Genomic DNA, 119,085 nt, shown 5'->3' with positions numbered 1-119,085 from the left:
ATAAATAAATAAATACATTTACTAAAGATGTAGTTAATTTATATTTTTTACTATAAAAAATATTTTATTGTGGTTGCAATGAATTAATGTAGCATTTTAATTTGAATCAATGTCCCAATGACTATTGTGAGTGCTGTGTGATGGTTTCTAGTTTAGAGGATTACTTCGCTAAACATAGACAGCTTAAAAAACTTACATAGTAAGTTACACCAAGGCATGAACCTCTTACTGATCCTTAAGGGTTATTTAATAAAAAAAAAAAAAACTATTTTATGGATGTGAAAGATGCATAAGGCGACCCCCTCACATTTTTCAAAGAAGATGAAAATTGACATCTTGTATAATGTGAATTAAAAATAATCTAGATTTAGTGTTTTCTTTATTTATTTTTACATAAAATACTTTCTAAAAAAAACTGATTCTGAGCGAGCTGCGTCAAATGCCCTGGGCAATGTTTATATATGGACTAACTTAAGCCGTTTACGGGGGAGTTGACTAAAAGTTGCTCCGTAAGTTTTTCCAGGTAAAGCACTTCCAACACAGGTGAACATGCAGCGACCTCCTTTTCGCCTCTAGGTTGGCAGTCGCAGACGATTATGATGCCGTTTTTGACCAATTTGATACAAATGGAATATGGACGGCGGTACATGACGACCGATCAAATAAATTGGCGCGCACATTATTGTGGGATGATCGATTGTCGCTGTTTTCTCTGATTGGCTCTGAATGAACCTGTGTAAGAAAGCGCAATTCTTAAACGTTGTCTGAATGAAACGCAGTTTGTATTGTTTGTTGATGATATGGGGTTTATGTAGGCTATTATGACTTAGTGAAGTTGCGGTAGTGTAGCGTTTGATTGTGCCAGCCATGCGTGATATAAAAATGTTTCGGCGTTCAGTTTTCACCGCGGAGATGATGGACGTGTTTGAACTCGTCTTGCAGTCAAAGGAGCTTTGTAGAGACTTCATTCACTCCAGGATAATAAGAGAAGGACTCAGTTGGTCAAAAGTTGAGCCCGATTTTCCCGAATCACATGGAGCTCTTGCAGATGTGTCTATGGTGCTTCTTAAACTAGGTAAGAATCAGCAGGTGTGAGTGCTCTACAACTGTGTGATTGTGATGATGATGATATCAGATTTGGTTTAAACTTAATTAATTCCAGAACCAGATGGGTATTATATGTTTTAAGCCCCACCAAAATATTTTTATGAATATATAGAATAAAAAATAATTTGTTCTCTTTTGGTTTAGTAATGTTTGTTTTCTGTCATTGTACAAATTATATCTAAGTTTCCTATAGGTTTAAATGCAATGCCAAAATATCAAACCATTCTCATTCATTTATTAAAATAGTTTTTGTGTCATTCACTGAAACAGGCAGGTGGTTTTGCACAGCTCACCTTATCCCACAAATTGATCCTGACCCAGGGTTTGAAAAATATGTGGTGTTAATATTTAAGCATCTTTCCGGCTTGTTTATGTTTTACAGGAGATGAGCTGGAGTACATGAGACCGTATGTCTACCGTAATATTGCTAAGCAGCTGAACATCAGTGTAGCAGTGGAGGCTGTGGTGTCAGACGCATTTCTCTCTGTAGCAACACAGATTATAGCCATGGGTAAGTGATCTGTAAGACAACTGAACAGGCGTTTTTTTTTTTTTTTGTATACAGTGTTTGTGAGAGTGTGTGTCCATGACCTCATCTTTTAAAAACTTCAGGTTATGGGGTGTGTTTACAGTGAAATGAATAGTTAATCTAAAAATAAAAAATTCATTATTTAATGCTGTTAAATAAAATTTGGCTCCTCTTGTGATGTCAGAAACGGATAATACCGCCCCTTTTTCTGCACTATCCAACCACGGCACTCCCATTTTGTGAGTGGCAATTTAAACATGCTATAATAAATTATCTATATGGTATTTTGAGCTAAAACTTCACATACGTACCCTGGAGACACCAAACTTTTATTGGACATCTTAAAAAAGTCTTGTAAAATGTCCCCTTTAAAAGGTTTAACCCATGTAGTTTCATTTTAACATTTATAAATATAAATTTCTTATCGGCAATTTAAGATTTTTTGAAACTACTGCAGCACCCACATGAGAGCATCATGACTTGGTTTACTGTGGGATATCATTCAAATGTACTGAAGCAGTGTAGCGTGAGCACTTAACAGTTAAAATGGCCATATGAATCTGTTATTGAGTTAACACATTTTAAAACCTTGGTGAAAGAGGTTTTAACCTTAACCTTTACGTATATTATTGAATTTAAGGGGTTCATTTAAGAACGCAACTTCAATGATCAGCTGCTGTCATGGACTAGTGACAAAAGTTATTTGCAGTGATGTTTTTTCTTACGGAAAATAGGATAAACCCCTAAAATGGGCATATACACATCTTCTCCTTTGTACATATTTGGTCATATTTTATCTCGGTTCTGCAGCTATTGATGTGCATGGTGGTTTTAGCCCATAACCATGGCCTCATTCCTCTGCTTGATGATTCTCTCAGAACCTTTTAACCTTTCTGTCGTAAGCAGTCAGACGGGGATAAACCTGTGAGGAATGACCTAAAATGACTGCTAAAGACAAGGGAATTTACACTGTTGGCATAGTCGCTGTTACGTGGCTCCTTTTCACTGAACATTCACGTGTTTTGGCTGAGACAGGATGGGGTTACCCTCCCAATTACGTCATTTCCACAGAAGAGCTGTTGCCCTTCTTGTCAGAAGATGGTTTAAAGAAGCTCATCTAAATTGTGTGATGAGTCACTGTCTCAGATATGGATTGGCAGTCGCAGGCCATATTTTATCAGATTTGTTTTGCATATTCAAAGTTTTTTCAGAAGTAACTCAAAATTACAATTTCTAAAATGTAATATGTTATTTAAAGAGGATTTCACAAGACGTTTTTAAGATATAAAATTATTTTCAAATTTTTGGTGTACCCAGAGTATATATGTGCAGTTTTAGCTCAAAATACCATACAGATAATTTATTTTAACATGTTAAAATTGCCACTTTTTAGTAGGGATGCACCGATAGGATTTTTTGGGTCGATACCGATTTAAACAGACAACTTATGGCCGATACCGATATTAAACACTTGTATACAATATTATACAGTTGGTCTATTAGCTAGTTTATTTCTGCATCAAATTATTTTTACTGAACATGGATTGGATCTAATTAACATTCAACTGACCAACATAATAAGAGAGGCACAAATTAAGCTAAAACAAATATAATAAGACAGCATGACAACCTTTAAAGGTGGTTTTTGCTATTCAGCATTTATTTTATTAACAACATTAACTCATTTTTTTTTACATATAATGGATTTCTTTATGCAGTTAATTAATAAACAATTGGTATCGGCCTTTCTCGTGCTATTGCCGATATGCCGATGGTTTCAAATTAATCAAAAATCGGCCGATAAATATCGGCGGCCCATACATCGTTGCATCACTACTTTTTAGTGGCAATTTTGTGCCATGAGCAAAGTGTGAGTAAAAATGTTTAGGGGCGGCCTTATAAATGCAAATGAGTTGATCTCTGCACTAAATGGCAGTGCTGTGCTTGGATAGTGCAGCTTAAAGGGCAGTATTATCCCCTTCTGACATCACAGGGGAGCCAAATTTCATTTACCTATTTTTCCACATGCTTGCAGAGAATGGTTTACCAAATCTAAGTTACTGGGGTGTTGTTTTTCAGATTTACTAGGTTGATAGAAGCACTGAGGACCCAATTATAGGATTTAAACATGGAAAAATTTCGTTTTTCATGATATGTCCCCTTTAAATTAAATGCAAGCTTGGTTAATGTAGTTTACCCACAAATTGCAAATGAAAAAATGAATATACCGTAACCTTCCAGAGAATTTTTATGTGGTTTCAATTATATTTATTAGGTTAACATGAATTTGCTGAAGAAAGATCAAATATCTACAAAATATCAAACAATTCTTATTAATTTATTAAACTAAATAGTTTTTGTGTCATTCAAACAGGCAGGTGGTTTTGATCAATCCACCTTATCCCACTGTGTGACCCACAAGCTAGTCCTGACCCACAGTTAGAAAAAAAAACCTGGGGCATGTGGTGTTTGAACATCTTTTCGGGCTTGTTTATTTTTAACAGGAGATAAGCTGGATTGCATGAGACCGTATGTCTACCGAAAATATAGTAAAGAGTTACATGAATTGGTAATGGTTGTTTTAAGGAAGGTATTCATTTGGGATTTAGTAACAACACAGAATTCCCAGTTATTATTTTATGTTTTGCAGTTACGCAGTTGTGTATTTTACTGCTAAAATGTATGATTAATGCAAGAACAAAAGAGTTTGGGTTGCTTAAATTTGTTTAAATTTCTTTAAAGGGATCACATGGGGAAAAGTGGTGGCCATCTACGCTGTAGCTGCTGGCCTGGCTGTGGATTGCGTGCGTCAGGGCCATCCAGTCGTGGTGCACACCATAGTGGACAGTCTGGGAGAGTTCGCGCGTAGACGTTTGGTTCCATGGCTCAGAAAGAGAGGAGGATGGGTAAGTGACTCTCTGTAGCACCTTCTCCAGGAACAAAGATAGACGCTGACCTCTAGAGGCCAAATTGGGAAGTTACAAATCATCACACAATTGTAGCTTTACTGAATCACTGACTTTTAATAATAATAATAAGTTTATTTTATATAGCGCCTTTCAACAATCTCAAGGACGCTTTACAAAGATGTGAAATACAATTGTACAGAATCAAAGAGGAGTAGAAAACATCATTAGACGAATACAAAACATGTACATAGACGATAAACATCAATCATGTAATGATGCCACGTCTCGAATGCTTTGGGGGAGAGAATTCCAGAGGCTAGGAGCTGCAGTACAAAAGGCTCTACCACCAAACGTTTTCAGCCTATAGCGAGGAACCTCTAATAGATTAGAGTCAGAGGACCTAAGTGCACGTGCAGGGGTATATGTGTGGATGAGATCAGTGATATATTGTGGGCAGGAGCCATGGATAGCTTTAAATGTAGTGAGGAGAACTTTATATTGAATGCGGAAGCTAACTGGGAGCCAATGTGGAAAAGCCTGGGAGGACTTTACTATTTTCTTCTTGCTACTTAGAGATGAGTCACTTTTTAGAAGTTTAAAAAAAAAAAATTTGTGACAGTCATGCCTAAAGCTTTTTCTTTCTACCTCTCTTTCCAGGGAGACATTTTAAAATGCGTGGTGAACATGGACTCCAGTGCTCATACTCATTGGTTATTAGCAGCTTTTTTTACATGGAGACAATTCCTAAAGACTGTGTTCATCTACCTGACCAAGTAGCCTTGTGCAGAAAATCATCCTAATGACGGAGAGTTGAATTCTTCCTTCCCTGAACTATTTAAATATGTTTGTTTAATCCTGGGGAGCAAACAGTCCATCACTGAAGTCAGCACATTACCCAGGTTCAATCGCACTTTAATCATTTGTTAATAGACTATGCCTTTATTCGAACAAACACTATGAGCTGACATAATGAGGGTAAGGTAATGGGGCCATTTTTGCGACTCTATGGAATTTTGTATGGATGTGCTCTACTGATATTTTATACTGAATGATTGTGTCATTTCAATGTTTGACAATATCAGATTTTTATTTTTTACAAAATTGCTAAAATGATTACATTTGGAGAATCACTTTACACTTTGAGGTATTATACAGTTTGTGTGGTTTGTGTGTATTACACCGAGTTGTCACCCACTGTATACATCTTAAAAAAATAAAGATTTTAACCATGTTTACATAAAGCGATGGGAAATCATTTATATAAGAGGGTAGACGAAGAAAACACAAAAGGGAGATATTTGTCAGTGCTTTTTATTTTATTTTAGTGCATTATCTTCATTCCCCGTGACTCACCATTGTACACAAACTACTTTAATAAGTTGGTGGCTTTGTTATATAAAAAACTTTTACAATATAAATTCAGATATCAATATTATTTTGCATCAAATGAGATGTACATAATTCAAGTTCAAGAAGCATCTTTAAGCCACACTTCAGTTGATCACAAAGTCTTTCGGTAGGTGATGTGCAAATGCTGGGCCAAAGGTTGTCCTTGCAAAGCCATAGAGACGGTCTGTTCCAACCTCCCATCGGGCTTCAGCTGGATGTGCCTACAGATCTGATCAAAACAAAATTATTTGTGTAATGTTATTATTTAAACTTTTTCAGTGTGGTGTGTTGAATACTGTTCAAGCTGTAACATTTTATGAATGAAAGATGCTATGTTCACATTTGTTACTTTAACTGTTAAATATAGAAGGGAGTTGACAAGATGCAAGTTTTTTTTTTAGACCTGCTGAACATGAGGCTCCTTGGCAAAAGATGTTCTAGCCAGGGCAGTACTTTGCAGAGTCAGCTGTTGTCCAGTGAGTTCACCCTCCTCAATTTCCACAAGACCTGCAAAGGATGCAAACAGATGGTTGTAACAGAAATTAAGTGTATTACTTAATCCAGCAGATTCGTAAATCAAATACCAGAGTTTTGTGCAATGATAAAGGCCACTTTATTGGTGCCTGGCTGAAGCCTAATAAATCCACACTCTCTGTGAAGTGGCTTTTTGCTCTCAGCATGGAATGCATTAAACCTGTAATAAAAACAGCAACATATTCAAGCATTCATGTAACATTCACATTAAAAAAGAATGCAGGTGAAGAAAACCAAAAAAATGTGTGCATGTTTAATAGCAGTAATTAACACAAATATTTAGTAATAGTATTAATTTTAAACTGATCATACAGCTGGACTTTTTTGTAGCTTACATAAAATTGATCACAGGTTGTCCCACGTGTGAGAAATGTAGAGTTTCTGTGTAACGAAAAGATGAGATTGTGGGGAAAGAGCCTTCCCCTGGTTCATCAGACTGCCAGGTACCCAGTAGCCAATCCAGCGGTAACACAGCGGGGTTCAGCTCCGCTGCGGACATACGAACTGCGGGTTAAACGATTTCAATTTCTTTCACTACACATTTTTCAGATTTTCACTCTTTCACTACACATTTACAACATGTTCGCAGCCACGTTTGTGCTGGTGCAGTCACTGGGCGCTTTTTTTTGATAGTGCTACTAAGAGCAGATAAAATACAATAAATGAAAGTCGTGAGCCTAAAATAAACTATAAAGGTTATCCTACCAGATTGATTGAAAGGGCATGACATTGCGCTGGATTTCCAAACACACAGGTTTGAACAACTTTAAGTGATATTAAACGTATTTGGGATTTCCGCAGGTGAGCTACGGTTGTTTGTCATCAAGTATTTACTTCCTGTTTAAACGCTAAGAGTTCTGGGTAGTGTAGTTAAGAGCTCTAATGATGAGCGATTAAGGAAAAGTATTTTTAAAAGACGTCGCATTTCATCTTTTTCTCATGCGCGTAAATATAATTTATTACTACCATGTTTAAACATGCATGTTTGCGCTATGTAGCGCATTTGCAAATAGCTAAAATTGTAATATATATATATATAAAAAAAACCAACTTGTGTTAAAGCCGTGAGTTAAATATATCACATTAACATTTAAAATATTCCCTTTCTGTTTTATTATTCATCTTAATTATATAACATTCATTTGAATGTAAAATGGCCACTGTTCGTTTCAATTTCTCCTTAAAAAGTCATTGTAATGGGCTAAATTATTATGACAACTGCAAATTTACCCTTCAAAATTTCATAAGACTTTTGGTCGTTTTACCAAATAATTTGACTTTTATTGTATTTTAGACCAGACAGGTGATATTTATTTACGACACACATCATATTATTGATAAACTTGTTAAATCACAGAACATTCGGATTGAGTAAACTCAAACGCCGAAGCGTAATGGCTTCTTGTATTGGTCGTTTTTGCAGAGTTTTAGGCAAGGCCTCGACAAAGCTGAACAAGCTACACGTGAAGAGGACGAAGTTGGGGAAATGTCGCTGTTTAAGGGTGCAATAAGGTATCTTAAACCTTGTATAGATAAGACATTTAAACGCTGGTTTATTAGACTATACAGTCAAATTGCTCAACTACAGCGAACTTTTATGTAAATAAACTGTTTAGTTCTTTGCCCGTTTGGTAAAGGCGGAGAGAAACACCCAGGCAGACGCAGACTGCTGAAGCATTCAAAGCTCATGTTCCTGAACAGTATTCTCAGAGCACACATGGAAGTTACCTGGAAAGGCATGTTGTGTTTGTGCATAGTGCTTTTATTGCATGTTTAATTTGTATCTTGCATGATGCTATGCAGCATGAACAATATTATGTACACATTGTCTTTAGGTTGCCCGCTGAGGTCATCGTGAAGATTCTAGCCTTTCTGGATGCCTCCTCTCTCTTTAACATCAGCTTCGTCAGCAAGCGCTTTCATGATCTGGCCAACAACAAGTAAGTTAGGAATTTAAATATAAAAAATGATATTACCATCTATCTCCAGTGCTCTGTGGTGTGTGTTGTATGCTTGTGAGATTGAGAAGAAGAAGTGGAGACCCCGAATGTGTGTGGCGACAAAAGCTGTGGGCACTACAGGTGTGCCGGAGAAACCGGAGGGCTACTGGAAGAAGCTCCTGCTCAAGGAAATGGCAGGGTACCGGGACACTATGTGGAGAACCGAGCTGAGACACATGAATCCGCACACAGGGATGCCTGCTCTAACCGAGCAAGTTCTCAGGTTACGAATACGGATGTTTATGACTAGTTTTACAACTGTATCTTTCATGCTCTGCATGTTTAGATGACCTAGAAGAACTGTGTAATATGGTAACAGCTGGTGTCTGACAGGAGGTTACACATTCAATGGGAGATCACGCTATCGAAGAAGAATGGACGTGAATGTGTCTTTGAGCAGACGCGCATGTTCTTCGAAGACTCCTCGGTAACGGTGTGCTGGAATCAAGGAATCAACTTTCCGCATATATTCCATGTGAATAGCATACAGCTCCATGGAGTGATGGGTCCATCACTGCCAACTTCAGGAAACAGGTAGGAAGCACTGCTGAAAAATCTTATGCATAAGGATATGTCCGACTTACCAGCATCTGGCTTTTATTTATAGGCCACGGTGGCGTTCTCTTATTTGCAAAGCCCTGATGAATAGGACTGTACAATGGAAGTTCCTAGGTGTAGACCGGCATGTGAAGTTGCTGCTTTTTGGTGACGGAATCATTGTTGGAATCTGGCGGGTATGTTTGTATATTCAAAATCAAAATGGCTTTATCATTGTTTGACAAATAAAATTAATTTAGGTATGTACTACTACTACTAATAATATTCTAAATAAACCCAACTTGCTGCTTCATTTGTCCTTTTTTTTTGCTTGACACCCTCTCAATGTGGAGCTAACTTGAGAGCTTTCCATTTATTTATGGTGTTTGCAGGGCAATTGGAAAATTGCTTTCATCATGGTCTCCCTGCACTTCCACAAACTGATTGAAAGAAGTCTCCTTGGCTCACAATTTTGGTATGTGGTTCTTTGGGTCATTTATTTTGTTGATGAGCTTTTCACGTGAAACCCATAACACATGCAGAATCTTTGTTTACATTGTTAGTCCCTACATACCGACACAGGACAAAGCTTTTGATCCAGACTGCAGTCACCATGGATACACTCTGCATGTCACCCTGCACAATACTGTTTGCCAAATCATGTGCCTCCGTTTCTCCCCACTGTTTGCCAGTAGAGGTAAACCGTGACATTTATAAACTGTACATACTTTATGCTTGTCTGAATGGATTTTTAACAAATGATTGATTGCTTTGTTTTGAAATTATTTCAATAATTCATGTTTTACAGTGACGTCTCCTGGGGATAAGTGGCAGTTAAGTGCCATTGCTTTCTCTGATGTGTCCGAGCACATTCCTGTAGGGAAGATCAGTCTTCCATGGCAAACAGAGGGACTGCACGAAGCTGTTGAGGTACCATTATTCATTGCCGATTTAAGCACTAACTTGACATGTTACTTGGACTACACATGAGACTTAATATTCGCATCAAGCTTAGCTTTAAGTTAGTGCTGGCATGCTATGCTTAAGGCAATCTTCTGCTTATGTGTAGTCATTTTGGGCTTACACTGACACCTATTGCACTTTCCATTGCATAGTACCCCATGGTTTGGTTTGGGTCAGTACAGGTAAGCTCAGCTCTCTTTGGCGTGGTTAGCTTTTCCATTGAGTTTAGTAACACTTAGGAGTGGGAGGGATTATAGGCTTGTCGTTATATTTGCGCTACCCACTGCTGTGAGAGCGTCGTTGTACATTCCCATACATTCATTTATTTCTCAGTACGCCACAACATTAAAATTGACCACCACAAATGGAGGTTTGCACATCGCGTTTATCACTACCTCTGTCTCACATGACAGTTTCTCTACAAACACACGTGACGTCAGTCGACGCGCTCCGCTGAGTTTAATTTTAGTTGCATTTAAGCATATAGGCGGTTGTGCGACCGGTTTACTCGAGACAGTGCAAGCTAGCATGAAGGTAAAGCTAATTTTTTAAAGCATAGCGATGACGCTGGTAGTGACGATTCTCTCAGACCAATCAGTGATCTACAGTGTTTTCGCATCACGTTTTTGTATCAACTCTGGTTGCTTGGAACCCCAGCCAAGGTGGCATTAAAAAAAGTATTGGGTACTACGTACTGCCCCCAGTGGAAAAGCCCCCAAAAGTAAGCTGACCCAAACCGTGGGGTACTATGCAATGAAAAAGCACCACTAGTGTAGATGTGACACATTTTAATATGGAAAAAAATGATTGTAAATAGATTGGATTGATGGGTAAAATTGTTTGAAATAGACTGGGCGCTATGTACCATATACTGTATTTTAATTAAGAAATAAGGTTGAAAATAGTAACACTGTTCATATACCACACTTCATCTCAGCGCTGCTGTTTGATGACACTAACCGTTCTGGATGAGGGTCAGCGTCCTTTCTGGTGTGTGAGTTCTCCGGTTAAGATCCACTTCAGTAAACACAAAGCTGTTGACCTGGACTATGAAGGTGAACAATTTCTCCTTTTATACGAGGATAAGGAGGGCAAAATCAAAATGACCTTTGTGTGGATGGAGGAAATTCAGCAATACTTTTTGGTTCAGCTAATTGTTAAATTCCCAGCAGCCAAAGTGAGAAAGCACTTTGGTGGAGAGTATTAAAACCGTCAAGATTTTGCATCAGTTTTATTTGGATTTAGAAACGTTAGAATGCTTCTTGCAGTATTTTGAGTTCCTAAACAGTTTTACCAAGCTATATGTTATTGGAGATAACCGTTCGTTGATAATGAAAATCGGCTTTTTAATGATTTTTTTGTAGTTAATGTTGTCTAAATGTTTTGGGGCTTGGAGTTAAGTGTTGTTTGTTTTGTTTCTAATTCCTGAAGCATTTCAGTCACATCAATAATTTGTATGTCTTTGGAGGATACAAAAGTTTATTATTTATTAGTTTAAGTGTTGATTTTTTTTATGTAAATGTTAAGTTTTCAACATATTGAAGCTAGTCAATGAATAGCTAGTTGGTTAATTTACTTGAAGCAAAATAAATTGAGTTGATAGTCAGTTGAAATGTAATGTTCACATCTGGTCTACTGAGTAACTAAACTACAATAGTTATCCAAAATGTTGTATTTATTTATAGAAATGATTTATTAATCAGTATATGAAGCTCATTCAAGTACTAAAGTGATACTTGCTGACACATACAAAAAGAAAATTGAGAAACACGTTTTGGGTCAACATATGCCTGTTCTGGTTTTTATTGACATGATTGTTTGTATCATTTTAAATCAGCTAAAATTATTACTTCTCTCCATTTACACAAACTAAGTGAAAACATCATATATTTATATATAAAATAACAACTCTTCCTTTACATATCTTGTATTTTAAAGGAGAAGTGCATAATTGCTACATCACTTGTGACACCAGACACAATAATCGACCATGTACAGACACTTTCTTCGTTTCCCATTGGTCAGACAAACAAATATCCCTCCTGAACTCAGGCCATTGATTGGGCTGAATGCTCAAATAAACAGAGCAGTGTCATAATAGCACCACAGAGTCACACAGTTTACAGATAACAAAAATACTTTGCATATTAGGAGGATATAGGACAACGTATTTTAACATGGAAAAATGTACACACATCACCTTTAATTTAGTGGTGAAACATTAATATGATGGATTGCCTTTATACAAGGATCTGCAGATAAGACACATTTAAATTCCTCTGTAGTCACTCTTTAACTTTTGGTCTTTCGACAGTTCTTTAAAGCATCTTCCAGAGCTGCAAGAGCCATCGCAGCATTGGCTTTGTTGCAGTTGTATCCCATGAGACCAATTCGCATGACCTAGAAGTCAGTTCAGTGAATAATTATTCGGGCACATAGTTGAATGTGTGCATGCAGTAACATCTACAGCTGAAAAGCTGTTACCAAAGACTATAGGTAATTAATAAGATGCTACAGTGGTCATATGAATAAAGCGATGGTAGTCCCACCTTTTAGTAAAAAGCCAATCGTTAAAAACAGGGGATTCTTTGAGAATACATTCACAGGAGCAACCAGCAAATATGAGCTTAAAGCTGCAATTCTTAATTTTTTGGCAATAGAGACTCAGAAGTTACGGATTGCAGACTTAAGTTACAAAATTTTCGGTACAGCTGATTTAATCGGAAATGTTCCGATGTTGTTTGACCTTAGCATGTGACTTCAAAGCTATCCTTCTTCCCCCAGTCAACTAGATAGGACTTGGACTTGTATGACTGAAATAGCCATTGCCAAATAGCAATTGCAAATAAGGCTGCTGAGTGCAATGGCTTTCCTTTTACTCACCATGCCAACAGAAGGGCCTAGACCTCCTGTAAACTCCATCTGATGATGCTTCATGATGTAAGTCAGCATTTCCTTCCAGTTATAGCCCTCAGGAATTGCAATAGTGGTAACTGATGGTAATCTCAAATCCTGTTGCAGAAAAAAATAGCATTTAACCGATTTTCAGATGTTAAAGAATTATAAGCACATATTGCAATCACTTTACCTCGTCCTTGATGAACAACTTTAAACCGAGGTCTTCTAAGCCCTTCCAGAAATACTGTGCAACTTCTTTGTGATGTCTCCATGAGTTTTCAAGGCCCTGAAACAAACGATTTTAGCATTACGTCAGTAAGATAAACCATTTATTAAAAATAGAATTAAAATCAGCATTTATAAAAAGGTATTTATGAGACAGTTTCAGTGTTTAAAGGGGACATTTTTAAGATGTCAAATAAGTCTTTGGTGTCCTCAGAGTACGTATGTGAAGTTCCAGCTCAAAATACCATATAAATAATTTATTATAGCATGTTAAAGTTGCCACTTTGTACGTGTGAGCAAAAATGTGCAGTGTCATTTTAAATGCAAATGAGTTCATCTCTGCACTAAATGGCAGTGTCGTGGTTGGATAGTGCAGATTTAGGGGCGGTATTATCCCCTTCTGACATCACAAGGGGAGCCAAATTTTAATTACCTGTTTTTTCACATGCTTGCAGAGAATGGTTTACCAAAACTAAGTTACTGGATTGTTCTTTTCTCATTTTCTATGTTGACAGAAGCACTGGGGACCCAAATATAGTACTTAAACATGAAAAAAGTCAGATTTTCATGATATGTCCCCAGAAATACCTTTGGTAACAATGTGCAGTAAGCCCTAACGCAGTTGTAGACTTTGAGACCCAAATGTTAACTAACGATTTGGGAATAAATTAAAATGACAAGTTACACTGTAAATGTTTACTTTGAGATAAGCCAACAACAATACTGTATCTATCCCTACCGTTTCAGCAAGTATGGCCAGGCTTTCCCTCAGGGCAAAGAACCCAGACACTGGCCCTGTGTGATGGTAACTGAAACGCAGATCGATTAGTTAGACAAGGGTTATCTCTCAATATTCCTGAACATTATTTACTGAAGCAACATTTAGTGTTTGTAAAACTTACATTCTGTTTGGCTTGCCATCGTTGCCCCAGTAATTGGACAAGTGGGTCATATCAAGCAGGTATGACACTGGCTTTGTTTTCCTATTGAACATCTTATGGCTGTATGTCACATTAGAGAGGAAATAGAATAATTAGTGGATTTGAATACTGTCATGTGTTCGAACACACCCTTATGCTTAAAATCTCACCATGCTCTTTCACTGAATGAAATGGGTGCTGTGCCAGGAGGGGCATTCAAAGCTTTTTGGGATCCAGTATACAGAATATCAATTTCTACAAAGTTAAATTGTTTAAGTTAAACAGTAACACGTCACAGGATCATTGGTAAATATTAAATGTATTTTTGATCTACATCACTCACTTTGTTGGTCCATTAAAAGTGGTGCGGCTCCCAATGATGCAACAGAATCCACTAAGAGCAAACAGTTGTATCTGTAAAGAAAAACCCATCATGAGTGGAGGCAATGGGGAATGTTTTACAAGAACTATGTGACAGGGAAGACATAACATAAATGAAGTCCTCCCAAGTAATTGTGGAATATTTTTACTTGTGACACAAATCACCAACACCGTCAACTGGATGTACCAGACCAGAAGAAGACTCTCCATGCGTGAGGAAAAAGAGCACTGGCTTATGTTTAGACAGAGCCTGTAGAAGTACAGATATTGTTAACACACTGTACCAGAATGGGAATTTGTATGTAAATGTACTAAAGTGAAAACAAATTCAATGTAATGTCTAAACGTTTGTCTGCTGGTGCAATCATTGACTAAGTTTCTATGAAAGCAGCACCTGCTCAATTTCTGCATTTGTAAAATGTCCTCCAGGTGCTTTATTTAAGCTGTGAACCTTTGCACCTGTTGAAAAAAAAACGAAATCTTTTCATTCATCTTACAATAGTTCATAATGCATTTAAACAGACAATGGCATTATTAGACTTAGAAGTATTAAATGCATGACTAATAATAAAGATTGTAAATATTCTGACCCATTCGCTCAGCAATTTCTGCCACTCGTTCACCCCAGATTCCGTTGACTGCCACGAGCACGTTCTCTCCGGGTTCCACAATGTTGAACACCGCGCACTCCATAGCTGTGTGACCAGAGCCACTCATAGCCAACGTCATGTTGTTATTGGTCTGAAAGGCGTACTGGATTCCCTTCTTGATGTCATCCATAATCTACAATAAAATGCGTGCAAATGTATATTACAATCTTACGTCATTCATATTTAAAACAAAAATTGCCAGCTCTGAGTGTAAAGTGCGCAAAGATGAAGCGTTAAATGTACCCCAAACATTTCTGAATGCATGTGACCTATGATGGGTCTCCCTCCTGCCGCTAAAATACGAGGCGGCACATTTGAGGGTCCAGGCCCAAAAAGGTATCGGAAAGGTGTCTCGAGCGGCCGGAGCATGCACGCTGGAGGTGGGATGGTGATAGAAGACATTCCGCGCGTGGAAGAGAGCGCACATTCCAGAGGCACCTGCTGTGCCAAGAGCGCGCACCTGGATAAAACGGATCTCGGCATCATCTTACTTCTCGCTGCAGTTCGGTAGCGCTGAAAAAGTGTATAAAGATTTGCGTTTGTCGACGATTTTAACAACCGGTTTTTGACCCCTGGAACACAGAGCAACATGCGTCATATTTTGGACAAAAATTCCCCCGCCCTTTATCTTCCAAACAAGGTATAACGGTCCGGAGCTAGATAGCAGGAGCAAGAGAGCAAACGGAAAAGGGTTGTAATGATAAAGACGTATATATTCAATATTATTTTAAAAGACATTGTTTTTGTTCGTCGGTGTTCAATACATTTTATCTAACTTTACACAGAAGTTAACATGTGTTTATCTTACATCTTTCACATAGGTCAGCTGACCTGCAATGAGGGGATTTCAGTGCTGTATTGCATATTTTAAGTGCACTTATTTTGTTAGATTAAAGCTTGATGCTGCCAGTGATCAATAGAGCTTCTGGGAATATCTAGTTTACTTTTAGTAGAAAGACAAATAAGTGTATTGTGTATATAAAAAAACTAGAATGGTTCATCACAATATAATTTGCCCATATATCCTGTAGGATTATCAAAAACTGTGCAAAACTACCCGGCTCCTAATTTTAACATTGAAACAAAAAAAATCACTAAACTAAGTTTGTTTTGGTGCACCATTACTTGTAATGTGCTCTATTGATTCATTCATTCCCTACTTGTTTACGTACCTCCTGGAGAGGAGTGTCTATCTCAAAAGAGTGGATTGGTCAGTGTGAACACACACACACACTCATACTGACATGTTCAACATTTACCCACATACGTAGTACAGCACGTGGCATTGTATCAATGGACCGTGTACATATAAAAAACTGGAGCTAATATTAGTTTGATTTGGGCTTTAAATGTTACATTAACCAATTACTCGATGTTCAACTCCATGTGGTTTAAGAGATGTCATTTATCACCTGTCTGGCTTTATAGGTTCTTAGTCAGAGCTTTCTGATTTAAAATCATCATATTTAAGCAGTCATAGTCAGGTAATAAAGCTGTGTAGTGAGCAGGCATCTGCTTATAAAGCTGACTGGTAGCTGTTTAATACTATATGTAATACAGTAAAAAACAAATAAAATACATTGAGTTTACTTTGTCCATCTAAACATTCAGTTATGATGTTATTTAACATTTATAAAACTATTTATCACCATAATAAGCCTTTAAGATGACTAGATCATGCTGTTCCCAAAATGCTTACTCTGTACAAAAAGTACTTGATCGGAACATAGTGATTGTTCAGGAGGGGAGGATGCTGATGTAGGGACTTTGACCAGAGCTCGAGCCCCCATCACTCATCCAGCAGTAAATAATTAGTCCACACAGTAAATAAGTGTAAGGCTGATGTTTACCCTTGTGTGCCCTTTGCACTGTGGTGGGGCTCAACACCCACTTTAGGAAATGGTGCACATGATGTGAAAGAGTATAAGGCTCTTGCCAAGCTTTTATGAAAGACACCATGTGACATCTATTGACTAATAGAGTAGTGCATGCAGATAGGACTGAACTTGACCCCAACCAATTTTAAAAGTGTTCGGCTGTCTTACTGACATTTAACTAGATATTATAAAACCTATTGGTCTGGATTATCCTGTTTGTCCAGCAGATGGGACTATTCCATTTCAATTAATTGAAGAATTCTAATAGACTTAAGTTTGTTAGTGCAGGGGTTTTCAAACTGTGGGTTACTATGGGTTGCACAGTGGGATAAGGTGGGTTGCGCAAAGTCACTTTGCTGTCATGGTGAATGACACACACAAAAACTGTTTAGTTGAATTAATGACTAGAAATTACTTTGTTAAGATGTATCATAACTTATTTTTTTTTTTCAATTAAACTTGCATTTCATTAATAAAATGACAAGGAAAAATTAGGATAAAATGTGTATTTCCATTAAAAAATATGTTAGTGGGTCCTGGGATAGATTATACCCATTTTGAGTAAAATGTATGCAGTTTCTTAGTGTATGCTAGATAACATATTACATTTCAAATATATTATTTTATGTGTAATAAATCTCAGAATATTTTTTATTTTGCTTTACAAACACAAATTCACAGCTTCATGATTTTCCTAATCAAATAATTCTGATACAATCTAATCTTTTTCACAGTAGTTTGTAGTTTATATATAAAATAATCTTGTTTTTTAAAACCTTAAAAATCATGTGATAGAACACACTGTTAAAGTCTGTTTAATGATTTAAAGTCTCTTTGTGGAATAACAAATGGAAGCTTCAACTCTCATAATGGGTCCATTCTGTGATGTTTGTGTTATCCTTGATCAGATACAAACCCTGCCGGCTAAGCTCTGAACTGAAATAAACATGACCTGTATTTTTAATACTTGTGGCTTACATTTGAAGAGATAATCCATGACCATAGTCTTTTTAAAAGCCTCCTGTCATGCTATAATTCCATCTCTGCCCTTCCCTCCCTCATTTCTGCTCTCTCTTATTTTCTCCCTCCCCCTCCCACTCCCTGTGCTGCATCAGTGCTGCCTGCTCCCACACTGATGATGTCATCAGCATCTCACGGCTGATCAGCATCCTTCATAAGAGCCATTTTGTGTTAGGCTAAAGAAAGACTTTCTCTCTTGCTCTCTTAACACATCCCCACCTAAATTAACCCCTCCCTCTACTGGACTCATTATAGCCTGCATCCGTTTCTCCTGACGCACCACTGCGTACCAGGCCCTGCAAAGCCAGACTTTCTGTGTCTGATGGTCTGGCCAGGGGGGGCTCCACCTGCATTGATGTTGCTGCCGAACTAGGGAGAGGCTGGGAGCCTACAGGAAAAAATAAGACTTGGAAAAGGAAGAGGACAGTGTATCCAAGAAACAGGCTTGATGGAATAACCTACTGCTGTCTAGAAAAGGACATTGCTATCAGGAATCGGGTAGGTGTGGATTTTAGTTTTGCTGGTGTTATTTATGGTTTCCATTATGTGATTTTCGTGTCTGTTGTGAGAATAAGGAGGGTGGTGCACTGTTTTACTGTCATGGTGTCTGGCAAGCCACACCATAGGCACCATAGGAATAGAAAAACAGTTACAAGATGAGTGACAAAAGTGCCTTTGATATTTTTTTAATCAAAAATGGTCTTTAAAAAATTGTGTATGAAATTTGATGTACTGCCTTATGTTAGTTTTTCTATAATATAAATGTCATTTTCATTATTTTTAGGGCATCAGGGTACATTTATTGTATGGTTGTACTATTTAGTCTCAGTTACATGTATTTACAATGCTAAAGGATGCTTTTCCGCCTGTTTATGTTGTCAGGGTGAGGCCATATGAAATCTAGGCCTTATTCAAACGCATTCACTTTGAGAAGCGACCAGGGCGGCTGTTATGGTCGGAACGGCGGCTTAAATTATTATAAAGAAATAGTACAACAATATAAAATATTTTGCATATACTGTACTAATGTCTGACAACGCGCATCATAGCGTTTTTATTACAAAGGCGATATAAAAAGCATGTTTTCCTGTGACTTGAGGAAATATTTCCATAGTAACAGACGCGTCACATTTTAACACCCTATCTGCACTTCCAGCGACGCGAAAACTAAACAGCGACCATTATAATAAACAAATCTATCTGCAATAGAAATGTCGATTATAATGCAGTGTAGAATTGGTTAATAAGAGTCAACGTAGTTTGCCGCGTTGCTCGTGAGATGTGTCGATGGCGGGCACTGCTGCATCTATCGATGTACAGGTACGCAGCTGTTAATATAAATATAAATAAATTAGATACATATTTATATCAAATATACTTGTTGTATGACAGCTATTTGTTATCTGTGGTTTGTTTATGACAGCTAAAATGGCTTCATTGCGTTTGTTTTGCTTGGTGGGTTGAAGCTGACGCAAATCGTCCATCACAGCTGATGTCCTGTGGATGATGCTGACAGTTAGGGCAGCCATTTTCACTGTACACTAAACGGGCTCTGGTAAACAACATTTGTTTTTTGCACTGTATTCTGTCCAGACAACTACTGTTTTATGACACAATTTTGTTAGTTATTTTGTGGACACAGATTATTAAATAAAGACAATTAGGTGTAGCTGAGACTACAGGCAAAATAAATGTGAAACATTTCTATATTTAAATGATTGGGATTTGAATGTGGGTCCAAAGCAATAAACTGCCAATGAATAAGATCATTTTAATTTCATTCATTAATAAATAAAATTTGTATTTTAATTTGTGAAAAGTTTTGATGTGTTTTGGTTAAGAAATTGAACAAAGAGTGTTTTGGAGGCATAAAAGTACATTTCTTAATCTTATGATTTTTTCAATTTCTGAGTTGCGTGTGTAAGTCACTAAATCCAACCTTATATTATTTTAATCACTGTCATATTACCTAAAGCATAACACCATTTTGAAACATGTCAGCAACTCCTAGTAACCGATAGCTGGGATTGAAAACATTTTTACACAGCAGAGTTGCCTCCAGTATACAATGAAATGAAAACAATATAAAAACTATTTATCAAAATGATAGCTGTTAATGCAATATCAGAGGAAATAACTCACAGTTATGATTTTTTTTGTGCAGCCCTTTCAAAAAAAATATATTTATTTGCATTGATGCATACAAGGATGGTTAGATGAAGGATCATGGATGGATGAATGTGGGGATATCCATCTATTATAGGCAGATATCTAAACAATATCCACTTTTAGTATAGATATAGATATTTAAGTTAGCTTTCTGTGCCCTGCTCTCCCCTAATGTAATATGTGAAATATAATATCTTTGCAGTATGTGGTCTATTTAGAAGCAGCACACAAAATGAGACTTTGTCTCAAATCATGTGACACAGCAATATCCTTGTATGACTACAGTGATGTCAGTGAAAGTGACGTAATAACCGTATAATCCAGTGTGCCAGGGAGCAATAGTGGACAAGTGCCCCAATCAAGTGCACTTTAATCGCAACCTGCCAGCCATGAGACTTGAACCGGCAACTCTTGTGTTACAAGCCACCATTGGGTCACAACTGCCCAAGTTAAAGGAAAACACCACAGTTTTTCAATATTGTACTATGTTCTTACCTCAACTTAGACAAATTAATACATACCAATATTTTCAATGCATGCACTTAATCTTTGTACAGCGTGTCATGAATGTGTTAGCATTTAGCCTAGCCCGATTCATTCCTTAGGATCCAAGCAGGGATGAATTTAGAAGCCACCAAACACATTCATGTTTTCCCTATTTCAAGACTGTTACATGAGTAGTTACACGAGTAAGTATGGTGGCTTCTAAATTCATCCCTGTTTGGATCCTAAGGAATGAATGGGGCTAGGCTAAATGTTAACACATTCATTAAGCGATTAAATGCATGCATTGAAAAAAACATAAAGGATTAGTACATTTTCTAAAAATAAATCCAGATAATTTACTCACCACCATGTCATCCAAAATGTTGATGTCTTTCTTTGTTCAGTCGAGAAGAAATTATGTTTTTTGAGGAAAACATTCCAGGATTTTTCTCATTTTAATGGACTTCAATGGATCCCAACACAGTTAACTCAATACTTAATAGTTTTTTTCAACGAAGTTTCAAAGAACTCTGAATTATCCCAAACAAGGCATAAGGGTCTTATCTAGCAAAACGATTGTCATTTTTGACAGGAGAAATAAAATATATCCACTTTTAAACCACAACTTCTGGTCTATCTCAGGTCTTGTGATGCGCCAGCGCGACCTCACGCAATACGTCATCACGTCAAGAGGTCACGGATGATGTATGCGAAACTACGCCCCAGTGTTTACAAGTGTGAAGAAAGAGTACCATTCAGACGTTGTTGTATGTCGAATAGGGGTGTCAACAATAATCGATTCGGCAATGCATCGTCACAGGACCCAAGGAAGACGAGAAGTTGTGGTTTTAAAGTGCAAATTTTTTATTTTTCTTGTCAAAAATGACAATCGTTTCGCTAGATAAGACCCTTATGCCTCGTTTGGGATCATTTAGAGTCTTTTGAAACTCTGTTGAAAAAAACTGTAAAGTGTTTAGTCAAGTGTTGGGGTCCATTAAAGGCCATTAAAATGAGTAAAATCCTGGAATGTTTTTCTCAAAAAACATAGTCTCTTCTCGACTGAACAAAGAAAGACATCAAGATTTTGGATGACATGGTGGTGAATAAATTATCTTTTTTTTTTTTAGAAAATTGACTAATCCTTTAATTAGTCTTAGTTGAAGAACATAGTAAAATATTGAAAAACTGTGTTTTCCTTTAAGATGCTTGCAAACATTAAAGGCACAATATGTAATTTTCCCACTAAAGCTTGCTAAACAACAATGGCATAGCTTGATGCTTTGAAAAAGCGTGAAACAACCAGAGCTCTAGTTTTCACCTTCATTATTGATAGGAATCGGTCTGACAGGATTCACAAATCATGTTCATGGATTATGTAAAGAAATAATGTTTTTATAACTGTTACATTATACGTTACTGGTACATTATTATGTAGGCCCACAGTGTGGCTTGATATAAGTCACAACAAATTTGCATGCTAGACGTTACTTCTCCCGCATATGGGACTGCGCAGATTGTTCAGCATATAAGATGAGTACTGCATTTGAATCGTTCTCTTGAAACTTTGATGTCAAACTCCCCTGCTGAAAAGACCAGCATGGACCAGCATGGTGGTCACCAGCATACCAGCACCAAAACACAAACATATGGTGGTCTTGCTGCTATGACCAGCATGGGATTCTGGTGCTAATGCTGGTTTGGTGCTGGTTTAGCTGTTGCTAATGCTGGTGCTGATGCTGGTTTGATGCTGGTTATGCTGGTGTTCACTAGCAAACCAGCACCAAAACACAACATATGCTGCTCTTGCTGGTATGCTTTTTTCAGCAGGGACACCTATGTTTTCTGTGTTTTTGGTGTACTGATTTTAAAACTTTTTAAAACGGCAAATTTTAATGCAAGTTTGCCCATGCTTTTTGTCTGTGTGCCACAAAGAATTTACTATATTTAAAAGAGACTTTTAAAAGTGGCTTGTTTACATTTTGCGAGATTGTGTCAGGGGTCCCCAGTTTTGACAATTTATAATTACATTAATTTATCATAAATTCTGTGTAAATAAATCTCATAAAAATAAGAGTACTAACAAATGCCCTAAATTTAAATTTTAAGGTCCCGTTGTTCCTGTGTTTTCAAAGCTATGATTGCATTTAAGGTGTGCAATATAACATGTGTTCATGTTTCCTGTGTGAAAAAAACGTATTTTTGACACAATTTTCTTATCTGTTTAGCGCTGTTTTCACTGTCCTAAAAACGGGCTGATGTCTTCCTTGTTGTTTGAAGTCCCTCCTTCAGAAATACTTTACGAGTTCTGATTGTGTAGTTTGTTTAGTGTGTTGTTATTCGACAGCAGCTTAGCTTAGCAGAGCCATATGAGCCAAAGCTGGCAATGGACGTATTGACTGAACTTTGAGGTTTATCATTTTACAGGTATTATTTATGCTCCAACCACAACATTAAACAACTAAAGTTTAAAAATTGGGTTCAGGAAAACGGGATCTTTAATATGTTTTGTTTAATTCAAATTTTAAGTTTTAGAATGTTTTATTTCATACATTTTCTTTGGGGGGCACAAGAGATGCACCGTACACAAGGGGAGCCACACACTGAAAAAGTTTGAGAAACACTAATACAATTACAGTAGTAAAGGTAAAGTAAAATGTTGCCATGTTCATGGGCATCAATATTCTGCCTGTTTTAAGTTCACATATCCAGGGAACAGTAATCTAGTAAATGTGATCAAAGTTTTGTTGAGTCATGCTTTGATCTCAGTCAGCTCCATTACCTTAATTACAATACATTATCAGTGGTGCACTTACAATTGCCTGAACAGATTTATGGGGATTTTCCTTAATTATCTCTTCAAGTCATTTGCCAAGAAGCTAAATCTATCATCATCTTATTTGAAAAAGAATGTTGGTGTAGAAGTGCTATATAGCTTCCAGACCATGGATCATTTAATAATGTACATGTAATTAAATAACATAACAAAAAAAGAGAAAAAAAAGTTTTTTTTTTCTGCAGGTGTCCTCTGATTCCTGGCTGGGCTTCGTCCAATCAGATCCTGTGTAATAGCAGACCATCAACACTCAAACATAATGGCATGTGCTTCGGTGAAAGTAGCCGTGAGGGTCCGCCCCTTCAATTCCAGAGAGATTGGAAAAGAGAGCAAATGTATCATCCAGATGTCAGGCAACACCACCAGTGAGTGCTCGAATAAAATATCCCTTTAGATTGTTGTCACTGATCATTTGAACTCATGAATGATATTGTTTTGAGTAATAGCTGCTTGGTGGTGTGCAACTAGCGTCCTATAGTAATAATTTATGACTGTAATCAAATATTTATTCTCATAGTCTCTCATCAGGACCTCCAATAATGACTATAATTTAGTGCATCTCTAAGCATATTGGTATGTTTTTGATCAGCTTTAATTGGTTAATGGTGCAAAACGTTGGCTTTCGTTGAAAGCAAATTTTGGTAGTTATGAATGCAGGGTTAATTCAGGATAAGGGTTCTGTGGCATTTCCAGCCCACATTTCTGGAGCAGCTCCAATAATTAAAAACTGCCCCGCTGTTCTCGTTGTACTGTGAGTGGGAAAACAGTGTCAGCTGATGCAGAGAGTGAGGTCACACACACACTGCACTGCATTGTGCCGGTGAGAGGATGCAGAGTGGTTCACAACCTCATTCCAGAAACCCAAGAGATGCATGATAGACCTGTGGGAGATGCCTACATAAGTCATACATGATCTTAAAAATGTAAACATGACAGAAGTGTAAAAATAAGCATATTTTGTTGTATCACAGGTTCTGTATAAACTTAAATGTAAACCTATAAATACAGTATGGGAAGCTGGGAAAAACCCCAAAGGATAGAAAATGGCAAAAATTTGGTTTTGATCAAAGATTATTACAAGCATATTCTCTTTGCTTTCTAGCAATTTTAAACCCTAAGCAGCCAAAGGAAAACAAGAGCTTCAACTTTGACTATTCTTATTGGTCACACACAACTGTAAGTTTATATTTATAACTCTTATGCTATACAAAATCATTTTTGTTACCGTATAATGATCTCTTTTAACAGTAAGTATTTGTCTCTCTCTGTTCAACAGCCAGAAGATGTTAACTATGCATGTCAGAGGCAGGTGTATAAAGACATCGGGGAGGAAATGCTTCTGCATGCTTTCGAGGGGTATAACGTCTGTATCTTCGCCTATGGGCAAACAGGAGCAGGAAAGTCTTACACCATGATGGGCAAGCAAGAGCAAGACCAAGAGGGCATCATTCCATTGGTAGTGCATTGTGATACTGTTTATAATATTGACACAGATGCATGTTGAGATGCTGCTTATTCCTAATGCTGAATCTATTTTTGACAGCTGTGTGAGGACCTGTTTACCAAGATCAGTGACAATAATGACAATAGCATGTCATACTCAGTTGAGGTAAGAGCATTACACGATTACGATTATGTATTGCACTGTGGAGTCTGTAGAGCGAGACTTTTGGTTTTATCAGGTCAGTTATATGGAGATCTACTGTGAGCGAGTACGAGATCTGCTGAACCCAAAGAATAAAGGGAACCTGCGCGTCCGAGAACATCCTCTGATGGGGCCGTATGTGGAAGACCTATCTAAACTAGCTGTAACCTCCTACACTGACATCCAGGACTTGATGGACTCCGGCAACAAAGCCAGGTGAACAAACATTAAAACAAGAGTGGTAGAGAACAGACGAGTCTTATAACTGGGCTACTGTGCATGTTTTGACACATCGCACCTTTGGCACCACAATATCTCTGCATATGTATGTAGAAATTTTTCATGCTGAAACAATGATCTCTTATTTGATGTTTCTATCCATAGTAAACATAACACGGCTGAATTTGTAACATAAGTTTGAATGTTTTGATGTTTTGCTCACCATGCTGTCTATCCTCAGGACCGTGGCGGCCACCAACATGAACGAGACAAGCAGCCGTTCCCATGCAGTTTTCAACATCATCTTCACACAGAAACGTCATGACAGCGAGTCAGAAAACACCTCTGAGAAGGTACAACAGTCTTGTCATATTTGTTAACATTAGTAAATGCATTAGCCAACATGAAGTGACAAGAAGCAGTACTGTTTTTCACCATTTCTTAATGTTTGTTAATGACAATACAGTTATTCATGTTAGATCATGGGTGAATTTAATTGGTTAACGGTTACAATTTCTGATTTTAGTTGCCGGTTTTACTGATAAGACCTCCATGATGGTTACCATAGTTTTTTGTTAGAAAATGTTCTACCCTAAACTGGACTCTATGTAAGAACATCTCTGATGGACGCTGGCAGCTTGACAAAGTCGTTCTCTGCTGAGATATGCATTAGAGCGCATTACTGTTTTGAGACACAAATTTCCTTTTGAAAACAGGTCAGCAAAATCAGCCTCGTTGACTTGGCAGGAAGCGAGAGGGCCGATTCTACTGGAGCAAAAGGGACTAGACTGAAGGTTTGTCACTTTTTTGGGCACATTAAGAATGTTTGGTAACAATTTACTTGAAGGGGTGTTCATAAGACTGACATGACACCTTAATAATCATGCCATGAACATAAAGGAGATTTATGCATGTTTATGACAGCGTTCTTTAAGTGTCATTCGTTTAATTATGTCATTTTTAAAGCAAAGATGACATTGTTTGGGATGTCTTTGTTATGACAACTTGACATTAGTCAAGACATCATAGCCGACCACTTTTTACCAGTGATACAAATTGAATTTGTAATTAAATCGTCGTTAAGTGTTAATACTCTGTCATATAGTTTTATAACAGCGTAATGAATATTTTTCTTGACCTCAAATAGTGGTACAAATATAATTTGTCATTAAACTGTCAAGTGTTAATACTCTCTCAAATAGTTTTATAACAACATCATTAATATTCTTTAGTTTTTTTTAAGTTTCCTCCATGTGCCTAATAAATAAAATCAATAATTCAGTAACAAGAATAATTAAAATTAATACAATTATTATTGCATTTGGAGACCAAATCACCTAAAATTAAATGAAACACAAGTACAATAATGGATTAAGCCATTCGCTTAAATCCATATCGCATATCGCTGGAAGAACAGTTAATTACATTAAATGAATTAAATGTTTTGTTAGTTTTTTTCTTCTGTGAAGAACGAGTTCTATTAGCTGTCAGTTATACTGTATTGTGCACATACATAAAGTTAAGTATAATCTTTTGATGTGTCCTTTGCATTTTGTTAAGATATCTAAAACTATTTGACATAGTATTAACATTTAATGACATTTAAATGGCAGTTTAATATAATGTTAACCCATAAAGCTAGATAGTTTCTTAAGTTTGATAATTATTCTGCTGTGTCATGTTTGTATCAAGTTATGATGTATTGATTTATTTCAAGTTGTCATAACAAAGACATCTCAAACAATGTCATTTTTGCATTAAAAGTGACGTAATTGAACAAATTACACTTAATGAAAATTGTCATAAAAATGTATAAAATCTCCTTCACGTTCATGACACGTGTCATGTCATGATTATAAAGGGGTCATGTCAGTCTCATGAGCACTCCTTCGAGTAAAGTGTTACTGATAGTTTTGTGACATTTGGTATTGTCATGAATGCATCATAAAAATATGCTTTTCTGCGTTTCATTTTCTAGGAAGGAGCCAATATTAACAAATCCTTAACAACACTGGGCAAAGTGATCTCTGCTTTAGCTGAGATGGTAAGAATACTGAGATATTTCCCAGCATAATGACTAGTATTTCATTTGAAAGTGAATGTTTGTTAAAGAAATATCTAATGCAGAAAACATTAAAAATTTGTATGTTGTTTTGTAGGACTCTGCCCCAAATAAGGTAGGAATCATTTCAAACTGTCTTCAACAGTCTAGAATTAAGACTACAGGTATTAACTGACACTTTTGTTCTCTATCCATGCAGAACAACAAGAAGAAGAAGAAGGTTGAGAGCTTTATTCCATATAGAGATTCAGTTCTGACATGGCTGCTGAGAGAAAATCTTGGTATGAAGCTTTGCGCACCTTGTACTCCCCTTTGTAAAGATAATCAATTGCTTTTTAATATTTTCACCTGCAGTCAAAATATATTTAAAGTCCAAAAACATTCAGTTTCTTAAGGTCAAATTATGTTTATATTTTATCAGGAGGTAACTCACGCACTGCCATGGTGGCAGCTCTAAGCCCTGCTGATATCAACTATGATGAAACCCTCAGCACTCTCAGGTAAAAACCATAGGATGCCATATGATGGCATGAGTTCAAGCTGGTTGCTGGTTTCAGAAGGTTTTGAGCACTTGTCAGCTGGAAGACTAGCTGAATACCAGTGTGACCAGGCTTGGAGACCACCTTAGAAAATCTAAGATCAACAAGCCACCTTTTTTAGGAGTAACAGGAATGTTGTAATGCTACTTTGGTTTGGTTTTAAAATGCACCATCATTGTACACAGATATGCTGATCGTGCCAAGCAGATCCGATGCAATGCGGTCATCAACGAAGATCCAAACAACCGCCTGGTACGTGAACTGAAAGAAGAGGTCGCTCGTCTGAAGGATCTGCTTTATGCTCAGGGTCTTGGAGACATCATTGAGAGTAAGTCACTACCATGGGTGATACACCTCTATTTGAAGAGCTACAATCTTCTCGTTCTTCATATGATTACAGATTTACTTATATTTAGTCATTATCAGGACAGTTTATTCTATGAGTGCCGCAAACATTCTGCTCCTGGGTCAGACACAGATCTGGAAATGTGTCTTAAGGATTTGTCTTTTCTCTTTGTTTCTCTCAGCCTATCGAGCACCAGATCCTGGGATAGCTGCTCTCAAATGTGTGTATTTTGCCACTCTAGATGCTTCGCAGCTTAAAAAAGCAAAAGCAAGAATCTCTGGACCACCAGAGATTTATTCAATTTATTTAATCAGTTTCAATTAAACTAATCAGGCAATATAGTTAGTCCAAACACTGATGCTCTGATGGTCCAGAGGTGCATTAAAAGTTGAGCATGTGGTCATCTGTATCTGGCTTGGCCATTCATGCTGTCTGTGCGGCCACAGATCAGAACTACATTGAGTGCTCAGTTCATCTCCATGCTCATTACCTTAAGCATAGTTTAGATACTACAATGAGTTTGAGGCATGCAGGAAGGTTTAATTGAAAAGTTATTGTTTGGTATCCTGATTTACCTGAGAGATGAAAATACTTGGAAAAGCACTTGACACCCTCAAATTTATGCTCTTTGCCCTGCAACCTGCATCTTTACAACATGTTTAATTTTTGATACTTTCTATTCTTCTTCCTATATTCCCATCTTCTTTGTTTCCATGGTTACCCCTTTTCTCTCTCCACAACTTTCTCCTTTTACTCTCCAACCTGTTATATCCAATTCCTGGCCAGACTTGTTCAATAACAAGGCTAGTATCTGTAGCATCCAGGCTGTCAATGAAAAGGGTGATTTCTCCACAGTGACCAATGCCATGACAGGAATGAGTCCCTCCCCCTCTCTCACTGCGATGTCCAGCCGGGCTGCCTCCATCAGCAGCCTGCACGACCGGATCATGTTCAGCCCGGGAAGTGAGGAAGCCATTGAGAGGCTGAAGGTGAGGAAGAGGATTAGAAGATGGTTTGATAAATTAATAAGGGCTATTGCTGATGGTTTTAACGTTGACATCTTTTCAAATTAGGAAACTGAGAAGATAATTGCAGAACTCAATGAAACTTGGGAAGAGAAGCTTCGCCGCACAGAGGCTATTAGGATGGAAAGGTTGGAGACCTCTGCGAGATCTTTTAGGGTGTTTTCACACTTAATTGTTTGAGCCCTTCAAACGCTCTCAGAGCAGTTTAGGCTGTATATGTGAACAAACCAAGTGATCTCAGACCCCCCCAAATAGGACCCAAAAGTGAACCAAACTCAGACCACGTCTGGAAGTGGTCTGAGTACAGTTCGCTTTTGGGTTCTTTTGTGGTTCGATTTCTTTTTGAGATGTGAAATCAATGAAGTCCCGGTCCGTTTCGTGGGTCATTTGTACATTTATCAAAACTGCTGCACAGAAAGCTGGAGTCTGAGTTCATATAAAGTTGTGATGTGAACAAGAACGGGTCTGAGATCACTTCAGTTTTGAAGAGGACCAAAAAAAGAACAGGTCACATTCGTCTAGTTCCTTTTCTGGTTCAAGTGAACTGGGTTTGGTTGTTTTAAAATGATGTGAAAACACCCTTATTTTAATATTTTCCTGAAATTTGTAAAGTTTTATACTTCTTTTGCAAAGAACGCATGTTTACTCTCTTTTCCTGCCATTAGGGAAGCACTTTTGGCTGAAATGGGTGTGGCGATGAGGGAAGATGGAGGAACAGTTGGCGTCTTTTCTCCAAAGAAGGTTAAAAGACTTTTTAGTACTGTATGTGCTAAAAGGAAGCCAAACTGGTCAAATGCTTCAGCCAACCATTTGTCATTTAAATGTTTCAGACGCCTCACCTGGTCAATCTCAATGAAGATCCACTGATGTCTGAGTGCTTATTATACTACATTAAAGATGGAATCACCAAGTAAGAATGTTGTTTATTTAAATATGTGGTCCTGTTTGTGAAATCCATGAGATTAGGAGTGTCAAAGTTTGATTTCAATCCATCTTTGACATGGCCTTACTCAGTCAATATTAATTATATCAAGGTTATAAATTTACACAATGTTTTTTACATTGTGTGGATGATTTTATGTAGAAAACAGTAAACAAATAAGCCTGGGTTTTTCCAGGCAGGGTCACATATTGTATGTTTTAATTTAAAAGTGTCATTTTAAAATTTTGGCTGATATGGCATTTTAACAGCCAACTTTATTATAATTTTTGAATTGAACCTCTGAGACAGGGCTAGTTCGTGCTGTATTTCTGTCACTTTATTCTGATGTATTCTTCTCTGTAGGGTCGGCCGTGAGGATGCCAGCAGTCGGCAGGACATCGTCCTGAGCGGTCACTTCATTAATGATGAGCACTGTGTGTTCACAAGCAGCACAAATGCCTCTGGAGAGGGAACTGTGGTCCTGGAGCCCTGTGAAGGGGCAGAGACTTATGTAAACGGAAAGAGAGTAACAGAGCCCACTGTTCTCAGATCAGGTCTGAAAAAGCAAGTGATGATGAAATGGCAATTTTGGCCCCGTTTACATTTTTTTGACCCTGCCTGTCATCTGTCTCAGGTAACCGTATCATTATGGGCAAAAGCCATGTGTTCCGGTTCAATGATCCAGAGCAAGCACGGCAAGAGAGGGAGCGAACCCCATGTGCAGAAACACCTGTGGAGCCGGTGGACTGGGCCTTCGCCCAGAGAGAACTACTGGAGAAACAAGGCATTGATATGAAGCAGGAGATGGAGCAGAGGTAGCACTTCTGTTCAAAACACCTTTCCTTATACTACAGGTTGTTGGCTGGTCTCTTGGCAAGGCTCAGAGGCTAGCTGACTAAGCAGATTGGCCAGGCTGACAGACTGTTTAAATCACCTTTAAATAACTGCTAAAGCAAGACAACAAGTTGGTTTGCTGGTCTTAGCTTTTTTTTTTTAGCTTTTTTAGCTCTTTTATACCAACTATCTAGTTGTTACAACTTACTTACCCTAATGCTTATGTCATTACCAGGTTACAGGAGCTTGAGGACCAGTACCGCAAGGAAAGAGAAGAAGTGAGCAATCTTCTGGAACAGCAGAGACTGGTAAGCCTTGCAACCTACCTTTTAAACCTACTTCTTTAGTTGGAAGCAGCTGTAAACAAAACCAAATCATACTTTTGGTTTAACAGGATTATGAGAGTAAGCTGGAAGCTCTTCAAAGGCAGGTTGACTCCAGATATTACCCAGAAACCACAGAGGAAGAAGAAGAACTAGAAGAGGAAGGTGGGTCATAATGCACTATGAGACATGTAGTGCAAGTATACACTGACCAATATATTAAATGCATAATCAAGTAAGCACAGTATTTAATGTTTATAATGTTTACAGAACATATTATATGTGGACCCTGGACCACAAAATCAGTCATAGGGGTAATTTTTTTGAAATTGAGATTTATACATCATCTGAAAGCTGAATAAATAAGCTTTCCAATGAAGTATGGTTTGTTAGGACAATATTTGGCCGGGATACAACTATTTGAAAATCTGGAATCTGAAGGTCCAAAAAAATTAAAAAATTGAAGTTGTTCAAAAAAGTTCCTTAGCAACACATTACTAATAATAAATACATTTTTATGTATTTATGGTAGAAACTTTACAATATATCTTCATGGAATATGATCTTTTTTGGCATTAATAAAATCAATCATTGTTTGGCTATCGCTACAAATATACCCATGCAACTTATGACAGGTTTGCTCACATATATTGATAGTCTTAATCCGAGACAAAGTTTTCATAAAATGTTTTGGATGTTTCTGAGATCTTCTGAAAAGGGTTAACATTTTTTGTTCTGCAGTGCCGTGGACCAAACAAGAGACAGATCTGGCCCTCTGGGCTTTCCGTAAATGGCGATTTTACCAGTTCACCTCGCTCAGAGACCTGCTCTGGGGAAATGCAATTTTCCTAAAGGAGGCTAATGCCATTAGCGTGGAGCTGAAGAAAAAGGTACATTGTAATAATTTATTTTTTTTGGTTCAGCTTTGTTATCTAAATCACACTTTAAATATATGAGCATTTTTTCTTGTTTTTCTCTGTAGGTTCAATTTCAGTTTGTGCTGTTAACTGACACACTGTACTCCCCGCTGCCCCCTGACCTCCTGCCCCCAAACATAGCCAAAGACAGGGAGAAAAGGCTGTTCCCTCGCACCATCGTGGCAGTAGAGGTTCAGGACCAGAAAAATGGTGCCACACATTACTGGACCCTAGAGAAACTCAGGTAAAGTGTTTACCTAGCTTAACTTGGCCAGATCAGGAAGGCATGAACAGCCCATGATATGGCTCAGAAATTGTAGTTTGGTTTCTTATATCAACATATTTCCAATTAAAACCGAAAGTTAAGGCAGGACATATTAAAGCGCTTTTGGTTGATGTCACTGCTGTAAAAACATGATTTTCTATTTGCTGTTGCTTCTCATTCAGTGAAGCATTTGATTGGATAAAACTGGAAGCTTGTGTCCTGATATTTAAAAGCAGACATTTTTCCAAAAGTTAAACACTAGCTTGTATAGGAGGTGTCGTTAAAACTGTATACATTCTATATTGTATAAAATCGTATATATGTTATGTATATATCTGCAGACAAAGACTGGATTTGATGAGAGAAATGTATGACCGAGCAGCCGAGGTGCCCAGTACTGCAGTTGAGGAATGTGACCACATGATGTCTGGTGGGGACCCCTTCTACGACCGCTTTCCGTGGTTTCGTCTGGTTGGCCGGTGAGTAACCATCAATCTCCTGCTTGTGTGATGTGCAACTTTAACATGCTATGAGATGCTGGGTGAGTGGATACTGGTTTTCCTACTGTACATATACATGTAGCTGGTACTTTTGATTTGCATTGTGCTCATACTGAGGGTTCTTTTACTTTCAAGCGGAAAACTGAGCTATGTGCAGCCATCGATCGACATTTCACTAAGCAGTTTTCCATTGATTTTTCATTATTCCCTATATGCACCATTGACCTGTGGTAATCAGACACTCAAAACACTAAAGCTAATCCTGACAGTCATATTTTTTACAGAAAACACCAGATTAGGGTCTATGCTGGATATTACTATGCCTTGTGTGTCTATGAGTGTATGCACTCGTGCAGGAGGTTTGTGCGCTTGGTGTCGTACTAACCCAGTTCCCGTGTCTCCGGCTGCACCAGCACTCCCATTCTCAACACGTGCATGAGCGAGCGCATGAGCGACCCCACCCTCTCCCCCACCCTCTCTGATCCCGACTCTGATATAACCGAGCTCGCCGATGAGCGGCATTATGGGAAGGTTGATGTGGAGGAGGAGGAGGAGGAGTTGGAGGACCTGGACGATGAGACCTTTATGGAGGACCTGGGTTCAGAGCTTGGGAGAGAGGAGGAGGAAGGTGTGAGGGAGCACTGCCCAGGTGCCAGCGATGGCCAGGACCCCTTTTACGACCGCTGGCCTCTGTTCAGTTTAGTGGGCAGGTTGGTGAGGTTTAAGGAGCATGCTGTCAGAGGAAACTAGCTCTTTCGCACTGAGACACAGACAGGGTCTTCCACTGGACCTTATCAAGGGATAAAAAATGTGTTCGTTCTAAGTACAAGTTGTTAGTATTCTTTTAAGCATGAATTGTCTCAGATGTAATGTGTCTTAATTTGGTACTGGATACAATGTCATTATTAATATGTATGTTTTAAAAACGTCCCTATGGTTTGTGCCAAATACATAGAAAGGTATACATTAGGCTCATCTTTTAATTAATACAGTGGCAAGAAAAAGTATGTGAACCCCTAGGAATAAACTGGTTTTCTACTGTGATTTGCTATAAAATGTGATTTGATCCTCATCTAAGTCACAACAATAGACAAACACAACACAATGTGCATAAGCTGACAACACAAATAATTCTAGTTTCTTGTGTCTTTTTTGAAAACACCCAATTAAAATTTACAGTGCTGGAGGAAAATGTAAGTGAATCCATAGACTAATTACTTTAATGAAAGCTTATTTGTGTCAGAAGCTGGCAAACTGGAGTCCAATTAATAAAATGAGTTTAAAGGTGTGGTTTAGTGCTACTATGATTGATTAAAAGACATTGTCCTAAGATTGCTGTCATTTAGAAGCATCAGCTCTTATGAACCATGCCTTTCTAAAGATATCCGATAAAGAGTTGTTGCACTTCATGAGGCTGAAAAGGGATACAAAACTATCTCAAAATGTTTAGTCATCCAACAGGCAACAGTTAGACAAATTGTCTATAAATGGAGACAGTTTAATATTGTAGCTACCCTTCCTAGAAGGGGGCACATAGTCGAGATGACTCCAAAAGCACAACGTAGTACACTCAATTGAATAAAGAAGACCCCACAAGTAACAGGAAAGGCTTAAAGACATAATTGGAACTGGCACACATGCTCTCACGAAAAACATTGTTGTGAGCCTGTAGTTTGCAAAAGAGCACCTTGGCAAACCTTAGTGCTGCTACTGGGAAAATATTTTATGAACTGATGAAACTAAAGTTGAATTGTTCTGGAAAAATACTATGATGCAAAAAGGGCCCAGATTACACATTAAAACATCATCCCAACAGTGAAGTATGGTGGAGGGAACATCATGATTTGGGCATGTTTCACTGTCTTAGGGCCTGGGCCACTTGCTATCATAGAGGGGGAAATGAATTCCCAACTTTAACAAAATATCCTACAGAATAATGTCAGGGTGGCTGTCCGCCAGTTGATGCAGCAGGACAATGACCTTAAGCATCAAAGTAAATCCACCACAGACTGGCTTAAAAAAAACAAAATGCGCCATTTGGAATGGCCTACTCAAACATCAGACCGCAAGAGAGCGGTTCACAACAGACATTCTATAAATGATTCTTGAGTTGAAGTTTTGTAAAGGGGATTGGGCAAAAATTCCTTCTGAACGATGTACAGGTCTGATTCAGAACTGAAAGTGCTTGCTAGCAGTAATTGCTGCCAAAGGAGGTTCAAAAAGCTATTAAATCCAAGGGTTCACTCACATTTTCCTCCAGCACTGTAAATGTTGAATGGGTATTTTTAGAAAAAACACCAGAAACTAGAATTGTTTGTGTGTTGTCAGCTTATGCACACTGTGTTTGTCTATTGTTGTGACCTAGAATAGAATCAAATCACATTTTATGGCAAATCAAAGTAGAAAACCAGTTCATTCCTAGGGGTTCACAATCACATACTTTTTCTTGCCACCGTATAGCCTCATTTGCCATGTTTGCTATATTTGCATATAATAAAGCCCACATGGAACAGTTTTGTCAGTCATATGCAATTTTTTAACGCTTTCTCTCAGATTAAGTGCAGAAAATGCTACGAAAGTCTTCAGAATACATCTGGGCCTACATCTGAGGTTTTCAGTAACTGAATATGAGGAAATCAAGCAAAAAATATTGACTACTGGTGACAGATTTTTAATTAATATTTCTCATGTGGGGCAACTGATTCCTCTTGCACACATTGTTGGCTTATTGCAGAGTATAATGCAAGAAACGTACCATTGGACAAAGTGATATTTTTGATAATGGCCAACTTGGGTGGCTTAAAGACCCAGAGCAAGAATATGCCAGATATAAGCAACTCTATTGTAAATGCTTAATGTCATGCTATCAGTTCTGCTCTGTTTTGAAAGACAAATTAAATTTTTCTAAAACCTCAGTATTTTAACTAAATTTCATTGTGCCTACAGTTGCTGTAAAGAGTCAGCTGATTGTAGATTGTTAAAGCTACAGAGCTCAAGATGAAAGAGCTGGTTTCCACTACAGCAGTCTCAAACAGGCATGCCAGAACTAAAAATTTGTATCTCGGTTTAGGATTGGCTCGCCCACTTTTACTTTCTTACGCATATGCAACATACAAGATTTGTGATGTGTGTTGACTTTGATTTCTCTTTTAAGTTGATGGGGTAAAATCCATGTATGCTAATGTCATTTCAGTATTTTGCTTTCCAGTTTGCATCTGGCCCATAAAGGCCAAATTTGGAGTTTATTTTCTCACAAAATATTTTGTTTATCTGAGCATGCTCTATTTGCACCTCACCAATCTTGTCGTAAGCTCCTCCCCTCCTGCCACTCTTGACCCCGCCTGTAAAGCTCAGTCTCGTCGAGAATTAAGGAGGTGACGGAAAAACACATTGGGATCAAGAGGGCAGATCTGAGATGATTGATTGAATGATTTGAATAAAGAAACGACATACAGTAGACCAGTCTGTCACCAAAATTGATTGTATTTGGTGTATTGTCTTGTTCAAGTAGACACAAAATCCTTGATTCAGTTACTGAAACATCAGTATAATGTGCCAAAACCATCTATGTTTATAGGTTTGACAAACTAGTGAGTCTAATCTTTGTAATCAGTCAAACGTTCCTAAATTATAAATTATGTTGTGGGGTAGTTCTGCTCTATATGCATGTACCTTCAAACCCTTCACCAACCCTCACAGAGAATAAGACTCGTACTATCACCACTTCCTTTATCAGATTTGTAAGAGGGCCTTAATAGCATTTTCACAGATGACTGCAAACCTGCAGGGCACTTGTTTGGCTTTTGCTGGAGCAGCTTCTTGTTTAGTTGCTTTTTTGTGTCTGATGTTGTGTTGTCTAGTGGCAGTGTGGTGAGTCGACCTTCATCACTGGCATTTTTTCCTCATTTCAGCTCTTTTCTCCATTAATGTTAACCCAATTTTTCCTCTGGTTTCTCAACATCTTACTTTCATGCTTCAAAACACTCTCTTTTTTTCCTTTGCTCTGTTTTCCACCATCTTCTCCTTCTTCTCCCATAGGGCATTTGTGTATCTGAGTAACCTGCTGTATCCTGTGCCACTGGTGCACCGTGTGGCCATTGTGAGCGAGAAGGGTGAGGTCAAGGGCTTCCTACGAGTGGCAGTTCAAGCCATCTCTGGTAAGATCATCTTTAAGTTTAAGTTTAAGATGTTAATAAAAAATTATTTTTTCAGTAATTGTAGAAAACAAAACCTGATAGCCAAGTATCAGTTGTAGATCACTCAAATATACTATATATCAGGGGTTTTCAAACCTTCTGGTCAGCCGAACCCCCTTGACCTACATTTTTTACTTGAAAGTCGGCTACCCTATATAAATAATTTAATAACACATTTGCATGTTTAATTCAAAATGTATTTTATCTGTTTTAAATATTTAATAAGTAGTATTTTACATATTTATAATCATTTTCTTTTATTGGTACATAAAACATGTAAATTCCGCATGAGATAAATTGTTATCTGATATAATGTAGTGTTATATCATGTGACATGCAGATTAAACAAATAAAACATATTTTTGTTTAATTTAGATTTTTTAGTTTAAAATTATTTATTTACATTTTATGATTTAATTTTAATTGATAATTTTTTCACCCCCTACACCCCCCCCCCCCCCCCCAATTGGTTTATTTTGTGATAATGTACAGATTATTCTGTGTCTGCTTACCAAAATTCATGCATATTTAATATTAATTTGATTTTACATTGAAAAGAGAGCTACTGTAGTGACAAAAGAAAAATAGCCAAAGATCTGATGTTCAATCATGAGATTTGATTTCTTATTGTTTCAGCTGATGAAGAGGCACCTGATTATGGTTCAGGTGTACGACAGTCAGGAACTGCCAAGATCTCATTTGAGGATCAACAGTTTGAGAAGGTTGGTTCTGTTCCTTATTCTATATAACTGATGCTTTTGTCCTGCCAAGTTTATTCTCACATTTATCAGCTCACTGGATTTCTTTCCCTGCCAGTGTTTTTTTTTTAAGTTGCCAGCCAGGGCCAGCATTTTTCATAATTTTCACAAAAGTTTAATGGCTTCCAGAAATTTTTTCTTTTTTAAATATATAAACATTCAATATATATCAAATATAAGAACAGACCCTCTGCTTTCAAACTTAAAAGTATTTTATCCTACCTTGATTAGTTCTCTTATTATCACCTCTCATATATGGGTAGGTTTCTTCAAAAACACCAAATTTTGTAGCCTAGAAATCTAGACGCACCCTAGCGGCCGCAAAATATATTTGCTGCCAGGGTTTAGTCTAGGCACTCACAATACACTTAACAGCTCCAAAAACCAAAATTTGGTCAGGCCAATCACATCGTGTGTAGCGTCTGTGGGGCGGGCTTAACATGATGACGACAGAGCTGCGACGGTTCCTACTTGAAAACTTCGTTCTTCGTTGCCCTGATTGGTCATAGCGCTATCCTATTGCGTGCAGAGGCATTTTGAGGGACAACCTTATATCCCGCCCCTTGCATTGAGCCGTTTGTGTGAAGAGTTGCCAGACCTTACATCTTGATGTAGGTCTGGCTAACCAGGCTACAAATTTTGAGCAAAAAGCTGAGATAATTGTGAAGGACTTTTGATAGAGATCCCATCAGAGCCATCCTCAAAGCATCCACGGAGCTCTTTCTCTTTCATGTGAGGTGTTATTCTGGGTTACATAAGTTGCGGAATAATGGTGGATATAGCGGTATTGTGGAAAGCCGTCATTGGCAGGGAAGCCTGTTCTCATTATTGACAAGTTAACTCATCAATGGCGGGAAAGAGTTAATAGGCTCACTTAACTTGCATAGTTTGGCAAATGTGACAGGCCCTCAAGAACTTCTGTTTGACCTTCTGTTCAGTTTCAGACAGAGTCATGCTGTGCTGGGGTGTCTCACACAAGCACATCTCAAGAGGAACTGCGCTTCGTAGAAGGAGAAGGACAAAACTCAGAGATGGGACTCAGTGCTGATGAGATGAACAACAACACCTGTGCAGGTAACAACTTAGACAATTACAAATATTTTTTAAAGGATTGCCTCACAGTGTCTACAAAAGACAACAAACCCCATTATAATCTGTGATGCAGCCCACAATGGTTGCAGTGCCATGCGACAAACTCTTATGGTGTCAATAGCTGGGTTTCCATCACTCTGATTTTATGCACATTTTGTAAGTATTGCATAAAAAACGAGTGATGTAAACCCCAAATTTCAAATAAAATTCCCTTTAATTCGCAAAATGTTTTTGGGCTCGCTTGAGGTGGTTTTTGTCTTATGCGGAAAAGAGTAAATGCGAATAATGGGAGATAGCAGTGGCAGTGGCAGGCTCCGCTAATTATTGGCTTTAAAAATGCTCTTCACAAACCTATGGATGATGTCACAGACATTACATCCATATTTTACAGTCTATGCTTAAAGGAACACTCCACTTTTTTTGAAAATATGCTCATTTTCCAGCTCCCCTAGAGTTAAACATTAGATTTTTAGCGGTTTGGAATCCATTCAGCCGATCTCCGGGTCTTGCATTACCACTTTTAGCATAGCTTAGCACAATCCATAGAATCTGATTAGTCTATTAGCATCGCGCTAAAAAATAACCAAATAGTTTAGATATTTTTCCTATTTAAAACTTGACTCTTCTGTAGTTACATTGTGTACGAAGAAGACAGACAGAAAATTAAAAGTTGTGATTTTCTAGGCAGATATTGGCTAGGCTAGGACTATACTTTTATTCTGGCGTAAAAAATCAGACTGTAGAATATGGATTTAATGTCTGTGACATCACCCATAGGTTTGTGAAGAGCATTTTTAAAGCCAATAATTAGTGGAGACTGCCACTGCCATCTTGGCACGGTAGTTGCAGCAGCGGCATTCATTCAAGTGGCCACGCCCTTAATTATGCAGAACATTAAGGCTTAATATAATATAAACGGATGAGTTACAAAAAAATTCACCCCCATCACAGTTTTCATGAAGTTCAAAATTAGCTATATAAACCAAAAACGCTTGTCGTACCAGGCTGTAAACATGTATTGCTGCTGTAAAGTTGGGCATTTTAACATGCGGTTCTATGGGATTAACTTCCTTTTGGAGCCAGCCTCTAGCAGCCAGTCGATGAATTGCAGTTTAAGTTGCTTCTGTGTTGGCTTCACCAGAAGGTTGCCCCCTGGGTGGACACAGGGCCTAAATAGTGACACTGCATGATAAAATATTTGCATAAGGAAACTCAATTTGTATCCTGCTGTGTTGCTTCTTCTAGCCTCTCCCGATGTTCCTAACAGTCCTCTGAAGGCTTGTCTGGAATGTCCTCTTGATGTGACTCAGGAAACATCTTTACAGCACTTAAAGGTTGGCAGCAACTTCACCTTTAGAGTCACCGTTCTCCAGGCCTCCAGCATCTCAGCTGAGTATGCAGACATCTTCTGCCAGTTCAAGTGAGTGGATGTTTTCTTCTATACAATACAATACAATACAATAGAGTTAGTTTGACATAAAACTTAACCTCTGTTCTATCCTCCAGCTTTATTCACAGGCATGATGAGGCATTTTCTACTGAACCCTTGAAGAACACAGGCAGAGGGCCTCCTCTGGGATTTTACCATGTGCAGAATGTACGCACAGACTTACATAAGTTAACTGTGTTTGTGATGTCACGACTAAATAATTTACACCTGTATGTGTGTTTGCTACCATTGTAGATAACCGTAGAGGTCACCAAGTCCTTTGTGGAATACATTAAAAGTCAGCCAATTGTTTTTGAGGTATTCGGGCACTATCAAAAACAGCCCTTCCCTCCTCTATGTAAAGACTTAATCAGGTAAAGAATGACTCGGCACGTTTTGACCATTTACAAGTCATGTATATTACCATTCCAACACATCTACTGTATTTTACCTTTCTGTAGTTCTTTACGTCCTGCAAGAAGGCAGTTTCCCAGAGTTATGCCTTTGTCAAAGCCAGGTGAGGACTTGGACATTTTCATTGTATATTACGTTCCAAGTTTGTCTTTGTGTCTTAACATTGCTTGTGTCCTTCCCCCAGTACCCGCCACTAAACTGAGCACCCTGACACGCTCCACCGCCGGCCCCTGTCACTCCAAATATGACCTTATGGCATTTTTTGAGATCTGTGAGCTGGAAGCCAATGGAGAGTGAGTTTTGGATAAACTTTAATGACTTGTGTATATCAGTACCCAGTAAGTTACTCATTGAAGCCTGTTTGTACACTAGGGTATTTATATGTACAGTAATGTAACCCTTGTACCTGTTTGTGTACTTTTTCAGCTACATCCCAGCTGTCGTTGATCACAGAGGTGGAATGCCATGTCATGGTACATTCCTATTGCACCAGGTAAACCTGCTTTGACTTATCTAGTAAGACAATTAAATGTTTAATTAATGGCTATAGAAATGATAACAGTGCTCCCCAAAAAACTAAATAGGTGGTGGTTGCACACCTTAAACTAAACCATTAACTCAAACAAATTACTATTTGTAATGCAAGTAGAATTGAGTAAATCAATGACTACTAGTTCTTTACTACTTGTTAATTTACAATACCACATACTTGCATGTTAGCATGCTTAATTAAGTTATCTTTATGACACGTTTACATGACATGTGATTCATTAACTCTTTCATATACTGAGCAAAATTTTATAAGTGATTTTATTGGTCAAATTTTAACTAAGGATTTGGGATGACTTATTTTCAACAGGGGATCCAAAGGAGAATAACAGTTACTATAGCCCATGAAACTGGCAATGACATTGAGTGGAAGGAGGTTAAAGAGCTTGTCATAGGTTAGTAAACGTTTTTGTGTTTGCTTATCAGAAGCAGCTTATCATAACCTTCCTGTTATTTAAAAGCTCATTGAACTTAAGGATAAATGGAGATGTTTCTCCCGAATGTTCAGGCAGAGTTTCAGGTGACTCAGCAATGTAAATTCTCTATTTCAGGACGCATCCGTAACACACCCGAGGCGGACGAGACGATCATAGATCCCAACATCCTATCCCTCAACATCCTGTCATCTGGATACATTCGGCCATCTTATGATGACAGGTGCTATTGCATAGAAAAAATCTCCTCGTGGACTTATAAGAGAACGTGAACTATACATTTTATTATGACAAATGTATAGATGTTAAGCTATATTTAAAGCTTTGTGGTGTGTGTTGTGTTTGTGAAAAATAGCTTTAAATGCAATAGCATTAGTAAAATTCTCTAAAATTAACTTTAACAAAACTAACAGCTCAGCTCTCTAACTTTAACAAATTTTAATTCACTAACCTGGGGATCTGTATTTCCTGTCAGGGTATCACTGGGAATTGACCATAGGTATGTTTTTTTTAACCTCAGTATAAATCGCTTTCTGATGACTCAGCATACATCACTAAAAGCATAGTTTAAACATAATTCATTGTTATGTGACATTATCCATAAATCTCTTCTCAGGACATTTTACCGTTTTGAGGTGGCATGGGACAGCTCCATGCACAACTCTCTGCTGCTGAACCGTGTCACTCCCTATGGAGAGAAAATTTACATCACTTTGTCTGCCTACCTTGAGGTAAACAGAACTCTACTGTTAAATGTCATCTTTTTAACAGCAATGTAGTAGAAGTTTGTCTAATCAAAAGCAATATCACGACACGCATAATGTCAGAAGGGTCTGGCTGCAGCAGATCCACTTGCATTCTCAGACTTGCACTCAAGACACATGCGCTTCCTGGCAGTGACCTCACTTGCAGTCACAACCTACATTCTCTGAGCACGTCCACCAAACACTTTCATGTTTTCCCTATTTAAACTGTTACATGATTCATTACACAATGGTGGCACAAAATAAAATGTGGTGATTTTTTAAGCGAAAACAAAATGAGAAATATATTGTTTGACAGAAGAGCACTTAGTTTGCAGCACTTCGACCTCAAGTGCAGTAATATTGACAGAAGTTTGAGCGAGAGGGGGAGTAGTCAGGAGTGATGATGTTACTGCGCGCCAAGGTCAAAGTGCTGCAAACTAAGTGCTCTTCTGCCATACAATATAGTTCTCATTTTTTATTCGCTTAAAAAATCGTCACGTTTTTTTTGTGCCACCATACTTACTTGTTTAACTACTCATGTAACAATATTTAAATAGGGAAAACATGGAAGTTTTTGGTGGCTTCTTAATTCATCCGTGTTTGGATCCTAAGGAATGGGGCTAGGCTAAATGCTAACACATTTACAATGCGCTGTACAAAGATTAAGTGTGCACATTGAAAAAAGATAGGGATTTATTAATTCGTCTAAGTTGAGGTAAAATATTGAAAAACGGTGGTGTTTTCCTTTAAACTATGATTTTGTATTGGTTGTTAGATCTAACAACTTCTTTGTATCTTTGATAATTATTAGCTTTGCTGTAAATAATAAAACAGTGTCTCACTTCAAAACTAAAATATAAAATGTATTAAAGGAATAGTCTACCCTTTTGCCATATTAAACTATGTTATTACCTCAACCTAGACAAATTAATATATACCTATCTTTTTTCAATGCGTGCACTGTACAGCGTGTTGTGAATGTGTTAGCATTTAGCCTAGCCCCATTCCTTCCTATGGTACCAAACAGGGAAGCCACCAAACACTTCCGTGTTTTCCCTATTTAAAGACTGTTACATGAGGAGTTAAACCAGTAAGTACGGTGCCACAAAATAAAACTTTTTTTTGGTACCATAGGAATGAATGGGGCTAAGCTAAATGCTAACACATTCACAACACGCTGTACAGTGCACGCATTGAAAAAAGATAGGTATGTATTAATTCGTCTAGGTTGAAGTAATAACATAGTTTAATATGGCAAAAGGGTAGACTATTCCTTTAAAGCCTGTGATAAACACAAAGGAAAAATATTTTGTTAAAAATGTGTTTCTTTGCTATTGGTAAACATCAAGTACATTGGATAATTCCAGCATCCATTGTGCATGTGTCTGAGTATGAGAATGCAAGTACAACTACTGCAACCAGACCCTTCTCCATAATATCACTAACTTATCACAAGTAAAGTTTTCAGGATGTTATTTTTGTTCATTGTCATCTGTTTCGCTGTAATATGTAGATGGAGAATTGCACCCAGCCCACAGTCATAACCAAGGACTTCTGCATGGTGTTCTACTCCAGAGATGCAAAGCTTCCTGCATCACGCTCCATCCGAAACCTCTTTAGCACTGGTGCATTCAGGCCATCTGAGAGGTTAGCAGAGTGCAGTTTTGAAATCTTAATTCAAAACTGATTTTGTTGAACCATTTGATTTTGGAATGTTTGAATATGTAGTATGTTAGGGCTGAGTTGAATGACTTGTTAAAGACTATTTCAACTTTTTGTTTTTTAGTAACCGCGTGACCGGAGTGTACGAATTAAGCCTTTGCCACTTGGCAGACATTGGAAGTCCCGGTAAGACTCAGCATTACCCGAAATGCTAATTTCACATATTTCCTTTCTGTACTTTGAAAACAACTTTATCTTGCATGATGAACCACCCCGTTTGACTCAGGTATGCAGAGGAGGCGCAGACGGGTGCTGGACACCTCAGTGGCGTATGTGCGTGGAGAGGAGAACCTCGCGGGCTGGAGGCCCCGCAGCGATAGTCTTATCCTGGATCACCAGTGGGAGCTGGAGAAACTGAGCCTTCTTCAAGAGGTAATGTGTCAAACCTTTCCTGTTTACATGAATTGACTTTTGGTGTTTGTAAAGTAAATGACCGTGAGGCGTTTTTGTACACAGGTGGAAAAGACCAGGCATTACCTTCTGCTGAGAGAGAAGCTAGAAGCATCTCTGTTTCTGGGACATGACTCTTTTTGTACTAAAGACTTGATGGACTCACCTAAGGCCTCCAGCCCCATGATGAATCCAGTTGTCAGTCTGGGTCTGGACAGTCCCAATGAGAGGCAGAGAGAACTGGCAGCCAAGGTGATTATTATCTGCATCCACACAGTGGCACAGAAATGACCTATAGTATTTCCAAATCCAATGTGACTAAATGTCCATATATTCAATCTTCATTATTGTGGTATGCATCCTAAACGAATTGTTTGTCATCCTAACATCTGACTAAAACAAAATCATCAAAATGCATTTTTTTATACATTGCAGCACACTTGCCCATGTTCTTAGACTGGTATTTGAATGTGGTGTCAATAGGACGTGGGGTGCTCTCAGACCCATCACTTTACTTTAAACTCTATACATTGTTATGAATATCACTTAACGTTTTGCCCCCACCTTCTTCTCTCTGCAGTGTGTGCGACTGCTCATGCACACGTTCAACAGGCAGTATAGCCAGGTGAGCAGCAGTCTCAGTGAGAGCAAGGTGAGCCTAGTCTTAGTGTCTATTCAGACCCTCATAAACACCTCACTCCTTCTCTCACACTTATTCATCATCTGTTTGCGCTGTATATTTAACTAAAAATACATTTATACAGTAAATTCCAGTAATGTTTTTACTTTAAATTTTCAAAAATGGTCTTATACTTTCGTTTAAATCACTTTTATTATTCATTCATTAAATTAGAGCACCATGATTAGTGTAGTAGATGCCTTATGGGTAAGCACATCTTTATTTGCTGTATAAGATTTTTAACAAAAAGATTTTTACAATATGTTGGTTACAGTGCTGTTCCTCTTTTCTCCATATTTGCGTGTTAGCTGTCAGAAATGTCAGCATCACTTTTAAGAGAGAGTTCTTCCTCTGCTCTGAGCACCCTGACGCCCTCCTCCACCTGTCCTTCATTGGTGGACGGTCACTTTGGCAGTCAAGACTTCAGGTTAGTATTAAAAAAAACCTGATCCCACATATGCACAACCATTCTTATTCTCAAGGCCTCCCATAACATAATATTATCACCTGACGTCCAAGTGTCTCTAATTTCTAACAAAATTTCTTGTTCTGTTGTCATTTCTCAGAGGTGCTGAGGCTAATTCTGGAGCATCAAGCCCTGATCTTGATCCTTTCAGCCCTGTAGAGAGAAAGCCCAGGAGCTGCTCCTTCATCCCAAACATCCAGGAGATTCGTGTCAGGTAGCCATACAGAATTTATAATATACACCATATATACGTTGCAAAAGCCTCTAAACGCCATATAATAATTTTCTCTTGACCCCAGCCCTATTGTGTCGAAGAAAGGCTATCTGCATTTTCTGGAGACACATACCAGCGGCTGGGTGAAGCGTTACATTGTGGTGCGACGGCCATATGTGTACCTGTACCGTAGTGAGAGAGACAGTGTGGAGAGAGCAGTGATAAACCTCTCATCTGCCCAAGTTGAGTACAGTGAAGATCAGCAGACCATGCTGAGGGTAAGAGCCACTAACTGCTTCAAATTCAGTTATACATACGATTAATTCACAATATTAGTTAGCTGTATTATTGTTTTTAATCCATGTGCTGGATTGTTTTCAGGCTCCTAACACATTTGCTGTGTGCACCGAGCACCGCAACATTCTCCTCCAGGCCAGCAATGACAAAGAGATGCATGACTGGCTGTATGCATTCAACCCACTGCTGGCAGGAACCATCAGGTACATACAGCCCCTGTTTTAGTGAATTCAATTCCTTGTTTAATTATTCATCTGGTTACTTTAATTTTATTTCGGTGTGACCCTGCCTGTGACAACCCAGCTTTTTTAATCAACCTCCAATACATAATGTAAAGAACATTTAAACCTTAAAGGGGACATTTTATAAAAATCTGACTTTTTTCATGTGTAAGTGCTATACAGCAATTAGGTCCCCAGTGCTTTTATCAACCTAGAAAATGTGAAAAAGAACAACCCAGTAAATTAGTTTCGAGAAACCATTCTCTGCAAGCATGTGAAAAAATAAAAAAGTAATTGAAATGTGGCTCCCCTTGTGATGTCAGAAGGGGATAATACCGCCACTTAATGTGCACTATACAACCGCAGCATTGCCATTTAGTGCAGAGATCAGCTCATTTGCATTTTAAAGGACACACCCAAAACACACATTTTTGCTCACACCTACAAAGTGGCAATTTTAACTTGCTATAATAAATTATCTATATGGTATTTTGAGCTAAAACTTCACATACGTACTCTGGGGACACCAACAATTTATTTGACATCTTAAAAAAAAGGTTGTGAAATCATTGTCAAATCAATGAGTGAAAACAAACTTTGATGCTCCTAATCTCATGAATACATTATAAGAGTCACAAAAAGGGTCACAAATGCTCAGGGCAGTAGTTTTTAACTGGTTTGCTTTCTGCCCTTGGCATGTCTCATTTGGCTAGATTATACACTGAAAAGGTCACAGACTGAGCCTGTTTATTGTGTTTGATCAATCCTAATTTCTTTGTCACTTTCTGTCTCCACAGGTCTAAGCTTTCCAGAAGAAAATCGCAGATGAGAATGTGAACATTTTTTTCCTCCAGCTTACAACATAAACAGATAGCTAACAGGGCCTTGTGATGTAATTAGGTCATGTGATCATGAGTGTCTTATCCCTACCTTATCTCAGCTGCCTGCCTACCCTAGCACTCCCCGTTGGTCTTTCCATGCCAACCATAGACTGTGGGACTGGCTTCACAAACTGTGTCCATGTGTGTTTGTCAGGCCCTATTTACAGTAGTCAGTTACAAATGTAAATTGAAGTATATTGAAATATTCAACACGTCCCTTCTAACATTGCTCAAAACTAGAATGGTAAAATAACATTTTAGTCATGACCCCACTCCTGTAGTGTAAAAGCATAACTTCATTTGTAAATGCGACACAATGCTCTGTTTGTGTATTTGCTTCTGCAGAGTAGATGTCAAGCGCTTTTGCCTGGGCTGCAGTAGATGCCTCTTGGTTTTGTTAACTCTGCCATGGTCATTGTGCTTTTTAAAGGGATGCAAAGCTTATAACTTTTGTGTTTTAGATGATTGCTAAAGACAGAATTGCAGGGTAAAGCAACTGAACTTGGCAGTTGTCTGCTACTGTAAATCAACCAGAATCGACATTTGGAAGAATCTTAACTTTTTAAAGTTTATTTTTGTGTTCTTTTATTTTATTTTAATCTATAATGTCTTTTTTACATTACATTACGTTATGTTTACTTATTTATTAAGCCTTGTATGTTTTATAAACATTATTAATTTATTGAGAAGTCACTATTTGTAGTGTTACTTTCACCTAGCACTTTTGATAACAAGCTTTGATCAGATTAAATTCATTTGCACAGGAGCTCTGCTGCTACAGAGAATCTTATCTGCTTTAATGTTTCCTTATTTATAGCTTTTATGTTTGGATGTATAACACTGAAATTCATCAGAGCACTTTTAACAATAGGATGAGGGAGAATTTATTCAGATTATATCACATCTTTCAAATAATATTGTTGATCTCATTCCTCTTTTGTAGCTGCTATACAGTATGTTTATGTCATCCTGGCCTTACATGTTATAATAGATTATCTGTATTAAATCTAGGATCTCTTAATTGATATGTGTTGGTCTTATAAGAAGAGATCCAGTGTTACAATATTTAACCAGAAGTTTATACATTTCTATGACTTTTATTAAAAGTTCATCACCACCAGGATAGATCCCAAAGAAACCCTTATATATAGCTTACCTAATTTTATATTTTGTCATGAGATGCATTTATCATAATAAGCATACCCATATATGGTGTTGCCTTGTGACTGTAAAGAAAGTTTACCAAGTATAGAAAAGCTGTTAGGAAATGAAAATATAGACTCCATTATAAAGAGGTATTAGCCGGGTCTAAAACACACCAGAAATCTGCTGTATCCTCTGAGCTCATGCTATTGGTCAGTCACCCATTTAGCATGTTGTCTGTTGCTGTATAAAATATCCTGTTGTCTTAGGGAAGTGATGTTTTGTGCCATGGGCCAGCCAACCCAAAGAGCACAAAAGTATGGCAATAGTGAGTTATCTACATACCTCAGAGTTATTGTGTTTATATTTAGCAGTTCTGGTCTTCTTCATAAACAGCAGTATAAAAACAATCAGTGAAATGGATATGAAACACATGGATGCTTAGTATATTTACATAAGTTTTACCTCCCACTGCCCTGATTGTTTTTATTCATTCTTGTCTCTCGTAATGTATACAGTAGCATGCTGTACATATTTAATCAGCTTTTGTATTAAATGTATCTAATGTATCTCATTTACCTCCATACAGTACAAGAGTAGCAATTACATAGAAACAATAGTTAAGATATCATTTTACAGAAATAAAGGATTACAGTCAACTATAAGCATGTTGTGTTTGCAAATCCTTACCTTAACACATTGCCGTGTTAAAACATTCACAAAGTCAACTTGCAAGATACAAGTTGTATTGCAGATCAAAGATTTATAGGATTTGTAGTTGAAAATTATGTCTCTCTTTTTGCTTCTCACTCTCTATGGGTCTTTTGTGTTTCAAGCATCCCTTTGAATATGCACCTTTTATCCATCCAAATATTCCTAATTTAACAAATGAGGATCTCAATATAAACTAAGTGTATCTACTGTTACTGCTTCTATGTTTCTGTTAATTTGCTCTGTATATAAACCCAACTGTGGTCTAGCACACAGCTGTAACCACTTTATACCATACTGAATTGGCTGTAGTGTACTCAGTGCTCAAGTTCTTTTGAGTTTTGGACCTGTGTCTTCTAATGTCTCTGGACACTTAACACTTTGTCAGGTGTGAAATAAATGTGAAATATGCGCAACCATGTCAAAGCCTGGACTTCTTTTTTATTAAAATGATATGGATGAGAGCAACTGTATGCGTCCGTCATAAATGAGATAATGATATTAACAGAATGCTCTCGGCACATGTTTTATGTTGATTAAATACTTTCTAGAAGTTTTTTTAGAAGTGACAGTTTTTGCCAAAAACATTTGCATGCACTTAAAGGGTCAGTAAAATTGGTTAAATACTATGAAATTACAAAAGTGACATTAGTGAAAATTTGGCATCAGTTACTGACTAATAACCTTTTTCATTGCCACTGAAATGAAATTAGTGAATCTAAACTCAGGGTTCCCACAAGTCCTTGAAAGTTTGTGAATCTGGGGGGGGGATTAAAGACCCTGGGAAGTTTTTTAAAATATACATAAATGGATACAGGTCATTGAAAGTGCTTGAATCTAATCTTATGCAAGAAGTTTTCTGGAAAAAAATCCATATTATTCCCTGTGTAGTGTAGGATAATATCATAAAAATTCTAGACTTTTAAAGCACACGTGCTAAACTGTTCACTTTAAATGCTTATATCTTCTGTATGCGAATGTTGATTCATACCAAAATGCTTTTTTGCCTAGTTGTGTTTGACAAATGAAAACGTCTTGGGTTACGTATGTAACGGTTGTTCCATAAGAAGGGAATTAGGAGCTGCGTCTCCCTTTCCATACTTTCTGCATCTCTGTAATGCCGTCTTTGGCAATATTTTAGATAGCGATATACTTCCTGGCTCCCACGTCACCCTGTCTTTGTCATTAAGCCTCACCATTGGTTGAATTTGATATACACATTCAGACGCACTTACCCTTGGAGGCGTCCCCAAAGTGTCACCGCAGTGACGCAGCACGAGTTCCCTTGAAAGGGAACTGTAACAATGTATCTTTAAAGGTAAGACGATGTAACATTGAGCGTATTGGACCTGGAAAGTCCTTAAAAGGTCCTTGAATTTGAAGTTAACTAAGGTGTGGGAACCCTGTGAACATAAAAGTCTGATAAAAAAATGTCAATTTACAAGATTAAGATTGATTAATTTACATTACATTTATTTATTTAGTAGACACTTATCTAAAGTGACTACAATGCATTAAAGGTATTTTATTTTTTCCTGAGTATCAAACCCATGACTTCTGCATTGTTAACACAATGCTCTACCAATTAAGCTACATGAACATTATTCCCAGCATCTCCTTTGACCATTTGTGGTCTTTGTAACTGTTTAGAGTAGTTTGTTATTGTGGTAGTAGTGAGTGAAATTCAAGAGATAGAAGCAGATGTGTATTTTCACGAGGGATCTCGTTACAATTTTGGCTTGGTGCTTGTCCACTCCCTTTATTCTTCACTGAAGCTGTCTCTCCCATGGACATCTGTTAGCAAGCTCAGGTATCATTTTAGAGAGAGTGATAATTGGGAGCACCATACTGCACCCCTGCCACTTCTGATGCAGGCTGGCTGAGGTGCAGTATGGTGCTACACAAGGCCATTCAGGCAGCTCGTAAAGGGGATATAGAGGCACTGAGAGCCCTCCATGCATCCGGATGCCTCATTCCGACCATCATGGATGCCCAGGGAGCTTCACCCACCCATCATGCTGCCCGCTGTGGTCAGTTGGACTGCTTGCAGTTTTTGGTAAAAGAAGCTAATTTCCCATGCCACAACCGCACCAGAAACGGAGCTACACCTGCTCATGACGCCACTGCCACGGGGCACGTGCGAGAGCTGCAGTGGCTGCTGAAACAGGGGAATTGTGGGATTGAGGTGAGTGCCAAATGTATGAAGTGGTATGTATGGCAGGTGTATTGATGATGTCCTTAAGGGTAATGAGCTATATCATTTTCTTTACTGTCAGTTACACATGTTCTTGATAATGAAATAAAGCAACTCTTTCATTAGTAGCAAAGTCAGTGTAATAGCAACAGTAAAATATTATTGTTATGTGTTCATTACTTAGTAAGCCTATAATTCAGACTTTTTACAAGAAAAAGCATGATGATTTTCATCCATCTGCTCCTACTTACAGGATCGTGATGGCGAAGGAGCTACAGCCCTGCACTTGGCTGCCAGGTTTGGCCATGCAGAGGCAGTACGGTGGCTGCTGTCCAATGGAAGCAGCACAGAGGCAGAAACAAACTGTGGAGCCCTTCCGGTTCATTATGCTGCAGCCAGTGGAGACCTCACATCCCTCAAACTGCTCATCTCCAGCTCCCCACGGTGAGGCACACAGTCACTGTATGCCATTTGTTTTGCCCTTGACTGGCTAAACACTTACATGATTTATTATTATAGTGTTAATAAAATCATTTATCAGTGTTGAGGCAAATAAACTGCGTTAAATAACGTTAAACAAATAATTAAATGACAGTTATTTTGATAGTAGCTTGTACATTATATTAAATGTATTCAAAGTCGACAATAAAAATGGGTAATTTACATGATCTGTCCTTGAAACGTGCAGCTTTATTTAATCATGCATTGACCTGTAATTAGGGCCCCTCCCCTTTGATTTGAGCGACTCCTCCCTTTTTATAGTAGTTTACCTCAGAGCCTGGGTATGGAATGAATTTCCCGCCTAATGTATTGAGGTCATGGATTAAAAAATAATATGCATGAATAAAATAATAATAAGCGCAAATCAGAACTTTAAACAGATTTAAGGTTATATTGCACAAAACTGAAAAACGAATGCAAAGTTATCCAAATTGCATACAAAATGACGTTTTATTTGTTTATATTTTTCATTTTTTTTCTTCTCTCTAATATATTCTGCTCATATTTATTTGTTTTGTATGCTTGTGCTGTTTTTCCCTTGCTCTTATTTCCACACTCTGCGCTTGCATTTCCAAAAGTTGCAGTTAGAGTTTCATGCAAATCAGGGCAGACTTTAAGTGTCCCCATTGGTCCGCTAGTTTTAGATTGACAGCTCCTCCTCTAGCCAATCAGTCGAAGAGACGGTGTTGACGTCACTTCGGTGCGACTCACAGCAGGCGATCGTGATTCGTGCAGGTGAAGATGGATAATCGTCAGATGGGCTTTGATAATTTCAGATAACTTTTTGTATATTCACAGGTAGTGAAGTATGCATGTACAGTTTCTTTAAATATAATTATTGGCATTTATAGAGTCTGTTTTGAGCTTATTTAAACTTAGCGGTTAGCGTATTTACCTCAAAGTTTACTTCAGTAATATTACCTTTATTTAAGTAATAATAGTACAGTTTGCATATCAATCCTGCTTCTTTATATGTTTATTTATGAGTTTATGCTGTTATGTGAAGTCATGAGAGATATATTTATTGTAATACGAGACATTAAATGCCGTTATATGAATACTTTTGCTTTTAATGTGCTCATTATACACTCACAGTGGCATTTTTGTGCTGGATTTAAATGCATGTTTATATATTTGTTTTTACATTTATATTGCAAACTTTTTGGCACAATATAACGTGGTCTTATTGCAAAAGGTCCTATAAAACTGTACACTGTACACGTGCCTTCCCGTGTACAGTTTGAAACACATGTAGCCTTTCTACAACCCTGCCTGTCGCCTTAATAATCTTAATATATGTGGAGATAAATAAACCTTTGCACTGAATCTGGCTACTTTGATCCATTTCTGTGTTCTGGCTCTGACCAAGAGACATGCTGGAGATTTTAAACATCTTTAAACCAATCTCCTTATGTCCAATATTTATATATGTCCAATATTTAAAGTATATTATAAATTCACAATTCAGAGATTGTTGGCAGATATATTTAGTTTCATTTTGTGCAGTTTGCTGGATACTTTGGAGCTTAAAGCACCAGTTTATAATTTATGTAAATTTAGCATACAGTTATTTTAACTTGTGTCATTTAACTCGGTTATGCAGTTCATCTATACCTAGCACAGATAATAAACAAAGCTTTTTCTGTATTGTTGAGTTGTATTATTTATTATTTATTTGTATTAATACAAATAATGTAATGCCCGAGTAAACACAATGGGTCTGAAAATAAAACAAAAGCAATTGGTTTGAAAATGCTTTATTTCTCATCAATATTGGGAAATCCCCTACAGTAGTGTTAAACACAAAGCTTCCTTTTATAACATGTTATAACTACTGTACATTTATTCAAAATAAAAACCTGAAGCACCACACTGATATTCAGGCCGTTTGCTATTATTATTTTTTTTTGTCAAGATCGTTCAGATGTACAACTTGGCTGAAGTCTACCAATGGTAATTTCATAAATGTATTTGTCCTAAAAAGCAGACAGCCATCTATGAAAGGTCTGAATGCCTATGATATCGTAATATTTTTAGTTTTATACTGTGTAAGTTTGCACATAACTTAATTATTATCACTTTATCATTATAGTGTACTGTGCATAGAATGTGTAAAGCCAATGTATGTAATTCATTTTAGCCTTAAACTGCAAAGATTCACTCCACTGCCTAAACCTAAACTAGCTAAAAGTATTCGTGTTAAAGGACTTTCATTTACTTGGATGACACATTATCTTAAAGAACTGACAAAGAGTACTCACAACAGACATAAGTGTATTTCTGTCAAACACTAACAATATTTTGTTTAATATTATTTAATTGTCTAATATTTGCCAGCTGACGGTTATCCATCCTCTCCTGCACGACTATGCAGCCGGGAGTCGCACTGGAGTGACGTCAACTTCCTCTTCAACTGATTGGCTAAAGGAGCTGTCAGTCTGCAACTAGCGGACCAATGGTGACGCTTAAGTCCGCCCTGATTTGCATGAAACTCTAACGGCAACTTTTGGAAAAGCAAGCGCAGAGTGTGGAAATAACAGCGAGAGAAAAAACAGCACAAGCATACAAAACAAATAAATATGAGCAGAAAATATTAGAGAGAAGAAATAAAGGAGTAATATAAACAAAGAAAATGCCATGTTGTATGCAATTTGGATAACTTTGCATTCGTTTTTCAGTTTTGTGCATTTTAATTTTAATTCTGTTTAAAGATCAAATTTGCGCTTATTATTTTTTCATTCACGCATATTATTTTTTGATCCGTGACCTCAATACATTAGGCGGGAAATTTATTCCATACCTGGGGCCTCATTTATCAACAGTGCGTAGAAAATGTTCTATATTTGTACCTACGAATGAAATTTAGAATGTGTCTAAGTACAAAAAAATCGGGATTTATCAAACGTGCGCACCGGGTTCGTACGCACATCAGTAAGTAATCCTTGATGATAAATCCCACTTGTTCTTAAGCACCATGCTCGTGCACGTTCATTGTCATTTGCATTCCGAAACGCCTCCAATGAACCATATATGGTGACAACACCTCCCGTTATAAGTCACGTGGTTGTGCTTTTTCCCTCATCGCAATAATGACAAAGAGAGCGAAAAAGAGGAGCTTTACAGACACAGAAATTGAGTTACTGGTGGATGAGGTTAAAAACACATCTGTTTGGTTCACTTAGTACGGGAGGAATGACTAACAAAAGAAAACAAATCTGCATGGGAACATACCAGTGAGTTTAATTCCGTTGGGTATGAGAACACTAGAAATAAAAAAGTGGTTTGACATACAATTATCAGCCAAAAAAAAAAAAAACGCGTCACAGCACACCGACGTGAAATCTGTAGGAGAACAGACAATGACAGAACTTTCCTTGGACAGCCGCATAACCAGCATCATCGGCGCGATCTCTGAAAACGCGCTCCCGGCGGAATGGATGATTTGCCAAGTCTTCCAATAATGCAAGATAAGCCACTGTGTCAAGCATTTGACGGAACTTTCTAATATAGGGTTAGACACTTATTTCATTAATTAACTTCAATACTGATTTGCAGTTACTTTATTAACAGTAATCATTTTTAACACCTGGGGGTGGATAATAAATAGACAAAGTGTTCTTTTAACACTGGGGATGGACGGTCCTGTGTAGTATCGCTATTATACCACTAGATGCTCTGCGTACGCATACTCCGAGGTGTGCGTATATTTACACACATTTCTACGTATAAGTACAATTTGATAAATTCCACACTTTGCGTAAAACTGTTCCTACGCACACTTTACGCACACTTCTGTTCGTACGCACGCTTGACAAATGAGGCCCCTGGAATCTAACGACTATGTATGATACGTACTATTTGGAAATTAGAGACTGTAAGTTGTAAATTTTTATATCTTTTAAATGTGAATTTTGTCAATATCACACTAGTTTACAGATATCCTTAGGCTTACGTTTTTATTTATTCATACTAACATTCAGTTGGGGGGACTTTAATAAACCTATAAACTAGAATGAATCAGCCGATATGACGCTGTCTGCTCTGGCTTGAAAATCAAACAGCCGAATGACTCTCCCACTATTAAAAATGTAGGTTAGTAACGTCGCTTCTAATAATACGCTGCACGACACGTGTCGTGACTGTTTACGCATGGGCAAAGCATGAGTCACGCTGAGACAGGAGCACAGTGGCCGTTTCTCAATCAGAAGGTTGCATCCTCCGGAGATCGAATGTGCAGGCACGTTATTAAGCCTAGTTTATTTCAGTTAACTGACCATTAGATTCGCAACTCATAAGCATTTTACAACAATTTACGACTAACTAAGAACAATAGTCTTTATAATTGTTAAAGGCGCTCTATGAATTTTCCGTTTTTGTCAAACAGCGACCCCTAGATTCGCTAGAGAATACTTGCAACTGTCGTAATTTCCCACCCCCACTCTGTACACCTCCGAAGATAATGACCAGGTAATGTTTCACAATTTCATACAAATATTAGGCTACTGCATAGTCTACTAAACTACTGATGATGATAATAATAAGAAGTTTATTCCAAGTGTAGAGTAGGCCTATAATAATAAAGTAGCCTACAGTGTTTGCTGGCTTATAACGTTTTTACATGATTGCAGCTAAATCACAAGTAAACAGTCTATACCTAGTCTATGTCTACTGTATAATTTCATTTGTGTTTTTATTGTAATGTAAACATTACAAAATGCCACGACAAAGTTAATTGTGTACGTTGCATTATTTCATAACATTGGTCGTTATAATGTCAATGTACATGATTATTGCTATTTATCATAATAGTTTGCAAATTTTGCATGTTTACACTATTTACAACCTCTAGGCTTATTTATGTCCTGATAATTATGTGAGATATTGACAACTGTCATGATAATCGCATACTACAAGCAAGCGCAACAACATACAACATCGACCGCAAACAAGTTTACAAATGAGAGATTTACTTACTAGTCCATCAACAAGATCGCCAGGTCAGCATCCCTGTTGCATCCAGTGCTGTCTTTTAGCTCACGCCAACGAGTAAAAGCCTGACCGAGTGGTTCCTAACGCGGTCAGATTCTCTTTTTCTACTCTCTTCCGAACGCGATTTCTTAACTTTTCCATCGTTGAGCATCACGTCTCAAATTCGCGCATGCAGTTGCTGTTTAAAGGCTTGTTCGACTTCATGCGGCGCTGCAAGAACCGACAGCCGGATGACGTCAAAGTACCGCGAGAATGATCCGAAGTGTAATTTCGTCTCGCTCTCGCGGCACTTTGACGTCATCCGTTTGTCAGTTCTAGCGGCGCCGCACGAAGTCGAACAAGCCTAACGTGTGTGACGTCGTTGCCATAAAGCAAGTTATGATTCTCGCGAGATTTGTCAGGGATGCTCCTCTCAAGCTTGCATTGCTGGTTTTGCTAGCGCCGTCCTCCCTGAGCTTCAACAGGAGGATGATTCGCCCTACTATGACTTTGTTTACCTCCGAAATAACTTTGAAGCTGTTATATTAAGGTAAAATAACTGCATAGTGTGTCTTTAATATTCTACCTGTGCAGCCTACAAATGCGACCTCTGGAGGATGCAGCCTTTGAGAAACGGCCACAGGCAGTGGCCTAGAGTCACGTTTTCCATTTCTGTTTATCAGGCATGGGAAAAGATCAATTAACACATGTCATACATACCATCTCAGTCCTCTATAATACATGAGGAGGCTCGTACCTGCCATATGTCAGCACTTGTTCTTATACCTCCACAGCCACCAACTTCTGCTTAATGATGCAACAGAGTGTACCTCACACTGAGACCTCACTGAAGTCACTGTGTTGTGCTATATGAATCTAGCTTGCTAAATGTAATTGTATTAATCATTGGGTCATGTGTAATAATATTATTACAGGACATTTTTTTCTAGCCTTTCGAGTCTCAGTAGTTTTAATTCAGTTTTACAAGTTGGATGACAAAACATACCATTTTAACAAATTTTCACCATTCAAAAATATCTTATTTAAAAAAAATGTAAAACTATTTTGCTGTAGCGCACAAATTTCTTTAATAAGTATTTCTTTTGTTAATTTGTAGTGAGCTTTTATTTTACAGTAAATGTACAATAGATCTATATAGTCTGTAGGTTTAAGTCTCATAAATATGTTTTATGGTCTCAGGCATGTGGACTGCCAGACAGGAACCGGTGCCACTCCATTATATCTGGCCTGTCAGGAGGGGCATCTACATGTGGTTGAATACCTGGTAAAGGATTGTGGGGCAAACGTCCATTTGCAGGCCAAGGATGGCATGAGTGTTCTGCATGCAGCTGCCCACATGGGACACTATGCCCTTGTGGTCTGGCTTGTAAGTTATAGATGCTTTAGCTAAGATTCACTATATGGCATCATCTAAGAGATTTCTCCCAGGTTATTTAAAGTGCATTTAGGTTCAGTGAATATTCAGCACTGTTGAGTGTATTTGATGAGTGACTCTCTGATCTGGATCTTTAGGCTTCTTTCACAGACCTGGATCTGTCCTGTCAGGACAGGGATGGAGCCACAGCACTGCACTTTGCTGCTAGCGAGGGCCACCATCGTATTGTGGAGCGTCTCTTAATGATGGGAGCGAGTGTCCTGAAAGACCATTGGGGTGGGACCTCGCTACACGATGCAGCAGAGAATGGAGAACTAGAGGTTCTCATCACAAATGATTAAACGGTGTAAGTAGAAATCGAAATGGCTTTGAATGACAGATCTGATCTTTCCTTCCTTAAGTGCTGCCGGGTGCTCCTGAATCATCACATCAGTCCACTGGAGAGAGATTTGGATGGGTTTACTGCAGTTGATCTGGCAGAGTACAACGGCTATCATGACTGTGCCAACTTCCTCCGTGTCAGTGATGCTCATGTAAGATTTTTATGTTTTAGGACTTCTGGCTACATATTTATTTCTATAAATTTTTTTTAAATATGCTTTTCAGCTAAACATTTCTGAGAGTATGTTATATATACAGTATGAGAACTTTTTTATGTTAATATGGTTGGGATAATACTGCATTTCATGCATTGAATGCTGCTGGCTTTACAGTAGGAGCAGCTGACTTTGGTTCAGGGCTCCACCTAGTGATGGCAAACGGTTACTTTCACATTTTGGCAAAAAAAACTTAAAGGTAGAGCAGGCAGTTTTAGAGGGGCTAGCAATAGCAATCGATATTTGAAAGCATAAGATCCCACCCTTAAGAACATTATCCAAAGACACACATGAATGCACCCTGCTTTTAGCTCTTTCTTGATCCAAACGTGTTTTTGTCAGAGCCATTTCTAAACTAAGTACTTATCCTGTGCCATGTGTTGTTGGTTCAGGAAGGTAAGGTAGCTGCTGTTTGCATTCTTAATCATTCTTTCTCGGTCTGCATGACAGCAAATTGCCTGCTTGAGCAAAGTGCACAGAGATATGCAAATACATAGTTTGACAGGAAAGTGGACATCCTATCATTGCATTCAGGTAAACATTTTATTGTCCATCTATCAACCAGCATATCAAAATAAAAAGGCCTATACTAAAGAAGTCCTGTATTATTTAGTAGATTGAGGACTTGACATTCCTAGCAGGTACAATCTATTCACAATGTTGAACTGGTACCCTTAATGTTTAATTTCAGGAATATTTATTTTGTAATGAAATCTGCTTTAGTTGGAAGAACGACTGGTAATATTTTCTTCTGGCATACAATATTTAAAGAATATAGCTGGGCTGAATAACCTAAAAGTGTCATTTTTTCTCCTTAAAGGTAGGGTAACACATTTTGAAAAATGCTAACGGTAGCCGCCTAGCAATGAAATCCCGATCCCACCCTCAAGTCAAATCGCTCTCCAAAGTCACGCCTCTTTCCAAACACATGAACACGCACAGATCAGACGGTCACATCTCATGTCTCATTCACCAGTGAGAAAACTTTGCAGTACAAAGTGAATAACACTTCCAAAATAACCAACATAAACAACTGGTTTACATCAGAATTAGTTTAAGCACACGTTCGATTGTGTAGACGTAGTAACTATATCGTTATGCTAATCCGTAAACGAACACAAATTTCATAAGCAACACAACGTTTCATCAAAGTATAATATCTGAATCCATCTCAATACAAACATATCGCGTACCTACCTTACCAAAATAAACAGTGCAACGACCCTTTCAGACCCTTTGCCTCCTGTAGCTGTTTGCATCTCGCGGTAAAGCAGTAAAGTTACCGATGTTAATTTGGGTTTTTGCTCTTGCTGATCCAGGCAGTTTTTGCTGTTGTTGTTATAAAAGATGCCGAATTCAGCAGAAAAGTTTGGTGTTCTCGCTGCTTACAGACAGGAGGTGAGCGCACGTGAACGCGCCGATGACGTATGGTATCTGCGCGGACTCGCTGTGCGGTGGGAATTCAAATTACGCTTACGTATGAGGGACATAAAAGGAAACGTCCGTTCGGACCGAAATCTATGATTTGTTGAACATTTTTTGGTCCTACGCCTTTCACAGATGACATACATTTTTACAAATACATTTAAACAACTTAACACAGTGATTGCTATCAGGATGTGAGGAGACTTTTAACCAGCATAACTAAAAATGTTTCAGGATCAAATCTGTTACCCTACCTTTAATTTCATTCACATTTCAAATATGAGAGATATAAGCTCATACTGTAAGTCCTGTCAAGAAAGCTGCCCATACCAAAGAAATGGGTATAACATTTAATAGTGCCATAAATTGTCAAACCTTAAAGTGACACTTTTTTTGAAAATATGCTCATTTGTCAGCTCCCCTAGAGTTAAACATTTGATTTTTTAATGTTCTGGAATCCATTCAGCCGAAAATAGTCCTCTGCTATTGAAAGTTACCAAGGGGACTATTTTCAGGTGCTGCGTAATATCATTGTGCCTGTTGCAGCCATGGTACGGCAGCAAAGACCCAGATTATTATGCCAGAACATTAGTTTAGTTCCTAGCCATATCGGCCTAGAAAATCACAACTTTTAATTTTCCATCGGTCTTAGTACACGATGTAACTACAGAAGAGTCAAGTTTTTAAATAGGAAAATTTTAGAAACTCTTTGGTTATTTTTGAGCGTGACGCTAATGGTCTAATCAAATTCTATGGATTATGCTAAGCTATGCTAAAAGTGGTACCGCCAAACCCGGAGATCGGCTGAATGGATTCCACAATGGTAAAAATCAAATGTTTAACTCTAGTGGAGCTGGAAAACATGCATATTAAAAAAAGTAAAGTGTCCCTTTAATACTACCCAAATACTTTAATTCACTAAATAAAATAAAATTCATTCATAAAAATAAAATTCAGTTAAACCTTTGCTGTTGCCCAAATGCTAAATGGCGGTTATGTCATCATTAGTACATAAATAAACTGAACATATGCAAGCATCACCCTTTCATTTGATAGCATAACAGCGATGGACATCAGTATGATTACTATACAGACCTATCACTTACTCTGTGTGAGTTTCAGATCCATGGGGGCGTCATGAGATCCACCTTCTCAGGTGTTACATGGCATTTTGCTACTCATGCAGAGATGTGACTCAGCTTGTATATTGATGTTGTTGTTTACACTTCAGTGTCGTCAGATCCGACAGGTTGCATGGGTCTCTTTGAAGGAAATTGTGGGGAGTTTCATTACAAAAAAATACTGAAAACTTTGTTTAAGGTTTTAAAAAGCGTAATTCATTAATTTAATTCCATTAAATACAACAGTTGTCTCATAAGTGTACTGCAACTTAATGCACTGTACTGTAAGTTGCTGGATAAACGTGTCTGCCAAGTGCATAAATGTAAATAAGTATGCATTGCAAACACAGTTAGTTCTTGACAATAACTGATTGTTGGCTGGAATAATGGTCATCACTGAATCATGACTCCTTTGTAAAACAGTCCACCACCAATTAATCCATGTTTAACTATACAATAGTTGTTTTGTATAATATAGTTACAAGTTAAAGTTGGCCCACAAATAAAAGCTTGAACAACACATAAATTTAAGTCATGTAAAGCCAGTACAGTACACATAGCCTACATGCCTAAATGATCTATGTACTGTAACTGATGTGTGTTGACCCGTGTGCTTCACGGGTGAGGTGCATGTGACCGAGAGGTATAGCATTTATTGAGTGATGCTTGCTTAAAGTTGCGTAACAGCAAGACCATTACGTGAAGATAACATGATAGCTCATCAGGGATTAGACCTGTCATCATGTGCCGGGTCACTATCCAGCCTTGTTGTTTGATCAAGCCTTCTTGTACAACCGAGTTCATTATTTTACCATAAGAATACACCTTAAGAGACATCAGTGGTCAGTGACTGTTAATGTCAGTATTAGTTCAATATTATATACAGGATATATTAAAGCACATGTTTGTTACATGTAAGCCTATAGACACAAATGTTCACCTAATCCCACCCTTTAATTATTAATACTTTACTATGAAGACCTCCTGTCCGAGTGTACTTTTTAGTGAACTGATCCTTACACTTTTGGTCATTGGATGGCTGAAGCACTGATGTGATTGTCAGGAAATTGCAGGGCTGGACTTATCAAACCTGGATGTTATACATGTAAGGAGCTGACTGGAAAAGGTGTGTACTGTTAATTATTTCAGATTATCGTCGCCATTCTTGAATTCTTCTAAATTCATGATTTTAGGAGGACTTTAACCGTAATGTAATAACTATGTAATTCTGAAAAGCAGCAGGTTTGTGTTATCATCTGTACACTGTTAAAAATAGCCTACTAAATAGATATTTTTATACAAAAATAAAGTTGAATTGGCTTAAATTAACTTCTCACTAGTCAAAAAAGTTGTAATTAATTATAATTTTGTTGCAACAAGATATTTTTACAGTGTTGGAAGACGTATGCACCCAATGAGCAAAAGATAATGTAATAGATGAAAGCAGATATACTTAAACAAGCCTTTTTGTTTCAATATAAAATAAATACAGCATCAATTTTCTACATTAAATCAAATGTTACATTTCTAGTAGTCTACTTAATATATTTTTTAGTAATTGCTGTATTGTTTATCCATTTTTTTTTTACTTTTCAACATGTTTGTGCTAGATCTGTTGCTTGCTATCCTAGTCTAGGAATATAGTCAATGCATACTGTACGTACACAGTCAATGCATTTAAAAATATTACTACTATAGTAAATGTGGTCAGATATTGTTCTTAATGTATGTATGTCTAATATCTATGAACACACGTATCATAGTTCAATCTTTCTGCATAGCTTCTAAATTCTGCTGTATGTGCGATTTGTATATTATAACACACACACACACATACAGTATGAGCTTTGAAAGCATAAACAAGGTTCAAAAGTGGCCATATAAGATAATTCAATCACTGCAGTCACAGCTACGGGTCATTTGAACCGTCCTATCAGATGACTGAACTCTATAGACAGTTTCTCTTTGTAAACAAAGTGGGAGGTCTGCTACATTAAACAGTTTGAGGTCCTGTTTCACTTTTCTCATGACTTTGTCCTCTCATTGCAAGCATCTGACAGATCACAGTGTACATTGTGCTTCAAGACTTATGTTTTAGTAACTTACTACTAGTATGAGAGCAATGCCGTTGAAATTCAGAAAAGCAGTTATTGTTTGCTGATTACTTCAACAGTCTGCAGATGGTTGCCCTCCGTCAGATGTCCTTCTCATAGAGGAAGAAAGGACCTTGTTTAGCACAACTGACCCCAACCAGGATATTAAACCACTGTCCACTACTGGGATGGAGAACAACAAGGTGATGATTTTTAATTACAGACTTATTTTATGAAACATACGACGGGACACGCTTATTTTTTGTCACTTTGGTTATTTTGGTGATCCTAGCAGCCGGTGAATGAGGTGCCTCCCCAACCACGCCTCGCTCCACCAGTCCTGGATCCCACATCTGTGTCACCGGTTAACGGGACCATTCAGCACATGCAAGTGGCCTCTAAAGGTTAGGAGGAACAGCCTTGTAACACAAATGTCTTATACTGTAGCTCTCCGATTGCCAAGTAGGTCCACGTCTATCAAATTGCAAAGGGAGTGCATAAAGGTAAAGTTAACGCATGTTTTCTGTTGTCGTTCATACTGTACAGTTGTGACCTCATTCAATATGGAGAAACATGTTGAGGACATGCAGGTAGTTCTGCCCCACAAATCCATGAGATCGCTGAGACGAGCAGGGATCACGGCGGTCTTCACTGGACAAGCAGTAAATGTATGTTCCACCCTCCTTATAAGTTCATGTTTATCCAAAGTAAATGTTTGTATAATGAGTAAAGCAGTAATTTTACCTGTAAGGGACATTCCACTTTTTTTGAAAATATGCTCATTTTCCAGCTCCCCTAGAGTAAAACATTTGATTCTTACCATTTTGGAATCCATTCAGCTGATCTCTGGGTCTGGCGCTAGCACTTTTAGCACAGCTTCATAATCCATTGAATCTGATAAGACCATTAGCATCGCGCTAAAAAAAATAACCAAAGTTGCGATTTTCTAGGCAGATATGGCAAGGAACTATACTCTTATTCTGGTGTAATAATCAAGGACTTTGCTGCTGTAACATGGCTGCAGCAGGCGTAGTGATATTACGCACTGCCCAAAAATAGTCCCCTGCTATTGAAAGTTACCAAGGAAACTATTTTCGGTCAGTGCGTAATAGCACTTTTAAAACATGAAGAGTCAAGTTTTAAATAGGAAAAACATCGAAACTCTTTGGTTATTTTTTAGCGTGATGCTAATGGTCTAATCAGATTCAATGGATTGTGCTAAGCTATGCTAAAAGTGCTAGCGTCAGGCCCGGGGATCAGCTGAATGGATTCCAAAACGGTAAGAATCAAATGTTTAACTCTAGGAGAGCTGGAAAATGAGCATATTTTCAAAAAAGTGCAATGTCCCTTTAATGTATACAGCTATAATAGCAATTAACAATGGCATTTCTTTGTAATTGAGATGATAGAGATAACATTAGTGCTGGCAAATTTTAATATGTTTGTATGAATCGGTTTACAGAAAGAAGACAATGGCGTTCAGCTTTCAGAATTAGAGGAAAACCTTGCTGACTTTGATTCTCTGATCCCTACACAAGATGAATATGGGAAGCCCATTGCTGAGTGGAAGAGGCAGGTTATGGTGCGCAAGCTTCAAGCTCGACTGCAAAATGAAAAGGACCACAGCCAAAAAGTAAAATATTGATATTAAATTCTGTCACATGTATAGCATGTTTATGCAAATATTAAATATGATTGCGATGGTTTCCTCACACAGGATGACAGTAACAATCATGTGGAAATGGATGGTTGGAGGTATTCCCCAGTCAACAATGTAATTTTAGGCCCCTTTGGAGAGTTACTTACTGAGGATGACTTGGTCTTCTTGGAGGGGCAGATTGAAAACATCTCCCTTCAAAAACGCTGCCAGGCCTATGAAGTAGAGCTTGTGCGCCTGACAGAGGAACTCAAGTCCGTCCTTCCTGCTCCTATTGTTAATATCAGCATAGATACCGAGTGCCACCAGCAACCGAATGTGGGGGAATCTCTGCCTCTTCATGTGTGGTACAGTCGGATCTCAAATATTGTGAAGAGCATGTCTCTATTGCTGTCCAACCTCATAGAAACAAAAGGAGAAGATGGCATCTCTAAGATGCCAAACACAGATCCTGCATCAGTCTTCACACACCAGCCAGAAAGGCAAAGTCCTACCAGAGGAAGAAGGCAGAAGATTGAACTAGAAATCCAACAATCAGGAGTTTCTGTGAGAAATCTAAGATCAAACTTTGAAAGTCAGCTTGGTAACATTTATCCATTTTCTGGGCTTTTAAGCAATGGAGCTCATCCAGACATAATGCAACAAAAACTGCCTTCATTGACAGATCGTAGGGAGCAGTCTGCGGGAACAATCCAAAACACAGACATAAATCAGACTAAGGACAAGGGTGTAACATGCAAACAAGCGCCTTCAACAGAAGTGAAGGAGACCACCTGCTTGCGAAAGGAGCGCATTGTTGTGCTATTTTTGAGCCATTGGAAAAAGTCTGCATATGCAATATCAATGAGAGCCAAAACGAAACAAGATCTTGGCACTCAGGGGTCTATAGAGAGCTATTTGACAGGTGAAGCAGTAATAACTCCAGTGTCTAAGCCAGAGACTAGATCATTGTATCATCTTTACAGGCAAAGAACTGCAATTGACAAGATGATTGGCAATTGGAAACGTATCACCTCGGGTGTCCCTTCACGACAGATCCGAAACCTACAAAGAAAGCGTGTAACCTTCTCACCAGAGCAGTTTCTTCCTCGTGTTGACGGTGCTCCTGTTGCGTATGACACGCTGACCCTTGACCTCTTCATGCTTGGTTACTTCCACATCCTCGAGCAGGACCTCTCCGCTGAGGAACGAAAAATGAGGCACCTGCTATGCTTTGAGGTTTTCGACCACGTTGGGAATTTTCCTTGGGAGACGGTCCGAGAGTTTCACCAGGCTGTCCTCAAGGACATTGAGGCTGGGAGACGTGAGTGGAAAGATGGTTTCGAGGACATCAAAACACAATACTTTGGTAAAAGAGAAAATGGGACTTTCTGTGCAGAGGTTAAAGTTGTGCCGAAGGTCATAAGTGAAAATCCCATACCAGAGTATGGAGGACATTGCAGCAGAAATGAGAGCAACGAATTCTCACAGTTTGGTAATGAGGAAATTTGTAAATATATTGATCGTAGTTTTACCTTTTGGAAAGAAAAGGAAGCAGAGTTGTTTGATTTTTAGGTTCGTGAATTTTATGATGATAAAGACGATGAGCTGTATACACTTTTTGAGGACAAAACTTTTGAGATGAAATCATCTGTCTTTCCACAGAATTGCGTAGATCTGCAGGGGACTTATTGTTAGCTTGTTTGAATCTTTGTAATACAGCATCTGGTAAAACCACACCACACCACAATTAGATATCAGTACAAGGCTATACGTAAATGTCCTACAACCATGTGCATTCTTCAGATTTTCATGTGTGCTTATTTCCCGTTTTTTAAATAAACTTCGCTTTTGATTGAACAGTGCTGTTTTACTGGATTGGTCTTTTGGGTTACAGAAAATGAATCACTTCTGTCTCCTTATAACTTGTTGAATTTTCTTGCATAAGAAGAGACAGAACTCCGACCTAAAGTACACTGTATTAATATGCATGAATGACAGTGGGGGAAATGCGTGTATGCTCAACCCTGAGGAACTGATGAAACATGCATAAGCTAGAGAGCCACGCTCATTATATCACAGTGGTGCTGAACAAAATGGGCGGAATGCTGAACAAACACCTTAGGCTTAAAACATTTACTGTATACAGACAACACGAATTTAGCTTAGGTTCGCTACCATGCATGCTATGGTTAACTCCACAAAGTGACTCCTACTGTATACGTATAGCACTAAACCGATGCTTGTAAACAACATTATTTATTTGTTATTATTAAATTGAATTCATGTTTATTTTGAATTACAATGTAGCATTGTTTCAAAGCTGCTTCAAATAAAGAATTAACAGAAAATAGTATACTTATTTAATATATAGCATGCATGTATACAGAAAACATGGGATTATTTATAATTTTATTGCCTTCAAAGATTGTTATTTATTAAAATTGTGTACTTTTTCTAAAACTGGAAATTTAGTTGATTAGAATGATAATTAACAGGCATTATATTGAATCAGACATGTATTTACAGTTTGCAGTATATGGTAATGGCCCTTAAAATTAGAGAATTATTTAATAACAGGAGTGTAACATACATAGAGAAATAGCAATACTACCATGACCAGGAATGCAACATGCATAGAGAATTTGTATTAATACCATAAATTACACTTTAGCATTACATACAGAAAAAATGACTTTAAGACTGTAGTTGAATTTACATATGTATCATAAATATAACATGACACAGAAGAAGCAGCTTACCAATATATAACATAAATTAGAGTTTCCAGGACACATTAATATTCTCCACCTTTTTTTTCAAAGTGTCCTTTATTAGAGTTATTGTCTAATAAAAAAAAAACATAAAATTAAACAAAGCTTAAGTGCTGTTTTGCATTGCTGCAAGAGATAAGAAACAAAAAACAGTATACAGGAAGGAAGAAAACTTTAAAAAGCATATTTTGCAGCATTAAAAGCATTATAACATAAGGGTCAAATGTACATCGCACTGTTTATATACACCACTCTTTATATATTATTTACACTATTACCCTAGAAAGCCTGATTCTAAATGCATTCGTTAAAACAAGTACATGCATTAGAAAAAAAAGATGCCCCATACGAACGGATGCATGGCCTGCGGTTTTAATGAGAGAGAGAGAGAGAGAGAGAGAGAGAGAGAGAGAGAGAGAGAGAGAGAGAGAGAGAGAGAGAGAGAGAGAGAGAGAGAGAGAGAGAGAGAGAGAGAGAGAGAGAGAGAGAGAGAGAGAGAGCTCACGGGCGACGTTTCCGTAAACACACAGTGATATCAGACGGGCGTATCGTCTGCTCTGCGCATGCGCACTGGAATGTGGACTTGACATCGCGGAGCAGTACTGCAATCCATCGATTCGGGACCGAAGATTATCCATTTGCCTTCTCGGAAGACTGGTGGCACCTGTACATATTAGTCCATTACAACTGTGTAACAAAAGCGATCATGTCAATGGGAAGTGACTTTGGGAACCCTTTACGGAAATTCAAACTTGTTTTTTTAGGGGAGCAAAGCGGTGAGTATTTGGCTTTGCCACGATTGGGTTTAGACGAACCCATTAACCTCACATCACATGCATGTAGTGCATTAAATCCAGTGTTAGCTTTTAATTTCCCTTCTCCGTTGTGGTATTATTTCAAAGGTGTTATCTTTTCATCGATTTCCTGTCAGGAACCTGACGGTTGCGTGTGTTATTTTTGATTAGTCATGAAAATGTATAGCTATGCAGCGTCATTAGACAACATTACAACTGAAATGCATCCGTAAACATGACGTTTATCGCAATGGCTATATTAAAACTCAGATGACATATGTTTGGTTCTTAGTTGCGTTTTGGGTCGAAGGCTAACGTTATAGATGTGGTCATATTATTGATCGCTTTCATTCTAGCGCAGTATAAATAGCCCAAATGCGATTTATGATTCAAATTAATCGAAAGAAACACATATAGGTGTTTGTTTTTATATATTCTCCTTCAAAAATCTACTGGTTTAATGCATGTCATGACTCAGAAAGGCGCAGAGGCTTTGCATTTCCCGTGTGTCTACTAGAGACACACCCAGGTTGGCAGTCAGTGTCTGTGGGATCTCTCAGCACAGAAAAAATAAATCATAACCCATGCATCATTTCACGAGTTGTCGTGATCTAAAAGAGCAGCCTGGGTATTGTGTCTAGATATCGTGGTTTATTAATTTGCCTGGATGAGTTTTTCTTAACAGTGTCGGTGTTTGTGATCACGTCTGTCATTTGATGACTGTACATGCAAGCATTAAAAATAGAGATGGTAACATTAATATGATGTCACGGGAAAGTTCACGTTTATGAAATATTATATTTTTTGCATTTTGATCATATAAACGTGTCTATATCTTCATTATTTGCTGTTAGTATTGAGAAATGGACAGCTAGTTAAATACAGGAGGGCCTATATTATTAAAGAGTGTATAAAATAGGGCGGTTTCCCAGATAGGGTTAAGGTAAAGCCACGACTAGGCCATTGGTTAAATTGGTACATTTAAATACCAGTAAACATTATTACCGATGTGCATTTTTAGACCAAACAATGTCACTGATATGGTCCAAGCTGTTTTCAGTTAAGATAAACATGCATTTTATTCTGGGACTACTACAGTAGAAACCACCCCAATAGGTTTGTACAGGAAACCACCTCAATATGTTTTAATCACAAATATTAATAGAAAATGAAATTTAGGCCAATTATTAGGAAAATTATTAAATTATCCAGGGTTTTATTGGATGTTTGGACATTTGCTTTTGCTGTCCATGGTCCTGAACATCTCTGTTGGTGAGACTGAGTTGTTGTTTAAAGACCCCTTCATCCTGGTGCTGAAGCTATAGATGAATAGAGTCATTATTCCCTCTGATTCTATGAGCTCTAAGATACAGTAACTATAGGCATTGTGTTGGGTGAAGATTTTGGCATCTCTGCCTAGCCTGACAAACAGGCCTGACCTGACGGATGTGAAAGGAGCAGCGCTCTAGTGTATGAAATGTGGTTGAGGAATTTGCTTGTCACAATAGCTTCATGCACTGCTGCATTTTTGAGTATGTCCCTAAGTATGCATGCTTTTTAACTCTAAATGATAGTGATGTCAAAATGGCATTCCACATGTAATCCCTCAGGATCTATAATGATATTATAATTTAAAGGATGGAGGCATTTGAATCTTTAACTTTGGCTTGCGTTGCAGTAAAATAGTGTAATTTAATTACAAAAAAAATTGTGACCAACAGTGCTGTGAGGATGCTTATGACAAGTTGAGTCATTAATAACCCCACCATATGTGATTTATTGTGTGACGTGTAGATCAAAATCTGAAATATATTTTTGTTCATTTTACAGTTGGAAAAACATCGCTAATAACAAGGTTCATGTATGACAGTTTTGACAACACTTATCAGGTATACTAGGACTTAATCAAGACATTTATTTTATTTTTAAATATGCTATATTGGCTCACATTGCATTTTGATATTTTTATCATTGCAGGCAACAATCGGAATTGACTTTTTATCAAAAACCATGTATCTGGAAGACCGAACTGTAAGAAGCTTTATTAACCCAATTATTAAATTGATGCAGTGATTTAAATGTATCATTTTTGCTAAAAACGTATTTCATGTCCTTTTGGCAGGTGAGGTTACAGCTGTGGGACACTGCGGGGCAGGAGCGTTTCAGGAGTCTCATTCCGAGCTACATAAGAGACTCCACAGTGGCTGTGGTGGTGTATGATATAACAAGTGAGCCACAGACACACATTCATTCATGCATAAGACCAATATCAAATATTTGATATATGCATTTAATCCATACCAGTCCAGAATTAAACGTTTTCTCTTTATCTACAGATATCAATTCATTTCAGCTAACCTCCAAATGGATTGATGATGTCAGAACAGAGAGGGGAAGTGATGTCATCATCATGCTAGTGGGCAATAAAACAGATCTAGAGGAGAAAAGGCGAGTCATTTAAATGTCATTTGAAAGTCATTTTTGTACTCTAGATTGTCTATTAGTGCATGGTGCTAACAACAGTCATGGGTTTGATTCTCAGAGAACGCACACAGTGACAAATTATTATTATTTTTTTTTTTTAAAGCTTTCTACGTAAAATTATCCTACATAATGTAATGAACATTCTGTGAAAATATAACATTGATATATTTATCTGAGTAAGGTCATGTCTACGATTGAAATCAATGTGAAATAAATTAGTAAAGTCAAACTTTGATGCTCTTAATCTCGTAATTAGACTTTAGCTTTTCAAAGGCAGGGCTCACAAATGTTTAGCTTAATTTTTAATGTTTTAAAATGTTTGTAAAAATTGTATAAAGCATTTGCTAAGTGATTTTATGTCATTAATATTGTCATTATTTCCAGTAAATTGTCTATAGGGTGTAGTATTCTCTTTGAAATACATCATGCATTATGATGGTATTTGCTCTAACAGGCAAATCACTATAGAAGAGGGGGAACAGAGAGCTAAGGAGTTGAATGTGATGTTCATTGAGACCAGTGCAAAAACCGGCAGTAACGTTAAACAGGTGAGTCTAACAGCACTGCGTCATCTGGTCAATGGCAAATGGGCTTGATCGAAAGCAGTAATGTAATTGAGCTCATGGCCTGTAACATGACACATGCGAAGCTCTCAAAAGATTTGATTTTGCCACTGAGTTGGTGCCTATGGGGCTTTAGCTGTACTAATCTGTAATGAAAAAAAATCTCGGTCTAATTCCATTTGCCTTCTGTTTGGTTTAGTTGTTCCGGCGAGTGGCTGCTGCATTGCCTGGAATGGAGAACTTGGATGATAATAACAAAGAAGGAAGTATCCTTTATTACATGCTACATGAATATTAAAGGTGTGTCTGTGTTATGCTTAATTACTTTCTTATATTCAGACTTCATAGTTACTAAGCTAACTACTAGAAATTAGGATGATTATAATTTTTTACTTTCACATAAAAACAAAACCAGTTATTTTAGTTGGGATCATATGAGGAGTTCAGATTGCAAAACCCTCTAAGTGTGTCTGATGTTTATTTCTTAACATTTTATCAGGCTCTTCTGTTTACGTTCAGTAATTTCACTTTAATGGCAATTAAAGGTTATTAGTCAGTAATTGAAATGCCTTATTTTTAAAATTGTCACTTTAGTCATTTTTTGATATTTAACAAATTTTGTGTTTGTCTTGTGTATGCAATTTCTAAAAAAAATCCACTTTTTTTGGAAAAGACAGTAAAGAGTTGCAAAGTCACTAAAGATGCTACTGGGTGATTCTCACGAAATCTAGACTTAAAAGGTGTTTTTTTGCACATTTAAGATTAAAGGCTGAACTTGCTATGACCATTATTTTTAGAGGATTTTAAAAACATTTCCTATAGAATTGTTTAATTTTTTTAGATTATCATTATAAATAATGATCATTACCGCAACATGATATTACATTAAATATATGCATTTACAAACTCATGTTTCGGTAATGAGAACTAAAAAGTTGTCTAGGTACTATGACAAACAAAATTTCAACTTTTATCTGAAGAGAAAAAATAAGAACTGCTTACCTGGTAGCCATCTTGAGTGTCACAGTCAATCATATACCTTCCAACTATTTTTTTTTAAAAGTTAGTTCCTTGAGGGCTTAAACAATGATTACAAATTGTTGCGGAGGATGAGAAAATTGGCCTTGGACACATTTATATTCCTTATTATTGTCTCTACATTTACCAATGATCACCCAATACCACGTTTTTTTACTGTAAATGTTTATAGTATAACATGCACTGAAGCGTTTTATTTTTTAGATTTTTTAATTATAAATTTTTCCTTGTCAAAGAACCAAAATCCAGTCACCAAATCCAGACATTGCGGTAATGAAAAATAGTGCATGAAGAGATGTTTGTAACTGTATGCTTCTTATTTTGATACTCTTACTTTGCATTTACTTTTTTTATCAAAATGTTTCATGACACCTCATAAGTCTAATTTTGCGAGAATCACCCAACTAGACACATTGCAAATGATGAAAGTCAGAATGTAAAAAATGAACTGAATTACACTCTAGGGGGCGCTGTGATCCATGTCACTGCCACATATTGGTTGTATTCAGGTCCAAGCACTCATAAGGCATTTTGTATGCCATCATTCATCCAATTCATTTTCTGTGCACTTAAAGGACTTTGCTAAAAAATTACAAAGTATTTCTAACTGGCCTGATTAAGCGGAATTGAAGCGAATGTATTTATCGTACATATATTATGTGCCAAGAGCATTCGGTTAATATAATTGTATCATTTTTGACGGAGGTGTCGTTTGGCGTTTTTTGCATCTGAGCTCCTCTGTTTATTGCTGTAGTCAATGATTGCAACTAGTAACTCAAATTAATATAAAACAAAACTATGGGACAGTTTCCTGGACAGGGATTAGCTTAAACCAGGACTAGGCCTTAGTTTAATACAGAAATATAACTAGTTTTAAATAAAAATGCTTTGCTAAAAAAGTTTCAGTTTGGACAGCTCTTACATTTATTTTAGTCTAGGACTAGTCTGATCCCTTTTCGGGAAACTGCCCTGAATGTAATAAAGTGTAATACATTTAGGGGACAAATGTGTTCCCAGATATGGTTTAGATGAATCTAGGACTGGGCACATTTAAGTAGTTTTTACAAACATACCTTAAACCATGCATTTTAGTCTGGAACTAGGATAAGCACTGTGCGGGAATTATCACTATTGTTAAGCTGTGCATTACAAAGCAAATCAAAATTTCCTTGACGCATTACCTCTCTCAGTGATCGATATTAAGCTGGACAAACAACCAGATCCTCCAGCCACTGAAAGTGGGTGTTCCTGTTAGTAAAAAGCAGTATGGACCTTCATTTAACACCACACGCTTGTTCTGTTGCTTCCTATGGGTCCACGTCCAGTTGAATTTTATGATCGGATATAGGCTTTTTACATCTATCTGAATGGGTCTAAAACTATACTCTTCAGTCGCAAGAAAAAATCAACACTGTCAGTTCGATTGCCAAAATATTATCATAGGTAATTCAAAGTGACTAGCTAACAGATTCATATAAGACAGGAAGTGGCATGTGTACCATTTTTGGACAAAAACATTCAGAGTGAATTATCGGTTGTTATGTTTTGTATTTTTGTACATTACAAAAGCACTAAACGATGCCTTCACAAAACCAAGAAGACGAATTAAGACGGATGTCAGATTAACTTTCATTCGACTATAGCATGCATGTAAAACAACTTTTAGAATCTGTTATGTCCTTTGGTCCGTACACATCAGTAGTAAAGAAATTAATGAAAAAAGAAAAAAGAGCGAGATCCTGTTCAAAGTCTCAGTGTGTGTATACCGTACATCCTACATGCTAATCCAGCGGCAGGCCTCAGTGAGAGGTGTGCGTACTCTGGCTAACCTTTAAAGTGCGGTGGCACAGTTGCAAAGAACCAACGGATTTTTCGGCTAGCTTCATGTATACACTTTAGATCCGCCAGGCGGTACTGTATTGTATATAGTATTTATATTATTGTGAACATCCATCATTTAGACTGTGGTTTATGTTCACCTGTATAAATGTTTTTTTTTTTTATATTAAAAGGGCTTCACTTTTATTTTCTTCATCTCACCTGTAGCCATACACTGCTAGTGAAGTATTACATATGATTTGGGCATTTTGTTTTGCCTTTTACTGTTTTACAGATCTGCAGGGTCATATGATTTTAAAAAGATTATATCTGAAGGCATATTTATTATTCACTGTTAAAAGAAGGACATTTTCCGGTTGATTACTGTATATCTATGTTTTTTGTTATATATATTTTTTTGTTTGTTTGTTTGTTTTGCTGCCACCTGAAAATCAGATAAAGAGATAAAGTGTCATTCGCTCGGTTGAGGTAGAGAAGATGAATTTGAGGTGAGCCTTAGAAACAACTGGATTGTCATTTCAAATACATGTACGTCTGACAAGGAAATGTATTGTTTTCCATATCTTAAAGTGGTAAAACAGGCAAATGATTGTCATATTACTCATTTCTGGCAAGAGATGATGAAGAACAGATGTTGAAATTCATAATGTTAGCTGGAGGTGAACACTGTTTTTCTGTAATGTCTTTAGCTATTTTTAAAACTGGGAGAGAATGTACGACAATGCTCGCAATTGACTCACAACGTTCAGGTTATTGCAACAGCTAAAGAAATGTGAGTTTTCTGAATGTGTAAAAAAATTATTTTATGTTTTTATTTTATTTTGTATTTTAAATTGTTTACATAAATGCACTGGTTAACACCACTGACTGTAAAGAGATTATTGGAATAATTTAGGCTATATTTAACATTTAAAATATATTTAATTTTAATATGACTTCTGGTGCCAATAATTTATTAATTTGAACCGAAATGGGCATTTTTGTTGGACGCGAGGAATTACTGTGACTGATTTGTTGGAATTTACAGTTAGCTTTGCTTGGATAACTACAGTACAGGTGATTATTGAATGGGCCGGCTTTGGGGTGGGGTTAAGGAGTTTTGCATTGCACACAGCGTATGTCATCTTTCACATTTCATATCTATCGATCCTCCATTTCCTCTGGGTTTCTTTTTCATCTTTCACATTTGTTCACTAGTTGTGCCTTCTGTTGTTGTAACCTCACAATAAAAAGCTTTCACTGTATGGCTACCTAAGGACATGTTATAGACCGAGGAGGGATGGTTATTGACAGGTTGGCCAGGCAATTGACAGATTCCAGTTCTGTGATTAAATACACCTGGTCAAGCCAATATAACAATAACATTCAAGGATTTAGAGCTGAGGATTTAGAGCTGAATCTGTCAAAATTGTTGCCATATGATTGTGTAAAGCTGTGTAGTTGGCTCTTTATTCACTCTGTAAGGACATTTATGAGCATGACATCTGTCTGAGAAAATCAATAAAATCCATGTCTTAATACCATACCGTCTACTCTTACGTTTTATGATGTTTCCTATTCTCTCAATAACAAAGTGTGCTTTCTTATTCAAGCAGAAATAGGGAGACATTTCTGGTTCTGAAAATGTGTTATAAAAAAATTAAAATGATTTTGCAAAACGATGGATTCTGTTTCCCACACACAACTACAATGATACATTAGTTACTGAAGCACATGAGGTGAAACTATAATGATGCACAGAAACTGGGATTCCCCTTAAGTTCAGTCCTCAAGAGAGACAGGTGAGCAAAGGTAGATGGCTCACATGATCGAAATCGTTTCTCGGCCAACTGTGGACTTTCCAATCCATACCAGACACATGAATCTACATAAGGAACAGGTATTTTTATCCAGCACACAGTATTTGAGTTAGTGCTTTAACTGTTTTTTTATATATATATAGAAAATCAGTGTGGCCATTAAGGGTTGTATTATCAAAGGTCATATGAACTGATGGCCCCTAGAGGAACAATTTGTCCATCGGTCATACAGTACATCAGTCATGCTAATCACAGACAGCCATCAAACCAAATAAAAGGAAAGCAACTGTAGACGATTACAGGTTTCTTTTTAGATCTCATCACCAGCATACATTGTAAGTACATTTAGCTTATCTATGTATAGCTTCCTAAACGGGTAGATTTATAATGCTCTCTCTAAATGTTAAATTATGCTTACTATGTATTTTACATTTATAGCCTGTTAAAGTAAAAAAAAAACATTTTAAATGAATATAAAAATGTTGTGCTTAGGTCCAAATTTAGCTGTGATTTTAATACAGCTTTAGGGGTCAATACTCCTTGTATACAACTGCTTAAGGATGTCAAGGGTGGAAGGTTATGGAGAGTCTGACCTGCGCTTCCAGCTACGAGCATATAGGACCGAGATCGCCATGGCAATCCATGACCCCTTCCCACTGCTGTATGGACTGGCCGATCACAACATCATCACTGAACAGAACCTGAAGGTAAACACATTTTATGTATTTTTACATAAAATCACTATAACAATGATGAAGGATGTGTGCATGTTCCATGATTTCAAAGGGTTTAAAATAGAAAACGTGGGACAAAAGTCATATGGGTTTAAAATAGCACAGGCTGAATAAACAATGACAAATTTTGAATTTTTGACTCACAAACATTTTTTGGTGGGGGTTTTTAAAGGGATATTTCACCCCAAAAAATGATTTTTCATTTTCTCACTCTCATGTTGTCACAACCCTCTATTAATTTCTTTGTTTTGATGAATACGAATGAAGCTATTTTGAGGAATTTTTGTAACCAACCATTCATGAGCCCCATTCATTTAGATAGTAGGAAAGAAAAAAAACAATAGTATGGAAGTGAATGGGGCTCACGAATGGTTAGAAACAAACATTCCTCAAAATATCTTCATTCGTATTTATCAGAACAAAGAAATTTATATTGTTATAAATGATGATAGAATTATATTTTTGGGTGAACTATCCCTTTAAAGCTCACATAACACACGCTGTTTCTACATTTCTGATGTTAATCTGGAGTACATATAGAGTAGTATTACATCCTTTATATCTCTGAAGAGTCTTTAGTTTAATCAGATTTATAAAAGAAAGATTAGCTTTACCGAATCTTTCCGATAACATACGAAAAAATGAAGAAGGAGGAGTTACTAGGGCGGGAGGAGCGAGTACGAGTCATGCAACACTATACAACACTGTTTAACTTATGATTCACTACATGTTTGTGTCATTTATATAATATGCACGCGCCTATTTCCAACATAAGAAGTCTTACTTACCGCATGCAACTCATGACCCGGTTGGGACTTTTCAATGAAATCCAGTGCATCAAACACACACGCAAAACTCCGCTGCAACCCCGGATAATAAACTATTGTTTCCATAAGGATGGCTTTCTTCTCCTAACACTTCTTCTTTCATGCCATTGTTGAGTTTTGAATTTAAACAAAGCTGTGTCGCGTGATAAGATGTTTGTAAGTTCTAGCGTCTCCCGCTGATAGACGGGTGGGCAGGGTTTTCTGGGGGAAGTGCCCATATAAAGAAGTGATACGTATAGAAAACCCCTGAAATGTCAGCTGGACCCGTAATCGAGAAAAAACTTTCCGAAACTTGTTGGAACCCTGGCGAATTGCATTTGGCACAGAAATACTCTGTAACACGCCCAACTGCTTTTTTGACACTTTGCCTACGGTTAACATGAGGAAACAACTCTATAACTGTGTTAATAAGTCAGAATGCTTGAAATACCATTGAACCACCCCTTTAATGTTTTCCACATAAAATCATCCTACATAATTTTAAGAACATTCTGTAAAAAATAATATCTTTAGTATTGACTGAGAAAGAACAGGCCAAAGTTTGAAATTAACGTGAAATCAGTGACTGAAATCAAACTTTGATGCTCCTATCTTACAATTAGATTATGAAACTTTAGCCTGGATTTCCTAGACAGGATCACATTTTTAAATGAACTAATCCCTTTAAGGAGACTTTAGAGCGAAAGAAAAAAGATGGGATCCACAAAGCTGTCTACTCCCTCCTAACCCTACTACTGGATCAGGATACTGCCGTCCATCAGGCCTTCTGGAATAATCTTTGTAAGGAGTACAACAAGGAGAGCTACCCAAAATTGGAAACCCTGTTTATCAACCTCCCCAAAGGTACATTTATACAGCTACAGAGGTCAGGCAAACATCAAGGTGTCCTGGAGGATAATCACAGTCTGTGATGGTAATCTGATTTGGCAGGACTGAGGCAGATGGTCAGGCACACAAGTAACCCCAGGCTTGAGCTGCAGGTTCGAAGCCAAATGGGCAAGAAGAGAGGGGCGGCGGAAAAACAACTTTCCCATCGTTCTCATCACTACACCAGGAGGGCATTACCTTCCAGCTCAGGTTTGACCACAGTCATAATTCACTTCATAATGATGTAAACAGGATCTTTTCGACAACAAATCAACAACTGACCTTGCACAACATTTGTGTTTATAACATAAGTATTATTTTTACATTATTATCATAATTAAATAACGACTATGCTTTCAGTTTTATCACAAACTAGACTTAACAGGTCTAATATTTACATGGGTCAACTGTTTCAGGAGGCAAAGGGAAGCCTATGAGGAAGACGGACAGTGCACTTTCTCAGGTCTCGGTGGGAAACGGTAATCACAAGTTTGTGTAAAACGTGTAGTAAGGTGACTGTGTATTGTATTAGAGATTACATGTGCTGTTTGGGTTGTAGGAGTCCAGGCTGTCTCTACCTCACTCCAGCGGGCTGTGACGGTGTCTGCCAGCGACCGGCCCACTGGATGCGGGACAGTAGAGGGAATTTTAATACAGAAAGTCATTGAGTCTGGTGAGCTCAGCACACTAATACAGCACTGACAGACTGTGATAAACGTCTGTACTTAGCTAATGCTTCAGAGTTTGTTGATAGCGTAACCTTGCAGTGTAAACACTTTAGCTGTTCACTTTGGCAGCAAATATGTCACAGCTGCTTTCTTCTGCAGGGGGTGCCAAAAAATGCATCAAGGTTGGAGGAGAGTTCTACTCTTCTGGCAAACTAGAGGAGACAGCTGGGCACAAGACGCAGACTGCACAAAACTTTACTCACCAGCAGGGGGAGCCAAGCACCAGAGCTATGAATGTAGGTGGCCAGCAGGGTATTTGGATGAATTTTGTGAAACCTGATAACAATATCATTATGTGACCCTCTCCAGGCTAAAGTCCAGGCTAAAGCTAATATTTCAAACCAACATCAAAATAATAAAAATATCAGTTTGTTTAAAGAAAGTCAAAGTCATTTTGTAACATTTTCTTACGAACAGTCCCGTTTTCTTACAGAAATGTAAAAATGCTAATCTTTCTTTTTTTGATTTGAGGCGAAATATGAGCTAGACCTGTTTTTGTGATTATCAGAAAAACAAACAATATTACAATATAATATTTTCAGGTGGAGCATAATGATGATGAATGTGCAGTGTGTAAAGATGGTGGCGAGCTCATCTGCTGTGACGGCTGTCCTCGTGCCTTTCACCTTACCTGCCTGGTCCCGCCCCTCACCTCCATACCAAGGTACAAAGCAGTCATGTGACCCATGATGATCCCTACTTTAATCCTGTGACTTCACTCTTTATTTTATATTTTGAATATTGTTATTTAAATAAGTATTTACTGTAAACAGCACAATAGTTAACAAATATAGAAATATGACACTATAACAATTTGTAAAATAGATTTCAATGTGGTCTCAGACTATAAGAATCTTAAAGGGGACATATCATTAAAATCTGACTTTTCCATGTTTAAGTGTTATAATTGGGTCCTCAGTGCTTCTATCAACCTAGAAAATGTGAAAAGAACAACCCAGTAACTTTTTTTGTAAACCATTCTCTGCAAGCATGTGAAAAATAGGTCATCGAAATTTGGCTCCCCTTGTGATGTCAGAAGAGGATAATACCGCCCCTTAATCTGCACTATCCAACTACTGCACTGCCATTTAGTACAGAAATCAGCTCGTTTGCATTTAAAGGACACACCCAAAACGGCACATTTTTGCTCACACCTACAACGTGGCAATTTTAACATGCTATAATAAATTATCTATATGATATATAGAGCTAAAACTTCACATACGATACTCTGGGACACCAAAGATTTATTTCATATCTTAAAAAAGTCTTGTGAAATTTCCCCTTTAAGGCCCAAAGGGATGACATATTTTTGTAGGCCAACCCAGGAAGTTAGCAGGACACTGGTTCCCTCACTAAAAAAGCCCTTTTAGACTTCTGGATTATCACAAAAAATAAGCTCTGTGTTTAACAAATTTTATGTGTTCATCTGTAAAATGATCTTGTTGGATAGTGTCATAAACCTTTGTTAAACACAGAGCTTATTTTTTTCCAGACAGCAGACGACTCTGGGCCAGACAGCAGATGACTCCGGATTTAGGCAGGTGATTTTCAGTTCCCACATGCTTTGCATGGGACTGAATAATGAGAGCAAATGTAGAAATTAAGGACACTTTTTTCTGGATTTTTAAATATATTAATGTTTAGTGTTCTGTTGTTTGTTATGTAAAAGAGTTTGTGTTATGTTGGTATTTTTTAGAAGGTTACCATTGTGCTGAAGAGCTGGCGAACAGACTGAAAATATTTTGAATGTTTCTCGATCTGAAGGCATTATATTTATTAATGCCATGGTCAGCTTTTGATTATGACCCTCCAGTCAGAGTGCATTGTTTAAAAAATTAGTTATAAAAGAGATAAACAAATTGAAAATTGTGTTGGGTTTACATGATTCAGTCATGTCGTGTCTACATAGTATTTGTTTTTTTCATGCTAAGCAAACGTGATTCAGTCATGTTCTACACTCGAAAAAATGTTGGATTATTTTCAACCCGTCAAAAAGGGACGAGTCCAGCTCATTGGGTTGTATTTAAACCCATGCTGGGTTGTTTTACCACTAAAATAATGGGTTGTTTAACCCATTGTTGGGTCAAATATAAACATTTTCTGTGTTGATTGCAAAGTAACACAGCATATTTTCAAGTGTATCAATATGACGTAATTGAGTAGAGCTTACATGTTAATTTCAAGAGTCAATCATGTTGATATACTGTACATGATTGAATCATGTTCAGCCAAAGAGCTTTTTGAGTGTGTCTGGGTTGCAATAATCCAAAAGTCTATGGGAAAAATGAATGGGCTTTTTAGCCAGGGAACCAGCTAACCTCCAGGATTGACCTACAAAAATGCGTCATCCATGCAACACTCTATTAACACTGATCAGATTGGAACAGATTCCAACAAATATTAACAAACACAAGCACTTAAATCTAGAATGAATGAATTTGTTGGTGTTGTTTGTTGGATACAAGCGTGCCGCACAAGCCCTGAAAAGTGAAGCCAAAACGTCTCGATTGCCCCCCAGTGACTGGTCCCAGTATAGGTCATAAACCACGCCTCCCCATGTTATTCAATGGGACTTGGGACCAACTAAAAAAATTAATTACACTTCAATTATCTTTTTTCCGAAGCTGGTTTCTGTCATTTACTGTAGTTTTTATCACGCTGATGTAAATTCAAATGTTTGTTTTTAAAATAGGTTTGTGTTTAGTTAGTTATTTAATGATATAAAAACGGTGGTGTCACGTCATGATTGACAGCTGTGATATCGTGTGATATGCGCATTCTACGAGAGCGAGGGCGGGGTTTGTACTTCGCGGCTTCCCTTCCTGCTCACTAGTGCGCATGACTGGTCCCGAAATCGCTAGTGCGCAGACTCAAGACCCAAGATGTCAGCGCCATATCGGGACACTTGCGGCTTCACTTTTCACCAATGGAAGAGAGTGAACAGGCGTCGTCCATCTTTTTTTACAGTCTATGGTTGGATAAGTGTGAATTAGTTTGTTGCCGTTGGTTCAGTTTAAATTTCCCATCTTATTAATAATGTGCTTGTTTTTAGTGGTACATGGCGGTGTCAGTTGTGCCATAGCAACAGAGGCAGTGAGAGGCCATACAATCCCTTGCAGGTGAAACATGGCAACATGGTTATTATATATTTTGGAAACAAACAACTTTAACAAATTCCCCACCACTGACGAGTTATCTCATCAATTAAGAGAAAACATTTGCATGAGAAAAACATGTGAGTTTTTAAGGTAATCTGTAATACCGTGATTATCCGCTAGATGGCCAATTTATATAGTGAGTAACATCAGTCAATATAAAGCAACGTTAGTATCTTAATATCCTAATTAAATAGTTGTTAATGAAACATAAAAAACTGAAACAAAACATTATTTATTAATATTACAATCCATGTATGTTTTAAAAAAAAATCTGAATCTGATCTCTGAACAAAAATCCTTCACAAATATGCAATTATTTCAGCTTTTTGCTTAAAATTTTGTATTTTTTAAAATCAAGATAGGATAAAACTTTTTTCTCATTTTGTTTGTTTGTTGTTTGAAAGCAGAGGGTCTGTTCTTTCATTTGATATGTTTATATACTTGTAGAAGAACATTTTCCTGGAAGTTTTTTTTTTTACTTTTCTGAAAATCACAAAAAAATGCTGGCGGGCAACTTTAAAAAAAGCTGGCGGGGAATGTGTTAAAATTGACTGAACATTACAGTTGCTACATATTAGCTGTAATAATGATAACTTCTTTTAATAAGACTGCAGTTCACGTTCCCATGACGGAGACGGGCTCCAGCTCTACTGTGGACTTTTCCTTCTTCTCCTCTTTGTCCTCCACTTCACTTTCTACAGTCACAGGAGGCAAAAGTGCTCAGTCCATGGGCCTCCAGGTAGAGTAACATTCCCATGTAACACAGTGACTGAGAAAATAAATGGTATAATGCACCGGCAGCTTGAATGATTATTTTTTATCTCTTCATTTAATATTGAATCTTATAGTCTTGCGTGAGTTTTAGGATGATATTTTTTATGCTTGATGTTTCATTTTGTTAGTCCTCTAATGGAGATATGATGGGTGTCAGGATAGCTTGTGAAATTTGCCACCTCACTCGAGGAGAGCTGATCACCTGCTCTCAGTGTCTACAGAGCTTCCATGTCCACTGCAATTTCTCAAAGTAAGACCTTCTAGATGTTTCATTAACAACTGTTTAATTAGGATATTAAGATACTAATAGTTGCTTTATATTGATGTTACTGTACTGTTACTATAAAACAACAGTAAACTCTCCAGTGTTCTGATGCTCAATCATGCATGTTCTCTCTCTGTGCATGTCTTTAGTGGAAAGACTAAATGTAGGAATTGTTCCAGGAATTGGGGTTCAGAAAGCGAACCTTCATCTAACAGTCTTCAGGTATGCCATATACTGTACATGAAACAGTTTAACACGTTCATCTCTGGATCACACAAATGTGACCCTGCCTGAAAAGTCCAGTCTAAAGGTTTATAATATAATTATTAGATTAGGAGCATCAAAGTTTAATTTCATTCATTTATTTCAATCTTTGACATGGCCTTACTCAGTCCCTATAAGATATCACAACTAGAGATGCACTTATATAAGCCAATAATCAGTATCGATTGATAAAAGCCATTTTTCTCACTAAAACAGCCGAGAGTCATGGCCTATATCTCCTCAATATCAAAAGCAAACAGGAAAATGCAATGAATTTAAAGGACAAGTTCGGTATTTTACACTTAAAGCCCTGTTTTCAGATTGTTTATGATGAAATAGAACGGTTTTGACTGAAATTTCAACATATGATGCTGCCCAGAGAATTTTCGGGTGTTTGTTGTATCACCTCCCACCTCTACAATGGGTTTAATGGTGCACTGGAACAATCCTTCCTAAAATGCATTAAACTTTAGTTTACAAAGACGTGAAACCCACAGAGTGGTCAGGGGTGTTCACTGATATGCTCACACAAAAATCACTGCAAAACACGCATTCCAACAGGTTTTATCATAGTTTTGTCCAACTCCATTGACTTATTAGATGTGCTGTGAGGTACGGTATTACTCCGCGCCGGGAACTTTGTTTCTATTCTTGCAATAGGCAAAGGCGGATTATCGTCAACATCTGGGCTGGAGTGTCTATTTTTCAAGCTCTCAACGGAAGTATATACGGGTGTGAGGCGTTTGGAAAAATAGGTCCACAAGTTTACAACGAATGCTAAAACACCAGTTGGAGTGCGTATTTTGCAGCGATTGTTTTGTGAGCATATCAGTGAACACCCCTGACCACTCGGTGAGTTTCACGTCTTTGTAAACGAAAGTTTAATGCATTTTAGGAAGGATTGTTCCACTGTACCTATTCCCCCTTTGTAGAGGTGGGAGGTGATACAACAAACACCCAAAAATTCTCTGGGCAGCATGTCAAAATTTCAGTCAAACCCATTCTATTTAATCATAAACAATCTGAAAACAGGGCTTTAAGTGTAAAATACCGAACTTGTCCTTTAAGAAACATTTCTAGTTTAATGTCCAATATTGGTGTGAATGAATAACATTCAGAAAACTGAATCTACCGAATTTACTTTAAATATATATATATATATATATATATATATATATATATATATATATATATATATATATATATATATATATATATATATATATTTATATATTTATTTATTTATTTAGGGGCAGAGTTTCATTATTGATTTTTTTAAATGAGAATTGTACGGTTTTGCGCGATATAGGAATTCATACAAATTAGCCAACTCATAAAATATGTACGAATTCTCGTGAGATCATGCTGGATATCAAGGTTATATTTTTTATAAAATGTTATTTACATTATTTATGATGATTTTATAAACAGCAAACCACAAAAAATGACTTTACTGTAGCTGAGTTTTCAGAGACTAGATCTGTTTTTTATTTTCACAGATGAGCCCCCACATAACTGATCAGAGTTTAGTTCCCTCAGAGCAACTGCTGAACAAAGATGAAGTGGACTCCATAATGGGAGAGGTGAGGTCTTTTTAATCAACATTAGACAAATAAATAGATGCTGCATGAGTAATGAAAACTGTATATTGCCACGGCCATAACTGTGATATCTAACGGTGTGTTTCTCTTTATAAATGCAGAGCTCTATAGATGGAATCCTGCAGTGGGCTTTCCACAACATTTCACGTCCTATCTCTGAATCTCAGGCCTATTTTTAGTAATCCTATCTATCTATCTATCTATCTATCTATCTATCTATCTATCTATCTATCTATCTATCTATCTATCTATCTATCTATCTATCTATCTATCTATCTATCTATCTATCTATCTATCTATCAAGGCTAAAATGTCTATAAACAGATTGGGATGAAATATGTAACATGGACTTTATGTTCTGTAATGACAACTATCAACTATAACATCTATCTGAAAACCTCTGATAACCTTCGTGAATTATGTGTGATTCTACCTGGCAAACATGAAAAAATGTGATGGCATTCTTTATTACTCTAAAGATCCCACTTTTACTATGCAGTATGCACAGTCTGTATGTGTGTGTCTGAGTGTTCCTATTCGGGCCCCCCGTTCTCTTCAGAGAATGGTTTTTGACACATCCTGTGGAATTTAGGGTCTTGAGCCAATACTGTCAATTTTCCTCTTTGGTCTTCTCAAGAGAGAGAGAGAGAGAGAGAGAGAGAGAGAGAGAGAGTGAACAAGATCTCAAGGAATGTTAATGACAACCATGTGGAGCTCTTGGAAATACGCTGTTGCTAATGTCAAACATTATGTATGTCAACAAACAGCAAAGCTTCTTGTTTACTTTGATAGGAATTTGTACAAAAACACTAAAATGTACAGTGTACAAATTAATCCAAAATCTCATTGTATAATTCTTGTTGTCTTCTTAGTCTTTAAAATGTGTAAAAGGCACACTCCCGCAGATGGTGTTGTGACAGGCTGGGGGCCAGACATTTTTGGGATGGTGTAGGGTTGCTATGGATACCTGTTCTTTAAGGCCCAACAAACAAGGAGCGGGAATGTATTACAGAGGATCGTAAATCACAGCAGAGCATTAAAAAAAGAAAATGTTTTATATGAGAAGACATTTGGCAATGCAGATTGCATCCATCAATGATATAGGACTGCAGAATACACAGCAAGCTGGTTTTGGTTTTGCTCCTGGGGTGCAAGACAGTTTATATTTATGATGTATTGATTGAATGTAGACATTTCAAATCTTTCATGATTTAGGATTGTTTGATCATGTTTGAAACTGATGCCAAATTTCTGCCTAAGTAATGAAATGAAAGTATAGAAAACATATTAAGGACCATTTTAATTACAGCTGGACTATTTGCCATGTTTTTATGACTTCAAATGGCTTCATCAGTTGGTTTATATTAAAGATTTTGTCTTTAATTATGACAATCTTACAGTTTTTCTAAGTCGTTTTGGAGCATTTCTCAAAATAATTCATGCGTTTCTCAGAACAAATCGTACAAACTGCACAACATCATGGATGTCCTGCAAAGCCTGTAACTAGTTTATGTAAATTTTTACATTGTACATTTTTACTTTTTGTGTGCAAACAAATTACATACATTGTGATTTTATAAAGAAAAATCATATTTTATTATACAAATAAAAAATTATTAAATTAGAAAGGTTTACTGTACACTGTAAGAAATGTTACATCAAATGTCACACAAAGCCAAATGTTTCAGTTCACATTTACAAAAGACTAAAAACAGACTCAGTGACAGATTATGACACAAAGATCAATAATTTTGCATGACATGATATGTATGATGAACTTATTCCTAAACGTTTTGAGGTGTAAGACTATTCAACAGAAACCAGAAGGTATTTTGATGATAATATACAGCATAAGCAAATAAAAATGAAGGGAACATCAGAAAATGTACATAATCATTTGCATGATTGTACCAAGCATTTGCAATTTGTCCAAAACAACGAGAATTTGCTTTTATGTTGTAACAACTGTGATGTGAAGGACAACATTTAACATTTTTTATTTCTGATCTGAGAAATGCTCAATTTTTTTTCTAATGTGTCTGCTTGTTTGCTTTTGGACTCTGGTCTGATATGTATATTTGTAGCTGTCACTGTGAAAGGCAACCTGTCAATTACACAACGTTGTTCTCAGATTTAACACCCCCATTAAAGTAGCGGTGTAGTTTGATATGAGCATTTATAGTAGCCCACATGGAAAAAACATATATAAACATATATGTTTCAATATAGGTTTTGATATAAGTTTTACATATATGTGACATATATAAAATTGGCCGTTTTCCTATATTATATGTACATATATGTACATATATGCACATATATGTTAACCTATATATTGGTAAAATTATTAAAATCTGTAGCTGCTAATAAATTAAACATAAATAAAGGTCCAACCAATGACAGTCTGCACCTGCAGGAGCCAGGATTCAAACCTCCAACCTTCCGATCACAAAAAAAGCAATCCCACACGCCACTGCTGGGATTCGAACACCCAACCTTCCGATCATTAGACAACTCGCCTTACCATCTGCACTACTGTCGCTGTTAAATAACACTGACCAGTAGTTGTTAAATTAAACCATTTTGTAATACATGTCCTAGACAGATCTTGTAAATGTTTTAAATGTGCAGACATCATAACTTTATTTAATAATTCACATAATTTATGGCCTGTATATGCACATATATGCACCTCAATTTTGCATATATGCAGCATATATATTATCATATATGGGCATATATGCTGTATATGTGCAGTATATATGTGCATAGTAGCTGCATATAGGTTTCATATATGTGCATATATATTATTATATATGTGCATATATGCTGTATATGTGCTGCATATATGTGCATATTAGCTGCATATATGTTTCATATATGCGCATATATGCTGTATATATGCAGCATATATGTGCATATAAGCTGCATATAGGTTTCATATATGCACATATGTCCACATATAGGTTCTTTCCATGTGGGAGGTTACAGTGGTAATTCAGTTTTGGGTCTGTTTGAATAGTTAAACAGCATCATCACACTGTAACCAATTCAGACACTCCCTTACATTGCTCAGTGTTTTCTGAATCATCCAGCATGGCTCGTATCCAGGACTATTCCAGCTGGTAAAATAATTATTGGCAGATTCAAGCCACAACAGTGTGGGAAAGCCAAGCTACCTCAAACAAAACTATGAAACCTGATCTCTAACTCCGCTATTCAATGTAATGACACCCTAAATAATGTCAAATAGTTCACTTGTTATAATTTTGTTTAAAACCCCATGACCAAACTGACAAAGTGAAGGCTGGTTGCAATGCATAACAGTAATCCCAGTATGACCTGCTTCTCATCTCTGATAAATATTGCGCAAGTTTGCACAGAGGAATGTGAATAGATCTATAAAAGATATAGAGGCAAGTATCCTACATCGCTTCAGATGAATGGTAAAACAAACACTTTTATTATGAGGAACTTCATACTTGTAATTTTACGACATATCAGTCATGTGTTTGTTAAGATAAGGACTGAGTTAGTATACTTTACTCTGTATGTAACAGTTTAGTTTTAGTTTGACTTGGACAATTTAACACACCAAATAGATTATTGCTGTTTTATGTGCAGTGTGTCAAAATCTTGGCCTCATTTTTGTTTATTCAGATAAAGAACAGATTTGACAGGCAGTGAAGATTGCTGATCGTCTTTTTAAGGAACAGATGTTATTATTGTCTTACAGATACTTTTTTTAAGTTTATGTTGTGTTGTTCTTGTCCCCGCCGGATGCGCTCTATGAGTTTCCTGTGATATGCTGTTGGTCATGACCCTCACATTCCACCCATAATTCCCACGCTATTGCTGTCATACATTTCATCACTCAAAAAGAATATTTGTGCCAACTAAACATTTGGATTGTCTTTGGACTGATGTTTCAACAGCTCCTATTGTTGTAAAGAGGATGTAACAATCGGTGGCGGAACTAGAATTGCTATAAATGGGTTGGCCAAGGTTACTTTAGGAGGTACACAGTACATGAAAGAAAACAATGTGTAACCTGTATCCAAAAAGCATGAATAAATAATAATTGATGATAACTTAACATAAACGCACATTAGATAAATATGCCTATACTGCACTTGATGCATTACTAGATGTAAGGCTCAATTTTAAACTTTTCTTTTTCGCACATTTGATTTACTGTCTGTTAATGAAGCAAAAGATCTCATGTTAACAGCAGTAACTTTCGTAAAAGTTATTCACGAAATCTAAACTTCATGATAAGCCTTAAACTTAAGTAAAAATGGCAGCTCAACACTAAGGATTTTTGGCAAAAGTCAGAAGCAGTGAGTCATTTTCTCTTCTTCTTTTGTTATTTAATTAACAGACAGGTAGAGACAATACTGTTATACATTCTAAAATGATTAATATTTGCTTTGTATCTTTCTACAGTTTTTTCTTATTACTCCCATTTATCCTACTGGGGTTCGTAAGGCTGATTTCCTTGTAAAACTGCTAACAAGATTTATTGTCAAAGTTTCTGCAGTAGAAATACATTTGAATTAAACATGTTTGTCTTCAGCTTTATACACTCACGTAAAGGACTATTAGGAACACCTGTTCAATTTCTCATTAATGCAATTATCTACTCAAACCAATCACATGGCAGTTGCTTCAATGCATTTAGGGGTGTGGTCCTGGTCAAGACAATTTCCTGAACTCCAAACGGAATGTCAGATTGGGAAAGAAAGGTGATTTAAGCAATTTTGAGCGTGGCATGGTTATTGCTGCCAGACGGGCCGGTCTGAGTATTTCACAATCTGCTCAGTTACTGGGATTTTCACGCACAACCATTTCTAGGGTTTACAAAAAATGGTGTGAAATGGGAAAAACATCCAGTATGCGGCAGTCCTGTGGGCGAAAATGCCTTGTTGATGCTAGAGGTCAGAGGAGAATGGGCCGACTGATTCAAGCTGATAGAAGAGCAACTTTGACTGAAATAACCACTTGGTACAACCGAGGTATGCAGCAAAGCATTTGTGAAGCCACAACACGCACAACCTTGAGGCGGATGGGCTTCAACAGCAGAAGACCCCACCGGGTACCACTCAAAAAGAGGCTACAATTTGCACAAGCTCACCAAAATTGGACAGTTGAAGACTGGAATAATGTTGCCTGGTCTGATGAGTCTCAATTTCTGTTGAGACATTCAGGTGGTAGAGTCAGAATTTGGCGTAAACAGAATGAGAACATGGATCCATCATGCCTTGTTACCACTGTGCAGTGTTGGTGGTGGTGTAATGGTGTGGGGGATGTTTTCTTGGCACACTTTAGGCCCCTTAGTGCTAATTGGGCATCATTTAAATGCCAAGGCCTACCTGAGCATTGTTTCTGACCATGTCCATCCCTTTATGACCACCGTGTACTTATCCTCTAATCATGGCTACTTCCAGCAGGATAATGCAACATGTCACAAAGCTCGAAACATTTTAAATTGGTTTCTTGAACATGACAATGAGTTCCCTGTACTAAAATGGCCCCCACAGTCACCAGATCTCAACCCAACAGAGCATCTTTGGGATGTGGTGGAACGGGAGCTTCGTGCCCTGGATGTGCATCCCACAAATCTCCATCAACTGCAAGATGCCAACCTATCAATATGGGCCAACATTTCTAAAGAATGCTTTCAGCACCTTGCTGAATCAATGCCACGGCAGTTCTGAAGGCGAAAGGGGGTCAAACACAGTATTAGTATGGTGTTCCTAATAAACCTTTAGGTGAGTATACATCCAGCTTTACTGTAAGTATAGCCAATTATATTTTGTCATACACATAATTATGTTAATTTTTATATATATTTTAGGAAGGGGTTCAAAGATTCATCATATTTGGGGGTCATTGGTATCATAAAGTTTGAAACTCCTGATGTAGTATTTGCAACGTATGTTAATATTCTCCAAAGATTTGTTTTTAAGAATAAATTTAAAAACATCGATTAACGGGAAGTGAATTATTGGATGAAGTGAAAGCAGAAATTAGGTTCAGCCACTGGTAATATTATCCTTGTTTCTTGTGATGGGAACTACAGTAGGTTAACAAAATGCCATGTATCAGCCCTGTTTCACAGATCTATCTGTTGACTGTTTCTCAGTTTTAAGTTCCCAATGTAACCTCTGTTAAATAATCGCACACCAAAGCCAACATCAGTCTGCATGACATGATGGCTGTACAGTATTTCTGCCTTTCATCCACTGAAATCAACATAGAAAACTAGCTACTGCCTCCCTTACTTAACTTACATGTAAACTGAGCGTTTGTTCACATAACTTCCTCCAGTTGAATGGCATCGCCCTTATGGAAGAAAAAGCTATATTTGGCCAACAAGTCATGCACCACTTACACAATATACTTCTCTCATGCATTTCGATGTTCAGATCCAGCCCTAACAGAAAAAAATCAACTTAGTTTATATAGTTATGCATTTACAGTAAGTTAAAAAAAATGTTTACAAAGACAACAATGAAACATTTATTTATTTAGTCAAGAAAGAATAAACATTTTGTGTGGTTCATGCTGGTTTTATCTCACACTGTAAAAAATTCTTTGCTGCCTTAAAAACATTTTTTGTTGTTGTTGAATCAATCATTTCAATGTACTTGTAACTAATTATTTCTCTTGACTAGAGGTGAGTTGTTATTACTACAGATGAGTTGTTATAATTTTGAAAATATAGTTGAAAAAAGTCAACTTCATTTTATAAGTTGTTGCAACTTATCTCTTGTCAAGATAAATAATAGTAAGTTGACATGACTTGTAAATCTAAGTTGATTCAATAAAAAAAGTTTAAGGCAGCAAATATTTTTTACAGCGTTATCTGGTGCTTTATTTTCAGCTAATATTACTTCGGGGACATTCTTCCACAGAAATTAAAATAATAGTCTGCCTTTCACAAAATGATACTTTGTCAGCTTTTTAAAGTACTTAAGGTTCACTCAGTTCACATAATAACAGCAACAAGAAAATAAATAAATAAATAACGTGATATGCATTTTTGTGTCGTTTTATTCTGTGGTACAACAATTGATCTGACTGGTTTTATAACAGGGAACTGTATCTGTACTCTGACATGTCCTTACAAAAGACATACACACCTATTGTTTATCCACTTATCTTATCAGCCTTTCACGTCTCATTAAAGATAACAATTATGACCAATGCAATTGAAAATTCATGACATGATTGCTTTTAGTGAATAAAGTCAGTTTGGAAACCCCCATCACCTTTTTGAGCATGTCAATGTACTGTAAAATGTGTGCAATATATGATCCTTTATTACTGACTACTATTGTGGATTTACAGTAGGTAGATAAACTATTGCATGGTTTATTTGCAATGAAAAATAAATTAATTACTATACAGTGGCGTGTAAGCCACATATTAAATCATATTCTGTTTGGTTAGAGGATGATAAATCCAAGGGTGATTAGAAAGAAGTATTTTTATATATCCTCTTTCTGCACCACCTTGATGGGGAAAACCACTGAGCGTGAACTATGTGCTGGATCAGCAGTAGCAGGGGCAGCTATTTGCACAGGGGCACAGAGAGACGGTTTAAACAAGGAGTCACATGAATGAGCGGCATTCTCCTGGTTCAGTGGAAATCTATCTAGGGGATCTTTGCAAACTCCATCTCTAATCATTTCGTATCGCCTGCTGCTTTCCATGTCATGTACTGACTTAATCCCTTTTCACATTTGTGAGAAAATGTGCAATTCCTGTTCATTTTGTGGTGCAGTTTGTGTGTTACATTTGTAAGGACCAAACAAGTGTTGTGCTGGCCATATTTTATGGCTATGAAGTTATTTGCCCTTAGTGACAGCAAGTTATGTGAACAATCTGAGCATGAAACACCAGTAATGAGGAATGTTGTAGATGAAGCTCATTATCTCTAATGACACTATTGATGGAATGTAAAGAATCTCAAAAAGGATGCCATTTACACAAAAACAAACACATAATTCTCATTGTTTCACCACCCAGATCATAGGGCCACCATAACTTGTCATAAAAAGTTTAGGATTTTTTTGTAGACCAGTCTGGGTAAAGTAATAACAGATGGGTGATTCTCACGAAATCCAAATGTAGAAGTTGTCCAGCATCAGAATTTTTAAAAAGCCCTTAAGCCAATTTTTTTGCACATATAAGATTAAGGTCTGAACTTATTTTTAGAGAATTTTTAAAATATTTCCTATAGAATTATTTAAATTTTTTAGATTATCATTATCAAAAATTTATCATTACCGCAAACATGATATAACATTAAATATATGCATTTACAAACTCATGTTTCGGTAATGAGAACTAAAAAGTTGTCTAGGTACTATGACAAACAAAATTTCAAATTTTATCTTGAGAGAAAAAATAAGAACTCCTTACCTGGTAGCCATCTTGAGTGTCACAGTCAATTATGTCCCTTCCAACAATTTTTTTAATGTTAGTTCCTTGAGGGCTTAAACAATGATTGAAAATTGTTGTGGAGGATGAGAAAATTGGTCTTGGACACATTTATATTACTTATTATTGTCTCTCCATTTACCAATGATCACCAAATACCACATGTTTCTTTACTGTAAATGTTTATAGTATAACATGCACTGAAGCTTTTAATTTTTTTGATTTTTTTAATTATAAATATTTCAATGTCAAAGAACCCAAATCCAGTCATTGCAGTAATGAAAATTTTACCTTTAAATGTGGAAAAAACAACAAAATTGGTTTGTATGATGTCATTTGAAATGATGTGCAAAATAGTACATGAAGAGATATTTGTAACTGTATGCTTCTTATTTTGATACTCTTTGCATTTTTCTTTTTTATCAAAATGTTTCATGACACCTCATAAGTCTAATTTTGCGAAAATCACTCAAGATGTTCTAGGTTATATTCAAAGCATAATTTCTTTATGTATTGCTGGCAGTTTGTATGTAGCCAGTGTTGATGAGTTTCATGAAAAGTCAAGTTTTTCTTGTTTACTGAAGCGTACACACCACCTTCCTCTCATCTGTCCACAACCACAGAGGAAAACTACCCGGTGAGGAGTAACTGTACTGTATATTGTACTGTGTACGTGTATGCATGCTATTAAAGTTGCCAGTTTACATATCAAATAAATACTCTCTCAAAAATAAAGATGTTACATTATCCAATAGAAGAAACATTTTCGGATTTTTGGTTCCATAAAGAACATTAAGCATTTACAGAACCTATACAACAAAGGCTACAAAAGGTAAGAAATTGGTGTTTTAACCTCCTAAGACCTGGTGTGTCCACATACCTGGACATCACATTTTTTGTTGTTTGCACCATAATACTTAATTCTGTGTAACTGGAACCTGTGGTACACAAACATGTTCATGTTCAATGAAAAATGTTTGGTTATTATATTTATTGGTTCTTAACACCAAAATAGCTGGAAGAAATCTGAAAAAAAGACAAACCAAAGCTCGGGTCTTCGGAGGTTAAGAACATCTGTCTGAAAGTATTTTTTGGAGAAGCAAAAATGTTTCTTCTAAGACATTGTTTTTGTGGTGTCTTCATTAGGTAAACGTATTAACAAGAATAAAAACTATTACATGTAAGAAGATTGAGATTATTTAGTTAAATGAATTATGGCACAAATAAATTGAGACCTTCTTATGTCTTTATGTATATGTTTTGGATCAGAATGTGTTTATTCCATTTCATTTTTTTAAAGAATAGCACTTTAAATGCATTTTCTTCCATGTTACAAAGGCTTGTTTTGCTTTTAAATACAGTGTCGGTCTTTATGTGTACAGAAAATGGGAGAATGGCCTGGAGCAATGAAGGTCCATAAACAACATCGTCCATTGTGTCCAATCTGAGTGAATCATGCTTCAATCACCTCTTAAATCACAAATGTGCCATGAAAGTATGCCAGGCCATTTTCAACCAATAAAGACAGAATTGTAATGAGAATAGAGAATCCCCTCTAGGCCCCTATACAAAATGCCTACTTTAGACAATCCAAATAACCACAACTGACCCCTGTTGTGCTGAGCCTAATTCTAAGTCTGTATTTTCTCCTCTCAGTTGTTTTTTTCAGTGTTCAAGTCTTGTGATTCTTCTAAAAAAAACAACAACAACACATAGCAGTTTATATTATCAGGGTGAAGGCTAAAGGAATGGAAATATTTCAGTTTGGCCCCCAGAGGGACCTTCAGGGAGAAAGAGAAAAACAGCGAGAGAAAGCTCAAATTGAGCACTGTCATACAGGACGATATACTGCGCGGAGATGCCTTGATGTCTTCGTACTTTCTTCCAGATTTTCTCAGATTTGTAGAGACTTGCCAGTGACTGCTTCCCTTCCACACACCTTCAGTCAAGTATTCACATGTCTATCACACGCCTGTTTCCCATTGAGTCACTGTCTGTGAAGCAGTTGCGGAAATACCCTACTATGCATCCAGTAAAGAGGGGAATGTGAACGATGCGTTGCTCAATATCTAACACATGGAGGCAAACTGTGTTTTTAAACATCATTCTTTTTGCCTGTGCAAATCTTTCCCAGAAAATCTTATGCTCGATGTCAACATACAGTCCAGCCCAACTGATTAAATATTTGGCACAGTGTACTCTGTAAAATTCCACTCTTTTTCATTCCTTGTGGCTTCGGCGAGACAGGAGAAACCTGCACTGTAAAAAATTCTGTGCTGTCTTAAATTTTCTTTATCATCTCAGATTTATAATTCTTTTAAGCTTACTACTATTTATCTTGGCTAGAAATTAGTTTTTTTATAACTACAGATGAGTTGTTATATTTTATAAAATAAAGTTTACTTTTTTCAACTAGATTTTATAAGTTGGAGCAACTCATCCCTTGTCAAGATAAATAATAGTAAAACAAAACAAAAAAATTTAAGGCAGCAAAGTTGTTTTTACCACAAGCCATGGAAGAAAAGTTACCACCCTGTCTACTGTTGCAGGGTGTTACCTCTCTGTTTCCTCTTGGTGAGCTACAGTATTGAAGTAAACTATAGTAGAAAAGTGAGAAGACTATACTACTGTATTTGTATTTCATTTCACATTTTATTTTCATAAATGTCTAAACTTTGGGTTATCAAAGCCTATGATCTGTCTGAAGGGTTGTTCCTTGTTGTAGGCTATAGACCCCCAATGTCTGTTTACATTATGTAATCAAAATATCTGTTAGCTATAGCCTATTACATGCGAATAGACAGCAAAAAGAACAGATAAAATCACTGATATACTATTTTTTCTTTCCTCAACACAAAGAGAAAACGTAAAAGCATTTATAAGTCTACTTAAAAAAGCATTTGGCGGGTATAAGCCTAAATACACAATGGCTGATCTTTCGACTGTGGTTATTTGTATTCTGCATCATTGTATCAACACGTTTGCATACCTTTTAACTCGGGTCACACCTTTTGACGTAATTCATTTCGACTAATTATATTACATCATCGATTAGACTCTCTCTAGTAATGACTAGTTTATGTGTGCGCAAATGCTTTAACCACAACCATTTCCTTTAAACATAACCGATTTCTAACTAAAATGTTTAGCTGCTGTGATTAGGCCATTACGCTGTGGCGCACAAGCAGTTGAGTTGCTGTGAAATCTCTCTCTCTCTCTCTCTCTCTCTCTCTCTCTCTCTCTCTCTCTCTCTCTCTCTCTCTCTCACTCTCTCTCGCGCTCTCTCAGATTCCGATCATTCCAGGCGCGCTCAATTATTTATGAGAGCACAGCGCGCGCCTACGAACGAACTCATAACCCAGCCAGACGTACACGCGCCAACATATAAACTATGAGATAATACGTACATGCACTCAAAAAATCAACGCGATTGGATTTTATTGGACTCTTATAAATGCCATTAACGGAATCAGTGTGGAATGAAAGTATTTTTTGGTAAGTTGGCTGTCCTGTTTTGTTTTTTGGATTTGTTTTGGGAAACGATTACACCGAATGCCTTATACTACCAACTTCACGTAGTGACGACGAATCTGAAAAATTGAGTACGATATACTGTTGATAAGTACAGAGTGTATGTGTTATGTTCATGATGTTATTTAATGCTCTGGGAAAATGTGTGAAATGTTTGGTTATACCCTTTTAGCTTTAGGAGAACACTGCATGTCTATTGGCTCGTTGTTTAGCGCGTGAAGGATTTTTTTTTACATGTTTTTATTTGATCTGGATTTTATGACTTTTTGGTTTATAGATAACAGTAATTAAAATTATATTTAACATTAAACAATATTGTATTTCAACATTCTAGCCATCTTTTGCCAAGAATTTGTACTCTTGGCATTTTATCAACCAGATTTTTTAAATGCTTTTTTAAACAGTATACTGCAGCAGTTCCCATCGGGCTCTTATTGACCTTTCTTTGTTATGTAATCCAAATTAAAATAATACTTTAGTTCTAATGATAAAAAAAATGTATATGTTGCCATTTAAAATTTAAAAGTACATGCACACCTTTAAAATAAATATTTTTAAGATAATGAAAAACATGAAATTCATATTTTAATTGTTATTAACTGTTTTTAATATGGTCAACAATTAAAAATAACTTGTTATATTTGCCCTGCAGGTCCAATTCAAATACCAAACACTTGTCTTTGTCAAATAAAATGAGAGGTGAAGAAGCATCTGGCACTGTTCTGCACAGACTGATCCAAGAGCAGCTTCGCTATGGAAACCCCACAGATGCGCACACACTCCTGGCCATCCAGCAGCAGGCCCTGCGACGAGGAGGAGGTGTTGGAGGTGGCAGCGGTGGTGCTTGCTCCCCCCAGTCCTCATTTGAGAGCCTCAGCCAGGAGGAGCTTCAATCCCCGCAGCTCTCCACTCGTCAAGAGCCACAGGGTCAAGAGCACCAGGTTGACTATCAGCACTCTGAAAACTACCTATCTTACCCCCAACATGGTGAGGAGCTGCCCACCTATGAACAAGCCAAAATTAATTCTCAATATTTGGCATCCCAGTGGTGCCAACCACTACAGGATAGTGTAAATAGCCAGAAGCCTTTTGGGGAAGAAGATACCTGGGATCCAAAGCAAGGCCACACACGGTCACTCAGTGAGCGATTTCTGCAGCTTTCAATGGACCGCAATGCTAGCAAATCAGTTCCACCAACATCTTCTGTTGAGTGCTCTTATAGTTACCCACAGGTTTATGAATGTCATACAAACCAGCACTTACCGCATAGCCAGACGATTTTGGAGTACAATATCCAAGGACCTTATACCGAACATCCAGTTCATGTGCAGTCTCAAGGATTCACGCTAGAGTATGAGCCGTGCTACAGACAACCACCACCTTTTTATTCTCATCACAACAGGTAAACTGACTAAAAAAATGTGCTTATTTTACACATAACCACACTGTATGTCTACATACAGCTATTTAGTGTGATTTAGTACTAGTAACCTTTTTCACTTATTTTGGTATCTACATTTTATGGTACATTCTTTTAGGATGTGTCATTATGACTAACAGTCTAAGGCTGATACTGTGCCATAGGAGACATACTATGTCATCAGACCATGTCTATGTCTGTTTGTAAGGTTTGTAGTCTAACTAGATGCTGTTGATCATGTGCCACTTCAGAAACATCCCACCTGTGCAGTCACCAGATGTTTATCATGCACTCTCCACGTCGCCCCCTGCTGACAGGGAGGTTTCATCTTGCAGCCACAGTGAAATGGAGATGCTCATGCAGGAGAATAAGAGACTGAGACAGGAGCTGGAGGGACACACCGAAAAAGCCCTTAAAATTCAGAAGGTAAAATAATTTTTTTTTAAATCAGGGAGAGATATTTGAGTTATGCCTCATTGTTATGGGACAACTGTAAAATGTAATTGTATCAGGGATTGATGAACAGAGACAGATTGTGTACAACAGGTTAAAAATAGAAAAAAAATATTTTGTACACATTAATATTTCCAAACTAAAGCAGAGGTGAAAAATGGACGCTGGTATGTGTGATGATGACAATGAAATGACTCCAGGTTTTAAAAATATAGACATTGAATAAATCTACCAGGTTTATTTTTAAGATTTTTCATAGTTTTAATTGCCGCTGGCACATGCCCAAGAGACCATAAAATGTTTCCAGTGGATTACATCAGTGGATTTCTCACTCTGAAGGAATGATAATTACACAGGTTACCCATCAGGCCACTGCCTTGTGTAAACATGCCTGGGAAGATGGAGTCATGGTCTTTCCATATGGCCTTATGAACACCATCTCTGTTCTCTGCCATCTGCAACGCTCCCAGAAACACCCAGGAGCATTGCAGGAGGATTTCATAGTTGATCTTTGTGTGAAACACAACTGTTTGATTGAAACATCTGATGTTAACTCATTCCCCGCCAGGCTTTTTGTTGAAAGTTTCACAAAATGCTTTCCAGTAAAAAATTTCTATAAATATATAAACATACCAATATATAAAATGAAAAGACAGACCCTCTGCTTTCAAACAAACAAAATGGGAATTTATTTTTTTCATCCTATCTTCATTTGTTCTCTTTTAATAAACTCTTAAAATTTTTTAGGTTTCTTCTGTCTTTTTTGAGCAAAAAGCCAAAACATACACAGAGCTTACAGTGTTTATTAGTTGATGCTTCAGTATTTTATAAATTGGGTAAGAGCACCACCTAGTGGATAATAGCGGAATTATAGATTACAGTAAAAACTTATCAGGGAAGCGTCATTGGCAGAGAAACGTTTTCTGTTAATTGTCGAGATAACTCGTCAATGGCAGGGAAAGAGTAAAAAAGTAATATCAAATGAGTAAACATGTGTTATGAAAACAGGGAAAGTTTGTAAATAAGTAAGAATAAAGGTAAGTAATAAACAGCTTAGGCTGCTTCAGAGATTAGCAATGCGATCAAAAGTGACAGAGGACATGACTGACGACCAAAATGAACAGTTTTGTTAGAATATTTCATTCACTCTTGTTTTTTTCTTCTTATAGCTGGAACAAGAAATCCAGAGGATATCAGAGGCCTATGAAACATTGATGCAGGGCTGTGCTAAAAGAGAAAGTCTGGAGCAAGCGCTCAGAAACAAGCTGATGGGGGAAATCAAGAGACTGCAGCATTCAAATATTCAAGCGACAAAAGACGCAGAGGCCGCTGATCAGAACCAGCAGGTTATCGTCAAGCTCCTTCTGCAGAGTGAGTTCATAAAACACAATCATCACCCTCATTACTCTTACTGTCAAACCTTGAATGCTCCTTATAGTTTTCAGTCCAAATGTGAGATATCTGGAAATGTTTTTACAATTAGAGCGTTCCAACAAAAGAACTTTCAGCGCCTTTCATGATCTGAGTCGTCCACAAGAGGATCAGATGTCAGAAATGACACTAGCATAATGTTCACTTCCCATACAGTACTGTAAGAAGAGGTGGGGATGATGAAGAGTTTTGTTGATTGGTGTGAAACAAGGGCAATAATACTGTATGAAGCTGTGAGATGTAGGTCAAAGCTGCGACTTTTTCTTCCCTTTGCATTCCTTAACCGCTTGCGTAAACGGGACGCTTTGGACTTTGCGATAGATTTCCTCTTGTTTTGAGCAGGAAGTTAATGGGGAGTGGTGCTGGAGATGGTCAACATAAAGTCTCCATCAGCATGTTTCTCACGTCCTCAAAAATGGCTCTTTTTTGACTGTAGATCAAGACGCATGCATATACAACAACCAAAATGCATCATTTCAGCATACAAAGTGACATGATCCCCACATTTCAAAAACCCTTCCACTACAGGTCATGACTGATATTTTTACGCCATGACAAAAGCGGGACCCACTCATACAAACTAAACTGACAAATATAGATCTCAAAAAATCTTAAAGGTCCCGTTCTTTCTGTGTTTTTGAAGCTTTGGTTGTGTTTACAGTGCGCAATATAACATGTGTTCATGTTTCACGTGTAAAAAAATGCGGGTTTTTTAACACAATTTACTTATCTGCATAGCGCTGTTTTCATTGCCCTCAAAACAGGCTTGATGTCTTCCTTGTTTGTTTGTTTAGTGCATTTTGATTCGATAGCAGCTTAGCTGGCAACTGGTGTATTCCTGTGGGCGGAGTTTAGTCAGAAAACCGTTCTACTGACGTCATTAAAGCAGGAAGTAGAGGGCTGTAGTCCAAACCGGCCGTTCGCTGTAGGCTTTAAAAGGCAAATTCTGTTAAAGAAAATATATCGCCTGGCAGTGAACTTTGAGCTTTATCATTTTACAGGTATCATTTATGCTCTAACAGCAACATTACACACTAACTAGGGTTTAAAAAATGGGATCAGAAAGAATGTAAACTTTAATCTCGATGTTTCTCTCTCGCTCTTCCTCCGATAGATGAAGAACGGCAGTTGCAGTGTGAGCGTCTGGAGCAGGAGACGCAGCATCTGCGAAATAAAGCAGAGCTGCAGCTGCGCAAGAGTGAGTCTCTTGAGGCGACCCTCAGGTCTGCGCAGTTGCGCAGCCAGCAGCTTTTGACAGAGCTGCAGAGGAAGAACGCGTATGTGGAGAAGGTTGGGCGTCTGCAAGGGGCTCTGGCACAGCTGCAGGCAGCTTGTGAAAAAAGAGAAGGGTTGGAAATGCGCCTGCGGACACGGCTAGAGCAGGAACTGCGCAGCCTTCGATCTCAACAGGTACTGACGCAACAGTGATACAACAACTCTATATTTTATAATTCATACAGTGGTGCTCTCCCTGTTGCAAAGTGAGCTTAAACCTGTTAAATTCAGTTTGCTGCTTGGTCTCCGGTTTGGTTTTAGAGAGGTTTTGGTCAGCAAGTAAGGCTTGGAGTCTTTGGCTAGTTTTATATGTGTTGTTTTTGTTATAATGTGTCTATTTTAGTGCTATTTCCTTTCAGACAATAGCTTGAGAATTCAGATCAAACAGTCTCATGACCACTTGTTTGTTTTCGTCTATAGAGACAGTCTCAGACAATCAGTGGACCCCAAGTAAACGTGTCCAATCTGCAAGAGCTCCTTGAGGAAAAAGAGGAGCGCATTTTGTCCCTGGAGGCCGACAAGACGCGCTGGGAGCAGAAGTATTTGGAAGAGAAGACCATGAGGGAGTTCGCGATGGATGTGGCCGCAACCGCTGCAGCTCAGAGGTAAAAAATAAAACGATGCCAAAATCTTGAGAACATACAGTACTGATTGTAGCAAAAAAGTCCTTAATTATGATGTTTTTCTTCCTGTACTTCACAGAGACACAACTATCATCAACAATTCGCCTTGCCATTCTTCCAACAGCAGTTTCATTGAGGAGCTTCCGTCTTCTGAACACAAGAACCAGGAGGTGGAGAGCAGGTAACCACCCTCACTGCAACTATAAAATTAACACAATTTCGAGTTTGCAGACACCATCTTTGTCCATCCATTGTCTAAAGAAGCCTATTGGTTTGATGTTTTCAGAATTCGTGCCCTGCACACCCAGATTTTGGAAAAGGACACAGTGATCACTATGCTAAAGTGTAGACTTGAGAAGGAGTCAGGAAGTCTCCGCCCAGCCACCTCTGAACCCTCCATCAGCACCTCTCATCCCACTGGCCAATGCAAAGGTCAGTACATGAACATCACATTTAGTGATCAGCACAAAAAGCTCAATAGCTCAATTTCAGAATCAGAAAACACCGGTCATTGAAAAAAAAAAATATATATATATATATATATATATATATATATATATATAATGTGTATAGGCAAGTAACAAGCTCTTATGTGTCTTTTTCAGGAAAGAGTCTCTCGGATGACCAGACGTCTGGTACGTCCCATTCTCTTGTAGCTGGACCGGGACAGTCTAAGCCACTGAAACACGCCACAGATCAAGCCTACAACCTCAGTGAGTACATAAACACACACGTTTCATTAAATAGTTGCCATGATGCCTAGTTTACGCCTTATGTGTGATAAAGAACCGACAGACACATTACTTTATTTGATAGAGAGAGTATTGTTTGTGCTATTACAGTAGCTGTTACAGTATGTACAGTACAATAGGGTTAATTGATAACCTTGGCAAACCAGTTAGTAGTACATGCTGCCGAATGTCTCTCTGTATTCTGTGATAAATGCCTAATTTTGTCATAAATATTATTTTATACAGATAACACACAGCTACCATCATCCCATGTGGACATTTTCAAGGGCCTGGATAATGTGGAGGCTGAAGCAGTTGAGATCTTCATATGATAAAAGAACATTTTGGAAGAAGATGGATCAGATTAAAAATAATAACCTGTCTGATGATGAGGTTTCAAGGACGTACACACAGAGTAAATGACTTTACTGTGATAAAGAAATAATCCAGCTGCTCCTGTGAAAGAGCTGAGCTCCTAAAGGTACTACAGGATCTCCATAGTGGCATTTTTTGATTCAGCAGTGAACTTAAATGATTGAGATGTTGGCAATACTTTGGTTCAGTATTTAAAAGAATCCCAGGAGGGTTGATACAAAACCAGAACACTGTGTTTTGGCCTTCTGGCTGTCTCCTATATCCTACCTCTTTCATCTGATAGGATTGTTCCTCCTCTCAGCAGACCTGTGGTTACTTCACCACATTCCACTTCCATTGAATTCTTGGAACGCTCACATGTACTCTTCTACTCCACCTTCACCGATTGTTAAACACGGTGAAACATTTTTCTTGTGTTTTTCTAGTTGTGGCTGCGACGCCCTTCAATGGGAGCGGCCTCATTTCACTTATAGGAATGGCACGCTTCATACTGTTGTGTTGTCATGCCAAATAAATCTTAAGAACTCTGTCAGACAGAAAACTGATTGTACTATATTATAATTTGCTTTCCTGTATTTGTATTATTATTATTTTTTTACTGAGTACACTCTCAAAAAGCATATTTGCTGGTCAAAGTGTTATTTTGTAGTGCTAAAAAGTATACAGTTACTCTATTTTAAAGTAAAATGTTAATATATTTTTTAACTAAGCTAAGATTATTTTATGTTGCCTATATGTGATGCTGAGGAACGGATGCCAAAGAGCATTTCAGTAATTTTGTGTGTTTAAAATACATGACCTTTTATAAACCAGAAAAGAAGTGAATGCTCTGAAACATTTCATGAATCTACAATAAAGCTATTAATATATCAATAAAACAGGCTCTAGTGAAATATGTCTCATGCTCCTGGGTAATTTTTGTTGGTTTTAGCAAGTACCATTTACTGGATTATATCCCATTTCTCCATCATGATATTTCCTACTAGTCTTACACATTCATTCAGAGGAAGATGAGTAATTAGAAATGTGAGGAGTGTCTGTGCGGAGCATTCCTGCACTCATATTTCACCAGAAATAACCTTACACTACTTCCCTGAGGCTCACCTTTAGCAGCATTTGAAATTCAGCTATTGTGAAGCATCAGAGAGAAATATTTTGTTTTTCGGAGAGAACAATAAATGATATGCTCAAAGCCGACTTCATAAACACTGACTAATATCCAGCATTCATCTCTATAAATACTACTGTCACCAATAATGTCAACAAAATATTTCTTAGTCTAGTCATGTGTACTCTTTTACGTGTTAACGATGAGACACTCTCTTTCCAAGTACCGCATGAGGAATGACTTTATTTTGGAAAAATCTTTTTAATTTTTAACTGCAACTGAACATCATAAGAGTAATGTGAGGGATTGCTCATGAGGGAGTTGTGTGTGATCTTACTAAGTCAATTCTTCATATAATAGCAAAGCAGGACTGACAATGTGTGAAAACCTGGGAGCTAAAATATAAATTATATGGTGTGCAAAATTTTGGCTATTTTGTTGAAAAAGTTAAGATTTATGTGTAAAGATTACACTCTTAAAGCATACAGGTAAATGCATTTTGGAACAGCATGTTTCATATAAAATTCAGTTCAAGAAGGGGACATACCACATGCTAAGAAAATTCACTTAATTTTTATTCAGATAAATATAAGTCATCATGAAAAACATTTTTTTTTGTTTATGTCAATACAGAGACATTTTCACCAGTGGTGTCATACAACTGGAACAGAAAAAGTAAACAATAAATATAAAATACAAAATAAAAATGTGTCTGAAAACAGTAGTGTTAAAGGAATAGTCTAGCCTTTTGTCATATTAAACTATGTTATTACCTTAACTTAGACAACTTAATACATAATACATTAATACACATGGTGCAACAAAATAATACTTTTTTTTGTACCATAGGAATGAATGGGGCTAGGCTAAATGCTAACACATTCACAACGCGCTGTACAGTGCACGCACTGAAAAAACATAGGTATGTATTAATTCGTCTAGGTTGAGGTAATAACATAGTTTAATATGGCAAAAGGGTAGACTGTTCCTTTAAGTGCTGTGCTATGTTTGCATGTTTTCAGTGTTTTTTGTCAATCTTAGTTATTCCCTATGACGTCACTCATCCATCCGCCAATCAAGACCGATCCCAGACGAGCCACCAATTTTGTAACATTGTAATATTACTTAATACAAACACAACAAAATCAAGTTGAGTTGCCTAATAGTACTAGTATTACTTTTCTTGGTACAGGTATGTTTTTATGGTCTGTTGTTGCTTCCATAAACATTGATTCATACTTCTTTCTGTGAAATGAGGGCACAAAACGTTTTTCAATCAACACGCCCACCCAGTTTTGTTTTGGGCAGCTGTAAAGCGCAACATACTTCAGTCTATATGCACAAGCACTTCTACAATGGTAACTACAAAAACTTCAAGAAGAAACAGAACTCTTCTAAATCTTGAAGATAAATGAACATTAAACACTAACTAGCTAAAAACAGATAAATAAATAAAAAAATCCCCAAATGCAGTCCCTAACTACGAGTCTACTGCCTAGTTACTTATGTTTACTAAAGTCATTCATTTTATTATACAGATTATGCCGTTTCAGAGGCAGATCTCAGTTTGAGCAACTATAATAAATGACAAAATTATAAATTACAAAATGTGTGTACATTTCAACCATGCAGAAGCCATAGTACATTTAGCACATTCATTAGGGTAGAATAAATGAGCACTGGACAAAAACATTCGCAAGGCAACATCCTATAACAAAATCTCTTGAAATGAAGGTATCTCAAGAATTCAAGCCTTAGAAGGGCGATGGCCCAAGCATTAAAAGAGAACGGAAGGGAGTTTGAATACACAGTGTGTACTGTATTGTGAAAAGCACTGTACAAATCAAATCGACTTAACAATATAATGAATAGTGTGCACCTGAGATCATACTGTAGGAAGAGGATTTACTGTCTTTAATGCACAGTGGTGAATATCTATTATCTAAGGAGCAAACATAGTGTAAACAAGGATTTAAAGATATAACCTTTCACTGGATCATTTTTTTTATCCTTTTGATCGTTTCATAGCCTAAATAATAGTTTTCTCTTTCTCAAGAAGAACCAACTACTGCTTGAAGTTTTTAAAACAGACAGATTCAACACTAAACACTGCTAATCCAGACCAATACACTTTTATACCATTTTATATACACTCTAAAAATGTCTGGGTTATTTTTGATGCATAAGGGGTAAATATTGGACTGAACACATTGCTGGGTTAAAATTGACCCAAAGCTGGGTTGTTAAACCCAACTGCTGGGTTATTATACCCCATGATTGCATAACAACAACCCAACATTGGATCACTTTTAACCCAGCATGGGGTCATTTTTAAACAAGCATGTGTTCTGTCCAATATTTGCCTGGGTTATTTATAGAGCGTGGTCACTTCTTGTAGAAAAAGATATGAAATGAGATTGATGTAGGGCCTATACTTTACGGGTTTATACATTATTATGCCATTTGCAGTTTAAACTGAAATTGAGAGACAAAAAGATAAAAAAAAACTTTCAATGTGGAGTTCATGACCCGGTTCTACAAATACTATGATAATATTTAGATGTGGTTTCAATTTTGCTATAAACCATCTTTCACAAAGTAACATTTGAACAAGAAAATATGACGACATAGACAGTGGGTGTTAATACCTAAACAAGCACTAACTTGGCTCCAGGTGAATGCATGTAAGAAACATCCTCCTGGTTGGAATAAAGGGTTTTGAATTTGTATAGCTGTTATACAGCCTGTATGGGAACTGAGAAACAAGTGGGCTACACTGCAATTAATCTTATTTATAAGCGCAGTGCAAGCCTTTCCTCCCTCCAAGACTTTGAAATTCAGCCAACATTCTTTTGACTTTTCAGAAGTTCTGGTATTTTTTAAACTTCATGAACAACATGTGGACATTTTATATAAGATGTTTTTTATATGAAACATCATTCAGACATTTCAGCAGTACATGTAACAAACCCATGACCTTGGCATCACTGGCGCCATGCTAGATAAGCTACATGGTCAAAGAGCACATTCCTGAAGCTTACAAATCAGAAGAAAGAATTTTTTTAAATATTGTTGTTTGTCAACAAACAATTAGATGTTACGCAACGACAATATTGACAGTCTGAATTTTAGCTCATGAAATGAAACAAAACAATGTGAAATACCAGGGAACCCGAATCATAGCTTTTGAGTTGATAGCACAAAACCTTACATTATTTTCACAATATAAAATGTGCTATTCACAGTCTGGCAGGATGTTTTGTTTTCCCAGAATAAATTGGTTAGCCCACCCCCACACATTTCCAGTATTGATTGATGACTGGATGGCATAACCTTCAATACTTGGACTCTGAATTATTGATTTAAACCAGGCTGCAAGGGGAATACATTAAACCAAGCTTCACTACATGTTTTTAAACTACACCATAATCGTATATTATGACTGTAATACTGTAAGCACAATGAAAAACAGCATTAAAACCACAAGGGGCTACAATTAACCAATTATTTAGCGAATAACTGATAGTACTGATCAAAAACATCTTACATGTAAAAAGAACACAATGTATAAGTATATCATACACTAGGGCCCTGAGGTTTCCACTGTAAAAAAAAAACAGCTACCAATCCTGACTGGTTTCAGATGTCAATCTGATGAAGTGATTTCATAACATCACAGTACCACGAACACGTTTTGAATAACATGGGCCTTATGTCAGTAAAACAAAATGAGAGTCAGATCTACTCAGAAATAGATGCATTTCTTAGGGATGACGAGAAAGAAATAGTTTTATACTTAATACAGTGAAGTGTTGTGCTTCTGACTCACCTGTTAATCAATTCAGACACATGCCCAGGGTCCTGTGTTATTATTTGGTAGTGAGCACATGGCAAAGAGTGTGTAACCATGCTTTACACTCGATTACATGATTGCTGTGGAGTATGTGTTGGATTTTCCCGTTTGGCACAAGGCTTTCTTTCTGTTTTATGGAAAGGCTAAAGAGGGCAGGGCAGTGAGGGGCTCAGTGAGATATTTTTGGTTTCGTGGAGGAATTAACTGGCAAATAAAGGCTTAGAAAATCCCCAAAACTTTGTATGATTCAGTAGATTTGGAAGTAGCCCAGACATTATACTTTTTCAAGCACTACAAGCTTGGTGAACTTTTTATATAAAAAATAAATAAAATAGATTTACTGAATTAGATCAACTGTATATCGGTTAACGTTTAAAATAAACATTTTCTCATTGGCCATGAGAGAACAGTCTAGTACATCACTAAGGATGTCAATGGTTCTGTATTGGGCATATAAAGAATGTAATAAATTTGATCATTTCAAACATAAATCTGATCAGTGTCTGTATGTATATTCATTACCAACCTTATAGTTTAATACTTACCGTAATCAAACTGCAAATAATACAGAAGTAAATTAATACATTACTAGTCAATTTTGTTATTATTATTATTAGTATATTAATATATTAATACTATTATATTATATTATTATATGATATTAACATTACTATTATTCACAATCTGTCAAATTATTAGTTTATTGAAAATTACATTAGAATGAGTCATTTTTAAAGTGTACCTTACATTTTGAATCAAACTGTAAAACACTGCCACCTAGTGTAACATTGCAATGCAAGGGAATGAGCATACAGAAAATTTAAAAATAAATAAATATGCACGCATATAAAATTATTTTAAATATCAGATACACAGAAGCAAAAACAACAAAGATGAGATGATGAGATGATTACAACAACCGATTCACTGTTGAAACTCTGCTAGTGATTATTATGACACATGTAAAGGGAAAACACTGTTAATTGTTAATTTAATACAATACCAAGCCTGAACTAATGACCACACCAAAAGAAATAATATTATATTTATCATGCTGGAGAGCTAAAATGCTTCTCATAAAGTTAAAACATGATCATGCCACAAATATCCAGCAGACCTACATCCATTCACATTTAAGAGAACATCTGATTTCTGGGACGCACCATCACCCTCTCATTCAGATACATGTCCTTGTATGATGACAGGAGATCACTTATTTTATAACCCTGCAAAAGACCAACATTTACTGTCAGGATTAAAGAGACATTTTGTTTTTTGTGTGACCTATTGTAGATATTAACAAAAAATTGCACTGTTTCATTACAATAGGAAAAGTGGCTTTGATATTTTAAATCCTATGCATCCATGAGGAAAGTGATTGGTCGATCAGGGTCGAAAAATTAAACTGCCATCCGAGGAAGCAGTCGGAGCATGGTTTCTGTATAATGTAAGTTTTATTTTTACTTTCAACAACCTTCATTTGTACCAAAAAGTAGTATTGTATTGCAATTGCATATTGGTGATTTAAAGGGACACTCCACTTATTTGAAAATAGATTTATTTTCCAGCTCCCCTAGAGTACAACAATTGAATTTTACCATTTTGGAATCCATTCAGCTGATCTCTGGGTCTGGCGGTACAACTTTTAGCATAGGCTAGCTTAGCACAATCCATAGAATCTGATTAGACCATTAGCATCACGCTAAAAAATGATCAAAGAGATTGATATTTTTCCTATTTAAAACTTGACTCTTCTGTAGTAACATTGTGTACTAAGAGCGACGGAAAATTAAAAGTTGTGATTTTCTAGGCAGATATGACTAGGAACTATACTCTCATTCTGGCGTAATAATCAAGGACTTTGCTGATGTAACGTGTGTGCAGCAGGTGCAATGATTTTACGCAGTGCCCGAAAATAGTCCCCTTTGTAACTTTCAATAGCTGGGGAATATTTTTGGGCACTGTGTAATATCATATATTTTCTGTCGTTCTTAGAACACGATGTAACTACAGAAGCGTCAAGTTTTAAATAGGAAACTTTTTTTTTGGGGGGGGGTGCGATGCTAAAGGTCTAATCAGATTCAATGAATTATGCCAAGCTATGCTAAAGGTGGTACCACCAGACCTAGCTGAATGGATTCCAAAACAGTAACACTCAATTGTTTAACTGTAGGGGAACTGGAAAACAAAAAAAGTAAAGTGTCCCTTTAAAATGCTTGATTGGAAATATTGTTTCCTGCAGGTGCCTTTATGCAAGGCCTCCTAAACTTTTGGACACTATGTTGACCAATATGTTGGACTGCCATCTGGGTCGACTGATCAGTTTATAATAATTTGATCCATTTAGTTTTTTATTAGGCCACTACACATATGAGTGTACATGATTTACACCATTTTTAAAATTACTATATATGTACATTTCTCATGAAGTGCTGCATCTTTTAAAAGTTTCATGCACCAGTGCAGAAATATTCTTACCATTGAGGTTTCACAGAGTAGAGTGTTGCCTTGCACCAGGTTGCCAATGGTCATGTGAAAATAAGTTTTTCCACTAGACCAGGAAGCGATCTTACTGAATGGAAGCATTGCAAGCACCTCCTGCAGGCAAACAAACAAAAACACTTTTTAAATGCTACATGTTACAGAAATGTTAACTAATGGAGATGACAAGCTATACATTATTACTGTTTTATGTACATACAGTACAGTAGAGAGACAAATAGGGCCCTTGTAGTATTAATTAATTACCTTTGTCCTAGGGTCGATGAAGCTGACTCCTTGCTTGCTAATTGATATGATGATAACACTTGGATAACTCTTCTCTGATGTTTGCTGTAAACAAAAGGACAGTCGGTATTCAGAAAACCGTCACAGTAGTTAAGTTTATTTTTTTGTGTTAAACTTGTGATTACCTTCACTTCAAAGAAAGCACATCCAAAGGTAGGCCACTGTGAGATCACCTTCAAGAACTGAACTTTGGCTTCATCTACTGTTATACCCGCCTGCTTGTTGTATGCATTGATGATGTGCTGTAAACCAAAACCAAACATTTTAACATTCATCCAGCTTACTACACATGACTGCTATTTTGCAACAACATAATACTGGGATCCAATGCCTGGCATTCTTCATGGTTTTATTATAATAGAGTCTGAATAGTTGCACAGCTTAAAGTACACAGATTGTGAGACTACAGTAAATCAAACTGGGGTGTACCTGTAAAATATAAATATATATTCAGTAAAATAAGAGGCTTAACCTTTTTCCAATCATCAGCAGACATGATCCTCTGTTGGTCAGCTGGTATCAGATCCTTTAGCATTCTAGGGATCATGATAAACTGAGACTTATCCGTGTCTACCCGAATGCGAAACAGCAGCCCTCCCAGGCTGATCATGTCCTCTTTAGACACACTGTGGAACCCCCGCAAATACTTTGGCACTTCCTGGGAAAACATAAATGAAAGTAGTGAAGACTGGGGAGATGAAAATGAAGGCGATTTCCATATTATAAATAATCAGAAAAGTCACAGACCTGGGGAAAGTGGAAGTTTAGGTCAGCTGTTAGGTCTTTTCCTGGGATCACGTTAAACCACAGCTTCCGCATGTAGAGCACCAGGTAAGGGACGATAGTGGGAGCAGCTGTATTCAGAACCAGTGATTATTTTTCATGTTTGATTACAATGTATTTTATTGATTGTTAAATGACTCACTTTCTTTGCTCCTCTTTCCTTTTTTAGCGACGTCTGTGAGTTGCCTGAGGTTATCAAAAAAGTACTCCTCAGAGTTCATGCTTTCTACCTAAAGGTATTAGAATGAACACAGAGCATAAAAGACTTCAATAAATATTGTTAAATATATATATTGTTAAATTATTAAATATAATTGTCTTAAACCTTATTAGAGGTTTTCACAAAGAGACTGTATCCATCTGCCGAGGAGAGGTGGAGGTTTTTGGCTATTTGCCGACACAAGTCTTTGATCCTCGTGGTCGTGGTCACCTCAAATAACTGAATTTAAAAAAAGAATAAAATGTGAATGTATAAAACTAGTAACACCATATGTGCTATGTATATGGATATGTAGGTTTTTCCTGTTTTGCTTCTTACATCAGCTGAATCATTTGGAAAGTGAACTTTATGGAAAATCTGAGGGCTGTTATTCTGAATGGCATCAACTTCCACCTGGTGAGGAGGCAACTTCCTACTCTCTAAACTGTAGACGTTATACAACAAACAGGCATACTTTCAGAAATAAAATATTTCATTATTAATACAATAATATGGTTTCTCTATCAAACAGGGTTGAATGCTAATTCAGTGCAACTGTTTTAACATCTACCTGAGCATGGCTTGCATTCTTTGTAGGCAGGTAGATGCCAGTGGCTCTCTGGGTCTTGACTCCAAGAAACGCTGTACGTGCCTCAACAAATGCTGGCTTGGAGGGAAGAGACCACAGCACAGCCACAATAGCTGCCAACCTCTCTCCGTACTCAGTCTGTGAGAGAAACAGGGAAGCAAAAATGACTGCAGTTAAACCATGCACAAAATAATCACACCACAATTGGTGACCATCTGAGCCAAAACCAGCTGACTAACCCATTGTTGTTGTTGGTCATCTGCTTCATTATTTGGCAGTAGATCTCGTCTCTCAGTTCGATATACTCTGTTGCTGGACCAAAGATCTGGTTTGTGAGATCTATGGGTGTTCGCACATGTTTAACTGGATAATCTCCCATATATTTAAGGATAGGTAAAGAGATCATGTTAAAGAAAAGAGTCAGTGTGAAATAGTATAAAAGTCACTGTTGGGTGTACTGAAGTCTGATAAACCATACAGTAGTAAAACCCTAGATTTTTTCACTACTACTTTGATTTCACTCTGTATGTAACACCTTTACTCTAAAGATAAAAAGTTATGTCATTATATCTTTATGGTTTTTAAATATGGTTTAAATTAATTCAAACTATTTTAGCCTCAAGTTCTTATGTATACCTGTTAAAATAACAAGATTAGACAGATCAAATATGAATTATTGTATTTCTACTATATTATTCGCTCAGAGAAAATCATAAGTTGCTCTGGTCTGGGGGGGTAGTGCCCCCCTGCCCCCCCAAACTCTGCCTATGTATTGTATGTGTGCACACATCAAAAGATTTAGGTTTGCCCATGTAAAGGATATCAGTGAAGGAGTCACAAGCAAGGTCTCTGAACTCTGAGTTGCCCTGCAGGCTCTTGAGAAGTGGCTGTTTGAGTGGCTCTTTACTGATGGCCCAGAGTTTCTCTTTGGCCCCTCCCTTACGGCCTCCTTCCTTACCTGACGGCCTGTAACCAAAACCACAAGAACAAGTCAAGAGACCCAGAAATCTGGATTATTACCTTTTAAAAGGTTACAGGTTTTTTGGAGCAACTTTTGTTCACCTGAAGTAATCAAATGAGAACTCTTTGAGTGTGATGAGGGCGACTCTGTCTGTATTGAGCTCCTCTTTCTGTGGCATGATCGGCACCATTGACCTTCTCCGTCCTGGGTTCAAATTCAGCAAATTCTAGAAGTACATCAGGGATAAAAATGACTTTTCATAGTGATGGTTACTGCTTTTTAATCTAATATGAAAGAATAATTACCAGCATCTCTTCAGTGGGTTTATTTAGGATCGGCAGAATCTGAAACGCATCTAAGGAAACAGCACCGGTTTGACCCGTCCTCTCATTCCTGGCTTTAATCCAGCTTCCTTCATACTCTCCATCCTTGATCATATATAGTAGATCACCCTTTTTGAAGTTCAGCATTGTGGAGTCATCTACATGAACGAATAAGTGTATAAGGTGAATATTAGAGCAATTTAGACCAGCCATTCTGAATGTTAGAAGATCCCATTGATCATTTATAAAATGTTATTAATGTAATAATAAAAATATAAATTAATTAAAATGAGAATATTAAAAGATAATGCATGCACCCAGCCTAACCATCCCTGAAACAAAAAGCACCTTGTCTTGTAAAGTCCTGTACCGCGACAGCATACAGCGATCTTCTCTTAAGCTCAGAGAGGAACATGTTGACCAGCTCCACCAGCTCATTTCCCCTCTCAACTTTAAGTTCATACTCCCCCCTCAGCGTTGTCAAATACACATTTCCATCCGACTTGTCCTCACTGTAAGATAACATTCAAGGAGAACATACAGGACATTCAAGAATCAAATTGGAATGAGCTTGCTGCTGATAGCAAAAAGTTTCACCAGTTAAGCCCTGGGAAATATTTTACAAGCAGAAGTGTTAAGAATACTTGGGTGTAATGCAAAATGCTTTTCTATGGGGATTTTTTATATTTTACCTCGACATTTCAATTTTTGACAGCTCAAGGTATGAAAACTCCAAAAATGCAGCTTCTTTCCCAACCTGAAAGGAGACCCCTTTCCAGTTCGCCACTACAACAAACTCATCTTGAGGCAATGGGGGACCTAAACAAAAAAAATTAAGTGCCTTACACCAAACAGTAACATTAATAAATAACAGTGAGGACAAACTGAGAATAGATGTTTACCTGAAACCTTGTAAGTCTCAAAAAACTTGGAGAAATAGATTGGCCACTTCTGCTGTGCGTATTGAACAACCTCTGACTTTACTTCACTGACATCTGTAGTAGAGTTTATGTATGGTCCCTAAGAAATTACACAAGATGTTTAATTCTTCAAAACAGCAAATGTTCACTTAAGTAAAAAAATGCAATGATTGTTACAAACACATTTAGTGTATACGATGTACATGTACAACAATTTGTGGACGGTCAGGACTGGATACTCTATTGTAATTCATGGGTTTGGTTACCAATGGGAAATCTTAATGCTACAGCATTCATTGAACTCATTTGTAATACAGACTGTGAACCTAAACCCTTCAAATCCGTGTATCGTTCGTTCAATCGATTTTTCTAATTAAAAACAACAATGATAAAACGAATAACGACTTGTTTTTTGATTTTTGGATTGTGCATTCAGATCAAAAATACAAAATATGAATAACGGGATTAGAACAAATTTTAATTTTGATTTTTTAATTTAATACCTTAGCAGACATTTGTCAATGAAATCATTTTACACAGATCAAGTACTTTTGTGATAACAGATTACAGACATTTTAATACGGTTGTGCATATGACAGAGCAACGAGCAATCATGCTCTCCTGTAGTCTTATTCTCTTATACAGTCCGACTCTTGTCGGATTCTTGTGGTGCGGGATTAAATTTAAGAGTATAAATACAGTAGCAGTCGGAACTCTGGGGTACCCATGTTGGACAGGAAAGTTGGTTGAGTTGGGAACGGGCGGTCTGGGCTGTGTTTCCTGTTAAAATTGAACTTAGCACTTCACGTGCATTTCCCAGAAATGTCGCTTATAATGACTGTTAATTGTAGCACACGCTTGTTAAAAGTTTAGCCTAATGATCTTCACCCAATGTGCATGTAATAATATTGTTAATAATATTGTTTGATATTGTTCAATGACTAATTGCACATTTTAATAATTTATGCTATGTGAAATCATCTTTTCCATATTTAGTTTGGACTCATACCATTGTGCATTGACTTTTAAAATTTATATTATTACTTATTATTGCTCTCATTGCAATATTAATATCTAATAAATAATTTTAAGTACTATTGTGTTAACAGATTACAGGCATAATAAGGGCGTGAATTGCACTGTGCTCCCATGTAAGATATCATTCGCTTACAGTCCGAGTTTTGAAATTTATTTCTTTTTTTAATTATTATTATGTATACACACCTGGTTTAAAATAGAGGTCTGCGCGGCATTGTTTTTTTCGTCCCGCACCCACTTAAAATTCACTCTGTGTTTCACCGCTTAGAATGCTTTTATCCAACCTTTTTTTCCCTACGACGTTTGTCACTAATTATTAGCAAAATGTGAATGAAGGGAAAACGTAGGTTTGTATCTAGTGTTATGTAAAAAAAAAAACTTTTAACTGAACTAGCTTAACCGACATTTAGCCTATAAAAAATGTTCCTATAAAGAAACGTTTTAGCATATCGCATTCAAATTCCGACAACGATGGCTGAATGCGGTCTCTTTTAAGGTGCACTCATAGCATCATCGGGATGCAAAGACATTGCCAGGTTTACAGGGCATATAAAAAAATATTCACGGTCAACGCAAAATGTAACAAAGAAACATACATTAAATATGGCAAAGCATATCACTAAGCAACATATAAACATATCACTAAAAACCATATAAACCTATTTTCTGCCAAACTATTGTCAGTCAGGGCTGTATTTCCCAAAAGCTTCGTAACTTAACACAGCTCTACCGTGATGATGTTTCGCCTTTCATCTATTCTTTAAAATGTAGAAGGCAATACTTCAGGAGACTAAAGATTTGTAGAGACATTGTATTATAAAGCTCTTTTAATTCATTCTTTGATTGTTAAGTTAATAATGACCAAAGGTTGTGCTTAATATAATGTGTACAGTATGCATAGGGTAGTGTACATCCGTGCTGGTAAAATAAATTTAAAATAAACATTACATGATAGGCATAAGATATTAATATATCAATGATAGCCAAATATTATAAACTTAAAAAGGCAATTCACACTGGAATGAGTCCTAAATAAATATTGAAAAGATGATTTTACATAGCATAAAGTATTAAAACGTGCATTTAGTCATTGAACAATATTAAACAATATTATTAACAATATTATTACATGCATTGGGTGAAGATCATTAGGCTAAACTTTTAACAAGCGTGTGCTACAATTAACAGTCATTCTATAAGCGACATTTCAGCACTTGACAAACGGATAGCCACTGCTGTATGCGCTATATTGAAGTGCATTTTTGGGAAATGCACGTGAAAGAATAACTAACGTTCATTAGGTAGCTCGTAGAAAGCGCTCTTAAGTGCTAAGTTCAATTTTAACAGGAAACACAGCCCAGACCGCCCGTTCCCAACCAACATTCCTGTCCAACATGGGTACTCCAGAGTTCCGACTGCTACTGTATTTATACTCGTAAATTTAATCCCGCACCACAAGAATCCGACAAGAGTCGGACTGTATAAGAGAATAAGACTACAGGAGAGCATGATTGCTCGTTGCTCTGTCATATGCACAACCTTATTAAAATGTCTGTAATCTGTTACCACAAAAGTACTTGATCTGTGTAAAATGATTTCATTGACAAATGTCTGCTAAGGTATTAAATAAAAAAATCAAAATTAAAATTTGTCCTAATCCCGTTATTCATATTTTGTATTTTTGATCTGAATGCACAATCCAAAAATCGAAAAACAAGTCGTTATTCGTTTTATCATTTTTGTTTTTAATTTGAAAAATCGATTGAACGAACGATACACGGATTCCTTCACCAAACATCAGTATCTGACCCTGATCTGATGCTTGTATATCTGAATGGGGGCAAATCCTCACAGTAATGTTTTAAGATCAATTGGAAAACCTTCCCAGAAGAGCAAAATGTGTTGTTGCAGCATATGAAAGTGAATCACCTACCAATGGTGTTAAAATGACCCACAAGCACATGTGGACAAGTTGCTTGGGCGTTCACATATTTTTGGCAGTGTAGTATATCACTGTGTATAAACATACCTTTGTGTGCGCCGAGTGCACCATCTGCACCAGTTTGGCCATGGACTTGTTTTCAATAAGACTCATGTTCATACACTCCTGAACGATTTTCTTGGCGGTTTCCAAACTGTTTTCAGAGCCGTGCTTTATATAGTAATGTTTGGCCGCTAGCTGCACGTAATCGTCCTCCTAGATCAAAATGGTAAGCCAAGAACAGACTGAGACTGGAAATCTCTGAAGATATGTTTTGTGATTTACTAAATAAAACGATCCCAAGACCATTCTGTGAAAATACAACCTTAATATCTTTAATATCATCAGAATAAGTTCATGTTAAAGATTGAAATCAAACTCTGATGCTCCTCATACTTAGATTATGATACTTTAGCCTGAATTTTACATACAAGGTCACAAATGTTAC

The 119,085-nt window shown here is 37.2% G+C and overlaps 10 protein-coding genes across 23 annotated transcripts in view; 7 read left to right on the top strand and 3 right to left on the bottom strand.

Moving 5' to 3' along the window:
- Window positions 1-487: 487 nt before the first annotated feature.
- Window positions 488-5,776, top strand: bokb (BCL2 family apoptosis regulator BOK b). Its single transcript, XM_065276179.1, has 4 exons — window positions 488-1,075; window positions 1,490-1,618; window positions 4,379-4,542; window positions 5,203-5,776. Exons 1-4 carry the CDS (start codon window positions 868-870, stop codon window positions 5,320-5,322), a joined length of 621 nt encoding a protein of 206 aa, XP_065132251.1. The 5' UTR covers window positions 488-867; the 3' UTR covers window positions 5,323-5,776.
- A 62-nt stretch (window positions 5,777-5,838) lies between these two features.
- thap4 (THAP domain containing 4) lies at window positions 5,839-7,312 on the bottom strand. Of its 2 annotated transcripts, none has more exons than XM_065276180.1 (5): window positions 7,174-7,312; window positions 6,804-6,972; window positions 6,519-6,628; window positions 6,338-6,441; window positions 5,839-6,163 (listed from the first exon to the last, which is right to left on the bottom strand). In XM_065276180.1, the coding sequence occupies exons 1-5, from the start codon at window positions 7,196-7,198 to the stop codon at window positions 6,047-6,049; spliced, it is 525 nt and encodes a 174-aa protein (XP_065132252.1). In that variant the 5' UTR covers window positions 7,199-7,312; the 3' UTR covers window positions 5,839-6,046. The 2 variants fall into 2 exon arrangements, with proteins under 2 accessions (XP_065132252.1, XP_065132253.1); XM_065276181.1 differs by having other exon boundaries at window positions 6,804-6,957.
- Window positions 7,313-7,345: 33 nt separating this feature from the next.
- Window positions 7,346-11,911, top strand: LOC135766744 (F-box only protein 15). The gene is made up of 11 exons (XM_065276177.1): window positions 7,346-7,413; window positions 7,892-7,980; window positions 8,106-8,204; window positions 8,304-8,408; window positions 8,458-8,691; window positions 8,802-9,002; window positions 9,076-9,202; window positions 9,398-9,480; window positions 9,569-9,702; window positions 9,814-9,935; window positions 10,906-11,911. Exons 1-11 carry the CDS (start codon window positions 7,408-7,410, stop codon window positions 11,173-11,175), a joined length of 1,470 nt encoding a protein of 489 aa, XP_065132249.1. The 5' UTR covers window positions 7,346-7,407; the 3' UTR covers window positions 11,176-11,911.
- On the bottom strand, window positions 11,748-15,593 carry agxtb (alanine--glyoxylate and serine--pyruvate aminotransferase b). Its single transcript, XM_065276178.2, has 11 exons — window positions 15,286-15,593; window positions 14,983-15,175; window positions 14,787-14,851; window positions 14,542-14,642; window positions 14,355-14,425; window positions 14,182-14,266; window positions 13,994-14,092; window positions 13,831-13,900; window positions 13,057-13,152; window positions 12,852-12,980; window positions 11,748-12,368 (listed from the first exon to the last, which is right to left on the bottom strand). The coding sequence occupies exons 1-11, from the start codon at window positions 15,526-15,528 to the stop codon at window positions 12,261-12,263; spliced, it is 1,260 nt and encodes a 419-aa protein (XP_065132250.1). The 5' UTR covers window positions 15,529-15,593; the 3' UTR covers window positions 11,748-12,260.
- A 2,465-nt stretch (window positions 15,594-18,058) lies between these two features.
- kif1ab (kinesin family member 1Ab) lies at window positions 18,059-49,786 on the top strand. Of its 13 annotated transcripts, XM_065276163.2 has the most exons (50): window positions 18,059-18,437; window positions 23,613-23,792; window positions 24,530-24,603; window positions 24,704-24,883; window positions 24,971-25,036; window positions 25,110-25,288; window positions 25,533-25,644; window positions 26,008-26,085; window positions 27,270-27,335; window positions 27,451-27,468; window positions 27,553-27,634; window positions 27,775-27,853; window positions 28,078-28,220; window positions 28,420-28,458; window positions 29,094-29,227; window positions 29,312-29,391; window positions 29,929-30,004; window positions 30,094-30,173; window positions 30,549-30,739; window positions 30,820-31,000; window positions 31,255-31,327; window positions 31,414-31,507; window positions 32,084-32,232; window positions 32,325-32,503; window positions 32,866-33,003; window positions 33,438-33,734; window positions 37,063-37,181; window positions 37,857-37,942; window positions 38,917-39,052; window positions 40,316-40,490; window positions 40,577-40,667; window positions 40,755-40,873; window positions 40,961-41,016; window positions 41,098-41,206; window positions 41,340-41,406; window positions 41,773-41,857; window positions 42,014-42,119; window positions 42,372-42,395; window positions 42,513-42,627; window positions 44,156-44,289; window positions 44,429-44,490; window positions 44,591-44,736; window positions 44,821-45,006; window positions 45,335-45,406; window positions 45,608-45,640; window positions 45,742-45,860; window positions 46,000-46,113; window positions 46,199-46,391; window positions 46,495-46,613; window positions 47,429-49,786. In XM_065276163.2, the coding sequence occupies exons 2-50, from the start codon at window positions 23,687-23,689 to the stop codon at window positions 47,466-47,468; spliced, it is 5,400 nt and encodes a 1,799-aa protein (XP_065132235.1). In that variant the 5' UTR covers window positions 18,059-18,437; window positions 23,613-23,686; the 3' UTR covers window positions 47,469-49,786. The 13 variants fall into 13 exon arrangements, with proteins under 13 accessions (XP_065132235.1, XP_065132237.1, XP_065132236.1 ...); XM_065276165.2 differs by lacking the exon at window positions 28,420-28,458; XM_065276164.2 differs by lacking the exon at window positions 45,608-45,640.
- Window positions 49,787-51,251: 1,465 nt separating this feature from the next.
- On the top strand, window positions 51,252-67,029 carry espnlb (espin like b). Its single transcript, XM_065276162.2, has 10 exons — window positions 51,252-51,551; window positions 51,814-52,004; window positions 58,230-58,416; window positions 58,563-58,745; window positions 58,827-58,943; window positions 63,741-63,863; window positions 63,953-64,064; window positions 64,207-64,328; window positions 65,123-65,293; window positions 65,378-67,029. The coding sequence occupies exons 1-10, from the start codon at window positions 51,258-51,260 to the stop codon at window positions 66,869-66,871; spliced, it is 2,994 nt and encodes a 997-aa protein (XP_065132234.1). The 5' UTR covers window positions 51,252-51,257; the 3' UTR covers window positions 66,872-67,029.
- A 1,595-nt stretch (window positions 67,030-68,624) lies between these two features.
- rab6bb (RAB6B, member RAS oncogene family b) lies at window positions 68,625-76,311 on the top strand. Its single transcript, XM_065276161.1, has 8 exons — window positions 68,625-68,846; window positions 70,695-70,753; window positions 70,842-70,895; window positions 70,987-71,092; window positions 71,201-71,312; window positions 71,803-71,896; window positions 72,111-72,177; window positions 74,140-76,311. The coding sequence occupies exons 1-8, from the start codon at window positions 68,777-68,779 to the stop codon at window positions 74,202-74,204; spliced, it is 627 nt and encodes a 208-aa protein (XP_065132233.1). The 5' UTR covers window positions 68,625-68,776; the 3' UTR covers window positions 74,205-76,311.
- An 836-nt stretch (window positions 76,312-77,147) lies between these two features.
- aire (autoimmune regulator) lies at window positions 77,148-86,454 on the top strand. The gene is given in 13 exon segments (XM_065275387.1): window positions 77,148-77,294; window positions 78,817-78,991; window positions 79,079-79,225; window positions 79,432-79,494; window positions 79,575-79,688; window positions 79,843-79,995; window positions 80,227-80,407; window positions 82,799-82,865; window positions 83,512-83,643; window positions 83,807-83,928; window positions 84,093-84,165; window positions 85,707-85,790; window positions 85,910-86,454. Coding segments are annotated over 13 exon segments (1,536 nt in total). The 3' UTR covers window positions 85,988-86,454.
- An 11,111-nt stretch (window positions 86,455-97,565) lies between these two features.
- Window positions 97,566-104,973, top strand: amotl2b (angiomotin like 2b). The gene is made up of 10 exons (XM_065276160.2): window positions 97,566-97,751; window positions 98,440-99,189; window positions 99,459-99,633; window positions 100,830-101,031; window positions 102,206-102,501; window positions 102,787-102,971; window positions 103,069-103,170; window positions 103,276-103,421; window positions 103,595-103,702; window positions 103,967-104,973. Exons 1-10 carry the CDS (start codon window positions 97,711-97,713, stop codon window positions 104,050-104,052), a joined length of 2,091 nt encoding a protein of 696 aa, XP_065132232.1. The 5' UTR covers window positions 97,566-97,710; the 3' UTR covers window positions 104,053-104,973.
- Window positions 104,974-109,760: 4,787 nt separating this feature from the next.
- myo7bb (myosin VIIBb) overlaps window positions 109,761-119,085 on the bottom strand; it is a 24,267-nt gene continuing 14,942 nt past the window's right edge. Inside the window, exons 30-47 of the mRNA XM_065276158.1 lie at window positions 118,686-118,853; window positions 115,601-115,718; window positions 115,391-115,517; window positions 115,047-115,210; window positions 114,681-114,856; window positions 114,477-114,601; window positions 114,238-114,380; window positions 113,654-113,807; window positions 113,397-113,552; window positions 113,165-113,270; window positions 112,952-113,065; window positions 112,769-112,856; window positions 112,591-112,697; window positions 112,316-112,501; window positions 111,969-112,085; window positions 111,805-111,888; window positions 111,535-111,654; window positions 109,761-110,282 (exon numbers count right to left, since the gene is read on the bottom strand). Of these exons, the coding sequence (XP_065132230.1) occupies window positions 110,190-110,282; window positions 111,535-111,654; window positions 111,805-111,888; window positions 111,969-112,085; window positions 112,316-112,501; window positions 112,591-112,697; window positions 112,769-112,856; window positions 112,952-113,065; window positions 113,165-113,270; window positions 113,397-113,552; window positions 113,654-113,807; window positions 114,238-114,380; window positions 114,477-114,601; window positions 114,681-114,856; window positions 115,047-115,210; window positions 115,391-115,517; window positions 115,601-115,718; window positions 118,686-118,853 (2,346 nt within the window). The 3' untranslated portion in view covers window positions 109,761-110,189. The remainder of the gene's footprint in view (window positions 110,283-111,534; window positions 111,655-111,804; window positions 111,889-111,968; window positions 112,086-112,315; window positions 112,502-112,590; window positions 112,698-112,768; window positions 112,857-112,951; window positions 113,066-113,164; window positions 113,271-113,396; window positions 113,553-113,653; window positions 113,808-114,237; window positions 114,381-114,476; window positions 114,602-114,680; window positions 114,857-115,046; window positions 115,211-115,390; window positions 115,518-115,600; window positions 115,719-118,685; window positions 118,854-119,085) is intronic.

This window comes from Paramisgurnus dabryanus, chromosome 6 (genome assembly GCF_030506205.2).
Source record: "Paramisgurnus dabryanus chromosome 6, PD_genome_1.1, whole genome shotgun sequence".
Taxonomy (NCBI): domain Eukaryota; kingdom Metazoa; phylum Chordata; class Actinopteri; order Cypriniformes; family Cobitidae; genus Paramisgurnus; species Paramisgurnus dabryanus.
This window is presented reverse-complemented; position numbering and strand designations above follow the sequence as displayed.

Coding starts and splice junctions, on each gene's coding strand:
- bokb (XM_065276179.1), top strand. CDS start 868: ATGCGTGATATAAAAATGTTTCGGCGTTCAGTTTTCACCGCGGAGATG. Junction 1,076..1,489: donor TATGGTGCTTCTTAAACTAG/GTAAGAATCAGC, acceptor TATGTTTTACAG/GAGATGAGCTGGAGTACATG. Junction 4,543..5,202: donor TCAGAAAGAGAGGAGGATGG/GTAAGTGACTCT, acceptor CTCTCTTTCCAG/GGAGACATTTTAAAATGCGT.
- thap4 (XM_065276180.1), bottom strand. CDS start 7,198: ATGTCATGCCCTTTCAATCAATCTG. Junction 6,973..7,173: donor ATGCCCTTTCAATCAATCTG/GTAGGATAACCT, acceptor TTTAACCCGCAG/TTCGTATGTCCGCAGCGGAG. Junction 6,164..6,337: donor AGGAGCCTCATGTTCAGCAG/GTCTAAAAAAAA, acceptor TGTTTTGATCAG/ATCTGTAGGCACATCCAGCT.
- LOC135766744 (XM_065276177.1), top strand. Junction 9,203..9,397: donor TCATTGTTGGAATCTGGCGG/GTATGTTTGTAT, acceptor TGGTGTTTGCAG/GGCAATTGGAAAATTGCTTT. Junction 9,936..10,905: donor GACTGCACGAAGCTGTTGAG/GTACCATTATTC, acceptor ACTTCATCTCAG/CGCTGCTGTTTGATGACACT.
- agxtb (XM_065276178.2), bottom strand. CDS start 15,528: ATGATGCCGAGATCCGTTTTATCCAGGTGCGCGCTCTTGGCACAGCAG. Junction 13,153..13,830: donor TGGCCATACTTGCTGAAACG/GTAGGGATAGAT, acceptor CGTTTGTTTCAG/GGCCTTGAAAACTCATGGAG. Junction 12,981..13,056: donor AGTTGTTCATCAAGGACGAG/GTAAAGTGATTG, acceptor TTTCTGCAACAG/GATTTGAGATTACCATCAGT.
- kif1ab (XM_065276163.2), top strand. CDS start 23,687: ATGGCATGTGCTTCGGTGAAAGTAGCCGTGAGGGTCCGCCCCTTCAAT. Junction 42,396..42,512: donor TCACTGGGAATTGACCATAG/GTATGTTTTTTT, acceptor ATCTCTTCTCAG/GACATTTTACCGTTTTGAGG. Junction 44,737..44,820: donor AACTGAGCCTTCTTCAAGAG/GTAATGTGTCAA, acceptor TTTTGTACACAG/GTGGAAAAGACCAGGCATTA.
- espnlb (XM_065276162.2), top strand. CDS start 51,258: ATGGTGCTACACAAGGCCATTCAGGCAGCTCGTAAAGGGGATATAGAG. Junction 58,746..58,826: donor CAGAGAATGGAGAACTAGAG/GTTCTCATCACA, acceptor TCCTTCCTTAAG/TGCTGCCGGGTGCTCCTGAA. Junction 64,329..65,122: donor TCACTGGACAAGCAGTAAAT/GTATGTTCCACC, acceptor ATCGGTTTACAG/AAAGAAGACAATGGCGTTCA.
- rab6bb (XM_065276161.1), top strand. CDS start 68,777: ATGTCAATGGGAAGTGACTTTGGGAACCCTTTACGGAAATTCAAACTT. Junction 71,093..71,200: donor GGTGGTGTATGATATAACAA/GTGAGCCACAGA, acceptor CTTTATCTACAG/ATATCAATTCATTTCAGCTA. Junction 71,897..72,110: donor CCGGCAGTAACGTTAAACAG/GTGAGTCTAACA, acceptor TGTTTGGTTTAG/TTGTTCCGGCGAGTGGCTGC.
- amotl2b (XM_065276160.2), top strand. CDS start 97,711: ATGCCATTAACGGAATCAGTGTGGAATGAAAGTATTTTTTG. Junction 102,502..102,786: donor GCAGCCTTCGATCTCAACAG/GTACTGACGCAA, acceptor TTTCGTCTATAG/AGACAGTCTCAGACAATCAG. Junction 103,703..103,966: donor AGATCAAGCCTACAACCTCA/GTGAGTACATAA, acceptor TATTTTATACAG/ATAACACACAGCTACCATCA.